The sequence below is a fragment of the Eschscholzia californica genome, unplaced genomic scaffold (assembly GCF_041429995.1).
Source record: "Eschscholzia californica isolate CP2 unplaced genomic scaffold, dmEscCali1.0.p SCAF_4, whole genome shotgun sequence".
Lineage (NCBI taxonomy): Eukaryota > Viridiplantae > Streptophyta > Magnoliopsida > Ranunculales > Papaveraceae > Eschscholzia > Eschscholzia californica.
In genome coordinates this window covers 5,481,778-5,601,701 of record NW_028238461.1, presented here as the reverse complement: position 1 = coordinate 5,601,701, position 119,924 = coordinate 5,481,778, and the positions used below count along the sequence as shown (strand labels likewise).

Here is a 119,924-nt window from a genome sequence, read left to right as displayed (position 1 = left end):
TAATGCAAACTCGGCTTGCAAATATTACAAATTCGGTTTGCACAATGCAAATTCGGCTTGTAGATCTTACAAATTCGACTTGTACAATGCATACTCGATTTGCAGAACGCAAACACAATTTACAGATTCCGCAAACGCAATTTTCAAATTTCGCAAGCACAAGTTTCACAATGCAAAATCAGTTTGCAGATTTCACAATTCGGTTTGCAAATTAAAAAAAAAAAGATCTCAAATTTTCTTTTTCAAACCTAAGATATGATTACAGGAAATGGGACATTACGTGTAATAACGACTTCGAAATAGATACGGATACGTATGCCCTCATATTTTAGTTTCATCATACCCAAAATATTAATATCATTTAATTAAAATCTCAAATAACTTGATGATTTCATCAAAATCACTCAATTTTATATCTCTTCTCTTGATGACAGAAGATATGGTGTTAGTTCTAAAAGCCTAATTTTACGGTAAAAAGAATCTTAAATTTGAATAGAATAATTTCACTGTATCCTTTCAACAAAAAAAAAAAAAAATTTCACGGTATCAAAAATTTGGGAAGCAGTTTCCCAAATCGCCCTTTGATTAGGGAATTCCACCAAAATCCCCATCAGTACTCCTTTCTTATTTCACTCTTTTTAATGGACCTTCCCACTAGTGGGGGGTCTTCAAATCTTATTCAGATTTTCTCTTACACGAAAGTTGTCTGACCTTATAATTTAGTATTAGTTTTTATTATCAAATACAAATACAAATTCAAATTTTTGATATTGTCAAATTAAATCGACATCATCTATTTTATGATCAAGTGAGCCTTAGACAATTTAGAGGCTAGACATTATTTTTCACATTTTACTTGTTAAACTTCTAATGTGACGCGCACAAAATCATAAAAAAGTATAGGTAGATTAAGTGGTGCCATTAACGTTCTAATAGTTTATTGCACTAATTTCTTCTGATCCAACAATTCGAAATTCATTATTATTTCAATTACATATTTGTTTTCTTTGACAAGTTATTTAACACAATTTAACAAGTAAGGATCGTAATTCTGATGTTCAACATAAAAAAGTCATAAATCCATCAGAATTAATACTAAACTATAAGATCATCCAATGTCAAAAATGTTTCAAGTAAAGTCATTATTATCTTTTCCTTTTAAGATTTAGATAATATATGGATAAAATTGTCATAAACATAAGAATACAAATGTCATGTTGCAAATATAAGGGTAAAACTGTCATGTTAACAAAATAAGAGTAAAAATGTTAATGTGAATATATAAAGATTTTTATATTGGTGGATGTTGGGTGAATATATCCAAAAGGTCACCAAAATCTTAGGGGTAAATTTAGATTTAATTTAGTACAAATTTAGAAAACTTCAGAATCTTTGGGATTCACGAGTCCTCAAATTCTTCGTTTTCAAACAAATAACATAATTTTATTCCCACAAATCGTATTCTTATGAGCCCAATTTTGAAATCATGCATCCAAACACACCACAAAAGTTTCACAAAAGTGTTATTGGGGTGAAAGAGGAAACATTATTCATGTATAGGAATCTGTGGTGCAACTGCAAAATTCAAATAAGAGAAAAAGTGAAAAGAGAAGATTTTAGGAGAAGGTAGAGAAAGTTAAGAGAAGATCAAGAGAGTGAGGATTTTTTTTTTAATTTTAATTTGAAAACAAAAAAATTGTGAACCATCACTAATGGAGATCCACTTAAAGAAGGAGAAAGGGAAGAAGGTGGAAATGAAAAGTTGAAAGAGATAAATATAAGAGACCAAATGAGAAATAAAGAAGGAAAAAGATAGAACCGTAAAATCAAAAAATTTAAATTTTACTTTTTAATGAATGAATCAAAAATCACAAAAGAAGACTATCTCAGCACTTAAGCAAATTTATGGGGTCATGCGGAAAACCAGTAACATTTTAAGGGTCAATCAAGAAATAACCCTCTTATTTATTTGAGTTATTTCCCGAATAGCCCCTAACTCTGTGACCAGCTTCCTACCTAGTCCCTAACTTTATCAAAAATTCTCAGATGACCCCTTTTTTCAGTTACTGTTAGAACACCGTTAACCAGTAATCAACTCTCTCTCCTACATCTCATCACCTCTCTCTGCCACATCATCTTCTCGCCACCTCATCGTCTTTACCGGCGAAGGTCGCCGACTGACCAATTTTCGGTTGACCTTCAAAGAAAAAAAAAAGTATTCCTCCGGTCCTCCCTCCTCTGTCTATCTAAATATTTTTTATTTAAACTCTCTCTCTCTCTCTCTACAGATCTAGAGAGAGTGAGAAGACCAGTGAAGGTCTTCACAGACCTTCAATGGATCTAATCGCATAGACCTATTTATTTTTATAGACATAATGAGTTGTTTCCACTCTTTTATTCCTCCTCTCATTCATAGTCCCTCCTGTTTAATTCATTCCCCTTTTCTTCTCCTTTATTTTCTTTTCATAAATTATTATATGTGTCCCCTTTCTCTCAGTACCCGAAGCTCTGTATTCTCGGAACAACCTATTTTTTGTATTTCCATTTTTTATTACACCCCATTGTTGTGCAATCTAAAATATACAATATATAATTTCAGACGGATTCATCTCTATCTTTTTTGATGTGGAATTGATCATGGACCATTACATCGTACCCACTCTTTTTTTATATGCATATATTAAATGTACAAAATAATCAATAAATTATATATTATCTATGTATTGTGTAACTCGAGTTTATAGTATTATAATCTTTATCCGTTTTTACTTTACACCACAAATAAAATATTCAATCTTGTGTCCATTCAGTTGCTAACGATCGCTTATTCAAGGGTAGCGGAATAATTTTATTTACTGAAAAGTACGAAAATCTACAAACAAGTTTTAAATAAACTTAGTAAAATAGCACATGATATTTCAACAACACACGTTTAAAGTAAAACAATGGATTAATAATATCTTAAGTGCCAAAAACACATTTCAGTAGTATTTATTTTTGTTTTTTCAGTTTTTGTCTAACATGGTTATTTCTCCATTTGTTGTTTACAATAAGTCCATATACCTTTAAAGTTATTCACACCATAAATATAACAAGGTTGAAAAACATATACTCCAACACATGATTTAAGACTTTGTACAGAGAGTAGGTGTGGTTTATTTTCAGCAATTTAATATTATTTGGGTGGTTTAGCGAGCACCTAAAGGAAAAGAATTATCTTTTGTTTATTTTTCTGTGATGAGGGTGGTTGGCTTTACCTCATCTTAATTCGATCTTCTAAAATCACATGCTAAATGAATCATAAATTGCTTCCACCTACATTTATCACATTTTTTTTTGTCCCAATCAAGACACTGACACGTTAGGTTTTATTTTCTTTCTTTCAAATCTATATTAAACTTAAATCTTGACCGTGACTTTGGGACATCCAAATAGTTTTTTCTCTCTTTAAAAACTTATCTTCTTCCCCTTAGAGAAAAAACAGAGTGTAAGAAAATAAATTTTCAAGCCAAAGTTAAATATGCCTCCTAACTCAATGTTGATTGGCCAAGTCTTTATTCTCTAGAGACTACTTCAGATGTCCAAAACTGCAGTCTAAATCCAATCTTGAAAGGTGGAAGAAATAAACTCTCTTAACCTTTTTGCCCCTATAGGTACTTGCCAAACTATTTATTTTCTTTATTTCTTTTCTTTATCGTAAAAATTAATAAATTTGCATAGAAATAGTTTTAATTTTGCATTAAAGAGATTTATTAATCACACAAAACGAAAGAGATTTACGTGTGCGATTTATTATATCTATTCCACGATGAACAATGACGTGACGATTTGCATTACCAATGAAGAACAATCTACATAGATATCTTTAAGGTTTCAGTTTAGATAGCTTACTGAAAACCCTAATACTGATAACGCTCTAACAAAAGCTCTGCCTCGCAGACTACCAAAACAGATTAGTCATGTTCTTATTGTCAATCCTGCTTAGGAAGGTCAGGGCTGCTAAATGGGTACAAATTTCGTTTTGAAAGCGGTCTTGCGAGTTGCAAATCAGATTAAACATCGACCTATATTCAAAACACTTTCAACATAATACAAAAATATTTTTGGTATATAAACTTATCAACACAAGAAAACAATTTTCCAACAAAATAAAATAAAATCAAGATCCTTTTGATACCTTTGCTTCAATTGTAAATTGTTCTACTGTGGTATTACTTTATATAATTATTCCAGATCATATCGATTAGACTTTTTCTTTTCCAACAAATCTCAAGAGTACCAAACCAATCTTTTTCGAATATACCAAGTGAGTTTTAATCATTCAAGGTATGTAATGTTGTTTTTTTTTTTAGAAGAGGTATTGTTGTTGTAAGGCGACTAATGGTTTTTTTTTTTTTTTTTGTTAAAATAGGACTTATGGACTCATTCCATCTTATTTTATGTATCAACCCCACACGGTTACGACCTTATAATAGTCTTTACCCATTCATTTAATTTGATATACTCAAGGTAATAAATCTTCAAAAAGAGAAAAAAAGAATACTGTACTGCCTATCTAGAACCCGTTGAAAAGAACCGTTCAAAAACATAAAAGTAAGCCACCGTCCCCTTATTTCATCAAAAAAAAAAAAAAAAAAGACACCGTCCCCTTTATTGATATGTCTTCTTGTAGTGGGTGAGCAAACCCACCAATCGCATACCGCTGGATCCCACCGACCTTTTACCTCCAATCAGATTATGAGTACTGCTCACAAATTTTCGTGTGAGTTACAGAAACCGAGGGGATTGATGAAAAACAGAAATTGAAACCCTAAATAATTTGTGAAGATCACTTCAATTTCCCAAATCTTGATTCAGATCCCATAATACCAATCTTATGGAGTAGTATTATTCTTCAACCTAACTATCAGATTTGGTTAAATTCAATATCAATCAAGACCCATAAACATAAATCAAAATCTCTATAAAAGAAGAAAAAAAAATAAAGAATTCAAGAACACAAGAATGAAGAAAGGGATTCTTTATTTCTTTAGGCGAAGTATTTTAGATCTATCAAACACTGTAAAAACGAAATTAAATTTTCATTTCTTGAATGAGTATAAGAAGAATAATTAAGGGTCCCTTTTTTTTCCCCTTTTACACAACAGAATGAAGAACTGCAGTATCAACACCACCAAGACCTAAATCTTTGATTCCACAATTACCCGTATTGCTTCTCATCATCGCCATTAAAGATGTCATATCAGCAGCACTGACCCCTTTTACCGAGGAGGCGGCTGCCGAAGTATTGGGCCCCATAGTAGCGGCGGCGGCAGCGGCGGCGGTGGTGGAGGAGGAGATGTAGTTATGGTGGTGGTTGTCTCCGGAAGGAGGATGGTAATACAAACGAGCTGTTTGTGGGCAGTGAGAATGAAACCTAGCAGCGATTCTTACACCTGCATCAATTAACTCCATGTATTTAGCCATATCTCTCTTTCTCTCTCTAGAAATTTTTCAATTAAAAGTAAAGAGAGAAAGAGATACAGGTTATTGGGAAGGGAAGAAAAAAATGAAAGAATCTGTTTAGAGATGGAAAATTTTGATGGAAATCTTAGTAGTATTTGAGAAGAACAAGAACAACCCACATGGGGGTGAGCCCATGAAATGGGAATAAGCTTTGATTTGTTGATAATACTAGTACAGAGTCGTCCCATTTATAGTAGTAAAAAGATAAGGTGCTTGTATAAGGAGGACCTTACTTTGTGTAAAAGGCCACCTGAAAAATATAAGAGTAGATATTTTAAATTGATCTCCAATATTATTTATAGAGAGGTTACAGAGGTATCTCCGAAATCACCCTCTTATGTTTGGGAGACATGATACAACTACCCAAATTATAGAAGATGCGAGAGAGAAAATGAAATCGAGGGCTAAGATTTTTTTGGGATCTTTTTTTTTTTTTTTTTTTTTTTTTTTGAATTGGTAAGCGTGTGCCTCGAACCCTTGACCTCTAAGTTGGAAGACTTACCTCTTACCACTTGAGCCAAGGGTTGTTGGCATTTTTTTGGGATCTTATGTGTAAATACAAAGAGTGTCCACCATAAAATCAAAGTCATTAGTACCATAAAATCAAAGTCATTAGTATCTGATTCTCTCCTGGGCTGGTTTTGACTTTCAGTGGCTCTAGTCTTTTCGTAATTTTGTTCTTTTGCCAATAACAATTCTCAACTTTATCTTCATCTTTTTCACCATCTTTACCACCAATACGACAGTTGTCACCATTGACCTTGAGACCATCTTTTCTCTCTCTCTCTCTCCTGATTCATCTCCACCTTTTTTTTTTCTTTTTACGTCAGTAGTAATTTTTAAGATAAAAGGGAATGTTGTTTGGGGAGTGCTACAATGACAAAATCCTTGACTTAATGACTCATGTTCACTCTCCATTGACCTTGAGACCATCTTCTCTCTCTCTCTCCTGATTCAAAGTCTGACTTTAATCTAGACCGTCCTCTTACCCGTGTAACTCAACAAGTCAAGAATTTTGTCAAAAAAATTTTGTACACTTAACATTTTCCATATTGTTAACCGAAGTTGCTAGTATCGAAATCGCATGAAATTCAAATCATAAATGTAAATGATGTTTCGCTCCGGGGGTCCTTCTTTATGCCATAGACGGGACAATTTTAGGGTCAAATTTTCATTACTTTCTTATTATTTTTGATATTCTCACTTTAGTTTCTTTAGAAGTTGATCTAATTAGAAAATATTTAGGATTAGAAAAATCTAGTAGTATATGTAAAAATGTTTTCTCTACAAATTTTCGACATTCAATTAGATAATAAAATATTGGGTTATTTCTCAAATAGCTCCCAACTTTATGACCAGCTTCCTGCCCTAGCCCCCTACTTTAGCAAAAATATTTAGATGGTCCGCTTTTTCAATTACCGTTATAACTCCGTTAACTAGTCATCACTTCTCTCTCCTCCATCTTATCACCTCTCTCTGCCACCCCATCTTCTCGCCACTTTATCGTCTTCTCCGCCAAAGGTCGCCAAATGACCAATTTCCGGTCGGCGACCTTCAAACACTTAAAAAAAAAAAACTGTTTTCCCTCTGTTAATTTTTTTTTCTTTATTCTCTCATTTCTCTCTCTAGATCTGGTTCACCATAAACCAGATCTGTCGAACCAGACCTAAATATGGTTAATGGGGAACCAGACTTAGATCTGGTTCATGGGGAACCAGATCTAGAGAAAGGAGAGAGTAAAAAAGTATATATATTTTTAGAGAGAAAGGAGAGAGTAAAAAAGTATATATATTTTTAGAGAGGGAGAGGGAAAAAAAGGGTTTTTTTAATGTTTGAAGGTCGCCGACCGAAAATTGGCCGGTCGGCGACCTTTGTCGGAGAAGACGATGAAGTGGCAGAGAGAGGTGATCAGATGGAGGAGAGAGAAGTGATGACTAGTTAACGGAGTTATAACGGTAATTGAAAAAAGGGGTCATCTAGGTATTTTTGCTAAAGTAGGGGGCTAAGCAGGAAGTTGGTCATAAAGTTGGAGGCTATTTGGGGAATAACCCTAAAATGTTTTGGAGTGATTTGTAAAATGGGTGTCCGTTTAGAAAAGCAGTCCAGTCATACATTTGATGTCCGCCCTATACACTATGGCGTCCCTATACAACAACCCGTCAGAAGGTCTCACCCTCCTCTCTTCTTTCTTTCTCTCTCTTCGCTTAGGGAACACAGGAAGTTACTTCTCCACGAAATACGGTTACTATGTTTGCCACCTGACCTGACGAATCTGAATGTTTCTCTTGACGCGTTTACTTCACGACTAATTTACTAAGGGTCCGTTTGATACGTGTGAAAACTACTTTTTTTCTGATGGGAAAGAAAACCACTTTTTTTCTGATAGGAAAGAAAACCAAAAATTTCTTAAGAAAATCAGTTTTTTGTGTTTGTTATGACATAAGAAAATATGATGAGAAATTTTTAAAGGCACCCAACGATTTATTTTCGGCACCCTCTTTACAGAATTAAAGGGCGCCAACTGCAAGGAAGTTGGGCGCCTTTAGAGATTAGCAAATGAAGCCCTCTGGAAACGAACAGCAGCAACCTCCATTGTTCATGGCTATTAGGGTTACAAGAAATAAAAATTAGGGCTACAGGAATCAAAACTAATCAAACACCTAATCGATTAGGATAAGAAAGTAATCAAAAACCTAATAGAAAACTAATAAAAACTAATCGATTAGGGTTGAATGAATCAAAACTAATCAAAAACCTAATCGACCAGGAATCAAAACCCTAACGCGACTAGCACCAAAATATCACTCTAAACTAGGGTTTGCAAACAGAGATGATTACTTCCGTTAGAGATCCACAATCCTTTTGGGTCATCTTTACATGTTGATGCTTTAAATTTCAATGGAGATTTCAAATGAAGTTTGCGTCTTGCTGATCTTGGCCATCTAGGTGAATGATCTCATTAGATTAAAATTGATGATGACTTATGGTATACATGGAGAAAGTGAGAAAGATGATCAGTTTTGGTTTCAAGTTGCCAAACTTTAGAGAGGGGACAACCATGGTTGGTTAGCTGAGAAAGAAAGAGAGATAAGAGGATTACGGGAGGAAGGAGAGAGAGCGCGACCAGTGAAGGGTTAGAAAACAACTTTCCCACCTTTTTTGTAAGAAAATTTTTAACCCGATTTTCTAACCTTTTTTTCTAACGGAAATCAGTTTTCCGACCTTTTTAGTCCTATCAAACGGAAGAAAATCGATTTTCATACGAAAATCAATTTTCTAACCCTATTTTCACACGTATCAAACAGACCCTAAAGTTGTTTGGACATTTCTTAATTTACTAAAGTTGTTTAGACATTTCTCTTGGGTGCAATGGTTCTGTTTAGGTAGGCTACTCAAAATATAATCAACACTGATTTTGCCCCAGACAACTGGGGTAGGACTAATTTTGTTGGGCTGGATGCGCCAAGTATTTTAGAGAAGAAATATTCAGCTTATATTACCCTATCATCCCTTTGTCGACCTGCGATTAACATATTTTTCGATGGTTGACCCGACTTTCTTATCCACATGTTACTTTCGAAATAAAGTTCAATGAAAGAATATATTTTGATTGTAGAACTATTCTAATATTATTGTATCAATGGTATTTTCTTTTTAGATTGTTATCTTTTGCGGAAAGGTATGCCAACTACTTATTCAGGATTTTGCTTTGAAGTTTAAGAATTAGGGAAGAAAAATATCATTCTCTTGACTCCACCAAATAGTTTGATCTATTGACAATGTCTACAAAAACATGTGGCTAAGACAACACTACATTATTCTTTGAGAAAGACTCTCAATAATTGTCAAGTCAAATAGTGGTTAGCTTTGACCCGTTAAGAAGTTAACAAACGGGTTTGGATGACATTTGCTAAGCTTCAAAACAAGCGAGCGTCCTCGATAGAGCTATTAGATGAGTGGATTCAAAAGAGCTCTACCACCTGAGCTGAACTCTAACTGAAAAGATTGTTGGGAGATTGACACGAATCTCTTAGGCACCTAGAACTATAGATTGGTCTAGAGGCAAGCGAAGAAGTGAATCTGAGTTAGCTTTACACCTGAGCCATGCTCTGAGAAGAGAAACAGAGTAGAGAGGTCTGTGTGAGATTTCATACTAAGTTTAGAGAGAGAAAGAGGAAGAGAGAGATCAATTAATGAGAGAATTATCATTAGTGAATTATCCATGAGCTAAGAGCTCATATTTATACAGTCTGAGTGAGGTTAGAGAGAAAGAGAAAAACAGTTATAACAACCTAACAAACTTATGATATAGGCACCCTCTCGTCTCTCCTCTTCCTTCTCTTAATTCACTTACTCTTACACTCCCCCTCAAGCTGATGAGCTTTGAGAAATCAGATTGGAGAAGAAGTAAACACCATCAAGGAGCTAAGAAGAGACCTAAACAATGGATTAGAGAGTCCCTTGGTGAAGACATCAGCAAGCTGCATGGAAGAGGAAACAAATTCCAACTTAAGAACTCCTGAAGCCACCAACTCCCTAACAAAATGATAGTCTATCTCCACATGCTTAGTTCGAGCATGAAAGACAGGATTCATAGCAAGGTGTTTAGCTCCCATATTGTCACAAAAAAGCTCAAATGTGCCTGAGTGAGGAACTCCCAATTCATTAAGAACATAAGAAATCCAAAGAAGCTCAGAGGAAGCAAAAGCCAAAGCTTTATACTCTGCTTCTGTACTCGACCTTGCCACTGTGGGCTGCTTTTTAGAAGACCAAGCAATTGGAGTTGAACCAAGGAATACACAGTAGCCAAAGCTTTATACTCCTAATAAAACCATACTCTTGAATAAAATCAGAGAATCTTGTGTACCAAACTCTAGGAGCTTGTTTTAAGCCATAAAGAGACTTGTGAAGGTGACAAACCAAAGAGGAATTCTCTGAATCAATAAAACTAGGTGGCTGCATCATGAACACATCTTCATCAAGCACTCCATGGAGGAAAGCATTGGATACATCCAACTGCTTAATCAACCATTTGTTTGTAACAGCCAATGTGAGCACCACTCTTATAGTAGAAGACTTGACTACTGGACTAAAAGTCTCAGAGTAGTCCAAGCCATCTAGTTGATGAAACCCCTTAGCCACTAATCTGGCTTTGTACCTATCTATACTCCCATCTGACTTCAATTTGGTCTTATAGACCCACTTACATCCCAAAATATTCATAGATGGGGTAGATGGAACCAAGCTCCAAGTACCGTTCTTCTGTAATGCATCATACTCCTCTTGCATAGCTTGACACCAGGCAGGACTTTTAGAAGCTTGTTTATAGGTGATGGGATCAGGAGGAATATCTAAGAGACTAACAAAAGCCTGAGGTAAGGGATGACACACAGAAAAATGGGAAACAAAGTCTGGCAAATACTTTGGTCTATGAATACCCAATTTAGATCTTGTGGTCATAGTATGTATAGGTGGAGCAGGTAATGAGGAAGCAGAAGCATCACTATTCTCTGTAATAGGACCAATATGAGATGAAGTATGAGAATCTTCTTGAACTTGAACAGGCACAAAGGGCTGAGAAGAAGAAGAAGAAGAAGATGGTACCACTGGAACACTTGGTGTAGCAGATGTAGTGATAATAGGAAGTATCACTTGAGAAGGAAAATTAAGACATGGTAAAGAACCTTGATCACTTTCAAAAGGAAAAAGATCCTCATCAAAGACCACATGTCTTGAGAAATATATTCTGCCTGTACCCATATTAAGACACTTGTAGCCTTTATAAATCGAGCTATAACCCAAGAAAATACATCTCACAGACTTGGGACTCAATTTGTCTTCTCTAATAGCACCTAAGTGTGGATAGCAAGCACATCCAAACACTTTGAGCATTGAAAAATCAGAAGCATGACCAAACAGTACCTCATAAGGAGATTTTCCATCTAAGACTTTTGACGGTAATCTGTTTATAATATAGGAGGCTGTATCAAATGATTCAAACCAATATTCTTTTGGCACAGAAGCTTGAAATGCTAAAGTATTACCCATCTCAGTGATCTGCCTGTTCTTTCTCTCAGCTCTACCATTTCGCTGAGGAGTATAGGGACAAGAGCATCTTAAGGATATCCCATTAGCATCTAAAAATTTCTTAAACTCTCCTTTAGAGAGTTCAGGAGCCCCATCTGTTTGGAAAACTTTAATAGAAGCTGAAAGAAGCTTCTCAAAAGTTAACTTGAATTGCTTGAAGCAATTGAGACTATCAGACCTAAGCTTCATAGGATAAATCCAAAAATATCTACTATAGTCATCAACAAAAAGAATATAATACCTTGCTCCTGAGATAGATGTAACAGGAGAAGGGCCCCAGATATCACAATGGATCATATGAAGAGGAGTAGGGGTAATACTAGATGAAAGTTCAAAAGGTTGAGACTTGCTCTTACCTAATTGACATGGTTCACATACTCCTAAAGATTCAGAAGAATCAAGAGTAATTTGTGCAGACTTATGAAGAGTTTTAAGATTACTTTTAGAAGTATGTCCAAGTCTTTTGTGCCACAAGACTAAGGAACCCTTAACACTCGACACATAGGCTTCTTCATGAGAGATAATAGTGTCAAATTCAATAGGATATAGGTCATTAAGCATAGGACCAACAGTTAAAATGGTTTGAGTGGCTAAGTCTTTAATATCATAACCTCATGGAAAGAACTCCACTGAACATTGATTATCTCTAGTGAATTTAGACACAGATAATAGATTCTTCCTCAATTCAGGTACTACCAAAGTATTTTTCAACCAAAAATCATGAGAATTGGATTGTATTTGAATATCTCCTGAACTAGCAATAGGAATAGACTTACCACTACCCACTAGAACAGATTGAGAACCTAAATAAGGTTGAGATGAAGATAGTACCTTAGAATTATTGGTCATATGGCTAGAAGCTCCTGAATCAGCTAACCAAGTACCTTCTGAGGCATAATTAGGATTAGGTTTGACAGAAGCAGTATAACACTCTTCAACAATAGCAATATTACACTCTTCCTGTTTATTCTCATCAACCTTATCATCTTCTGAAATATGCAAACCAACAAAGGCTTGAGGATGAGCATACTTATCTTGTTCATATCGAAATCTGCACTTATAAGCTTGATGACCCCATTTTCTACAGATTCCACAAGGAATACTTGAAAAATCAAAATTAACTGCCTTCTGATTATGCAGATTTTGACTTGAGCTTGTATTTGAATTATAATTTGTATTTAAATTTCGATTTGTGTTTGAATATGGATTTGTGTTTGAATTTGAGATTGTATTTGAATTTGAATTCGAATGTGAGCCTGAATTTTGTGTTCTAATATGAGAATCATTTGATTTCATAGTATTTGTGTTTGAATATTGTCTTGAAGGCTGATTGTGATTGAATTTTGAACCAGACTGATTTGATCTATAAGAATTTGTGTTTGAATATGAATTAGGTTTTCTATTTTGAGAGGATTTGACATAATATGCTAGTTGATCATCTTGATCTTGACTCAAAAGCCATTGTTCATGATGAAGAAGCTTAGATCTAAGCTCAGGAAGTGTAATATTATCCGTTCTATTGTTAATTGTAATTATGAATTGATTAAATTCTTTACCTAAACCAGATAAGATGATCCGAATCATCTCTTTATCAGAAACTCTATCTCTAACAGCAGTTAATGAATCAGCAAGAGATTTGAGTTTACGCAGGTATTCACTTACAGAAGCTGATCCTCTTTTTGTATTCTGAAGTTGACGACGAAGAAGATCTTGTTTAACTTCAAATTCTTCTGTATAAACTGTTTCTAAGTAGCTCCATATTTCTCGAGAAGTTTGAAGACCTAGAACATCAGCTGAAATTGACTTAGAAAAGGTTGCTTTTAGGCAAGATTTAACGAAGTTATCTTGTTTTCTCCAATTGATATAATCAGGATTAGGTAAGCTTCTCCCTTCTGAATCAATGATCGAACTCTCTGGTTTACTAACAGATCCATCAACGAAACCATATAGATCATTGCTGATAAGAATTGCTTCAAATTGATCTTTCCAAACCAAGAAATTCGATTCATCAAGTTTATCTGAGATATAATTTGTTATATTCAAAGCTGGAGAATGAGATTTAGAGATTGAAGAAGATGAATTCGATCGATCTGAACTCTCTGCCTCCATTAATGAAGCTTGAATTTCGAAAAATTTTCTTTACCTAGATGCTCTGATACCATGTGAGATTTCATACTAAGTTTAGAGAGAGAAAGAGGAAGAGAGAGATCAATTAATGAGAGAATTATCATTAGTGAATTATCCATGAGCTAAGAGCTCATATTTATACAGTCTGAGTGAGGTTAGAGAGAAAGAGAAAAACAGTTATAACAACCTAACAAACTTATGATATAGGCACCCTCTCGTCTCTCCTCTCCCTTCTCTTAATTCACTTACTCTTACAGTCTGCAAAAGTGATCTCAACACATTAAACTCTACTTTGCTTGAGAGACGTGCAGATACGCATAAATCGAGATAACACCCCACCAGTTAGAGTCGTTATTGACACAAATATGAACACGTGACGTGTTTTTCTCCATCAGTGGCCATGCCACATGACTATCATCAAGCTGGTGGGTACCCCTGTAAATTGTCTGCCCATGATCAACCATCGCCATTAAAACCTATATATACATAACATGTGCCCTAATGAGGGACCAGTTCCAACCTTAAATTTCTTACAAGCTCTTTTATGAGATTTCTTCTATAACCTTGGCAGGTTGTAAGATATCGGTAAAGTTCTCCTACCCCTTAGCATCTCTTCATTCTGTTAAAGAGTTGTGTGTAGGGGCAGGGGGTTTAAGCAAAACATTGGTTATCTTTTACCAGTCAAGCAGTCAACAGATTGATTTGGACGTCACATGCTAAGCCTGACACGCATACGAACAAACCCTCGTTGAAGCTGTCAGAGCAGCAAATCCGAAAGAGATGAGCCACCTAAGCCCAACTCCAACCCGAGATATACTTGGGAGGTCGACACGGGTCTCCTAGTCACCTAGAACTTTACTCTGGCTTAGAGGCAAGGAAGTTGATCCGAATTAGCTTTGCCCTAAGCCCGACTCTGACCTGAGAGGCTGAGTAAGTAGATCTACATAAGTGACTTCAACAGCTTGACCTCCGCTTTGCCTAAGAGATAGGCGAATACGTAGAAATCGCCAGACGGACTTGTTACTGACAAAGATACAGTCACATGACGCAGGCCCGGCCCTGGGCCCAAAGCAGGCAAAGCCTTGCTTTGGGCCCCCAAATTTAAGGGGCCCCTAAATGTTATTTTCTACTTGAAAAATGTTGGACTTTAATTCCTGATAGTAGATTTTAGAGGCCACCCATTAAAAGAGGGGGCCACTTATTTCTAATACACATTAACTTTTGGGGGCCCACACAACCAAATAGACAAATATCAACAGCCTCGTAACATCAACAGCCTCATTTCTCTCTCTCTCTCCCCTGGAGTGGTATGTCTCGTTTTCACATTAGAAATATTGCTTCACAGAAATAATGGTAAAAACAAATTTCCCAAGTCCTTTAGACCTCAAGTCGCACACTTAATTACTCAATAGGGCTTTCAAGACTTCCATGTCTATTTATTTTCTTGATTCTTGCTTCAATTTCACATTTGTACTAAAATTAAGTCATTAATGAATTATATGGGATATCTAAAAGTTTTTACTTCGACTCAAGTGACATAGGAGGACAAAGGTAGTGAGGTTTTAGAGATTTAGAGGTGATGAATTTAGCAAGTAATAGTGCTCACATGGAAAAGTTTGATCTAGTTGGTTAATGGAGTATGGTATCACAAATTGTTCTTTAAAAGTGGACTTAAAGAACACCGTTATTTATGTAAATTAAGAATTAGCAAATAGGTGTAGGGTTATGTTTGCTTTTGGCTATGGGTTATGTTTGTTCTAAAATGTTGGCGTTCAAGGCTTGCTTTTAGGCTACCGAATTGGTGCTAATCCCTCGATACCCCGTTAATAGGTAGTCCTTTTATAGTTTCTTTTCTCTATTTAGTTGTTGATTCTTGTTCGTTTTGTTGTGCATGGAGATTATAAGTATGATAGAATGTTGGTCGTATCAAGAATTGAAAAGTGGTGAAACGTCTTGTACTAAGAGATAGAAAACCTTATTGAAGCTTATTTGAATATATGGAGGATTTTAACTCGTACGCATGGGTTGCTTACAAATTTTGTTAACTATACTTGTTACGTTTGCATTTGCAGAAATTTTTTTCTCTATTTGAAGTTAATCGATTCAATTTTATGTTTGATTTATTATACCACCACAAAGTTGGGTTAATTGAGAAAGAAATTTCTAAAAGTCTTGGTTACTCTACAATCATCAACGTTTTTTCAACTAAAAATGTAGGACGAACAAAATTCAAGTAATTGTAAAGTAACCTTCTGTTGTATACATAAAGAAAATTATTTACAATACTGAATATTGAATATTCCGTATGATTTTATAATTACTATGATAATTTTAATATTAAATACGGTTTTTATTTGCATATAGTACTCGGGCCACATATTTTTTGAGTTCGCTTTGGGCCACCAAAATGTGAGGACCGGCCCTGACATGACGTGATCTTCTCCACTAACGACAATGTCACGTGGCTATTATCCGACCGGTATCTTACCACCAAATATTTGCCCCGAAAAGAAATCTATTCCCACCTTAATCTTTTTACTGTTATTATAAACATTGAACTGACTTAATCGTCAGATCTAAAAACAGAAAAGAAATATCACCTCTCAGTACTAACCAATTTCTGCATATTTGGTGCTCTAGCAAAAGTTAGATACTAACGTCGCTTTTGTTCTTCGAAAAATTGGTATAATTCAATCACCAATTTCCCCATCAAGCTAGTGCTACACACTTTGTTGGGCTAGGGAATTGTAAAAGGGGCCTCTTTGAATGCAAATTTTAAGGGATAATATACAGAAAACAAAAACCATTTCAACAAACCACAAGAAGTGCTTTTAACATTCTCTTATGGGTTAAGAAAAAGCTGATTTTTAGTTTATGGATAAACTAACAAAAATCGAAATGAAATGGGTATCAAGTGACCCGAAATCAGACCAAGAATATGTATCTCGGAATCCAGTCCTACGGAACGGACCTATTTGTTCTCTTTGTTTAACCGGTTCCAGTTTTGAAACAATCACGTAATTAGTCCCTTCTCCATAGAAGGGTATGATTCGTAATAACGGATATAAACAAGGGGTTTTTCAGGTATTCAAATGTTTAAAACAAACTTCAGGCGTTTAAGCCTTCCCGCTTCAAATCACAGAATTCAAAAAAGGAAATAGTCGTGTTCTTCTCCGCGCGAAAAAGTTCAGGCGAAAACAAACTCCATAATGTTTTTATTGCCTGAAATCATGGAAGAATTTCCATCTGAATCTGAAAAATTAGCAGCATCAGGTCTTCTCCTTCTCTGTTCGAAGCCTCCTTCTCTCACTTTCGTATCTTCAATCTCTCCAAGGTGATCACTGATTCCTCTACTGAAATTCAAATTTTGCAATTCGATTTTCTTCTTCTTCTTCATCATTACTGAATGTTGTTTCTTCAAATCAGAATTTACTGCTTCGATGACTCTAGTAGAAAGATTTTGATGAAGAATCAGAGAAGAAAAGAGGATTCGTGTTTCAGTGATTCAAAATCATGTTCTTCGTCTCTAACTAATGAAGGTTCATCTGATCCAGAATCCAAATCTGATCGATTAAGTGTTCTAGCACTTGCTGCTCATTTCAATTCTATGAAGTTCAAGGTGATTGTTAATTTCTCAAATTCTTCGTTTCTTAAGATATAATGTTCTGGAATATGAATGTCTTTTCAATTTGAAATTCAGATCTAAGAGAATATCGATCAGATGAACACCTATTAGAATTTAAAAGTGCATTTCAATTTCCAGATCTGAATCTAATTTCACTTTTGTTCAAATTCAGTTCATCGAATTTTTTTCAAATTCAAATATCTGGCTCTTTATTTACTGAATCGTTTTTTTGGTTTCTGAATCAAATATTTCTCTGTAAATCAGTTTAAGATCGCTGATTCAGTACTATTTTGATTCTTATCTGTTCATCAAATTTGAAAAGCTTTCAGCGAAAATTCTCTGGATCTTCATACAATCTTACGAACTTCAGATATTCTGTAACTCATTTCTTATTTCAATTCAAATCGATTAACATCAATTTGATTGGCAGTTCAATTACTTCTGACGATTAATTATTTGTGATTCTTAATGATGTGTCTCTGATTAGGTTGTGAGAAAAAGTCGTTCAAAGCATTATCGGAACTGTGATCGTCGGAAGAATCTCTCAGATGATTGGAGAAAACCGATGATTATGATTCAGAAGAGGACTCCGGTGATAAAGGAAATTGATAGCAGTAGAGAGATTTCTTTATCATCTACATTATCTAATAGTACTGTTACAGAATCGAGTTTAGTTTATGAGTCGCCGATTTGGAGCCAAATGACGACTATGAGGAAGAGAACACAACAAAAATCCAACTCTTCCTCATCATCTTCATCAGCATCGTCGTCGTCTTCACCTAGCTTGAGAAGGAGAGCTGAAGCAATTTTGAAGTTGCTCTCCGATGGTTCATTATCGGAGGTTAAGATTCGTCACATTCTCGGTGATAGCCCTGACACTAGTAAAGCTCTCCGCATGTGAGTAACCTCTCTCTCTCTCTCTCTCTCTCTCTCTCTAGCTTTCTCTCTCTAAACCAAAAACTTAGATACTGCTACTTCAACAGTTCAACTAAATGGGAACTTAGAAGTCGTCATCATTTCAGAAACATTATAAACTGAATAATAATATATATTTGCAGGTTGTTGAAGCTGGAGGCAATACAGAGATCAGGTCTAGGAGGGCCTAAGGACCCATATATTTACATGGTAATATTCTATCACTAAGCCACTAAGGTTAGATTGACAGTAGGGTGCCTCTAAAGGCTCCTCGCCTTTTTGCTCACGCCCACGGACCTCAGAATGGCCTAAGTCTGTGTTGTTCACGGACTAGGTCCAGTCCGAGAGCCCTCCTACTGCCTCAGTACGCGGGGCACGAGAGGGAAGCGAGCCAAGAGTAATTTTGGGGGGGCGCTTATAGTCTCTCACTTGACAATGTCCTTGAACAATACTTGCAATTATTCAATGTTTCCGCGAGATGCTATAGTGAGATTATGTTATATCGTTAACCTAGCGTTTTGAGTTTGAATAGTCTATGTTTTTCGTAAGAGACACCATCGTCATTTAAGAATATTCTAGATAATAGACTTTAAATAGACTTGTTCTCATGTCTGATTCTAATAGGTTCAAAATCAGTCCTAGTTAGCCATTCAAACACACGAGTTGTACGAAATGAGTCCCATCTTAATTTAAGAAAACCAACACTGCCTGCCACTTATGTTATTGTCATTATACAGAAAGCACTTCACTCAAATTTCTTTTGTACATTTAAGATCCTCAGTCCCCATGTACATTTAACTGAGTCTGCTTAATGTACCTCGAATCTAGATGGACTTCAAAAAATATGTAGTGTTAGGTGTCTTAAAACGTACCAACCCAGTATTACTTGCCTTATTCTCTGAAATTTCGACTTATTTCACTCCTAACACATCACACATATGATATTTCTCTCAAAAGTTGCACAGAATTAACCAACAAAGTTAATCTAAGGCCTAAAGAATATAGTCTATTCTTTAAGTTTGGTTCAAACTAATTTGTTTAATTGTTACTGCAGGTAGTATAGGGACCTTTAGCTGCATGAAGGCAGATATCTAGACTCGACTCGATCCAGTCTTAAGAAAATTCAAGAAATGATTTTTAGTTCATTATCATCATCCCACGTATCTCGGTAAGTAAAACTAAAGGGCTAATATCTTGCTATCCTCAAATATATTCATAACATGTAACTGTGTAAGCTCAGACTTCCATTGATTTAGTTGTGTACCCAAATCTCGATTTGGGTACTCATATAGATATATATAGAGAAAAAAGTTCAGAAGTAGAGGGATGATTTCCGAAAGCATATTTCGCCTCTATATATGGCTGAGTAGTTGGTTGTTCTAAGGGTTCTGGCTTATAAATGAAATATTATAAACAGAGTTAAGGCAGCATTTCTTTCTGAGTCAGATCCTGACATGAAGTCCGAGTTGACTCGACTCAGATTTCAGAGTGTTTGTTTTATGTAGTATTTGTTTCTTTTCCATGTCAAGTACGAAATCTTACTCGAGGTATTCAATTCAAATTTCATATTGTTCGTATTTTTTTTCCTGAGAAGTTGATTTTGAGTCAGATGATTCACCTTTAGATGGTCAGATGACTCAAACTCATAATACCACCTTGATATCTTAATCATCTGACCGACTAATTTAGGCTGATTTGTTGATGTCTTTGAGTTAGACAATTGACATACAGACAAGTCTGATTCAAACGACGAGGAAAAGACAAACACCACTTAAACATAATGGGTAAAGAATTTCATTACAGTGAGAAAGATTACACAAATTCACATTTTACATGTTCAAGTTTGTTACACTGTCCATCTTCAAGGACTAAATAAAAGAAAAAAAGAAAAGATACTGGTCCATGAATGGAGGCAATTATCAAAGTGTAATTGAAATTATTTAACACCACACTGTTATACAATTATATATATTTAACGATCGACTCCTTCAATCTTGTCTTCAACTTCTGAGTACAATTCTTTCAATTTCTCAATGTTCTCCTCGGACGTTTCCCAATATCCTCGGCCATTAGCCTCTAGGAAGGTTTGTACTAACTTCCTAAAGGAGTTTGGGTTAGAATTCATAAGCCTCTCAAGCATATCCTTATCTTGAATGAACGTCGAGTTTGCTTCTTCATAGACCCAGTTATCGACTTGTCCGGAAGTAGCACTCCAACCAACAGTGTTTGTAAGTCTTTTTTCGATTTCTCGAACTCCTTCATACCCAGAGGATAACATTCCTTCATACCATTTTGGGTTTAGTAACTTCGTTCGTGCATCGAGACGAACTGTCTCTCCTAGTGTTCTCACTTGAGCATTTGCTGTAGTTGTGTCAGCTATATATGAACTTGGTTTCTTTCCATCTTTTCGGAGGTTCTGAACAAGGTTCGTGGGATCTGAATCGAAATAGTGACTAACATCAGTAAGTGAGATTTCGGACGAGTCAAGGTTTTGGAAGGTAGCATCAGCCGTGCTTAATGCCATCTCGAAGACTTTTCTCTTCTCTGTCATGCCTACTCCTGGCGCATCAGAGTCGAATGCAAAAGATTTTCGACTCAAATACATATCTTGAAGTTGTTTCTCGTCTTGCCAAGACGAGTTTTCAACAGCTAAGTTGACGTTAGATGAGTAAGATCCTGAGGCATTGGAGAATATTCGAGTTGCAGCTTCACGAAGATCGATCCCAAGAGCTTCTGCCTGTTCTCTCGCGTGCTTCTTTACAAAGTTCATTTCCTCTGGTTCGTCTAATTCGGCCACCATTTTCACTGCCCTGTCGAGGAGATTCATCTGCAACAAAAAAATGGTTTAGCAGTTAAGACAAGACCGAAGAAAATACTAATATTAAAAATAAATTTCTTCATTATAAAAAAAAACAAAAAAATTTCTTCAGGGGTTCTGCTTACTTGATTGATGAAAAGGTCTCTAAAAACTCCAGAGCAATTAACAACAACGTCAACTCTAGGCCGACCAAGTTCTTCGAGACTGATTGGTTCTACTTTATTTACACGACCAACCGAATCAGCAATAGGCCTCACCCCGATCATACAAAGAACTTGACCCAACGATTCTCCGTATGTTTTGATATTGTCAGTTCCCCATAAAACAAGTGCAACTGTTTCAGGATAATTTCCTCCATTTTCGGCTTTTTGCCTCTCCAAAAGCCTTTCTACGACAATCCTAGCACTCTGCATTGCCGCTTCGGTGGGTATAGCTTGTGGGTCCAGAGCATGAATGTTCTTTCCTGTCGGTAAAACTTTCGGGTTCCTGATTGGATCTCCTCCGGGTCCTGGTTCCACAAAACTACCTTCCAAAGCTTGTTTTAAGCTTCCTAGTTCGTTATCCGCCACAACGAGTTTCAAACAGTCGCCTAAGAACTCGAATAAGGTTCGAAGCTTGGTCCTGTCGGCTCTGTAAAACTTGGTGTCAGATAAATACTCCACCCATGGCTCGTTTATACTGAATCCAAGAACTGTGCTCAATTTGTTGGCGACATCAACAACTTGGCCCTTGCTATTTGTTGTCTTTTGGACAAAGGCCGAAACGGCTCCGCGTGATGTGTCTGTTATTTGACGTAATAACTCGACATCCTTCAGTATACCTTTATCGCCTCCTCTATATATGTCTTCTATCTGCCTTCCGACTGATTCAGCTAATATCTGAGGAAGTGCAGTAATTCCTTCTTCAACACGATCGAGTGCGGCAATATTCACTAATGTTGCCACCGCTTCCATCGCGGATGGTGGTTCACCAATGACATGAAGACCACAAGGTAAAAGCCGAGATTCAATCTCCATGATCTTCGAATAAACTTTCCCGACAACTAGGTCTCTATCCTTGGCTGAAATATCAGCCCCTTCTTCCGGAAGGTTAACATCTTTGTCAAGATTGCATTGCTTGGCCGTACTGATAATCGAGTTGACTATTTGAGGTCCACGGCCTGTGTCTTTAAGAGATTGGTAAGAAGATATAAGCTCACCGAGTTGTTTCAGTCCTTTGTATAGACCTGCATTTTCTGCCGGAGGTGTTAGATAGCTTATTGTGTTTGCATAACTTCGACGTTTTGCTATGGTAGCTTCAGACGGATTATTTGCCGCATAATAGTAAATGTTCGGAATATTCCCAATGAGACTGTCTGGGTAGCAAACATCACTCATTCCAACTTGTTTCCCGGGCATAAACTCAAGTGATCCATGGGTACCAAAATGAAGAACAGCATCCGCTTTAAAGATCTTTTCTACATAGGAGTAATAAGCGGCAAACCCATGATGCGGGCTAGCGGATTTCGAGAAGAGGAGTCTCATCGGATCGCCTTCATAGCCGAATGTGGGTTGAACTCCGATGAAAACATTTCCGTACTGTTTTCCATATACTAATAGATTCTCTCCATCAGAGTTTAGATTACCAGGAGGCTTACCCCAACTCTCTTCCAATGCTTTTGCATAAGGAGTAAGCTTCTGATACTCGCGGACACCCATCTTGTAAGCGACGTTGAGATTTGGGCTGCTAAATTGGGCTTCCTTGTCGTGAATAACTTCTTCGATTAGGGCTTCGGATGACTCGGGTAGGCCCTCAACGTTGTATCCGTCTTCATGAAGATCCTTAAGAACTGAGTAGATAGACGAAAAGACGTTGAGATAGGCAGCCGTTCCGACATTTCCTTTGTCTGGTGGGAAGCTGAAAACAGTGATTGCTAGCTTCTTGTCTGCCTGCATTACAAAATACAAATTCTCTGCGTTTTAGACTGATAAACAGTTATATTGTGTAACTATTTTGTCGAAGATTCTCATGATTTTTCAGAGAAAAACAGTTTCGAACTTGCCGGTATTTGAATGGGGATTCCATTTTACCAAGTTCAAACAAGAATTAGGGTTTAGAAATCAGCCAAGTATCAAAAATGAAAGAAAAATATATATTTCTGTTCAGGAAGATCAACCACCAGACACCAAGAATCAACAGCAAACTTGTATATGATAGTGTTTCTTTTTTCTCATTGTTTGAGTCTGACTAGTCTGTATCAAATTTACCTAAATCAACCCGAATCAACCATTCAGACGAGTCGGACATCACAGGCCAGACGAAAACAACAGTCTGGAATCTGACTCAAGTCAATTCAGACCTCGAGTAAGAGTTCAGATTTGATTTAACAAAACAAGCACTATGTACAAAAAAATAGTTACATACTGCTCTATTTGATTGGTGACTTCTTTAGTTCTTCGATAAAATTAAGTTAAATGTAGGTCAAATGGCCAAGATATGCTTAATCCACTCTCTTATTTCAGTTGTTTGTGGGTTTTGTCAAATTTTTCTGAAAGCATTTGCTTAAGAACTATAGGATTAATCATGAAAGCAAACATATTCGACAAAAATAAAGAGAAATAGACATATCATACCTTTGTTTTTCTTTTGAGTTCAGCCCATCTGATTGCTCTTGTGCAAAGTTGTTCTACCCTCTTATGAAGAGCATGTGATTTTCCTGCAAACACATAAGATCAAGTTAGACCTAAATATCGATTTTTAAAAGGAAATTGTAAGAGACCATGGTAAAGGAATACTAAGATGATGTTTTGTTAGTGTTTGAAGATGACTTGTCTAAATCTGAATCACCTGACTCAGATGGACCAAAAATCAACCATTTAGACGAGTCAGCCACTACGAGTCAGGCAACATGACAAACATTTTGAAATCTTACTCGAGTCCCATTCAGACCTCGAGTCAGACTTCAACTCTGACTTAGAAAAAAGAAAAGCACTACTAAAGTAAGAGAAATTCACTTGCCTGTCCGTCCATCACGACCGGAGAAAACGATCGGTTCCATTCCACCATCAAGCTCTGGAAGAGCAACTTGTAGAGCCACTTGAATTGGGTGCAAACCCAATGTACTATTCAACCACTCCTCTGTGGTCTGAAATACTAATGGCAATGCCACAATGTATGGGACATCAAGCTTCATTAGTGCCTCGATCGCCTTTGGATGATCCTGTCTTGCTGGACCACCAACGAGCGCAAAGCCCGTTAGTGAGATCACAGAGTGTACAAAAGGCTTCTTAGTAATAGGATCAATCAAATACTTATCCACAGGCCCTGAAAAATCAAGCCCGCCCGCAAATATCGGTATCACTTTAGCTCCCTTTGCTTCCAACTCCATAATCACAGCAACATAATGGCTCTCATCGCCCGTAACTATATGACTTCTCTGCAAAATCAACCCGATAATCGGTGCATTTGGATCCTTCAACTTCTCATTAGCATCTCTCCTAGTTCCATACCAATTCAAATACTCTTTCACATCTTCATACATACATGGAGCCATTGGATGCCAAATTCCAGCATCTAAGAACAAAACTGGATCCGAATACGGGATTTTAGTCGCTTTTAATGCCGGAATATAAGACCCACTTATCATTTTCAAGAAATTTTGCAAATTGTCGGCCGACCCACCGAGCCAAAATTGTAAACTTAAAATATAAAGTCTAGCATCTTGAGCTTTATCACTTGGCAAGTACTTAAGAACTTTAGGTAATGTTCTTACAAGTTTTAACATACTTTCTTGAAAACCAGCTGATTGTTTCTTCTTCTTAAATAATTGAAAAAACGGACTTTTCGATTGTCCAAGTTGAGACATACTAAATGTACCAAGTTTGTTTAATCTCATTACCTCTGGCATTGATGGAAACACCAAGACTGCATCTAATCTATCTCTTTCTTTTTCGACAGCAATTTTAACTTTCTGAGCAAGTTCTTCGACGAAAATCAAAGAACCAATGAAAATATTAGCATCTTCAAGATCTTTACAGAATGTTTCATAAGTTGAAACATCTCGAAGTTCTTCGACTAAGTAACCGACAACTTCAAAAGCAGCATATTTTCCATCATTGTTAAGGTTTTTAACAGCAGCTGAAATGGAAGACTGGTATTGAGCTTCAAGAACAACATAAACAATTTTAACTCTGGGTAAGTTTTTAAGATTATCAGGAAGAATTCTTCGAACTTCTTGTGTTGTTTGAGTGAATAAACCATTACCAACAGCAGTACATTTAACTCTCAAACTTCCATTAGTTTTATAATTTCCTTGGTTTAAGTTCTTGGGTAAGAATGAATGAAGGAAAAAATGCTTATTAGAGAGAGATGAGAGTTGTTCTGGTTTTGAATTTGGTAAAGTGAATAAAGAAGAAACTAAAGAAGCCATTAAAGAAGCTCTTTAGGCTTCTGTAAGAAGAACCCAAGTAGCAGAGAAAGAAGAAACAGAGAGAGAAAATATAAAAATTATTGAAGCTCTGTTTGAGCTTTCTTCTTCTTCTTCTTCTTCTTGTGGGAAGATGAATGGAGGAAGTTATAAGTTATTGAAAAATGAAAATTGTGGGTGGGTTTGTGGCAGTGGTTAATTTTGAGTTTTAATGGTACGCGTGGAAGTAAGAGAAACAGTCAATGTCTATGAGAAAATTGAGTTTTGGGAGAAAATGGGTTTTATTGGTTTTATCCAGGGGAATAAGAAGAGATGAAAAATCTTGGGTTCCTATTGGTTGGTTTGGATTTCCAAACTAGAACTAGTGATTGGGTTTTTGAGGAAGATGAAGATATATGGTTTGTGTTCCTTATGGGGCCATGTATGTTACCTTTTCTAAGTCCCACCACCACCATCAATTCTCTCTCTCTCTCTACTCTCTATGATGTCTTCTTCCAACAGGGCCACTGAAATACTAGTAGTAGGAATACAAACAAAATAACATACTTGAGAGCAGAAAAGGTGACTGGTCATTTTCTGTAAATCTTCCAAGTGCTGATATAATTTTCGAAAATGATTTCGACATAGCATCTTACAATCTTTGGAATAGGGCAAGTACATCCATCACTGGTGATGGGGGATATTTAGATTAACATAGACACTACTTCACAGCAAAATTATACAATTTAATCAAATTATATTTATTATTTAGGGAGAGTTTTGAATGATTGAGAAACAGAAGGAAGAATGATAGACAAGCAACCTAGATAAAGAAGAATATACATCAAGAAAATATCCTTCAAATTTGATAGTCAGGATGATATCCAACATAACTCATTGGGGTAGCATTTTAGAAGTGGATCTTAATCTCTTGCTTTCTGTCTTTCTAATTTCTCCTAGTTCGAGTGGTTCTTAGATCCTAGACAGCACCTTCTGCAAGGGAGTTAGCCATTGAATCCGTTCCATCCCCGATAGCTAGCTAATTAACTTGAACAAGCCCTTTCCCTATCATAAACGTAAAAGAAAAAAGAATAAGATATATGATATAAAATCATTCTTTGATCTCCTTGAAAGATTATAATGTGATTTAACATTCTTTCTTAAATACCAACCATAATGTTCTTCATTTAGGAACCGTCAGATGGCTCTAGTTCTACATGAGACAAGGTCTTTACTTGCCATGGGTCTGCCCTAAACCACTCTAGGCTTCTCCACCTGACTAATCTAGGGGTGAAATCCACTCAAAAGGCGTATTAATATGTAGGACAAGGTATTTTATGTTATAAACCAAGTCAAGATCTTCCTAAGCAAAGTAAGACAAGTGCATCAACATGAAATTCCCTCTCATAGCATTCGGAATAATCTAACAAGATCTTCAATTCTGAGAATTAACTTTTGGAAGCAAACAAAATTTATATTCTATTTGTTATATTTGGCTGCAAACCAAATGGTAGGGGGAATTGTCAGTACCTGGCAAGGGTATGATAATAGTAAGGCTCAAACTATTCCAAGTGACGATTCAAGGACTTGTTCGTGTGAATATAAACTTCTCCTTCCACTGCCTGAAACTGGAGAAAACCAAGAGTGAGGACAATCCAAGAAATAAAAGCTCACATAAAGCAATAACTTGGAGATAAAACCCTTGCGTATCTCCGATCCATTTTCAGAAAATGACAGAGAAGCAAACAAGCAGATTGTGTTGTCAGGTGAGATGGTGCTACAACAAGGTGAACAGAGAACAGAGAGACAATTGATGTGTGAGAGAGAGAGAGAGCAACAAAAAGGTGATAACAAACCAAACACTAACTTGAGCACTCGGATTCCTTGTCACCAAACTGCTCCTTGTCCAACAAATCCCTCAATATTCCACAGCATTCTGAATGATGGATGAGCTCTAACACACCCATTTCATCTGTGTAATGCAAATTAACGACCGATGAAACCAAGATCAAATCAATCCCATCACTTAATCATACATTAACTAGGCCTCTTCAACATCAAATTGCATAGACACACAGACAAAATAACAAAGACCAAGGATAACATTTGTAGAACACTAGAGCTGTTACATTCTTAACAACATCAAACTTGGTTTTTTTGAGTTCACAATGATAACATTTTATCACATGTAGTTAAGAATATTCTGAAAAATAGATAAGAGAAAAAAAAATATAATTAACAAACAGAGAGGATATATTGAAGTGATGCAGGATCGATCTCACAATAAACACACATTAAATGTCAACACCTCGGCGAGGTACACACATTGGGGCTATTTCAGACTCAACTAACAAACAAATAATTAGAATTCAAAAGGATTCTTCAAATAACTAAAATGAAAAACTAACCTGCAACAGACCAAGAAAATGAACTGTCCTCTCCCTCTCTCTCGCTTCAATTATTATGGCCAGACAGTGCGGCACTAAGGGGTGCGGCCTGTAAGGGTATATTTTCACATCCGTACTCCTAAGTCCTAACCTACAAAAACAACTCAAACATCTGCCTGGCAGAAGAAAGATGATAGGCTATCTAAGCACATTGATCAGCTAAATATTAGCATGAAGATGCAACTTAAGTCCTCATTGATATGATGATGTCAGGAGTAACAATTGACATTTTCAAGGGATATTGGTATTTCACATGAAGCAAGCATTATTTGTAGAATTCATCTATATATGTGCACCAGACACTCACATCCCGCTCACTTCAAATCTCATTCTGGTGATATGGATTCTACATGGTTCAATGAATAACAAAAAACACTCCTGTTAAAGCGAACAATACAGATAAGAGAAACCGTAAATATCAAAATAATAGGGATAATGGTGAGGAAACTAAAGAATTAAAAATTGTGTTCGCATTTCACTCTTATGATAAGTTCAAATTCTACAGTCTAATCAAACAGAACATATTATGCGTTGTTTAGCAGACAATACACATTTTAAGGCTGGCAAAAGATAAAACCTTGGTTTTTCGACAACAGCAGTACAGATTTAGAAATCATCTCCTTTTTGGGCCGAAATTTCGATGCATCTCCAGCAGCTGCTCAAGAAATACCAAAGACCATCCCTCCTCAGTCTGTGCATAGACTCTTTGATTTAAGGAATCCACATATATGCTTATGTTACCAAAACCATATATTGGAAAACCATTATGTGTTCTGCCTGGTTTAGGTTTAAAGAGCAACTCATTCTTCTGAGCGTACTCCTCAATTACTTCTTTCAAACTCATCTCGGGCTGTTCTATGTGCACTCCACTTCCCATGCTGGCAGCAGCTTGCTGTTGAGCATAGGCTGCTGCCTTTTGTTGAGCCTCAAATTGCCTTTGCTCCGTCACTCTTAGGTAGCTAATGTTCTCTCTAGCCCCAGGTTGAACCACTTGGATCCCTTCAACAGCTTGGTTCATCATGTCAAGGCCTAGATTTAGCTGATAACGAATCCGTTCATTTGCTAGTAATTCTGGTGAAAATTCTCTTTTCCAACCCAAGTACCACTGAGTAACTTCTTCGAAGTTTGGATTTGAGCACAGCCAATGATACAGAACTTGTTGCCATTTAGGAAAAAAACCCACTTCTAGTAATGTAACCATATGATGCATTGGAACTGCAGGGGCCCAAGTCATAACCCAACGGAACTGTTCAAGCTTCTGATCAGCCGGGTTGACCTGATACTCTTGTACAACGTTCAATAATTTTGGAACTATAAATCGAACAATAAGCTGTTCCCAACTAGCTGGATCAAAGACTGTTTTCCAAGGCGACAACATAGTGTATGCAGATATATCACTCGGGTGCCAAGCATGAAGAACATTTCCGAGTTTGAACCGTATCGTTTGATACAAATTATCAAATTTATGGCTCAAGTATGGGAGCCATGGATGGACCCACGAATGTATCGCCACAGTCTCCTTTCGTGGATCCCATGTCTCCACAGCATAATATAACTTAGGCATCACCACAGTATCTAAAATGGTTTGAAGAACTGAACTTGGTAATAGCTCTACCCATGATTCTATAAACCGAAGCATCTTTTCAGGTTCCCTGGGATCCCATGTATTAGTCCCAGATATCCTCACAGCTGGATAAACAACCTCCATTACCAACTGGGTATAAGGTGAAACTGTGTCTGAGTAATCCAAAGGAATATCTCCAAGTAATAAGTTCTTCCATGAAGACATTACCTGCAACCCATGTAATGGGTATTCGAGTGGATCCCAGCCCTGAAAAACTCTAATAAGTAAAGGCAACGCAAACGAACAAGCGATAGAAGATAAGTTACCGAGCTTGTACTCGTCATAGTATCTCCTCTGTAAGTCGCTAAATACGCCAGAAAGTGAATCTATGGTCAATATACCAAGAGACTTCTCCTCCTCTATACGTTCCAATACTCGAACAATCTCTTCCATGTTATCCAACTGCTTCTTCTGCCGAATTTCTTCCTTTTGAAGCTGTTCCTTCTCTAACTGCAAACTAGCAACTGTCTCTCTCTCATTTCTTAGATCCCTATCTAATTTCTGAATATCAATTTCAGCCATATCTACTATCAATTTTATATTATGTTGAAGTTCGGGCATGGGTACATCATTTTCCCTAGCCTTCTCTTCAGCATTCAAATTATCTAAATTTGTTAAAACCCTAACCTGAGGTCCTCTCATATCAATCACCTTCTGAACCATTTCAAAACCCTGATCTTCCTTTGCTGCTAATAGCTCTTCAGCTGTAGTATAATCCTTCTTTTTAGCTCGATTCTGCTTCGACCAGAGCTTCTCTTTGGAACGATTAGTTGTAGAAATCCCAGGCAAAGATTTCTTTTCTTCGGGTTGTTCTAGAATTGGGGCTGGTAAATTCTTTGCCTCTTTGTAATCATTAAAACCCATTCCCATACCTTTAGGTCGTAATTTGGCTTCAATTGGAGCAACAATACCTTGTTTGTTCTTCCCCAATCCACCTCCTTTGTAACCCATCTTCTCAAGAAGTTTCATTCCTATCCCTTTTGTGTGTTTCTCGAATTCCCCAACATCACCAACTTCTGATTCTCTCTTTCCTCCACCAGATTGAGATCTGTTCCTATTATTAACCAGTCTTGATTTCTCCTTTTCTCTCTCAAGCCGCTGTTGAACTCCCTCTTTGATTTTCTTTCCAAACGCTGTTGGAAGAAATCCATCATCATCATCATCGTCTTCCCCATTACCGCCATCAGTAGTACTCTTTTCTATATTCGCTGATCCAAATCCAATCCCTCCGCCTCCACCTAAACCAGGTCTTCCTCCACCGTCTTCCTCATCTTGATCTCGCTTCCCGGTAGTAGAAGTTTCATCTTTCCGATCGATTTCCTGATTAGGCATAACAATGCCTGTGGAAACGAAATTAACAGGCTTAGTGAGATCGTATTTCTTCGAAGAAAGTAATCCACCGCCTTTCCTTCGTTTACTGGAAGAACCACCGTCGGAATCACTATCGTCGGCAAAAACACCATAGAGAGCGTCATCTTTGGTCTGAGAACGTTTCTTATCCTTCCGCTTATTGTAATAGAACTCTCCACCAATCCATTGTCCATCTTCATAGTCGTTCTCCATTCCAAATCTCTCCATGTGTTGATATTCGTCCATGTTTTCTTCTTCTACAGCTCGTAGAAAACCCTAACCCTAAATTTCAGAGTTTTGGAAAACAAGGAATGCTTTCCTCTTCCCTCCCATTTCCCCACGGACCCCACCAAAGTCATCTTGACTTGCTACGAGCATCTCCAAGTGGAGCTTGCCTCTATAGGCGCACCGCAAAAGAGATCGACTCTAGTCAAAACAAATTTTTTTTTTTTTTGAAAGGATATAATCATTTAATAGGGAAGTGTACGATTACAATATAATTTTGAAATGAATCTAAGAAGTATTTTCAAAATCTAATGTCATGTTTCTTCCTAGCCCGTTTTGCTAGCTTGTGTGATGGGTTATTCTGTGATCTATTGGTTGATTTTGCTGAAGTGCGAAACGAGATTCTTGACTTATTGAATATGATTTGTCGATTGTCATTGTATCATTTTTTTTCGGTTTTTGCAAGTGTTAGATCAAACTTTGATTATCACTTTTTATAATAATATGTTTGTAGTCATTTGCCGCCGCCCATTGGGGCAAAAAGCTTTTATTCACCTTCTTCACTGGTCCGAACTCTGAGTTTGCTTAGGCTTCTATAAATTGAGTCTGACGATTATGGATGACAAAATTAATACTAATACAACTCTTAATGTCACTAAGTGATGCATCCGTATTAATTTGGTATACGGATAGTTAGGAGGGGTCGGTTTGGTCGTTTGTAACAGTTTGGTTATAAACTTATAATATTGAGGTTGCCTGGATTGTGTGGGAACACAAGTATTTGGTTAATCACCGGTGGACAACCCAATTTATTTGAAAGGCCACTATTTTGGGGAAAGTATTAAAGTTTCTGGGGAAGACGATGGAAAACAAAAAAAAGTTAACCCAAACACCCCTTTAATGTCGCCGGAAAAAAGTCGTCGGCCGGATGTTGCCGGCGACTTCATCATCATCATCATCATCTTTCTCTCTCTTCTCTTTCTCTTTCTTCTCTTTCTCTTTCTCTTTCTTCTCTTTCTCATTCTTCTCTCTCTTCTCCCTCTCTTTCTTCTCAATGTCTCCGGCGAAGGGGAGGAGCCCCTTCGCCGGAGCTCGTCTGGTTTGTTTCTGCAAACCAGATCTGGTCTGGTTTGTTCTTCAAACCAGACCTCCGGCGAAGGGGCTCCTCCCCTTCGCCGGAGATGGAGAACAAAAAAAAAAAGAATTCGTCGGAGATGGTGGAGTCGCCGGAGAAAGGAAGAAGAAGCTGAAAAGGATTTGGTTGTTTGGGGGAAATAAAAAACTCTATTTTTTTTTGTTTCCACCCAAAACTTCACACTCCGGAAACTATTTAGTTTTCCCCAAAGCGTTGGCCATTTGAAAACATCTACCGGTGAATTTTTTTTAGACTCAAGAGTCCGAGAAAATAAGTATATTCCGGACTCGAATCAGCCCGAGGGGTCTCCGACCGGACAACCTAAGGCTGTTCGAATTTTCCAAATGTGACAAAACTTATTTCTACTCACATATCACTATACAATTATTCGAAATCAACCTAAAATCGGTGATAACCACTTTTCAATGATTTAACCACTTCATAAACTTTTCAAATACTGGATCAAAAAATAAAATCATAAAAAAGTAAGATTTTTAGAACTGATTTCTTAAAACAAATAAAGATCTTTTGAAACCTATCTATAGTCTCTTTCATTTTTCCATTTACATTTGATAAACTTATTATTGGACAAATTCATTTATTTTATGCATTTTCTGAATTGCATTTAGGAGAATGTTATATGATATGCATTTTACCGTTTGCATTTGATAAACATAAAGTAGTGTAGATTCAGTTTTTTTATTCAAAGCAATTTATGTAATGCACACAATGTTGGCTTTATTAGTAACGTTTATAATATTAGATAAATTGTTTTTGAGTTTGTTTGAGGTATTGGTTGTCATCATACCTACTTCAAATTTACAAATGTTTAACACATCATGTAATTTGTCTGTTAAAAATCATCATGAGCTGGAAAAATATATTTTCCAGGTAGAGAATCCGAAAAATAATCTAAAGATAAAGAAACACCAAAGATGAACATATCTGAAACTTAGATGCGACCGTTCAAAAATCAGATGTGAAACAATTTGTCCTTTAAAAATCATAATGTGAACAAGAAAACCATCGTTAATGAAGAAAACAAAGAAGAATGTAAAATAATAATGAATAATATAAAGATAAACAAATGTTTTTGAAAAACAGTCATAGAACATGAATACGGAACGATAAATGAAGAAGTTGAACTACGAAGTTGAATAAAAGAAGTGAACTACCAGTCTACAAAAATGAATGACAAAGCTTAACAATACAATGGCGAAAGAAAAGTGGACTCTCGACGAAGTAAGGTTTTTGGCGAGCTGTAGACTCTAGATCGGAATCATCGCAAAAGATAAACGAAGGTATTTCCAGAGTTTTCTTTTGGAATTAGGCTTTGTTTTTTTTGTTATGGATGGATCTAATTAAAGTCCTATTTGAGCTCAAGTTTTGGACCAAAACCCCAAAACTTGTTCTTTTAGAGTCCATGTTAAAATTAAACCATATAACTTCAAACTCCATAGACATAAAATCTAGATCATATAATTAGCTACTAAAAAACCACATCCATCACCACCAAACAATCTCTTTCAAAGCAACTAACTCCCAAGTTCTCAAGAAGGGTATCACCCAAAGTAAAGCAACAAACAAGAAACAAACTACTAAACCAAATTGATCAAAATCCATTGAGTACTACTCTCCTCAAAACATGACTAAATCATCTCCAAGAAATACCAAGTGATCTTGATAATTAATTACCAAGTAGATGAAGGAGGAAGGTCTTGTAATCTCCAGAAGCCTCCTTGGATACTGCATCGTCTAGGGTTACATTGTTCCTCAGGTAATACTTGTCCATTATCTCCTTTAGATTCTTCTCTGCCCTCGTTACAATAATACGAGTCACTGTATCTACGCCCGCTACATCGTTGTTAAATGCAGCTCGCAGCGCCTAATACATATAGTTTATACAAGAATATAGTTAGCAAACCAAAAACAATGTTTGATTTATACTAGTAAAACAGAACGATAATAGTCTACTGTCGTTATAATTGTATCGGGTTAGTAGCTTCATCGGTTTTTCATCAAAATGGGTATCAATTAAAAGAAGGAAATTTTATAAATTGGTGAAAATAGTTGTATTGAAAAGAATATCAAAACAAAAATATTGTATTGTTACCTTGGCAAAGTACTTGGTAGGATTAGTAAAGCACCGAATCGTGACCCGTAAAGCTGCTAAGAACTCATCGTCACGATATCCCGATAAACCCTGGAAAAGAAGTTAATTCTAATCGGAATCAAAATAATCGGCAAACTTTTTTATTTCTTCATGTAATTTCGAAACAAAAATGTACCTTAGTGATAGTGGTTTTGTACTCATCTTTGTAACAATTGAAAGTAGCAATAAGTTGTGATTTGCTTCTTGTAGTTAAAATTCTTATAAGCTCATCATGATTATAAGCCCTTCCCTCAATCACTTCATGAAGACTATATGCTTCAGATTTTGCAAGTGCTATACTTATTTCAGGACCATCATACCTATATATGCTCACTAATGAAAAAAGAAGCTGCAAAATAAAATACATAAATAAGAAAACTCGTTCGGACTTGGATAGAAATTATGTTCGATACTGCAAGCATTACAAAAAAATTGAAGCTTATATACATATACCTTTCGGAAATTGCCCGCCACTAGGTGAGAGGCGACATCTTCTTCTAAGGAGCGTTTGTAACGCCATTGATAAGCACGTTTAATAGCCAAAAGCTCGTCTGGAGATGATGCACATACGAGTTCGATGATCACTCGGTAATTAGGTAATGTTGAATTCTTCAATGCAACATGAGCTAAAACAGCATCTCGTTCCAGTGGATCCAACATCCACCGATACATTGCTCGCTGAATAAACATGGACAAACTTAAATTTTATAGAAAATATAAAATAAAAAATGTCAAATATATAATAGATTTTCCTAACATGTGCTATTAGGGCACATGGTATGCCCTAAATTTTTTTTTTTTTTATATCCAAAAAATGGAATCATCACAGTGTGAGTGTATTTAAAAATGGAAAGAATTTACGGCTCAAGAAGTCAAGATACATGCTTGTGACAACGGTTAGGAAACCCACAAAGTAGAGGGCATTGTTCCTTTATTTCTAGCTCAGATCTGAAAATTTGACATGAGGTCTGAATTGACTCGAGTTATATCTCAAAATATTTATTTTTGTCAGATTCGTAATGTATGAAAGGTTGATTTGGTTGATTTTCAGTCAATTTGTACCAGTCAATTAAGATTCAAATAAATCTGACAGGAGGTCTCAATTGAGTCGAGTTAAATCTTAAAATATTTACTTTTGTCCGATTTGTGATGTATGAAAGATTGATTTGACTGATTTTCAATTAATTTGAAGCAGTCGATTAAGATTCAGATAAATCATTCGAGTTAGATTCAGACAATGAGAAAAAATAAACATAGACAACACCTAAAAAAGAGAGGGTAATTAAGTTGAGAATTATACTTCAAAGTTGCCAGTAAGTTCAGATTCAAGTCGTTTGATGAGATCTTCTTGGTAAAGTTCTTGGTAAGCAACCCTAATCATTCCTCTTTGAGCAGCATTCCTATGTGCAAATATTGCGATTAAGGTTTTTTCATCTGTCCCAAAACCTGCTCATCTCCCATCAAGGAATATTAATGCTCATCTCCAAATAAAATATAAAATATATTAAAAAACTATATCATTTAAATTAAAAAAAAATTAGATCACTACTTGAAGAATTTAGATAGTTTCAAAATAATTAGAAAAATGAACCTTTTACAGCCTTCCTAATTCTTTCAGCATCCTCAGAAGCAGAAGGAACATATTCTGGAACAACAATGGTAGCCATTCTCTCTCTCTCTCTCTCTCTTTCTCTACTTCAACAAAGATGTTTTTTCTTGTTGAAAAACTCACCAAAGATGTTAGAGTTCTCTTCACTTTGAAGTCTATTTATACTATTTTGTAAGAGCTCTAAATCATTATAGAAATTAACGCCCATTGTAAAACCTAACATGTGTTAGACACATGTTAAATCATAACATTTTTTCACTTTTAAAAACTGTCCAATTTTAACAAAAAAAAATAATGATAGAAAAGATTACAAATCAAATCAACCGTCTCTGATTTTCTTTAGTAAACTCTCTTTCTCTCTCTTATTAAATTTTTTCACTGTAAATATACGGTTGATTCTTAGTAAGTCTGAAGAAAATAACATTTACTATCATTTTTCAAAAAAAGAATTAATGTTTTAGCTTCTCAAGATTTTATTCTGTAAGAGAAATTAACCGCACTTCTAAGACAAACAGAATACTTTTTTTTTACTAAATTTATTTTCATTTGTGGTTTGCTTTTTCTTCTTAATATAAGAGGGTGTCATAAATGAATATTATTCTAGAGTATTTTTGGAAATCCTTTTAATTATTTTTTAGTTTTTCTACTCCACCAAAATTTCTTATTCTTGTGTCTAATTGTATTTTAGTTAAAGGGTAAGAAAATTTTCCTTCAAGTATTCTATTTCTGCAAGATAATAAGTCCTTTGGTGGAAATCACATTTACTATTTTTATTTTCTATTTATTTTTAATTATCAAAATCTACCATTAATGATCACTTATCTTTTTTGGTTTAACTCTATTACTTCTTATACAAAATTTTCTTATTCTTTTCATTTTTAGTTAATAATTTACATTTTGATTTTTTTCTCTTACCTAGGCTTTTAAAGTAAAATAGTAATACTCAATAATTCACACCTAACAGTGACATGGTTGAAAATAAGTGGAGGAACTACCCACTAATCAGACCTATTTTAAACTGTGATTTTGACATTATATACATAAATGTAATAATTAATTGACAAGGAAGGAGTATAAGGAATGGAATCACTTTATTTTTAGGATGTGATTTAATATGATATACCTAACCAAATAATTAATTCCTATAAAGATTTCTTACTTCTTAACTAAGCATAAATCTGACTTATTAGTAAACCCAGCTGATGAGTATAATTTTCAGTAGTTTCTTTTTTCAAGTAATTAATAAGCCATTTCAACAAAAAAAAAAAGTAAGTAATAAGCCATTGTTGATGGACAAAATTTTCTTCCAACAATTTTTTTCAAAAGAGTGCTTGGAGAAATTGTTGATGTTGTTGGGTGGGTAACGGTTGTTTTTTTTCGATTTTGACTCGAGTCGAAACCGAATCAATAAATAACAGTTTGACTATATCGGTAGCTCAAGTCGAATCGATCATTCGATCGGTTGACATGGTTCGACTTGATTGAGTTCGGTTAGTCGGTTTAACCAAGCACAATTTAGAAAAATTGCTAAAGTAATGATATTCACTTCATTACATAATAATTTGATTAGGATTTTCTTTTATTTTTTCCCTTTTCAGTTTAATATTTTTAAACTTATTAAATTATTATTAACTTAAGATAAAGAGGATAACATTAGTTTATCATTTTCTCTAAATTGTGTTCGGTTAAACTGATCAACCGAACTCAACTCAACCATGTCGATCGGCCGAATGATCGGCTCAACTTCGGCTCCGGGCTTGGACCTTAACCAAAACGGAAGAAATGGACCATTGTTCACCCCTACCCATTTGTTCCCTCCAGCCAATTTCTTGATCTATCTTCTCTCTCTTCATTGATCCATTTTTTTCTCCCTTTCAATCTTTATCCATTTTCTTTTTCTATTCATCTAATGGTTAATCCAAATCCAATTTTAACGAGGCGGATAGTTTTTTTAAGTACGTTATGTAAGAGCCCTCGAGTTGACTTAGCGAAAGATGAGGTCGGAGAAACTTTTTTCTGAAACGCCGAATTCACCCGTTATTGTCAGGTGTTATACTCCAGTAGATGATGTTATGCTTATTTACACACCACAAGTGATCTGATTATTTGGAAATGATAAAAAAAAAAAATACTTTTTGGAACAAAATTGCGCAGGACTTCAGCGAACGTACAAATCCAAATCGTGCTTTGAAGGGTGTTAAATGTAGTTGGAGCAAGATTAACAAGCAATGCTCAAAGCTTTGTAGTTATTTGGCCATGTTATAGAGAAACCCAAAAGTGGAGAAAATGATGATGATCGGATAATTACTCTTAATATTTCATTTTTTAGACTCGTGTCTTTATTTTCTATTTTTCAAATAATTATGAACTTTTAATATGTTAATTTGCAGTTGAATATTGCACATGAAATGTTCAAACAAAAACGGTCGTAAAGCTTTTAAGTTTGATCATTGTTATAAAATTTTAAAAGACCAACACAAATGGTCATCAAGCTTGTCTGGATCTTCATCAAACAAAAGAAAATCTTCTTTCGACGGAGACGAAAGAGTAAGTATCCAACAGACTACTTAGAAGAAAAGTAAGCAAAGAAATAAATAAAGCCAAAGTGGGAATTTTCTGCACCCGTTACAACATCTAAGTTTCGAGATAAGAAAGATGTGCGGAAGGAGAATAGAGATAAACTTCTGAAGGATTCCATAACGATGCAAAGTGAAAATCTAGACATTCAACGCAAAAATGTTGAAAATCAGTGGATGCAAATAGGGTTAGAGTGGATGAACAAAGATACTTCAAGACTTCCTTACAACTTGATATCAAAGATAAAGTGGTGCAACAATATTTAAAGGCGGATTTGACAATAGATTAACATTAGTTGTCGTGTAATTTTAATATATTAGTTTTAAGTTTTATTAGTTGTTTTTATTATGTATGAATTTTAGTTACAACAATCCACAAATTCGATTTGATAGATCATGTTGGGAGTTTGACATTGGAGTTTAAAAATTCGAGAAATTTCCAAAATTGGAAGTCTGATTTATTGGATTAGCTAGTTTACACACCTACTTATATTAGTTTTTGGGTGTTAACCATCAATTTTCACGTCCAACGTTTTACCTAAGAATATCAAATTAGACATATCCTGAAATGAAAACCAAGTGCTGTTTAGACAGTACTAACATCATTCTTTACGTCACAATCATCCAACATTAGTCAACTCTTTGCTTTTGGACCTTGAAAAGGCGACGGAATTGGAATAATAACCAGACCCAAATGACTATAAGCCAGTTTTTCTTCTGCTTGAGGTTCTTCGGCTCAGGTCTTGGCCCAAAAATACCCTTGTAGATCTCCTTTTGCTTCTGATAAACAGCTTTATCATGTTCATCAAGTAATCGTAATTCCTTCGTGATGGCCTTGTCTTGTGGTGCATATTTACTAGCTTTGAGGAAGTCTTCTCGGGCAACATCCATTCGACCAAGTTCCGCTCTTGCTTTTCCTCTTCGGAATAATGCTTTTACATTGTTTTCATCCTCGGTCAACACCTAGGATCATGTAAATTGGTTCAGAACAGTCTTTACTTCAAAGAAACAGTTTTACAGTTATTCTATCACGTCGCCTTGGAGAGCAAGCTCAAGCTTAATAAGTGAAAAGGCCTTTTGTGTGACTCATGGAGCCGTTAGGCTCCGGGGGCATGCCTTGGGTGGAAAAACAAAGAGAATATTTCTAAGTGCTAGGCCCTCTTGGATCATTATCGTTCTACAGTTCGTGATCATCTGACCCAATGCACAAACCTTCATGAATCATTCCTTCAAATAATTTTAACATCCAAGGCCAAAAAGTCAAGCACAACGGTAGGGACATTTCAACAGTAAAAGTTGTTTCAAGCAGACACGATATCGTGAATGAAGATCAAGTACTAGATTTTTGGGAACCTTCAAATGCACAATAAAAAGAAAAAACATGGAATGAAAGTTCAGAACGTTAAAAAGTAGAAAAACGGGAATATGTATACGAAATTATGTACTTACAATGGTACACTGACCAATGGCTTCTTCATAGCGCTTGAGCTTTATCAAACAAGCTGCCATATTGAGGTGGCACGGATTCTTCACTGCTAAGGCCATGTCACGGTACTTCCCGAATAATTGAAACATAAAGTCATCTCCCATGTAAGCTATAGCCTGAAGATAATGAGCAAGATTGATGCAACTATCTTCTAAACAAATCCAATTTAAGAGATGGAAATTTCAGAAATAATGAGTCTGTAACCATTTCATATTGTTGCATAGCTTCTTCCAGTTTTTCATCCTTGAAAAGAATATTGCCTTCCATCTTTCTTCGATCAGCTGATCCAATCCTTTCCTCCACAGTCATGTCGCTACGAGCTTTCCCCTAAAATTTACACCAGAAACAAAGTGGCCTCTATCAATGCTGAAATGAGAGAGAGCCTAGAAATACGAGAATGAAAATAAAAATGTAGGATAACACTAAACTAAGCTAACCTATGTAACATGGGCATGGATATCATTTTTAATATTTATTTTTGGGATGGGTAATTGTATGGGATTCTCAGAGTTACTTCAGCAGGTATAAAGTGAGATCTTCTATGTGCTCCAGGCTAATGACATTCATATGTAATTTAAGAATGGTTGACATAAAGAATGCAAGTAAAATAAGTGGCTTCTTAACTAAAGGCAAGAAAATGTATGGAGGAAACCTCATCAATATGATGATATCAGATACCTATACCAGTCTCAATGTTCATTTTACACAAGAATTAAAAGACACAGATGAATCCCGGTAAAGATTACTTACTTCTTTGGTTTCATCAAAACCAATAAGCTCAACCTCATACAGTAGGTCTGCAGTAGGTGGAACATTTGGAAACGAAAAGTTTCCTTCTTTACCATATCCTAACTGCCAACCCACATGGAGCAGGCAACGTTCACCGGCCTGCATGCTTGACACACCAATTGCCAGTCCTGTCATCTCAGTTTTCTCTGTTGGAAAACAAGAAAGAATTAAGATTTCCCTGCAACTCTACGAAATAAGAAACTAATTAATTTGGATGAAATAAAAAGAAAAACAGTTCGTCTAAAATTGAACCTTTTCCAAGTATCATTTCTATCGGTCTCTGTTCATTCCATGTATCTTCGAACTTGTGCTGAGAGCTTTTAGTCCATGCCCTGTAGTGCACTATCACCAGAGAAAAAAAAAACTTATTCAGGAAACTGAAGAAGCTATAGAAATAATTTAAAATTGAATTTCTTGACAAAACCCAGGGGTAATTACTAACTTTTAGTTCTTGACAAGCACATAGTGCTACTATTGGAATGCTAGATATAATGTCATTTTGAGCTTAGCATCTGCTCCAACCGAGAAAAGCGACTCAAGTTTAAATTTTCATTTGGGACAAGTAGTCTTCAGCTTTTGAAAAATGCAAGTTAACAATCCTCACCAGGTGAGAAATACATATAAAAAGCTTAGAAAATAGTGAGAAATGCTCAAGATGATCCTTAGAAAAGCTTCATGTGTTCACCTAGAATATCATCAAATTATCTTCGTATGATACTCCCTAACTAAGGTGGTGTTTGTTTTATCTCATTGTCGGAATATGACACGACTCGTCTGAATCTGACCCAAATGGACCCAAAATCAACTCAAATTAGAGATTAGACGAGTCAGACATAACAAGTCAGACAAAATCAAACATTCTAAAATCCGACTCAGAGTTAATTCATACCTCAGGTCAGATATTTTAGATCTGAAAAAATAGAAAAACACACACAACCTAACTACCTAAGTTAAGAATCAAGTACTGAGAAAGTTGAGTATTACATCAAATTCAGCAAAATGAAGGTGTCTAGCAAGGATTTGAGTTTGGAACATTTATTTCAGATGTTTGTATCATGGGTCAAATTGGACTGAATTCTTTGATTAAGATATTTGGTTCGAGGCAATGAACTTCAAACTCTATTGTCCTAAAGGAGAGCGAGACATGTCATAGTTAATTGAACAATACATTTTTAGGGTTTTTAATTTCAATCATGATACTTACAGAAGCATGTGGAATACTTAGAAGGCTTCTGACCATGACCTTCCTTAATGAGTTGCTTCTTGACATGTTCATTAAGGATTTCCACCTCTGATTCAATTTTGGGAGGACCTTCATGATCTTGATGTGGTTCCCCATGTACAAATGAAGCACCTTCAGCGGTTATTTCATCGACACTATCTGTATCAATCAATCAAGAATTCAAAAAAGAAACAAATCCACAAGAACAACGACTAGTACATAATAATTCAACAAGAAGATTTTACGAAATCTAGGGTTTTACGATAGACAAAGTATAAATCAAGAACATTTAGAAATGAATTCAATAATTACCATCAGCTGACTGAGTTTGTTGATCTTGATTGGTGGTATCCATCGTTAAAACAAGATCAATTTTTTACTCAGTTTCTTCTTTTTCACTCTGTACTGAGAAATCTCACAGAAAAAGGGAAAATCGATATTTTCTTATGTGAGGAAGAATCTAGTTAGAATGAAATGAGAATCTTTATCAGATCAATTAATCTAGTAAGATGAAATCAAGGAACGGGAATGGAAGAATTAGAATTACACTGGTTTTGGTGAGCGATTAAATCTTGGCGATAGGGATTTCAAGTTAGAGAGAGAGAGAGAGAGTTAAGTGGTTTGGTGAGAAAATTGTCAGTGGAGACTGGAGAGTAAAGAACAGCCAGACCAACTTTGACACGCTCCAGTATGACACCAGAGGGAAATTCTAAAGCGCCCAAAATTTGGGATTCATGTGGAATCCCCAAGCCTTTAACAATGTAAACATTTGTCCCCAAGCCTCCTGCCTAGGGGTGGGAATCGGTCCGGACGGGCGGGAAACGGACACTAACTCAACCGGTCCGGGCGGAACGGACACGAGTCGTAAGTGTCCACTCGGACATCCGGACAAAACGGGCGGACATTTCGGATTTTTCTCCAACAAAGTGCCCGTCCGTGACCGTTTTGATAGTCGGGCAAACCGGGTATCGGTCGGGCGGACACCAGTCACTAATGAACAAGTAAAGAAACTTTTATTCGAAATTAAAAATGTTTAGTCGCTAAATACAACTTTCTAAAACTCCCACTTTACAATTTTAAAAAGTAAATGAATTCAAAATCGCAAGATAAGCATTAAGATTTCTCATGGATTATGATCGGTTTCGATACTTCTTCTCATGGATTACGATCGGTTTATTGTAGATTCTCGGGTTATTGATGAGATATTGAGATTTTGGAGGAGATAGAGACTAGAGAAGTAGAACGACGAAGACAAGATTAAGAAAAGTGATTTCTAGGGTTATTTATTTTTACTCTTGATATCTAATGGTTGTAGCTAACTCTACAAATCTAAAGGCTTAAAATCAATCATATAGACGGGCGGGTATAACGGGTGGGATAAATGGACGGGTGTGGACGGGTTCGGACGGGCGGACGATATAAGCGGGAGGACTCGATCGGACCACCGGATAAAGACCTATGCCCGCGTCCGTCCGCTTAAGATCTTTCGGTCGGGTGGGTACGAACCGATTCGGGCATCGGACGGTCACGGACCCTTCGGACTCGGACGGTCGTGGGCGGATTCCGGGTTTCCGGGCCAAAATCCCACCCCTACTCCTGCCTGCCATCAGGTCTCGGGATCGAATCTCGTTGAAAGTAGTTTGCCTTCAAGATTTATCCTATATAATTTAGGTTAATAAAATAAATAATGTAGTGATTTGTCGGACTTTAAACCTCTTTTATGTTGTTGGACTTTAGGTCTCTTTTATGCTGTTGGACTTTAGGTCTTTTTTGTTCATGGTTTAGATTACACGGTTATCGTGCTTATCACATTTTCATGACGTATCAATGTTTTGTGACGACTAACGTAGATCGTAGTCGAATTCTCAGAAAAAAAATACAATGACAGAACACTTGATTATGCATCTACTCCCAAATTCAGACGTCAATAGTTTGATATTCGAGAAGTTGGAAATCCTTCATTTAAAATAAAAGTACCACCATATGAGCTTCCCGTACCACACAAATGGTCAGTTACATTATTAATTCAATTAATGCATCTGTGACATATAATGAAGATAATGACTCTTCAACTCCGCAATTCAAGTGTCAATAACATCTATATACAAGAGTTTGGATGATAGTTCTCAATCAATCTAAAGACAAGTCTCGCTTGGACAGGGTACAACCAGAGCCGTGTTTGAGGGGGGGCGGGCAGGGCGTCCGCCCTGGGCCCCCACCTCAAAAGGGCCCATTTTCTATGAAAGGACCCACAACTAAGGTTATATACTTTACAATACTAACTTAAACATCTATCCACTACTAGCCCTGTGTTCCAGGGAACTGGTTATTCATGTAGTTGACGCGGGGTCGAGTCCTGAGGGACACATTTTGAAAAAAATATTGTTGAGAATACAATTTATTTTTGCTTCACTACACTTTCTCTTAATCATTTTGTTATTTTAGGCGTATTTCATTAATTTTGAAGTATTTTTTTAAGAAATAGAGAGCTTGGTGTTTTTTCCACAAAAAAAACTAATAATACATAAATACACATGTGAATCATTAATGATTTTCATCATCTTACATTTTGTTCAATTTTGTGCTCGTAATTTATTTATGTACGAAAGGGCCGCAACCAAGTTTCGCCCAGGGCCCTCAAATTCCCAGCCACGGCTCTGGGTACAACCTTCCACATATGATAATAGATTAACTCGACATTGTCTCAGTTGGACATGAAGTCTTCAATTTCACAAATGAAAACACACAAAAGGGCCCGAAAAATGGGTCGACAACAGAACGGAAAATGACGTAGCCATCTCCCACTAGTGGACCGTTTAGAGAGAGAAACAACCCGTCCAATAGTTGCCACCCACGTCGACTTTCAGCCTATGGTCGGCATATATTTTCATGCCTTTCAACATCGTTCTTCATAGGGAGATTTGCTGTTTGGACCCCCTTTCCTATAATCGACTTGCTGTTTGGACTCCCTTTTTCCAGTGTTGCATTTTGGACTCCTTTTTGAAAAAAAATGTTAAATATAACATTTTTATAACACATAAAAGAGGAAAATACCATTTTGTCCTCTACTTGATCTCACCCAACCCAAGTAGTTAACCCTACTTAATTAGTTGTTAACCCTACTTAATTAACCTTCCTTCCTTCTTCTTCTACCAATTTTTTTTTCACTTTCTTATTTGTTGCCAATAAGTTTTTCTCATCTAAAGATCATCTGTTTTTAATATTTCATTTGAGTTTTCGTGACCCTAGATAAATTAGGAATCGACACCCTCTTCTCTCTCCTGGAACAAAAAAATTTGAGGAAATTCTCTTTCTCTCTCTAACTATTTTGGTAGCTAGTGAGATTCAATCAAGTGATATGAGAAAGATTACACCCTAAAAGTCTCTGAATCCCTCTCTTCGTTCTTCATACGAGGATGTTAAAGAATTTCAAATTTGAAGTGTTTGAAAGTTCGATCATTTATGGTGGTTAAAAGTGATACATGGTACAGATTGTTGAAGGATGTTGTTATGTTAGATCTGGAGATTTTTTTCAAGTTTATATAGATTGAGCCAACAAATTTAATATGAGAACCTTAAAAAATGAAGCAAACATTAAAATTGATCTATGGTACTCACTTGGGGATCTGGAAATTTTAAACCAAATAGGTGACTCAGGTTAACCTTTTAATTAGCATGAACCTTGATGAGCTTCTCAAGAATATTTGGACAACAAAAGCTGACCGTTCAATCCTTGGTGAAATTGTGTGATTCCTTTCTTTTTTTTTTTTTTTTTTTTTTGTTGAGGAGTGTGATTCCTTTCTTGGTTACTTTTCATTACAATTTCTCTAATGATATTGGTTTTGGGAGATACCTAAGTTATGTTAATGGTTAGTATGATGAATTTGGATTATTCTTCCTTAGTTATATTAATGGTTAGTAGGATGAATTTGGAGTATTGTTTATGTGGTTTGTGTTGTTTAATGAAGGAAGAAGATGAGTCAAATAAAAGAGGAAGATGAGTTAAATAAACTAGGGGATCCAAACTACAATATTGATTATGTAAGGGTAAAGTAGGAATTTTTTTAAGTATAACTTTAGAAACGGAATATTCTCGAGTGATTCCGTCAAAAGGGAGTCCAAAGCGCAACACTGGAAAAAGGGAGTCCAAACAGCAAGTCAATTATACGAAAGGGGGTCCAAACAGCAAATCTCCCTTGTTCGTAAATATGGTCTCGTCAAATTCATGTAAAACACAAGCATAATCCAATTCCAACATGTCCAAGTCAAGTCATAGACTCCGATCTCATCGAAAAAAAGAAGTCATAGACTCCGTGCCACATTCATCCGGTCATCCCATCAGCCCAGATAGACTTTTCACAATTGAATTGGATTTATTTATTTCAGCACCAAAAAATGGATTTATTTAGATAAAACCGAATCATTCACTGTACCCCATTCACTAGTCTGAGAGGTTTCTTGCATGAAACTATAGAGATGGGTGTAAAAGACAGACTTTTCACTGAAATGGCAAAAATACATTTCTGAACACAAAAAAGCAAAGAAATCAAGAAAGAATCCCCATTAGTTTCCCTTGGAAAGAAAGGTGCTCTGTTGTCAAGTTTTTTCTTCTTGTAGTTTAGCTTTCTTTGGTTCAATTCCCACCACCATATTAATGAATGCCCATTCCCTCTTTCCCTCTACTTTGTTTCTTAAGATGGGTTTTCAACATTGCCTACCACAGTAGAAAATTTAGAGAGAGAAAGTGAGAAGAGAGAGGGATAAACTAACACAATGGAGAATGGCAGTTCATCTTCCAAAACAACAGGTATGTTTTCTTGGTTTCTAACAAAGATAGTTATCAAGTTAATTGGTTTTACTGTTTCTAACATTTTGAAATTCTAAAACACAGAGCTGGGAAGGCTACAGAATAGGCTTACCGATAAAGAATCAAGGATTCAAGAGCTAAAGAATGAAATTGAAAATGTGAAGCTTCGTTTACGGAATAAAACACAAGAACTTCCAGCAAAACAAATGGAAGCCCTTAAGATTTTGAATGAGGAATACAACAAGTTAAGAGCTGAGTACCATTCATCATCAGTTCCATCTGGGAATTCCAAGTAGATAGAGTAGTCTACATTCCAACTTTTAACTGTGACAATTAGCTCAAGTATTTCTGCATTACTGTACTGTCTGGTGCTTGTTCTGTTTAGAAAACCTAAAATTGTTAGCTCTGTTAGCTGCAAGTTAGTCTACTATAACTCTCTTCTTGTTTCAGATTTGAGTCTCGAGTACTTAAGATAGTGTGAGAAATATTTAGGTTGAGTCGTTAACCTTCACCCTTAGGCCTTGAGCTGTGGGCATTCAGTTCATTCAAAGCGATTTTACAGTCTAAATTCAGATTTGACCCGTCTGAATCGACTGAGTCAAGTAATCAAGTTGATTTCACTATGTTTGGTTTAGCTAACTCGTACATCTGACTCATCTAAATGGCTGGCTCAGGCTGATTTTGGGTCCATTTGAGTTTGATTTCTCTCAGCCTGTTTTTGAACAACATTATTTTTGAACAATCCAGTCAACCAGTCTCAATTGAATCAGACTCGGATGAGTCGGATGCAGACGTTAAAACAACAAACACAGCCTAAGACATTCACGAAACCTTTTCAATGCATGTAGTTCATCAATAACACAAATAAAAATCTATACAAGAATTTCAAGTCAAGAAAAAGAATAACAAAAACTCCCAATCAACTATTTCTTTTACTTGTAAGATTCAGTTAGGCAAGAGGCTAAAATAGTTTCGAAAAATAATTAATATTATTATTCATGAGTTGATTTTGTCGGCCAATTTCAAGACCCTTCCTTTAACTTCAAGTACTTCCAAATTAAACTTGGAAAATCAATGCATTTGTACTAAAGATATATACTTTAGACTACTGACTTGTTATCTGCCTCTTCCAAAGCACGAACGAGGTGAATAATCCGATATTGGAGCTTTGCATTTTCTAAGGCGAGCTTTTTAAGTTCATCATCAGCCTAAACATAGTTGAAATTCGACAAATGTTAGAATAACTCTCCCTGTTTTATTAACAAGAGAATCTAACAGAAAAAAACCCACCTCCTTTCTCAGAGATATTTGTTCAAATTTTGCTTGTTCAAGGTTGGATTGGAGTTCACTCACAATCTTTGATAGTTCTTGGTCTCCACTATCTGAATTCCAACAAAAGAAAACAACACTGTAATTATATCTTTGCCAAGAGAACTATGATACTATGGCCAAGTTTGAGAATTACCTTTCTTACTACCAAGTGAAGCTTCAAGCCTTGAAAGACGTTCCTGCATAGAAACATATTCTAGTTAGAGACGTCAAAATAATTTGATCGAGAAAGAATTAATCATGCGAAACACTTATATAACATTTTACATTTATACGCCTGCATTTAGCAATACATTACGTGAACTTTACGAGTAACCCTAATCACAATCCACACGATAGACCCACTTGTGTTTCTTACGACTAAAATCAATAACTAAAAGATTCACAAGGCTGGAAACTTTGGTCCTCGAATGGGTCTCTTGTAAACCATATTTTTAGTCCGACTGTCTAAGGGCAACAAGCATGGAGAACTCAAAGTCGACTACGTATTGGGCTCTATGGTTTTCATGTCACCATCTGTCTCATTTAGGAGTTTTAATTAGTTGGGTGATGTTTGTTTTTCATGGTTGTCTGAATCTGAATCATCCCAGTTTGACTAACAATAGTCATTTAAAGATATTTCAGACAACTAGCTCTTAATTCAGACTTCTTTTATGTCTGACTCAAATGAACCTAAAACCAGCCTAAATTAGTCATAGACGAGACTCACGAGTCACTAGTACAATCAGATAAAACAGACATTTTGAAATCTGACTCAGAGCCCCATTCAAATCCATAATCAGATTTCATATTTTTAGGTTGGGGAGACTTGCCAAATGAAACCCCTCCATTTCTACTAGAATTAGGGTTTCTCGTTTTTGTTTAGAATGATTACATAAGTAAACCTTCAGTGGCAGAACTCTTAACATCGTACAACCCTCCTATAACAAAGATTGCTTAATAATACTAAAAAAAATGCATTCTAACCTCAGCTTCAGAAGCTCTTTGATAGAAGGGTTTCAACATCCCCTGTAAATCGCCTTTCTTCTCAGAATCAGCCATTTTTTTTTTCTGCTTCAAGAAGACGCCAATGGGTGACCAATAGTTTTGCCCGCATAGACGAAACGGAGTAGAATAAAATAGGGTTAATTTCAGAGGCCCCAATTCTTAGTCAATTCACTAATTTAGCCTCTAATTTTTTCCAATTGATCTATTGTTCCATATTTGTGGATTCTGTCAATATACCATTTAGTCCATCTTGTGTCACTTTCTTCTACCAAGTCTTTTTATGCTTCTTTTGTCTTTTTCCACTCTCTTACCCAAAACAAATATTCATGGAGGCCAGACATTGGCTTGATGGAGGCCACTTGGTCGTGTTCGTATCTTCGCATATGATAAGCGAATATTCAACGTTATTTGACCTTCTACGTAACTATTATTTCTCTCAGATAGAGTTGAGCTTGAGATGGTGAGCTTACTTCTGCAGATCTCCAACTTCACGACTCAGGTGGGATAGCTTACTCGGGATCCCCCTTCTGCTTGCCTTTTAAATCGCAACAGTCTTTTAGGTAGGTGCGTATGACACTCGTGTCTAGTTCTCTCTATGACTCAGATGACGAAGTTCATTCGGGTCCACCCCCTCTGTTGATTCTATCAAGATCTTGCTCTTGCGTAATAAGATTTTCTGTAAGTGTCCTCCAAGTCAATCAAATAACATTATTGTTGTTAGAGAAAAAAGAAACATAAAATTAGGGATAGTGGGCCTTAACCACCCGACCCACGGCGATTCTCCTAGTACCCATTCATTAAGGTGGTGAGGCCTATAAAGCGCTTCGTGGCTTATTATTTACCGAGCAAAATTATGCACAATCGCTGAAGGACGAGGAGTCCACTAATTTGCCCTCACAATTTTCTTGTCATCAACCCCAGTCATTCTCTTACTTGCCCATTTCTTCCTCCCCCGAGATATTATCTCTTTGGAGTAAAAAAAAAAAAAGTGAAGTTGGAGTCATTCATGGCTCTCGTCCGCGTCTCTCTTCCTTTCCGATGCACAGGATTACCTATTTCACGATCGGCGCCGCACGTTAGACGGAAATTTTCTCCTTTAGCCGCCGGTGTCTCAACTTCTTCACGAAACACCAATGGCGGCGGAGCAGTTACAGTCGTCGGTGGTGTTGATTGGGTGGAAGCTACTTCAAGCTTCTTCCAAGAAGATTCTAGACCTATTATGCTCTTCGATGGTTAGTAACTTCCGATTTAACGATGATTCTGTTTCTCAATTTGTAACTTCCAGCTTGCTGCTTGAGTTCTGTTATTTTACACTTGTTATTGTGAATTTAAATTAAGAGACAGTTCCGACTTCAATTCCATTTACTAAACCTAACTGAGTCGCTAGGTTGAAGATAAAAGGGACATTGAGTTTTATGCTTGCAATGTTTGTTTTAGACATTGAGTTTTTTATTTTATGTCTGACTCCTTCCAATGATCCATTTGGGCTGATATTAGGTCCATTTGAGTCAGACGATTCAGATTGAGACGTGTCGCATTCAAACAAAACACTACCTTAGTTAGTTAATGAACAATCTATCATCTATAGACAAATTAGATCAATTAAGACTTGATCGTAAAATGAATGAATGGTTGGTTATGATTATGGTATTTTTGAATTTGACTGGTTTTAGAAGCATAAAAAAAGTGAACTCGTGCAATCCTTACTTTCTGCAAACATGTGTGAACCTTACATATGGATTTGAAGCATAAAAAAAAGTGATGGATCCTTTTTGACATGAGAAAATTTAGCCAAGGGGTTTTTGGCCAATTTCCCTAGTTTTTTCTACTTTTATAAAGTAATTGTTCAAATTTCATCGTTAATTGTAGTAATTCCAACATTTTTTGTTGAAGTTATTAATTGTTGATGACTAGCACATGTTAAGAAAACCGATAAATAAAACCAAATCATTATCTCTGAAACATCAATTTGAGATTTTGAACGTATAATGTGATATTTAAACTTTAGATGTTGTTTAGGGGGTACTAACAGTATTGACAATCCATTTTGATAGGAGTATGTAACTTATGCAACGGAGGCGTCAAATTTGTTCGAGACAATGGAAGCAATAAGTAAGTTTCATAAAAGTTGTTTTTTTTTTTTTTAAATCTACTAGTTTAGTGAAGGATGCATGGAAAAACTATTTCGTTTGGACCCCTTTTAGCAATTCATAAACTATTCAGTAATCCGTACAAACTATGTGTTTGATTTAGTCTTAAGTTTTCATGTGTGCATTATCGAGCAAATAACATCACACTTGCATTGGAAAAGACAATGTTACTAATGTAGCAAATTCAAGGAATCTTCTCATTCAGCATGATTCCCATTATTGGGGATAATTTACTTTTTCCCCCGTATATAACTTTTCCTTTACGTTCATTTATTAAAGACTTAGGTTTGAAGCGCTTCAAAGCGAATCAGGCATGAAACTATTAAGGAGGTCCGGTAGAGCACCAGATGATATTTCTAGTGTTGTACTTGTCGAAAAAAACAGGTAAAAATTTCATTTCCTAATTGAAATAGTAAATCGGGACTTCATATGTTCCTATAACTACTCCCATTCTTTTCGAATCTTATATTTGATAAATACATCAGCAAATAACATATGTATATAGTATTGAATATATTAAGTTTGTTGTGTGTTTGATGAATCTTGTAGATCTTACATAAAGTCAGAAGCAGTACTTAAGATCATGGAATACCTAAATTTGCCTTTTCCTCAACTAGCAATTTTCTTACAACTTGTACCCTTGTAAGTAATTCTTTTGAAGTTAATTATATGCCAAGTTAACATTTTTTACTACTCCTTTCAGAGTTTTAAGTTTTGTACAAAAAACAATCTGAGTGATTATATATAATCTTTGGTATATGGCATATAATTTTGCAGGTTTCTTCGAGATTTTGCATACGACAACGTTGCGAATAATCGTTACTCAATCTTCGGTCGCTCAGACTCGTGTGAAATATAGATGTACTAGGATTTGTTCGGCAGTCATTTTTCGTGCTCTTAAAGTTGATGGATCCTCCTCTCTGCCTGCTAGTTGCAGGCTGCAAGCGCATAAAATCAAGAACGTACGAAAATAACAGAGTTCTATAGGGACCGTTATTTGGTCCAAAATCTTCTTTTTTTCTTACTATGAATCTATGATATACTATAGACAAACATAAACACCTTTTGTGTATATTTGTTGTATAATGTGATATTGATGACATGTCATGATCCTTCATCACAGCTTTCTTTTTCTATTCACTTGTTGTATAATTGTACAATATGTTTCGGTAATTCTTGGGTTTCTGTCAATTTTTAGCTTAAGGTCACAAATGAATGGTGAGTTAATTATATATCCTCGTAATCTTCCAAATTTTTACGATTACTTCTTCATTTCTCATTCAAGCTATGCAGCCATGTGTAAAGGAACAATTAACTATTTTTCAAATATTGATAGGATAATTGAAGATCTTTATTCAACTAGCGGCACCTATAGAAGGGCATCTACAATGTGGCGCTCAAACTCTAAAATTTAAGTGTCACATTGAATTTTCATTGATGAAGATTAAATTATAAACAGTCAATAAAGAAGCTGGGTAGGAGAGAGAGATACGGAGGGCCATTAAGATCGAGTGTGGGAGAAGAATGAATAGTGAATGTAGGAAGAGAATGATTTTGGGTATGAACCAATCATTCATTCGATTGAAGGGCATAATCATATTAGATGTGAGATTCCTTTGAATGGGTTAGTTAAAAGAGAAAGATTCTCCTTTCATATGTCTGTGTGGTTGTGCAATCAACGTAGCATTGATTTTTTCGTAAGCTCGAACTACTAGAGCATGCTTACCCTCTCGGTATGTTTAGTCTGAGAGCTTGCTTACGTTATCACCTGTTCATTCTCAAACTAAATCAACCCGAAATGATTCACAAAATTGAGCGGCGCTAGTTCTAGTCTATTACAACTTGAAACACCACTCCTAATCAACTCAAAATTGATGATAAATATTTTTCAAACATTTACCACTTCAAACCCATGCAAACACTAGATTAGTAAATAGAATAATCAAATATATTAGAGCTTATAGAATCCATAAAGAATCTTGGTGTTTAGTAAATAGTCAATAAAGAATCTTGGTGTTTAGTGAAGATTTTGAAAAAAAAAATCGAACTAAAAATGAAGAGAAAAGAAGTTAAGGGGTATAAGGTGCTTGAATCGCCCGATTATAGCACTTTGCCCAGGTGTCTTTTGCAGCCAAAAGAAAAGGAGGATATAAAGAAAATTAGAGTTATTCATCTTATTTTAAATTTCCTACATACTCACACTAAATGTTGCTAAGACATCCAAAATTTATGATGCAAAAAAAGGAAATGTAAAAATAGAAGGTGCCTTGGAATTTCCCATTGGAGAAGTTGCGGCTAGAGCTTCACTTGATATAACCAATAGGGCCCCAATGTCTGCGTTTCTTCGGGCTCCTCCGGTATTCTTCACTAGACTTCATTAATAGTTTTTTCAGATTCAATAATCTTCACATCATGTTCTCCTAAAGCTTTCAAAGAAACAAAGCTTTCTACATGAGGTATAGCTTGAGCTAATAAAAATTGATGGCAATAAAGTTTTGAAGTTCCAGTCTTGGGGTTATAACAACACAAAGTTCGGTCCCCTGCAGAGAAAAGAAGTTCACCTCTCTTTGTGATAGCTAATGGCTCGAATAAGTACATGCTGTCATAACCTAAATGAAAAATGATTTCCCATTCATCATTCTTCTTCAGTGACCATATCCTTATGGAGATCGATTCAAGACCACAACTAGATTGCCGGTCGACGAAGCACAATAACCCTCTTGAAAAGAAAGGTCTATTGTAGTACCCAAATGTGTCATAGATACAAAGTGGTAACAGTATAAATCTGAACTCTTCTTGTGCTAAATCGAAACACGCAATCTGTACACCACCATCGAGCAACCAATAAAGGGATCCATTTGCAAAGACACCTATATGGTTTTTATTTGTATATAAGAGTTCGAAAGCAACTTCGCCTTTATATCTCCAACCCCGGCCATCTCCAACAGTATATACATGGACCAGTCCCACGGATCGATTATCAAAGTGATAGTAGATTCTTACAACCTTATACTCTTCTTGTTTTCCACCACCACCACCACAAGGAGGACTATTAATGAAGCCAAATCCACTTCCAATTTGAAACCTCTGGGTACTAGGATATAAACTTGGAAGAGTAATATACTCTCTAGTAATAGGATTGCATACGCGAACAGAATAATTCTGGCGCACTCCAAGATCTCGTGAAGAGGACAAACAAATCAAACCATTGCAAGAACCAATAATAAAACTGTTACTATCAATGGGAGAGTGATAGATCCAATTGTAAGGGCCATAATTGTTATTCTCATCATCGAATTCTCTAATGCAAAGACCATTACACGTTTTCACATCATCTCTTATTTGATCTGGGAAAAGCAAGAAACAGTTTTTTTTAGGATAAAAAATAGATTTGATATGCATATGAGCAAAGTTGATGTCAAAGATAATGCTTCGCCAAGTCCTGCATACTCGTTTGCACTCGAGGATGGAATGAACAGCCAATCTGCAGAAAATGTTTATTATAATATCTGGAGGAAGAAGATCAAGAGGACTCCCCATGCTTTCTCTCTTCTTGAGAGAAAGATAAACTACTAGACAGACACAAATCAATACAGAGATAAATAAGGCGAGTTGAGGTTTATTTATAAACTCTGTTTCTCTTTTCTGATTTGATAAGCACTCTCCTCCCTCTAAAACTTCTCTATTTAACCGTATAATCTAGGGTTATGGAGATTTTATAGTATTTGCAGTCACATCCCCTATGAGTTGAACAAAAATTACATTTGATATCAGTGTAGACGGCAAAAATAGTGAGTGCATTTAACATATCTCTTTTTACGCGTGCTACCCATAAGTGCTAAAAACGCCTCTTTCAAGGCAAATTTGAAGGAGAGCCTATGAAAGAAGGAGACGGCTATAACACTTATAAGAGGCGTCTTTGAAACTTCCTATCTCGCTATTGGGGGATAATTTACTTTTTTCCCCTAACATAACTTTCCCTTTACATTCATTTATTGAAGACTTAAGTTTGAAGCGCTTCAAAGCGAATCGGGGATGAAACTATTACGGAGGTCCGGTAGCGCACCAGACGATATTTCTAGTGTTGTACTTGTCGAGAAAAGAACATGTATGAATTTCTTTTCCTAATATTTTTTTTTGAAATACTAGTAACTTGGAACTTCAGATGTTCCTATAACTACTCCCATTGTTTTACGAATCTTATAGTTGATAAGTATATCGACAAATAACATATGTATATAGTATTGAATATATTAAGTTTGTTTTTTGTTTGATGAATCTTGTACATCTTACATAAAGTCAGAAGCAGTACTTAAGATCATGGAATACCTAAATTTGCCTTTTCCTCAACTAACATTTTTCTTACAACTTGTACCCTTGTAAGTAATTCCTTTGAGGTTAATTATATGCCAAGTTAAATTTAAAATGTTTCGGTAACGGTCTCTAAAATATGACAACCTCCACATCATTTTAGAGTTTGAAATAGATTAGCTCATCGAAGACTTTTTTTTTCAAAACAAAAATTCTAAAATTCCACGTGATACTCTAAGGCCCTGTTTGATAGCCATTTTTCTGGAGAAAATGGAAACACTTTCTCTTAAATAGTACTTTTTTCCATGTTTGATAGGTAATTTGGAGAAAAGGAATAATCTAGTCACGTGACTATTTTTTCCCCGTTTTCTCCAAAAAGAGAGAAAACAATGACCCACCTTTTATTGAGTAAAAATTTTCTCCAAAAAAACACGGGTCAAAATATCATAACAAATAGTTTTTTTGTATTGGTGATGTTGCTTGCCTTCCTCTCTCCCATGATTCATGAAGGCATAGTAAAAATTCTGAAGTATTCTAATTAATCATCATCTCCATTCAATCCTCTCTCTCTCTATGTATATATATATCTAAATCCTTTCTCTCTCTCTCTCTACCACTCTCTTATCTTCCATCTCCTGCCTCTTTACTACATCAAAATCCCTATCCACAATACTTTCTCTCTCTCTCTACCACTCTCTTATCTTCCATCTACTGCCTCTTTACTACATCAAAATCCCTATCCACAATCCGTTCCCTCTCCCTCTAAAATTTCATATTACAAGTTGACCTTTTCATACCATGTGGTAGTTCTCTTTCTTTCCTATATTGGAGCAAGTAATTTAGTAGTTATTAATTGTTCAATATAGGTTGCTATTCTCTTATCAACTTTCTTCATTTCTCTCTCTCTCAACTATTCTTTTTTAAATTCAACCATTTCCCTATGAGCCAGTAGTAAATGTTCCACAGGTATTTTTTTCGAGTTCATAGAAGCCTGTCTCTTAGTGAAGCTTTACTCGAGCATGATATGTGGCTAGATGACAAGGGGATTAAGCATACAAATTTTGCTTTAGTGCCTTGGTCTAATTGGGATTGGAGGGTAGTGCTATAATCTGAATACTATGATATTTCTTAAAACAAAACTATTGCATGAAGTGATTTTATTGCACACTATATATATATATATATATATTCAATTTTATGATACTTTCTCTTTTTGTTATGGATAAAAAATCATGGATAATATAATTTTTTGGGCATTGAACAAAATAACAACAAATGGTGTGGCAAGTTATGAAGACAAACATTTTTCTCACATGCTAACAAACAATGGAAACTAGAGATATAGAAAAATAAGGAAAAAAATTCTTAGCGAACCAAACAGAGGAAAAATACATAAAATATTCTAGAGTAAATGTTTCTCAGGGTAAAAATTTCTCGGAGTAAAAATTTCTCTATTTTTTTTCTTTTCCCCAGCTTGCTATCAAACACAACCTAAGTTTTAGATATTGCGTCTCCTATTGGAGATGCTATAAATTTAGAGTGCCATGTTGCGATACGTAAGTGAGAAGAGATACTTTCAACAAAAAAAAAAAGAGTTAATTCCTATATGGCCTCATACTTTGTGACCAGCTTCCTTTATGGTCCCATTTTTTTCGTAAATTCAAATATGACCCCCTATTTTCAGGTAATTGTCATTACTACCCTTCTTAATTCTAAATTTAAAACAACAAAAAAAAATTATTTCCACCTCACCCCTCTCTCTCTCCACCTCATCTCTCCCTACACCTCACCCCTCTCTCTCTCTCTCTCTCCAACTCACCTCTCTCTCTCTCTCTCCAACTCACCCTTTTCTTCTCCGGCCACCTTCAAACTTAAAAAAAAAAAAAAAATTCTCTCTCCTCTCTCTCTCTAATTTTTTTTAAAAAAAATCTCTCCACTCTCTCTCTCTCTCTAAAACTCCGGCGAAGGGGGTTTCCCTTCGCCGGAGGATCTGTTCGTGAATAGACCTGCTGTTCACGAACAGAGCTGTTCGTGAACAAATCCTCGGCGAAGGGAAACCCCCTTCGCCGAAGTTTTAGAGAGAGAGAGAGTGGAGAGATTTAAAAAAAAAAAATTAGAGAGAGAGAGGAGAGAGATTTTTTTTTTTTTTTTTAAGTTTGAAGGTGGCTGGCCGGAAAATTTTCCGGCCGGCCACCTTGCCGGAGAAGAAAGGGGTGAGTTGGAGAGAGAGAGAAAGGTGAGTTGGAGAGAGAGGTGAATTGGAGAGAAGAGAGAAGGGTGAGGTGTAGGGTGAGATGAGGTGGAGGGAGAGAAGGGTGAGGTGTAGGGTGAGATGAGGTGGAGGGAGAGAAGGGTGAGGTGGAAATAATTTTGTTTTAATGTTTTAAATTTAGAATTAGGAAGGGTAGTAATGACATTTCCCTGAAAATAGGGGGTCATATTTGAATTTACGAAAAAAAAGGGGGCCATAAAAGAAGCTGGTCACAAAGTAGGGGGCCATATAGAAATTAACTCAAAAAAAAAAAGTGAGAAGAGATAGTTTCATCAAAAAAAAAAAAAGTGAGAAGAGATAGAAGAGAAAAACTAATTTCAACCACATGAAATGAAGGCCCAGTACTGTTTGGGGTGGAAAAAAAGAAATGTGATTTTACCCCAGGCCCATACTAACAGCCATTACAAACTTTGAGATAAAAGAGAGAACCACAGTCTGATGACACATAAACATCTCGCTTTCACTTAGCCTTTGGTTTTGATCTGAGCTAAAGAAGATCAATTATAGAGAGATATACTCCAACAGATTGAAGAGTTTTAGAGAGAGAGAGAGAGAGAGAGTTTTGGAGAAATGGAGGGAGAGAAGAAACCAAGTGAGATTAGCAGCACAAAGATGTTTGGAGGATACAACAAGAGGTTTAAGCATTTCAGTCCCACTCTGGGTTGCTCCATGACCTTCTACATTTACTTCCCACCTTCTCCTTCTCCTTCCCACAAATTCCCTGTAATTTTTCCCTTTTCTTTCTCTTTATTATTCAATTTCATTCCTCAATTTTACCCTATCTTAATTATTATGCACTAGTACTACTTACCCAATTCCTTTATTAGGGTTTTTAATTTTCTGTTTTCAACTCTACATTTTCTTTCATGTATTCTTTAATTAGTGATTTTAATTAAACCCTTTTGATCCATCAATTGAATTTGTATTTTAATTATTTAGATCAAACATAGGTGTAAACTGATTTATTCAATATCTTCTTACTACTTATTCCAGTTTGTCAATTTTACATTTTTTGTTTATTTTGCTTTGCAATTTGCAGGTACTTTACTGGCTTTCCGGCCTTACCTGCTCAGATGAGAACTTTATTATCAAGTCCGGGGCCCAACGTGTAGCCTCCAGTGAGGGTGTTGCACTAATTGTTCCAGATACATCTCCAAGTAAGTTGGCGTGATCCTCTTAGAAGTTTCATGAATTTTGGATGACCACAAGTTAATAGTTTTCCTATTGATTGCCTGCTGAATTAAGTAACCCAAACCTTTCTTTGATTTAATTTTGTGAGTCTGACATTATAGTGTTCCTGCACCGAAAGTAACCTCTTTAGATAGATGGAATCTCATCTCGACATTCGCGCATCAAACACTTCATATATGTACATTAATGTTCTATCAGGAATAGAGTGAGAATGGGTTTTCAGTTTTCTTTGTGTTTTGATTTACTTATTTCTGTGTGTAGGGGGTCTTGGTGTGGAAGGAGAAGCAGACAGCTGGGATTTTGGTGTAGGTATGTACCTGGTTGCAAACTTCCAAATGCTCTTAGTTCATCGATTGTTCTATTATTTTGAACTTTGTCATTTGGCTTTCGTAATTATACACTTCATCCACAAAAAAGAAGCCGATCAAAATATGCCTCGGAAATGTGTTAGTTGTAATGCTGAATTTTCTTTTTTTAGTTAGTTTCATGTTTGGATGCTAAGTGGAAGATCTTATCTGTCATTGACGCTACAATATTTCATTATAAGAGGGGACATCTTTTATACTAGTTAAGAAAGGATTTATTTTCTTCTTCGAAAAAAAATAAAAGATTTATGTTCGATAATAGTTGATAGTTTCCATTGTGTTCGCACTATCTCATTATCATGTTGCATGATCGAATATGTGTCATATAGTCATGTCAGTTTAGTGGGTATAATTGGGGATTTTGTAAGTGTATTCTCGGGGAATTTTGCACAAAATCAGGTTTATAATGTAAAAGTAGTTAACCGAAAAGGATAAAATTGTAAGTAAAATTAAATGAAGTTATAGAATTCCAACTATTGAGCTTCTCCAAAGAACTATATCATCTGAAGGGTCTTCATCACAGTTGTTTTTTGGTGATTAGTTTATCGGCTGTTAAGTTTCTTCAACATCAAGTGATTTTACGTTTTTATTTTTAAATTTATTTCAAACAGGTGCTGGGTTTTATCTGAATGCAACCCAAGAGAAGTGGAAGAACTGGCGTATGTATGACTACATCGTTAAGGAATTGCCTAAACTTCTGAGTGAAAATTTTGAGCAACTTGACACGTCACGTGCTTCAATTTCTGGTCATTCAATGGGGGGTCATGGGGCTCTAACTATCTACTTGAAGAACCTTGACAAGTATAAGGTATCTGAATTTTGGTCACATAATATTGTATCATTGTTGCTTTGCCGAATGATGCTAACCTGGACATTACTTTTCTTTGGTTGTTTACTAGTCTGTATCTGCTTTTGCACCGATCGTCAATCCCATTAATTGCCAATGGGGTCAGAAGGCGTTCTCAAATTATCTCGGTGACGACAAATCTGCTTGGGAGGTAAGCAATTATATGATCAAGTGAGTAAATTCCAATTCAAGACTTCAAAACTAATTATAAAACAAAAATGATACAAATCATGCAGGAATATGATGCTACTTGTCTAATTACTAAGTACAACAATGTTTTGGCAACTATCCTGATTGACCAGGTATGAAATAATGTTACACTCTTTTCTGTTGGAAACCTCGATCGTGTTTGATAACAAGGAAATATGTTCACGGAAGTGATTCCATGGGTAAGCAGAGAAGTGCAATCATTGGAAGTGTTTAAAAACCACACTTTTTGTCACAGTTTTAAGTAAGGAGCCCACGCTTAAATGAAAATAAAGTTGGAACTAAACAACAAGAAATGGCGTATTGTGTTAGAACCCACTCATATCGACGGAAATGAAGACTGGAACACAACTCTAGTTATTTTATCCTCGATTGTTTCGGGGTCTTGAAGTTAGCGGATGGGCAAAGCCTGTACTTGAAAAGCAGGGACCCGAACTTGGGCTCTGTAGTGTTTTTGCTCCTTGACTCACCAACCGAGCTCTCCCTGCATGCTCTGAGTCTTGCTCTTCCGACTTTTTCTGATATATATTTTCTTGAAGACACTAATTTCCCCTTCTATTGGAACAGGGAGAAGCTGACTCGTTCTTGAAAGATCAACTACTACCCGGCAAGTTCGAGGAGGCATGCAGGAAAGTTGGAGTTCCGCTCCTCCTGCGATTGCAGCCTGGGTATGATCACTCGTATTACTTCATAGCTACGTTCATCGATGATCATATCCGACACCATGCTCAAGCACTAAACCTGTAAATGATCTTCTAAAAGAAAATGAGTATGTAGTGTTTTCTTCGGTTTGAGGTCTAAGAATAAGAACTTAAGCTAAAATCACCAAGTCACTTTTGGGAAAGCTGGTATGCGTTTGTAGGAACATCTGTGATGTAATTTTGATGAATCAGACTTGTGGCATGCTTTGAATATGAACTTTTTAGATATTAATATATGGTTGAAATTTAGGTTTTAGGTGGCTTCCTAGGTATCATGGGAAATTTCTATGAAATAAACATAATTAGATGAAATTTGCTAAAAAAAATGTGAATACTTTTAGCTCCAAGCTTGGTTACAAATTTTCACAATAACTTTTGAACCAGGTAGTTGGGCTAAAGACCTGGCTATAAATTTTTTTTTTTTAAGATAAAAGGACAATTTATATTTTGTTTGGTTAAAAGTCTAAAAATTGTAATTTGTTTAGTTAAAACTTCAAATGTTTGTATTTTGTTTGGTTAAAACGTAATATAAGTTGTTACATGCAAACCCCTCAGGCTCGTATCAACTAGGGAATATACTTAGAGTTGAAGACTAAAAATTAAAAAAATGGTCAATTCTAATTTGACGTCAAAGATGACCAACTTACTAAAATGACCCCCTAAAGATCATTTTTGACTATAACAAATTTAGAAAGAGTTTTGACTAGATTTTGAGAAAGAGTTTTGACTAGATTTTCGAACCCTATTTTATTTTGTTTCTATATATTTATGCTAAGAATCTATAAATTGTGCAAATTTTTAGACTCGCGTGTTCAACAACATGTGATTCTTGGACATACATATTACATATGTATATATGTATATATTTACGTGAAAAAGATGAAAAATAACATTATAAAACAAAAATATTATGTTAGAGATAAGCAATTGTGTTAGCGACAAACAATAGTATGCATTTACCTGAAAACCAAAGAAAGAAGTTCTAGATTAAAAGAATAACGTTTAGGACAACGAAATAGTTCACAAGACGATGTTCTGTTTTTACACAACGAAAGACAGTGAAAAACAATAAAAAAAGATAAAGAACGATGAAGAAATCGATGGAGATAAACTGTTGCATAGAATTGTTAGAAAACTTCTATTTTTGACAGGATTGAAGAAATAAAAGATGCACGTATATTTTTTTTTTGAATTGTTCAGCGTGTCTCGAACCCTTGACCTCTAGTGTGGAAGAAATAAAAGATGCACGTTATTTCTGGATTTGTTATCTCCTTTTTCGTAGTATGTCTCCTCTGGACTAAACCAACAATTTAGAAATTGTAGTGAATTTTCTTGCCATGCCATTCACAATTTTTTGTATCAGACGACCATACTGCCAAACTACCATTCTCGTTTTAAAATGAGTTCGTTGAAGACTTTGACCATACGTATCAAACAACCATTCTCGTTTAAAAATGAGTTCGTTGAAGACTTCATCCCAACTTCTGTTCTTGCACCTTAGAACATCACCACTTTATGGTGGACCGGGAATAAAAATGAGCTAATAATGTGGGAGTATGCTTAAAACCTTTTTTTTTTTTGTTTTCAAAATTGAGTTGGAAAGGAAAATAAAAGTGGAATGCATCATGGATGGGTAGACGTGGCTGGAATAATGTGGTGCAGTTCTGGATTATAATGTAAACAGGGTCCGACGAAAGAGTTTTTTTTTTTGGGAAATCGACTATTATCTACCTTGCTCGTTACAAGGCATGGATACATCATGAAACCGCCTAAGTATGTCTAATAGTGAAAGAAGCCCAAATCCTAACAACACGAAAGAAACCTAAAACACGACAAATTTATTACATTATTTATATTGTTAATAACCCGAATTCAATATCTAGGAATTCCAACTCTTCTAGGGATGATTCTGGGACGTCTAAGATTTTGGGGTCGCGTGGTTAAAACCCAGCCAGATAGTCAGAAGAAGAATCATTATCCTATAGTCAGACGTGTTCGAGCCACATCACTCATAGATTATAGGATAATGATTCTTCTTCTTCTCTAATTACATCATTCTCTCTTTTCTGTGAGTCAATTTTTCCCCTAAATTTCGCTTATCTTTTTCCTAATTCTTTTGTTCAGATTTTGATTTTGAATTATGATTCCTGATTTGGGGTTTCTTGAATTCCTTCAATTTCACTAATTTCTTGATAAACAGTAATCAATCTTTCAGTTGGGGGGTTTTTGAAACCCTAATAGTTTTGGGGCTTGTTATGAATTTAAACTAAGTTCATTTTTGTTGTTTGAATTTAGGGTTTTGAAGGGTAGCATGGTAAAGCTGTTCTAATTCCAACTGACTAGAGTTAGTTTTCTTTGATGCTAACAGACAATAAATCAGACAAACTATGGAAGAAGAGAGGAAAAATTGGAGCTTTAAGCAAATACAGAACAATAATAGGTAATACTTTTTCCCTTTCTATATAAACTCTTTTGTTTTCGCTTGTAAGTGTGAAAAGAAGTGAACTATTGAATGCCATTAGAAATCAAATAGGAGTAGGTATTTGGGTGATTTATTTTATTAGGGTTTTCGCGAAAACAAACTATATTAGTTGCTTCTTTCTTCTCATTGTATGAACATGGCTCGTCCGAGTCTGATCGAATAGACCGTAAACCAACCGGCCCAAGTTAGACATCGCAAGTCAGATAGAAACAAACATACTGAAATCTAATTCTAGTCAATTTTGACCTCGGGAAAAGTTTTGACATAGAAAAAGAACAAACACTGAAATAACAAGTATTTTATGTAGAAATACTTGTTTTAAGAGGGGAACCGAAATCGGGCTTGAGGGGAAGGTTTTGTTGGATGATCTACTTATTGTTCTATTAAGGCATTCATGACATGTTGATCTGATGGATGTAATGATCTCCCTCGCTTGAACAGATTGGAGAATTTAAAAGATGATACTGTTAAAGTTTTGAGTCTAGTTGCTCAGGTAAGCTATCTTTTGGGTGTGTTGAGTTTTGTGTTTGTAATTTGTGACATTTCAATAAGAGATTTATCTTTGATTTAGTTAATCTCAAATGCATACTCTTCAGCTAAAACTACGCCTGAATTTGAGAGGACACCATATTTTTAAGTTCTCGTTAAAACCAAATAAGAACTCGCATTATATATTGACAAATCTATTTATGTTTGTTCAGAAAACTTGCTATGTAGTACTGCGGTTACTATGGCATTTTCTCCACCTGATCATCAGCTTTTGGCATGTTTTATTGAACACAACCCTTGTGCTTCAAAGCTACTTAATCTCGTCCGGACTGTTCAAGAAGTACAAAGCTCTGAATATAAATAAACTTCAATACCTAGCTATTGTTGTAGATAATGAGGAAGCTCATGATACTCTGACGGTTATCAAGCTTTTGCAATGGTTGTCACGACTTGGTGTGAAACACGTGTGCCTTTATGATATGGACGGTAATGATTCAAGAACAAACCATAAACATGCAAATGTTGGCATCGTAAATTGTTTATTGCTTTATAAAATTCTGTTTTCTAAACTCTTGTTGGATATCTTGAATATTGTTGCTAGGCATGTTAAAAAAATCGAAGACAGTCATTTTGCAGGCGTTAGGTGATGATAGATCGCGGGAACTGGTACTTACTCGTTTCACATTATGTTCTATGACTTTGCTTCAACTTCATCTTACCCTGGTTATCTTTTTTCCACTACGTTACTTAAGAAAGTAGGAATCATACTTTACGACAATGTTTGGCGCGCGAGAAAGGAATGCGATTATGTATTGTTATTCCTTATAACTGCAATGTCTTAGTTTACTGTTTGGTTTGGACAGGAATAAAATCGATTGACATTGATTTTGTCTGTAGATAATTTGATTTACGATTCTAAGGGAAAGGGGATACAAATCCATTGGCACCTCTGGGTCTGGGAACTTGAATTTCCTCTGCGGGGAAAATCCTGTTCGGTAAGGAATGGGATTCCTTATACATTTCCGCGTACCAAACACCATTTAAAAATGCGAGTCCTGGTATCGCATTCCATTCCCGCGCCCAAACATGGCCAACCAGTTTATGCAGTAATATTAATATACTATTATTTGTATTCTAGATAAGATAGTCATGAACAACAAAGTTCTCATGTAGGAAAGCGATGATAAAACTAAACTTCAAGAGCAAATGGTTTTGGAGTTCGCTTCATTCTCTGATGGAAAAGAAGGAATGGCTAAAGCAGCTGATCTTCTTTGTTCCAAGTATTTGAAAATTGCTAGTTTGGGTGGTCAGGAAGAACTAGTCTTTACAGAATCTGATATTTCCACGGCTCTTCGAGTTATTGGTATATTTTCTACTCTTATCGGTTCCATGCGTTTCTAGGGTAGGTTTTTTTGTGAAATCCAACTGACTGAAGTTCTTTATAGGTTGTGAATGGTCAGAACCGAATCTGCTTCTAACTTATGGATCTGTTAGGTGTCACTTCGGGTTTCCTGCTTGGAGAATGAAATACACAGAGATCGTGTAAGAATTTTTTGTCAACTGCTATTTTTTTATTTTAATCAGTTGGGGAACTTAGGGTGAAGTTTCTTCTGACGAGATAATATTATCATGCGAACATTACTGCCATCATTTATGAGTTTGTTTACTGTTTTTACAGGCATATGGGACCATTAAAATCTATGAAGTTTGAAGCATTAGTAAAAGCCATTGAAGGATTCACCCGGGTTAAACAAAACTATGGTTTGTAATGTTTATTTCATTTCCATGAAACATTCGGATGATTTGTTGATCGTAATGTCATATGCAACATCATTTTTCCTTCGTTCTTCCTCGCCTTTTAGTTTCTTCTCTACATAATTTCTTCATCTTAGAGATTCAATTATTGATATGACATGACTGGTTTTTTACTACACTTTTTCTTATTGGGTTTTGTATTTATCAGGTACATAAATGTTACCCCTTCACATCGTATTGCTTGCACGAGGGAGCGCGTCACGATAAAGACTACTATTTGAACTACTACGACAACTAGTACTACTACTAGTGTTATAATTCTGATAGGCACTATTTGTACTCGCGTTTGGGGTTTGTAAAGAAGTCTAATCGAGGTAAAATATTTGAATGAAGCTGTGTATAATAACACTATAATATATGGAAACTTCTATTTATATGTTAATAAGAACACGAGTGTATCTGAATAAAGGAGCCGAGTTAGATTAGGAGTCAGATATAAAACAGATAATATGAAATCTGATTCAAGTCATTTCAGATTTCGGTTCAGATTTTGTACCTGATTACACTACTCAAACAGTAAAACCTTCCTAACAAATGAACTAAAATCAGATAGAAGAAGATTAAAATTTTCATCCAAATCAAACTGTAATTACAAACATAAAATTCTACGCCCAAAATCAGATAGATTATTCTTTTGATGATAAGGAAACCCTAATCACCAATTGATGAAGATACCTTTTATCAACACTTGAAGAAGAAAAATCACCCATATCTTAGATACTCTAAAAAACGAAACCAATGATCGATCGTCATTATTCCACCTTAAAGAATCTATGTTTTAAGATCCTCGCAGACAAAAAGAAAAATCTAGAACTTGTCACTTATTATCAAATGATAAAACAACACTACTTATAGTCTTTGATTCCCATTTTGTTGGAAATCACTTAAACAACTTTGTTGATTCAAAATCAACATCGAACGATCGGAATCTGTGCTTAAATCCTTCAGAATACTTCTTGATTTTAAAGAAACTGACAGACTTTTCATCCTGGGAGTTTTAGGAGGGACGATGAAATCGTTACTAGCAGAAGAGAATGATAGTCTGTTCTTAGATGCCGAAGAATAAAAATCAGAGCAAGACTCTGAATACCCATGTCTTTGGTTGGCCGTGCTATTCAATCGTGATTTCGCCTTAGCTGATTCTGTTGCAGACATATAGTTGGGAATTGAAGAAGATGAAGATGAACTTGTAAATGTGTCATTTTCGCCAATAAAACAACGACTTTGCTTGTCAAATGACCTTCTTCGAAGTGATATTGATGAACTCAAATCTCTTAGTTTTTCATCTTCTGATAAATCTGTCGTTTTATGTTCTGACTGTCTTTCCATTTCTCGGTAAGATGGATATGAATGAAGAACATAATCGATATTCTTCTCCTGAGAACATTAAGTCATACTCAATTATAAGGACATAACGAGATAAATCAAAAATGAATTTTAAACCAAGTTTCCATTACCTGTTTTACTTGTTTTCTCCTGATCAAGCTTCCTTGCCTGCTTAAAACTATAGAGTCGCATCCCTCAGATGATGATGGATCGTCATTATGTTTTCTTTGGGTGTTCATTTCGATCTGTTAAAACAAGTTTTTTCAATTTTAACCGATTTCTGATAAGATTAAAATGGTTAGAACTATTTGATTGTATATGAGATTGGACTAGTTGCAAAATTATAATCTTCGGAACCAGATCATCCAACAGAAAAGATTACCAGCTCTTTGTTTGGTTGAAGAAACTGTTTCTTGTCTGCATCAATTGGACTGCTCTCTGCCATTCTAATTCTTCGTTCGCGAATTTGAGATTGAATCCTTACAAGGCATTGCAACCCTTTAAGACTCGTTATTGCTTGTCGTCTCACAGCTCTTCCTCTAACCATAGCTTGAAGTTTTACTAGTCCTTTTAATGCCCGTAAAGCTTTTCTCGCCTATAATATTATCCCAAATATATATGAATTCATAAAAAGAAGGTAAACTTCAATAGAAGATTGAATTTTTTTTGGAATTTTCGACCGAATCATGGTAATACATTAACAGAAACGACGAAAGACTCTGCGTTGGTTGTTTTATCTGGGTGTCTGAATCTGACTCGCCTGAGCCTGGCCTGTCTGAATATGAGTCGTTGAGTCTGGTCAAGGTCATAATACTAAATTTCAGGTCATTTTAGACAAAGGGATTCAACAGACTTAGTTTACGCCGCCCAAAACGAACCCAAAATCAGTTTGAGTCAGCCATTCAGATGGGCTAGACGTACGAGTCAGACAGAGACAAACATATTAAAATCAGACTTGAGTGTTTTAGATACTGAGTCAGATTTCACATCTGAAAATGAAACTACAAACAAGCACCAACTTAGGCAGCTTACTAAATATCCGCGAAATGCAGTTTGAATTTTAATAGCAGATGAATCATGGAGTCTTCGGCTTTTCGTTCGAAGATACGATTTAGGAGTTCGAGTGAGACGAAGAATCTCAGCAGCAGCTTGAGAAGCTGCTACTGCTGCTTCAGCTGCAGCAGCTGTTGCAATGGCAACAGTTAATGCATGTTTGCAGTGATCTTCTTCTATTTCACTTAATGTCTTCTCTTCCTTAGATGGAACTACTACTGGTGGTAATCGTTTGAACTTAAATCGCCCGAAAAACCATCTTTTCTTCTTCTCCTTCTGAAAAGAAAAACATATTTCATTATCTAAATCGTTGATCGAATGCATTTAGTTTACGATTCTAATATGAATTTCATCTAGAACGGATTAACACCACGAATAGTTTCTACCTTTTCTGGTTTAGGCTTTGATTCTGATACAAATAGTTTCTTCAAAATTTGAAACCAGTTCTTCTTCTTCTTTGCCATTTGAGAATCATCACCTTTGAACTCAAAAACTATTACAAATCCAAATGTTTTAGATACCTTTTGAGAACAATCAATGAATCTAAACAGTTCAAAGAAACACAGGATTTTAACACACATTAAAACTGTAACATAAACTGATAATGTAAGAGAAATTTTGACATTCGATATCGAATTTATAGAGCATTAACATATAACATTCATGTATTTAAGAACCCATTTGTCAAAATTATTGGACTTATCGAAGAATTCGAACCATTAAAGCTGTTTGATGAATCAGACTACAAATTTTGATTCCATCAATATGAAGAAGAAATCTATCTTACCCATTTGATCAAATAGTATAAACTAGTAAGAAAAAGGATACCCAATAACTTAGAAGATCTAATTGTTCTGAAATGAGTAATGGGTAGAGTGAAGAATACCTGAATTTAAAATTGAATGAATTAATGAAGAAGAGAAACACCCAGTTTTGGATTTGTAATTGAAAGGAAGGTTGTTAACTTTATGATCTGTAAAAACAAAAGGAAAGAATTCATTAGAAGTGAGTTGTAGTTATCATGATCGATCATCAAAATGAATAACAAAAAATGTGTATTATTATTATTATTATTTTGAGGTGACCTCAATTGATAAAAATGTGGGCCTGTAAACATAAAAGAGAGGATGAAAATGTTAGATCCATTTCCTCTTAATGATTCATTCTTGTAGGTACTCACTCACTTTTTGCTCTCTCTCTCTCTCTCTCTCTCTCTCTCTCTCTCTCTCTCTCTCTCTCTCTCTCTTAACTGCCAATGACAAGTTCAAATGTTGGTTTTGAAGAAAAAACTAAAATGGCCTTGTAAGTTTCCCTTTTTATTTGGTGAAGAGTTTCTTTCAACACTTGTAGTTTCTCAAAAGAAAATAGTAGGCATAATATTAGCAGTTTTTATCTCAAAAACTCAAAATGGAGACTTGACTTTTTATTCTATGATTTATACATTAGTTGTTTGAGTTAGTTTTTAGGGCAAAATTTTTCTATCATGCAATGATACTGTTATATTTTAGAAGAACAATTCACATTTTGGTCAAACTTTTCAAGTAGTTATTTGTCTAGTTAACATGTTGTTTAGCATTTTGTGGGAAATTTATTTTTTTGGCATTCCTTTGCTTTTTGTAAATTACTTTTTCTTCGTATAATTGCGGTAATTCAGATCAATATATGCACACACGCAATTCATCTATCGTACAAGATTCAAAGGATACAAATCCGATGAAATAATATTGACGTGGTCAAGACAACTACAACTTGAATTATCTATTTTCTAATTGAACTTTAAGACTCGGACTACTAACACCCTAATAAAGTTGGAGCCAATATATTGGAGCGGCTTTGGTTGTTTTGGGCTCACCATGCTTTTTTTTTTTGTTGAGGCGGCTCACCACGCTTGTGACTAATTTTTACCTCCATCTCTTTCTAACTTGAGAATAAAAAACATGTATATATTAGTAACATTAGATTTTGCTTTTGTTTTCTAAACTCTCAAATATTAGTGATTGAAATCATTAAGCTATTAAATTTAAGGACCACTTTCCCACCCCAAAGATAGTACTACATTTTATGATTAAACACAGAAAGAAGAAAAAAAAGAGAGGGCCACAACCACAACCACAACCCACATTGTTAGGGTAAAAACTTAAAATGCGTCTAACAGTGGCAAGAAAAGATTATAATGTGATGCTTCACAGTTCACACTCAACCCTTATAAATCCTTATAATCCAGACCAGCTTGTATATCCGACCCCTTCATTTTCATCTACAAGTCAGATGTATTAGTTCTGCTTGGAATATTTGTTTATACGGAGCACTTACACTGAATTCAGTAATTCAGGAGCCTCCGTCTTGATGATAGAGAGTTTGACCTCCTAATCTGAATTCAGTAATGGCCGCCAAAGTTTCAAGAATCTATAGATGAAGAAAACTGAGTGTTTGGAATACTTGAGAAGTGATCAGTCTATATGATTTCAAAAATTAAAAAATAAGCAATAGTGCTAAACTCATCACTGTCAAAACGTCGGAGGCAACAAGCTAACATAGTTATTATCCAATCAGTGAGAAACTCATCGATAGGTCTACAACATATAAGTGTTTAGCTCACCAATGTGTTCACTTAAATGCTCTTTCTCATTACAAAAACAACGAGCAATGGTACATTCCTCTGTCTGATTCTTTTCATAAAGACATGAATGAAGTAAACAATCTTGAATGAGAAAGAAAAAAACACAATCCTCAAAACTAAAGCGTCTCCATCTACATCTAAGCACTAGCAGGCTTATATGTCTTCATCACCATCTTCCTATATTCTGCAAAACATATACAAGCAGAAAATCAGAATTAAGTTTCATGTCGGAAAATTTCTTCTTAATTGTTAGTTTTTCAGTATTACCATCTTGATTGCTCCATAGTTGTGCTGCTTGGTTGTTTAGAGGTGAGCTTGTGTTTGGTTCTGTAAGCAAACAATACATAAATTTACTCAAAATTGTTTTTTAGACTAATCGAAATACAAAGAATATGATTTGATGATGATGTAAAATTCACCTCCAAGCAAACTTTGGATCGATAACAGTATAGTTCTCACATCATATGCAGATGACCATTTATCCTATTTAAGAACACAAAGGAAAGTGCAATTTATCTTCGATTAGATCAATACCGCAACCGACAAGAACCCAAACTGTAAGAATTTCATATAAGAAGAAAGCTTAAACGTGGAACGATTCTGTATGACTAAAAGGGTATTACCTGAAGTATATCTAAGCAAATGTTTCCATGGAGATCCACATTAGGATGAAAACACATTGTTTCGAACTTAACTTTCGGAGATTTGAACGGGTAATCGTTAGAGAACTGAAGAGATAACTTGTATTCTGTTCCTTCGAAAACAGTATCTTTGCTTCCAGTGATGGTTCCTTTCCAAAAGAATATGTTGTCTCCTTCAGGGAAAGCAGAGATTCCTGGATCTCCACTCATCTATGAGAATAATCATAAGTCATATATAATGTTAATTGTAGGAATTATAAATGAATGATTTTTATCAAGTTCATCAAATAAGAAACCAAAATCCCTCTTTTGAGTTTTGTTGATTCTTACCATAAGGGACATAAGTTCAGATTGCAATCTGTTTCAATCAAAAGTGAAGAAGCATTAGTTAAATTAAGAAAGGTAATCAAAGAAAAAGAGCTCCAAAATGAAGTAGCAAGAAACCCTAGATTGAAAAGGAGCCCACTTTCAGTGAATCCCCAAATCATATTGGGAGATATGGAAATCAAAATCAACCCAAGTGGGTAATTTGGATCTGGGGAAGATGGGAATTCGGAACAAATGAAAGATGATGAAAATCTGGATCAATTTTACAAAACCCTAGTTTGATAAACAAGAAACTCAAGCCCTAAGTTGATAACCGAGACACTCAAACCCTACTTTTGATGCATTCATCGCTAAAACCCAGAACTTTAAACATCAAATCGTTTTAATCCCAATAAAATCCAGAAGAAAAAGAAGTCCAAATAAGCAATATCAAAATCGGGAAAACCCTAAAAAGAAGACATTTTTTTCAAGAAATAAAGAACAAGATCTGAAGATAATAAAAGAAACCCTAATAAAGAACCGGATGATAAAGAGAAGTTAGATTATACTACCTTTTAAGAACAGATTGGGAATCAACAGTCTTGGCAACAGAGAGAGGTTGCTTTGAGGAAGCTGTGCGTGCCATTACAGAAGGTGTATTATCTTGAGTTTCTGAATAGCCATTAACGTTAGCCATCTTCACAGAAAATAGAAATCAAAGGGTCTCTTCTAAAACCAGTCAAATTCAACAAAACACAACACAGAAATTGAGATAATTTTGAAGATCTGATATGGGATTCCCTTCTTCTTCCTTCCCAGAAGATCTGAGTAGCAAGAAATTGGAAGACCTAGAGTGAGATTTTTAAAGAGAGAGAGAAAGAGCTGCTAGGGTTAGTATTGGAGGAGTGGTATTGAAAGAGAGGTGAGTATTATTAGTAGTGCTATCAAGTAACAAAAATGGGAGAGGTTCCTATGAATTCAAAATTTCTGCAACATTCGTCTTCACGCCAACGGCTAGTTAACGTTTTCAATTATAAATTATATTTCCTTCCTTTAATTCCATCTTTTCGCATCCACCAAAGATTAGAGTACTTTTGTTCCTATTCTAATAGGCCGCTCTCCTGTACCAAGATGAAAATTCTAAAAAATTTAAAAGAAAATTATGAATTTTGTCAAAAATTGTAAGACAACAAAATTTGTTTTTCTTTCTCGTCTCCTTTCACCGCCGGCCACCACCGCCGGCCACCACCGCAACATTTTTATCATCTCCCTCTTTCCTTTCTTATTCTTCCCTCACCACCCCAACCACTTATCTTTTATCTTTATCTCGCTCTCTTCCAAACCAGATTGCCATTTCGATGAAGTAGACTCTCCCATTCGTCGGAACAAATAGAGGAAGAGAGCGGGAGAGAGGGAGGAGGAGGAAATAGGGAGAAGTAGAGAGACGAAGGAGGAGACAAGAATGATGGTGGTGGTTGTTGGAGAAGGGGAGAGAAAGATTTGAATTTTTTTAAATATAATGGCAGTTTCTCGGCGACTCTTATCAGAGTGGAGAAGAAGTGGTGGTGGGGACTTACGGGAAACAAAAGGAAAAAAATCTAGCCAAAACTTTCCACCCAGGACTCTTGACGTGTGACTTAGTTTTGCGACAAATCCTGACATGGTTTAGAGGTAACTCCTTACTTTTGACTTGATTTCGAGATAACTCTTGATTTCAGGTTTGTCTCTCTTAAGCAAAACAGGATGCTCCAGACTCTATTTTCTAGATCGATAGAATGTTCTTCATTTTAGATTCAAGATACACAATAATGCTATTGATTCTAGACATACTGGAAAATTCTAGATTATGTATTATTTACATACTAGAATGCTTTTGATTCTATATTCTGAGCTAAGACTTATTTTTCTAGACACACATGCAATGCTTAATGACTCATAACAGAAGGAGAAACTGAATGGAATAAATTTTCGGAGTTCTTCTTTGGGGTGGGTGGAACACGAGCGGAAATCTGGCCCTTTTGGTGGTCGTCCCAACAGGATGCCAACACACCCCTAGCGCAACCCCTGGATCTTATTCTTTGGGGAGGGTGGAATGCAAGCCGTCTGATTTAAATGTTCTAGCTTTCTCCAAATAACCCCAAATTACCTTTTCTTTTTTGTCGTTTAGTCCCTGAATGAACCTAATTTCGTCCAAAATTCAAACTTGAATATTCCATTCATCCGGAATTGGATTTGAGTGATTATATCGATTCTTACACTTAAGAGCTCGACGGGAAGAACACATTGACGGGTATAGTTTCTGAGTTTGTCAGACGAACATATCTAAAGTCGGTTTTAACTCCAACACGATTAAGATAGATATGATTGGTAGTTTCTTCATGCCAAGAGAGCAACACAAAGTTGCTACACCTTGGAATATTTCTTTTTCTTAGTCACAACATCGATATTTTGACAGAGTTAATGTTGTTGCCTAACTCCTAAAATTCAAGATTTTTACTCAAATGATCTATATACTCTGTATTTGTTTGAAAGGATCAACAGAAAAATCAATATGCATGTAAATGGAGACTAATTAAAAGGAAGAAAGTTGGTGAAAGAGAAGTTGATTCCAAGTATCAGGGAGACCAGGGAGGCACCAATGAGTGCAGTCCATGCGTTTGAAGCCATTAAAAGTGCTTGGATGTCCATCTTTCCTCATCTGTGAGAGTTTTGTGATGTCTAACATTTCAACTTTCTTCTTTGTTATCAGATTATTTAATACTTCTTTCACTATTTTTGCTGCTTTTGGTAATCCACTTCCATAATTGTAACCCATTAATGGCTCTCTCTGATTTGAGCAACTCTTCTCTCCTGGTTGGTCCCACTCTTCTCCCCTGCATGGGTTCAACAAAAAGTAGTGAGAAAAAAGGAAATAAATACTCCTGTGGTTTACTTTTAAGCCTATCACGTGTGGACCTAACTTTGATACCATGTTAAATTTTAGTGGTTAGAGAAAAACGACGGATAAATCTGATTCAACTCCCCAGATGCGACCAACTTTAGTTTTGACCCATAAGCAAAAATATCCTGAAGGTGTAAAATCAAAGTGCTTACTTATAATGAGAAGGGGAAATCCCTTGGAAGAAGACCTTAGTTTTGTTTGTGTCAACTTCCGAGTCAACCCAGTTGGCCCAGGTTGTTAATCCTGAACGAAATGCAGCCATCCGGTTCATATCTTTGCGAGTGTTGTTGCCTTGTTGAATATAATCCCATCTGCATCCAACCATACAAAAATACATAATGGTCATGAAAGATGTCCATGATTCCAATAATGGTGACGTAGACAATGATGATGATAAACACAATAATGATGACGAGGACGATGGCAATGATGACAATAATAACGATGATGATGTTGACAATGATTATAAAGCCGCAAGCCCTAATCATACAGTTATCGATATAGTCTCTGCTTTTGACACTCAGACAGAGGGTACAGGCCTCTGTTCCTGACAAAAGGTCAATGAGTCAACTCAAAAAGTCGTTAAGTTTGGACGCCCACCTATGGTCCACAATCCGAACTTTCTCCCAACCGAGGTAGGACTGTCACTATTAGAATCGACGACACCATCCGTTACGATTAAGCTTTAACATATACCTATAGTATAGGCTATCTACCTTGTCTCAAGCAACGGGAGACTCTGATCACAGTGATGATGCCAACAATAATGGCGATTGACAGTGATTACGATGGAATGATAAAATTAAGACGGGTGGATGAGCTTCGGATTGAAGTTACTTACGGTTGATGGGCTCCTCTTCTTCCCCACCACAACCAAGTGTTAAAGATCAAGACATCCATTTCTTTCCATATATTACCACTCTTGATCGAGTCAAGTTTTAGAACTCGGCCGATTTTTTCTTCTTCTATGTCTACTAAGTATAAAGAAGAGAATAGTATCACAGAAACTCCATCAACCTAACAAATTAAAAGAAAATAAATGAAAATGTTAAAGTGAATTTGAAACTTTTATATACCAATTATACCTTCTTTACACCTTTATCTCTAAGGCAAATTTGGTCAAAACTCCCTATAAATTTTTTGATTCTGACACTCACCTGGAAATTAAAATGTGATAAGAATTTTGTATTTTCCTTCAAGTTTTTTCCTTGGGGTGTCACAGGATGGAGGAGGCAAACAAGTGACTGCCAAAAATTGACGCTAACAGAATCCCCAATGAACATAATCTTTTTCCCGTGGAACTTCTTTAAGAACTCCTCTCTGTTAAACCTGAAAATACGCATGATTATTAAGAATATTAAAATGACATAATTTTTTGTTACTGTTCATTCTGCGAGAAAGGTAGTTTAGTCTAAAAATATTTCCGAATTGACAAAAAAAAGGAACCCACTTTATTTCAGGGTTCGTCCTGAGATTTCGCAGGCCCGAACCGAGATTTAAGAATGTAGCCCAAATGTTTAAACACTTAATCGGTAAAAAGGTGCTATATATACTGATATACATATAATGTAACTTGGGTAGGCTTACTCCCTGCTGATCTTGCTTGCCTATATTTATGTTTGACAAGGGAGAAATTAAAGCATTGGGTTGATTTTGGAATGCAATGCAAACTAGCTAGGAAATCAGAAATCCATCAATTTTATATGTCAATAGCTAATCCAAACTTCACATAAGATTCAATATTTGTACTCATAAAAAGAAAGAGATTACTCTACCTGGGTAAGTTGCAATGTTTGGGTTGCCATCTATATTTGAGATAAAGAGAATCAAGTCTTCCATATTTTTGACAAGCAAATTCCTTCCTTATAAAAGGATAGTCTGAGGGGTTATAAAGTGGGTATGACTCATTATCAAATACCCATTGACCTTCAAATATGTTACAACTACTACTACTACTATTTATGTCTATAATTTCCTCTACTCTCTTCTTCTCATTATCATTACTACTAGTAATACTACTATTTATGTTTCTAATTCTCTCTTGTCTCTTCTTCTCACTACTAATCTTGCTCTTAAAACCCTTTTGATTTACATTAAAAACATCTTCATTAAAAAATGAAATGAACAAAAACACAGCAACAAACACAAATGACAAGCAACTTGCTGTTTTCTCCCTACAAACTACACCCATCTAGACTCTCTTTCTCAAACTGAGTCTGATGAGATATCTATCTCTCAATAGATCTAGAGAGAGTGAGAGTGAAGATCTGGATTCTAAAATGCATTGTTTATGGGGGTTTGGGTTTTGAAGTTCCAATAGAATGTGTTGGGTGTGTGTGATACTGTGATGTTTATATATTGATCTTTTTTTAATAAGTAAAGGAAAATGTTACTATGCCTGACTTGCGCACCGATGTTAAGACAAACAAGCTGAGTTGGTCGGCTAGGATGACCAAGTAGCTATCTATCTCGACGATCCTGGTCGACCGATGTCACTTGGGAGAGTTATCATTCTTAATAAAGAAAAGTTTAATAAAAGGCAACTGCATAAGCCTCAGTAATTTTCACATGCAATTGTACTATTAAGCCATTTTCATATTTGAAGTTGTTTTATAAAATATTAGTTTTTTTCCTCGTATTAGGTAACAGATGTTAAAATAATTTGTTTAGTTTCGATCTATGAATTAAAATTTGTGTAAATCTTCCATTTCTAACTTCCAAAAATGATCATGAAGCCAAACATTAGGACAAAATTCAGAGAAAATGACCACCGTCTACAAGACTACAACTTTGTTGTTTTTTCACTCTAGCTAAATGCAGGTAGTTATCCGCCGTTTTTGGTGAGTTTCAGCCCAGCTTCTTTCGCTCCCCTGTTGCTTGTGTTCAACTTTTTTCTTTTTTTGCCATCTTAAACACTTCGTTTGGTTCTTTTTACAAAACGTGCAGTTGGGGCCTTCGAGGAGTGCGCTTCCCAGTGCAGTGAAGATGGAGATTTGTACTCTATTACTTCTACACGCGCCCCACATTTTGTTGTAGGTGCTCTGTTAGAGTCATTGATTCAAGCCAATTCAATTTAATCGCAATACTTTGTAGGCGACCTTCCGTCAGACTGTCCAGACCGAGAGAGAAAGTATATTCTCAGACTGGTTTCGACTCTTGGACTGGATAGTCTGAGACTTTACCTATGGTCTTGGACTGCAAAATTATGTGCAGTGATCAAATAAACTCAAAATAAATCAATATAATAACAACTACTATATGTTCATGTAAGAAATGCATTCAATAAATTAAAATAATGCTTTAAAGCAATTTGGTTGGGATGTATGTAGAAAAATCAAGGCAATAAGGATGAGAGTTGATGAAAGAGAAGTTCATTCCAAGTATCTGGAAGACCAGGAACACACCAATGTGTACAATCCATCCCTTTGAATCCATTAAAATTGCCAGCATGTGCATCTTTCCTCAACTGGGAGAGAGTTGTGATGTCTAACATTTCAACTTTCTTCTTCCTCATGAGATTTCTTAATACTTGTTTAACTATTTTTGGAGCTAATGGTAGTCCACTTGGATATTTGTTACCCATTAATGGTGTTGTCTGATTTGAGCAAGTTCTTATTCCTGGTTGGCCCCATTCTTCACCACTGTACAGTTGCAAATTTTGTTTAGAAGTTAGTAATCCAACTTCTTAGGAATATCCCAAGTTTTAAAATAGAGGTAGTCCTTACTTGTAATGAGAAGGAGAAGCCCCTTGATAGAAAACCTTGGTTTTGTTTGTGTCAACCTCCGATTCGACCCAGTTTGCCCAGGTAGTTAACCCTGAACGAAATGCAGCAATCCGATCCATGTCTTTATATATTTTGGTACCTTGTTGAATATAGTCCCATCTGCATCCAACGTAATAAATGATGAAACTTATGATGATAAAATTGAAACTAATTACGGTTGATTGGCAAAGCTACGCACGGTTGATTGGCTCCTGACCGACCCCACCAACGCCAAGTATTAAAGATTAAGACGTCCATATCTTTCCATATATTACCATTCTTGATTGAGTCAAGTTTCAAAACTCGCCCAATCTTTTCCTCTTCTATGTCCACTAAGTATGGCGAAGAGAATCGTGTCACTGTCACTCCATTAACCTAATACAAGAAGAACATAAGAGTAAAAAAGTAAATTCAAAATTTACAGTAACACTTAAGTTTACTTAAATTTTTTTTAATATAGTAGTTGTTTTGATGGTGATAATTTGCCTAAAAGAAATGGGTTGAAATCGGAGATAGATAGACGGATTTCACCCAAGGAACCCTTAACAGAAGCAAAGTGCAAAACCTAATTGTCCACTTGGGAATTCGGCCCAATTCCTTCGACAAACTATTATTTTTGGTAATATACATTGAAAAGTCAAGGTGGCTTATAAAGCCTCTTGAATCCTATATAGACACGTAACTACGTACCTGAAAAGTATAATCTGATAAATTTTCTGTATTCTTTGTAATATTTTTTTCATGAGAAGCTGTAGAATGGAGGAGGCAAACAAGTGACTGCCAAAAATTAAAGCTAATTGAATCTCCTATGAACATAATCTTCTTCCCGCGTAACTTCTTTAAGAACTTCTTTTTATTGAATCTGCAGTTATAATGCAAGATTGAGAAAATAAGTGAACTAAACCAAATCTCAAAATGATATATTGTCAACAATGTAAGGGTGGGAATTAAGCATGGGAGCCCGAAGCTGGGTTTGGGATGCCCGGACCCGATGGGATGATGAAGTTGTCCGAAGCTCGAAGCGTTCACTCCCCATTTGTTAGTTTTTAGTGGTCGGGCTTGAACAGCCAAAATAAATTATTTGGACTTACCAATCCGTGGATTCATGATTCGTTCATCCAAACACGCTGTAAATGTAATTAAGAGAGAAAGAGAGTACTATACCTGGGTAAGTTGCAATGTTTGGGTTGCCATCTATATTTGAGATAAAGATTGTCAGGTCTTCCATACTTTTGACAATCAAATTCCTTCCTAATAGAAGGACAATTTAAAGAAGTATAAAGTGGGTATGATTTATCAAACACCCAATTCCCTTCAAATATATTACAACCACTTCCATTAACACCATCTTGAATCAGACATAAACTTAACAAAAACAGAGCAAGAAACACAATATAAGATGAACAAGTTGTTCTTTTCTTCCTACAAATAACTATACCCATATCTCTCTTTCCAAACATTTGTGGTTTGAGTTTAATGGATCCCAATTTAACTAATAGGTATCAAAATTGAATTTTAGACCTCTTGGTAACTAGTTGTTCAATCACATAGACTGCATATATCTGTCTGTCCATTGAGATATGTAGTGTTTTTTGGGTACAAATATTTTTTTTTAGTAACTGTCTCATTATTTAATCACACATACCTTATATGAGAGAATAGTAGTGACATAAACCATCATATATAGAAACTAACTCTGAATTAATTTTGAGTGATAACAACCATGTGATGATTTTGCAACAAAAAAGGAAAAAAACAACCATGTGATGAGAGAATGTTGAGTAAAGCAAATTATTCTTGTTAAGAAATTTGTTTTGGTATACGAACAGCATCATTTGGTATGACAGTGCATTAAATAGGGTCAATTTATGTATTTGCTCTTGCTATACTAAACTGGTTTAAGGAGAACGTTATAAAATAATTTAATAAAGTAATTCTAAAATATAAGGACTTAAATAAAAAAAATAAAAATAAATTTAATACTTTATTCATTTTAATAGTTTTTTCGGACATGAACAACTCAACTCTAACATCTATAGCTACTATCAACATCACCATTAACAAAATACAGAATTTTACTATCATTATTGCCTTCGATACAAATAATGATAGTAAACTTACACAAAGACATTAACTTAAATGAAGTAATAGACTTAAACGAAGACATACATAATGAAGATAATATGTCTTAGGTAAAAAAAAAAAATTCTTATTCTGTCTTTCTCTATAGTTGAAAAAACATTTTTAGGGTTTAGGTCGTTTTTTTGTTCAAGCCCGTCAAGGACTTTAGATTGGCTAGAATGAAAAAGACCAAAAATTTCGACCAAAGCGGATGAAATTACTTTATTTTTTCAACTATTCAATAGAAAAATACGCCATATTTCATCTGTTTTGGACGAAATTTGTAACATAAACCATCTATATAATGAATTAACTTTTTGTTTTGGAAATAGCCCAATGAAGAGAGAACAATGTTAGTCATTATACTATCCCTATTTCCACATGCTACCATATCATGTAATGTTGGATTTATTAGACTTGAAATTATGCAAGTAATCTATCACGAATTCATCACCACGATGTTATTTTAATTACATTCATTGTTTCTAACACATGGACAGCTTAATTATCTGATTCGTCTATTTTGAGTTGACTTAATTAAACTGTTTTATTTATTCTTTCAATATTTTTTTTTTTTTTGTTGAACTAATTTATTCTTTCAATATGTTATGGATATGTTTCATTTGGTATTTTGGCCTTACTAAAGATGACCAGTTCACAAGAATTACTAGTTCTCCTTTCTTAGTGAGTTAACTCTTCTTTTCCTTTTTACCCTTCTTTAGAAAAGTATTTTGTTCTAATTATCTCTTCTCCCCAGAGGGATTGTTGAAGCTGTCGGACGACCTCTTGTTGGCGACCCTAGCTCCACGAGAAACAAAAAATTTCTCCCAATCTTTTTCCACCACCAGAAAGCCACAAAGTGCATACATATAACATATATTGAAATATGTGCAATGATCAAATAGAATAACAATTACAATGGTGATAGGGGGACTCCCTAGGGATACTCCCCAAGTGTACTCCCCCTCACAATGACAAGGCCATGTAAGAAATGAATGCTTTGATGCAATTTGGTTGGGGTGTATGTAGAAAGATCAAGGAAATAAGGAAGAGAGTTGATGAAAGAGAAGTTCATTCCAAGTATCTGGAAGACCAGGAACACACCAATGTGTACAATCCATGCCTCTGAAACCATTGAAATTGCCAGCATGTGCATCTTTCCTCATCTGGGAGAGAGTTGTGATGTCTAACATTTCAACTTTCTTCTTCCTTATCAAATTTCTTAATACTTGTTTAACTATTTGTGCAGCTTTTGGTAATCCACTTGGATATTTGTCACCCATTAATGGTGTTGTCTGATTTGAGCAAGTTTTTACTCCTGGTTGGCCCCATTCTTCACCACTGCATTTTTACAAATTTTGTTTAGAAATGAGTTTTCCAACTTCTTAAGAATATCCCAAGCTAGGTTCGAAATTGAGGTAGTGCTTACTAGTAATGAGAAGGAGAAACCCCTTGATAAAAAACTTTGGTCTTGTTTGTGTCAACCTGTGTATCGACCCAGTTTGCCCACGTCGTTAACCCTAAACGAAATGCAGCCATCCGATCCATGTCTTTGTATATTTTAGTACCTTGTTGAATATAGTCCCATCTGCATCCAACATAATGAATGAGGATGTAATGATAACGAGAAAATTGGAACTAATTGAGACAGTTAGATGAGCTTGGGAAAGCTACGTACGGTTGACCTGCGTCTGATCGACCCCACCAAAGCCAAGTATTAAAAATCAAGACGTCCATATCTTTCCATATATTACCATTCTTGATTGAGTCAAGTTTCAAAACTCGCCCAATTTTTTCCTGTTCTATGTCCACTAAGTATGACGAAGGGAATCGTATCACTGTCACTCCATTAACCTTATAAAAGAAAAACATATGAGTAAAAAAAGTAAATTCAAAAAAGGTGGCTTATAGGTCCCTTGGGCCCCTATGTAGACTCGTAACTACGTACCTGAAAAGTATAACCTGATAAATTTTCGGTATTCTTTGTAACATTTTTATCTTTGGAGGGTGAAGAATGGAGGAGGCAAACAAGTGACTGCCAAATATTAAGGCTGATTGAATCTCCTATGAACATAATCTTCTTCCCTCGCAACTTCTTTAAGAACTTATTTCTATTAAACCTGCAATTAATAATGCACGATTAAAAAAAAGTGCACTGCACAAAATTTTGATATAATACAATCTTTGGGAAAAATGTAAGGGTGCGAATTAAGCACGGGAGCCTGAAGCTGAATGGGGCTCGGGATCCCCGGTTCCAATGGGCCTAATGAAATTGTCCGAAGCTCGAAGAGTTTATCGCCCACTTGTTAGTTTTTCGTGGCGGGCTTGAACAGCCTCTAGAAGACCTTAACCGACGTGAGGAATAGAAGTAATGGTTGTATGGTCGTGTTGCCTTTTTGTCTTCTGCTAGATTCTTATTAGTCACCAAACAAGCCAAAATAAATTAGTTGGACTTACGAGTCCGTAGATTCATGATTCATTCATCCAAACACACCATTACCGTAAATGTTAAGAATCAATAGAGAGAAAGAGAGTAGTACCTTGGTAAGTTGCAATTTTTGGGTTGCCATCTATATTTGAGATAAAGATTATCAGGTCTTCCATACTTTTGACAATCAAATTCCTTCCTAATAGAAGGACAATTTAAAGAACTATAAAGTGGGTATGATTTATCAAACACCCAATTCCCTTCAAATATATTACAACCACTTCCACTAACACCATCTTGAATCAGACATAAACTTAACAAAAACAGAGCAAGAAACACAATACAAGATGAAGTACAAGTTGTTGTTTTCTTCCTACAAACTAAAGTACCCATCTCTCTCTTCTCAAACTTCTATGGTTTGATTTCAATGGATCCCAATTTAAATAAAAAGAATCAAGTTTGAATTTTAGACCTCTTGGTAATTAACTAGTTGTTCAATCACATAGACTATATATCTGTCTGTCTAATTGAGATATGGGGTGTTTTTTGGTTTACTAATAAAAAAATTTGGAATAATTTTCTAATTATTGAGAATAGTAGTGACATAAACCATCATATATAGAAACTTCGAATTTTGATAACAACCATGTGATGAGAGAATATTCATTATTCTTGTTAAGAAATTTTCTAAGTGATTTTTTTTTTTGAAAGTTTAGGACAATTTTTGTGTTTTATGCCAATTAAGATATTCAATAGTTATTTTCATGAATGATCTTTTTTAGATTCGATTGGAGTATAAAATTTCCGAATTATTGCCATAAAACAAAATTAATATAGTCTAATATATTATGTAATGTTGGATATTCGACTTGACATTATGCAAGTAATATGTCATTAAATGCAAAATCATATTATGTTATTTTAATTACTTTCATTGTTTCTAACACATGGACAGCTTAATTATCTAATTTGTCTATTTTGAGTTGACTTAATTAAACGGCCTGATTTGTCTGTTCAGTATTGTAACGGCCTGATTTGTCTGTTCAGTATTGTAAGGATTGATTTCATTTGGCATTTTGGTGTGTCAATACTTTTCAGGGTGGTTCACTATTGGGCAGAATAGATAGTTTGATATTCACTCCCCATATTTATCATAGGGCCGGTAATTATAAGGCCCAAAATGGGGAAGTTAAAGAGAATCAGGCCCAATACTAAATAATAATGAGGAAAAAACCCAGTAGGTAAAAATACAATTTTACCCTCCAAAATGAAATTTTCCGCTCAAATCAACGTCAAAAACAATTTTGAACATTTCTGAACAATTCTTGGTTTGCTCTCGACAATTTTGTAAATTTCTGAACAAATCTTAGTTTGTCTCAACAATTTGTAAATTTTTGAACAAATTCGTTCTTGCTTAGACATTGTTTTGCCAAAATATTTCGCATTTTTTTCTTTTGCATTTTACATAGACAAACTAACACAAACATTTTGGCTACAACATTTTTCGATTTGTCTTGTGAAAAAATAAATGGTTTTGGCATTTTTTGTTTTGCTTTCGACATAAATATAAAGACTAAAGCATTTTTTTGTTTGTCCTTTACAAAAATTAAAATGTTATGCGTATTATCCTTTGTATTTAACAAATCCGTTAACGAACAAATAATATTTTGACTAATACATTATATATGTTGTTAAGAACACAATTATATATGACACCAACATTTTATAATAAGTCGGGACATTATTATAGATATTGTCAACATTTTATAACAACACAATGATATATGTTGTCAACATATAAGGGTAAAAATGGAATTATGAAAAAAATATGTTGTCTTGTTAACAACATAATTACATATGTTGTGAACATTTTGAAAAATGTTCAAAAAATGGGTTTTTTTGACATTATTATTTTTGAGTGGGTTTTTTTCTTATTAGGGTCTAGATTTTTGGGTTTTTCACTCATTTGTTGTGGTATGAGCATAACAAGTCTTTCGATATTCCAACGAACCGAAGCAATCTATCCTCCAAAAGATAATTAATGATGTCAAATTAAAGTGGTAGCCTCGAAGAGGCCACCGAGATTCACTGGTGAATCCCAACTTATTGCAGCGAGGTGGAACCTAGTCATTCCCCTATAGTTAAAGGTACGCACCGCATGCAAGTGGCAGGGCTCAATGGGCTATCAAACATTGATTAACACGGATGGGGCCTTCACAGACTTGTGGGGAGGATACTGGGCCATTTTAAGGAACTCAAAGGGCGAGCCCATTGTCACGGCAGCAGCAAAAATCAACCGAGAGTCCGTACTAATGCATGAAATGCAAAGAGTACGGTTGGGTCTCCAACTCGCACTAAAGTTCAGCGTCACTAAGGTGAGAATTGCTAGTGACTCGGCACTTACGATCCTAATTTTGAAATGTACGAATAAGAATCCTCTCTGGCATATAATGAGAATTGTTAGAGAAATCCGAGAGTTATGGGCACAGCTAGAAGAGTGCACAATAGTACACGTGTACAGAGAAATAAATCAAGCGGCTGATCTCCTCTAGAAAATGCAAGCACAAGTGGGTTATACTGAGATGGCACCAAACGACTTCCCGGAGGATTTACATAAGATTATTAGTGATGATAAAAGAGGTATACTGAGAGTGCGACATTAGCTAGTTTTGTTTATTCAATTCTTTTAGATTTTATTCGTTGTATTTTTTTATCTCCTTAGTCTTTTTAAGTTTTTTCTAATGTAAGGTTCGGGCCATCTCCTGTCGACAAATTCAAATAATTTTTTTTTGCCATTTTGTCCCTCCTAAAGGTGACTAACTCACAAAAATGGCTCTAAAGATGACTAGCCTTGGTTTTGGTCTTCTTTTGATTTTTTTTTGTCGATTAATTCTTCTTTTCCCTTTTTACCATTTCAGAAAAGTATTTCGTCTTAATTGTCTTTTTTAAAAAAAAAAATTTAGAGTTTTTCTATAAAAACCAACTCCAATGCAAAACTCAACATGAATTTCTAAAATGATGTTGCAAGATTTATTTTAGAGATCTTTTGGAGTGTTTTCTTGAGGATCTCTAAGCGCCACATGAGCAAATCAATTCATTTTATGGACAAAATATAAACGTTAGAGTTTCTCTAAGTGTTGCTTTGGAGAAGGTTTTCTCTAAATGGACATGTAGGAAAGAAATCATTTAGAAATCCACTTTTCGCACTTGACACTTACAACTTTCTAGAGTTTTTCTTGAGTCTTGCATAGGAGATGCTCTAAAGTTCTTGATATGTATGGCTATATTCAAACTAATTGTGGAGTTGCAATATCAAAAGAATTCATGAAGTATGTAAATATGTATGATTTATTATGATCATCACTACATAAGTGAATTTAGGAAACCTTAAAATTATGATCAATAGAAAATAATTATGCATAAAAAAAGAAATTAATTAATGCTTTAATTTGGTTGTGGTTTTGAAAGATTAAGATAGTAAAGAAGAAAGTTGATAAGAGAGAAGTTGATTCCAAGTATCTGGTAGACCAGGGAGACACCAATGAGTGCAATCCATGCCTTTAAAGCCATTAAAACTGCTTGGATGTGCATCTTTCCTCATCTGTGAGAGACTTGTAATGTCTAACAAATCAACTTTATTATCTGAGATTAGATTGCTTATTACTTCTTTAACTATTGTTGTTGATGGTGGTAATCCACTTGGGTAATTCTCACCCATTAATGGTTCTGTCTGATTTGAGCATGTCTTCACTCCTGGTTGATCCCAATCTTCTCCACTGCATAATTTCAAACTTTAGAAAAATGGACAAGGGTGCAGTGCTAATTAGTGTATTTACTAAGTCATCGTACCTAAGTGAACGATTCCACATCGGTTAGAGTATGAAGTGTTCGTTTTGCTTTTAGTGAAGGGCTAAGCATTATTTCCCTAGCAAGCGTTTCAACGTCCTAGGAACATAAGTGCTAAAGCACACAATATCGATGATAGCCAAGAAGGTTTACCCACTTGGCTATGGTACCAAGGGAATTGTGATTGTGGGTGTGGTTTGGGCTCACTTGCCCTCAAGTAGTATTCGACTTACTTGCCCCAAGTGGCAGGGGAATAGAAAGGGGTGTGACCAGTTCGATCAAACTGCACCTCTCTATCGAGGGGCTCCTTTTCTTGGAAAACAATGACAGTATCCTCAATCAACTTCTACAGAAACCTCCTTTCTCAACTAAACCGCAATGACAGCTCCTTCGGCATTTGAAACAGGTTTTCCTTTAGGGTCCCCCTAAGCATTTTGGGCCAAATTGCTTAGGCCAACATCTAACATGTAAGGCCCCTCCCACTAGTCTAGGCTACGTTCATCTCCATCATCTAATCTACAGCCTCCATCATCTCCACATCTCGCAATATTAATCAAAATCAACCCTAAACAGGATTACTTGAAATCAGCCGGGTAAAGACACAACCAAGACTTGTAATGGGAAAAGGGCACCCTTCGAAAAGGATTGAAGTGCTTACTTGTAATGAGAAGGAGAAATCCCTTGAAAGAAGACCTTAGTTTTTTTTGTATCAACTTCTGACTCAACCCACTTAGCCCATGTTGTTAACCCTGCACGAAATGCAGCCATCCGGTTCATGTCTTTGGATATGTTGTCGCCTTGTTGAATATAATCCCATCTGCACACGCCCATAAAGAATTACGCAAGTAATGATCATCACATTCAGTTTAATGATGATGTTTAATACAATAAACACGATAACAATTGTGATAGTAGTGACGGTGGTGATGACGTAAATTTAGACAATTGGATGGACGATAGGAGTTACTTACGGTTGTTTGGGACCTCTTCGACCCCACCAAAGCCAAGTGTTAAAGATCAACACATCCATATCTTTCCATATATTACCATTCTTGATTGAGTCAAGTTTTAAAACTCGCCCGATTTTTTCCTCTTCTACATCCACTAAGTATAAAGAATGAAATAATATCACCGAAACTTCATAATCCTGGAAAATGAAAAACACAAAGATAGTAAAGAAAATTCAGAATTTTTATTAAACCTTATTTTGCGTCGAGGGATAATGTTGAATATGCAAAGTAAAATTCGAAAAATCTATTACACAGAAAATCATATATTGAGCACTCACTTGGAAAGTAAAATTCGAAAAATTTTCGTTGTCTTCCCTAATGATATTTCCTTGGGGAATTGCAGAATGGAGGAGGCAAACAAGTGACTGCCAAAAGTTTAGGCTAAGAGAATCCCCTATAAACATAATTTTCTTTCCATAAAATCTAGTTAAGAACTCTTCTCCATTAAACCTGCAGTAATTTGGGATTAAGCAAAAATTAGTATTAAAAATCTTACAACGATATATATGTATACATAGATATACATATATATTGAAGAATGCTTGATGTATATAGCGAGACAAACAGTTCGCCAACTTTCTTTTTTAAATGGTCATCGTGCCTCGAACCCTTGAGCTCTAAAGTGGAAGACTATACCTCTTACCACTCCAACCAAGGGTTGTTGACATAATGACAGTTCACCAAATCTTATCTACACGACATTTGGAACATGATCCTTTTACATACTCACATTGTGAGTTAAATAGGCAGGAGCACACCATGACCATGTTCGCATACTACCCATAATGAAATACTATACTAGGTGTCATAAAGGACTAGTCCATTGATAAGAGCGGTAAAAAATGGTTTCTCTTTCTCTTCTGGCTCTTTGTTATAGGGTTGACATTTCCTACCGGGTAGTTAAAGGGAATTGTGTGATCACATTTAATTCAAAAATGTTGGCATAATTACTCAAAAATTTTAAAACATTTGTTAAGATATACTAGTCCATTGGATTTGATAAAAAATAGACTCTCAAAAACAAATGTCGGTCGTTGTAGAACTTCCCCTAACTTTATCAAGTACCATCAAACATTTCTTTCATTAGTTATGCTTACAAATAAATTTGGGATTGGTTTAAATTCAATGAAAACCAATATTGAATTCCTTCCAAACAAAAAAAAATTATAACTGACATTTGTAGTTTCAAAATTATTTAGAGTGCCTAAGAAAATTAAAACTGAACAATCACAAGAGGGAATGTTAGGAAACAAACAACAATTGGACTTATTCAGACAGAAATTCAATGTGGTTTACTGTGATTCGCGCTTTAGTGGATCAGAATCATATAAAGCATCGATCGCAACAAGGGACTTCAACTTTTTGATCAAGACCAAAAATCAGAAGAGATGGACAGAAAGAAGATAGATAGATAGATAGATAGAGAGATAGAGAGAGAGAGAGAGAGAGAGAGAGAGAGAGAGAGAGAGAGAGAGAGAGAAGAGAATGTACCTGGGTAAGTTGCAACCTTTGGGTTGCCATCTATATTTGAGATAAAGAGAATCAGGTCTTCCATACTTTTGACAAGCAAATTCCTTCCTAATAAAAGGACAATCTAAAGAACTATAAAGTGGGTATGACTTATCAAATACCCATTTCCCTTCAAATATATCACATGAATTATCATTACTTCTTTCATTGATTTCCTCTACTACTCTCTTCTTCTTAAAACCCTTGTTTTCTCCATTAACACCATTATCTTGAAGTAACAGACATAACAAAAACAGAGCAAGAAACACAATATAAGATGAAGTACAAGTTGTTGTTGTTTTCTTCCTACAAACTAGACTACCCATCTCTCTCTTTGTTTCTCTCTTTTGAAATATGGGTTTGAATTCAATTGATCTCATCAAATTAGTTAAATAAAAGGGGGAATCAAATCTGGGTTTGGTCAGTAGTAGTTCAGTCACTTAGGCTGCATGTCTGTCTGTCCCTATAAAGATAGAGGGGATCTGAATTTTAGAGAGAGAGAAGGGGAGAGAATAAATAGTAAGATGGTGTTGTTTTTTGGGTACTGGACAATTTGTAGTATGAGCAGAGTTTGTGGTGTAAATACTGTATTGATTGATTGGAACTGATCAGTTTTCTTTTTAAGATTAAAGTAAATGGGGGGAAAGGAAAGGTGCGTTTTTTAGTCATTATATCATCAGTATTTGCACATGCAATTGTATTATGTAATGTCGGATCTATCAGATCTGATATTAAACTAATGTAGTGATGGGGCACAATTGTTTCTCTCGAATGGAGTGATGACGAATTTTAATGTGTGTTTGTGCGACCATGGAAAACTAGATTAGAAGGAAGCTTAACCGTGCTTTTATTATCATGTTTGATATGCACAACATAATCAAGTTCGTACAACATACATATCAACGTCTTCAACCACACACACTCTTGTGCAGCCATAAGTGTTGTCACATATTCGATTTCAGTGTTGGATAGCGCAACCACCAATTGTTTCTTGTTGCACCAAGATACCATGGTTGAACCAGTACTAAAGCAATAACCAAAGTTAAGTGTATATCATTCTTATCTCCAACCCAATCTGCATCAGTAATTAGACAAAACTTCTAATTTCTTTTGTAAATAAGATCAAATTCAAGTGAACCCTTCACGCAACAGAGTAACCAAACTCAGATATTGTGAGTCAAATAAACCAAACTGCCAACCATTTGCTGGAATTTTCTAACATCCTTCAGTAGTTTACCTTAGTCTTTCATCAATTTGAGATGCGCCTCTGTTGGAATGGGATTAAACATTCTAAAATAATTTTTGTAAACCCCACCCTATCGCCTACCTTACCGCATATCCTACGTGGATAATAGAACAAGGGGGAAAATCGTTATCGTACACTTTGAAAGGATGTTGATGATGTCAGAAAGTGATTTTTCGAAAACAATCTTGAGAATCATTCTTTTATCTTCGAGTTATTGTTCCTCCTTGGCATTGATGAGGAGATTGAGGGGTACCTCTAAAGACTTTGACGCTCAAGCCTATCTGAATTTCGATCAGGACATGTGGCTGGCCAAAATTTAGAGAGAAAGTAAATCTTGTCCATTCAACTGTGACTTGGTGGGGCATATTATTTCATGTTTGTGGCCAAAGTTGGTCTTATTTCACCTATCTGAATGACATGTGGCTGTTGCCAAAGTTGAAAAAGGAAATAAATTAGAAGAAAACAAAGCAGTATGATTGTAGAAATAAAAGGATAACTTAGAGCAGAGTTCAACAAGCCAAATCCCTCCCTAGATTTTATGTCATTCTAACTTTTCGACCCAAAACTAACGTGAGCAAAGATAACCACCAATTTGATTTCGCACGAACAAAGTTCTACCACTTTAATCAAGGGTTTTATTAACCCAAGTTATAGATTGGGTCACCCCTATATTTTCTGCAACATTAATTTCTCCTTTTCTCTTCATCTTCTTTTGGTTGGTTCAATTCATCCTCAATTGAAGGTCACAAAGCTCACAACCCATTTCCCTCTTCTCTTTCTCCTGAAGTTGGACGGCACCCACCATGCTTCTTTCTTCTTTCTCTCTCCTACAAATGGGTAAGTCTTCTCTCTAACCTCCACCTTCATTCTCAACAACTTCTTCAATTACTTGTCACTTCTCCTTTTCTGTTCAATCTTATCTTGATTTCAGAATCTGGGTACTCAAAATCGAAATTTACAAGTTTCTGTTAAGTTTTGAGCTCTTGGGTATATCAGATTATGGTTATTTGACTACTTAGTTGTGATTTTAGGAGAAGTTCTTCATACCCTAAGAGAGATTTTTCATGGACACTCTACTCATAACCCATGATAAGCTTTATTTGCATAATACACTAAATGGATTGCCAGTACTAAAATCCAACTTCTGGAACTCTTTGAAGATTCAAAATCATGGGTTTAGGTTTAGAACCAAGTCAATTGGTAGGAATTGGTGTTGTAATTCTACTGTTAAGGCCAGTAGTAATGCTCTTTTAGAGCTTGTTCCAGAAACCAAAAGGGAAAACCTTGAATTTGAACTCCCCATGTATGATTCATCAAAGGGAATTACTGTGGATCTTGCAGTTGTTGGAGGTGGGCCTGCTGGCCTCGCTGTGGCCCAGGCAGTCTCCCAAGCTGGCTTATCAGTTGTCTCGATCGATCCGTTTCCGCAATTGATTTGGCCTAATAACTATGGTGTGTGGGTTGATGAATTTGAATCCATGGATCTGCTTGATTGCCTTGACACGACCTGGTCAGGTGCTGTTGTGTTCATCGATGATAATTCAAAGAAATATCTCGATAGACCTTATGGGAGAGTCAATAGGAAAGTGCTAAAATCGAAGATGCTACAAAAATGTATATTAAATGGTGTCAAATTTCATCAGGCCAAGGTAACCAAGGTTATTCACGAGGAATCTAAATCCCTTGTGATTTGCAATGATGGTGTTACAATTGAAGCAACTGTGGTTCTTGATGCTACTGGATTTTCAAGAAGCCTAGTTCAGTATGACAAACCTTATAACCCGGGGTACCAAGTTGCGTATGGTATAATAGCAGAAGTAGATGAACATCCGTTTGATGTAGATAAGATGGTTTTCATGGATTGGAGAGATTCTCATTTGAATTCGAAACAAGAACTAAAAGAGAAGAATTCCAAAATACCCACATTTTTATATGCCATGCCATTTTCATCTAATAGAATTTTTCTGGAAGAGACATCTCTCGTTGCTCGACCCGGAGTTTCAATAGAAGATATACAAGAAAGGATGGTTATGAGATTGAAGCATTTGGGTATAAATGTGAAAAGCATCGAAGAGGATGAACGATGTTTTATTCCTATGGGTGGACCTCTTCCTGTACTTCCTCAGCGGGTAGTAGGAATAGGTGGGACCGCTGGAATGGTACACCCTTCAACAGGATATATGGTAGCAAGGACTCTAGCAGCAGCTCCAATAGTTGCAAACTCTATCGTTCGGTATCTCGGATCCGAAGGTGGGTTTTCTGGCAATGAATTATCTACAGGAGTTTGGAAAGATTTATGGCCTATAGAGAGGAGGAGGCAACGGGAATTTTTCTGTTTCGGTATGGATATTCTGCTTAAACTTGATTTAAAAGGAACTAGGAGGTTCTTTGATGCATTTTTTGATCTGGAACCTCATTATTGGCATGGGTTCTTGTCATCCCGATTATTCCTTCCTGAACTTATTTTCTTCGGTCTTTCTTTGTTCTCTCATGCCTCTAATGCTTCGAGGTTTGAGATAATGAGCAAGGGTACTGTTCCTTTGGCCCATATGGTCAATAATTTACTACAGGACAGAGAATAGGATTAAAGAGATCTCTGTCTGTTGAATTGTTAAATGAATGATGCTTTTGCATACAAATCTGTACCTATTTTGTCATTCACAAGTTTTAATGTAATATAGATGCTTATAGTTTTATCATAATCTGTGTTTTATAGTTTATCATGTCACAGTCTACGGGTAATGCGAATTTTCGTAATTCCTGATTTATCTTCTTATTTGGCTCTGGGGGTTGTTCTTTGACAATTCATTGTTGGAGACAAACAGGAAAGTTTATGAATATTTAGATTTTCAGTCACTTATATATATCAAGAAGCTCAATGGGAGTTTGTTCAATAGCGAAAGAACTATAGAACCACTTCAAGCATTCTGCTTTTTGTTAAGGTGAAGCTTTAAGAGAGGTCTAGAAATAATAGTTCAAGCTTTTAGAGAAGTTTTGATATAAATGTTCAGAGATTACAAAGCAGTATATCCAAATGAAATGGAAACAGAATTTGCAAGCAGTTCGGCCAGAAGGACAACTGAAATGTTGAAGGTATTGTTTGGCAGAAATAATATGACATTTCCTGGGAACTGCTTGATAGGGTCTCGGTTGGAGCTCCTGGACTCCGACCCGCTTGGTGCCTACCGGAGAGAGGATGATACTTCTTTCATTGTGTCTCCTTGTGTTTGTATATTTGTTATCATGTGTATTCAGGAAGGACGGTTCGATTCAAGGAGAACCGCTGCTGCAAGATTGATGAGTTTTGAACGATATTACCTTTTTATCAAACACTTTCCTTTATAAAGAATGTTCCAGCTCCGCAGAAGCTGCAACAACTCCACAATTTAGGAAATGTCCCTCACCTTCTCTATCTCTCTATCTATGTGCGTGTATATATCTGTGTGTGTGTGTGTGTGATGACAGGATCTGGACCATCCAGTGGCAGTTTCATCTTTGTCTATTAAGCTCATCCATGAGAAGATGTGGAAGAGCATTGGAGAATTCTTCGGCTTGAAACTGTTTTAAGAACATCAACATAAAAGTAATTCCTTGTCCAGGTTACTCTAAACTCCTGGTTTTTTCATCTTCGAATCTCTCCTAAGAATATAATTTGAGGTCTATCGTGAAACTGTTTACAGGTTTCTATAGTTAAACTTGAAGCTAAATAGGATAGCTTCAAGTCCACTCAACAGTAGACAGGTAGCTCGAATTCCCAAAAACTGTGGAAAAAGAGCATGACCATGAAAGTTCATTGTTCTTTTATTATACTGTTTGCTATGTGCATGTTTTGTTATGCATCATTTACATGTAGGTGAGATCGTGAAATTTTATGCTTCGCCAAAATCCTACATATCCTGGTACCGTCTCTATATACACTATCTGGAATTCTATGACGTTCATTTTTAAAACTGGGTTTAATTCGATTCTTCTTGATGCTTGATCATATGCAGAATAAAAGAACAGTGTCTTAATACGTTTCCCTGTTTGATGATATGATCCATGTTGTTCCTTCTAATATTCATATACTTTCTTATTGTGTTGTCTAATCTTTCTTCCTGGGAGCACTTTTGTATAAAATACACTTCGAATTTCATTTGTAGTAGTCGATTGGCCCCAGAAGGAAGACCTTGCTTTGTTGCGAATTAATAAATGCAAAACTTCGGTGTCTCCTATTCCGCTAAGTAAATCTATTCTTGTTGATTATATATCTATACAATAGAATGTCTCTAACTAACATTTTTTTTCTTTTACTCTTAATTGTGATTTTGTTGAAACCTAAAGATATTATGGTAATATTACGTAACTATAATATCTTTAGCTTTCAACAAAATTACAGTTAAGAAATACATTACAATAAGACATCAAAATGTGACTTTTTCTATTAAGATATACATCTTTTTTATATAAGTTGTTCGATCTATAAAATTCATAATTATAATTTTTGAAAAACGGAAACTCTAAAAAAATTAAACTTCTAAAAAGTCGTCCATATAACTTCCAATATTTTCTTTCAAAATATTTGTAATAAATATAGTGTATCTTGCGATGTTTTTGTCTTATCGTGTGTATATATATTTATATTCCATTGTATTGTTGCTATTATAAATTTCATCAATTATTTGATACTCATGTTTAATTTCCTTGGAACCCACTATTTACATCAAATTACTGCATTTGCAAATCTTCACATAATACCCCCTTAAATATTTTTGGAGATTTGAATATGAAATATTCAAACTACTATATATCATGAACACACACACACATATATATATATTGAATATAGGAAACAAATCTTTGAAGGAATCCCATAAAAAATTGCTACTTCCTGCACACTACACCCAACTTACATGCTAAAAGGATATGGTGAATGCACATGATTTCATACCAAATCTTACTTATGTCATGGTATCTCCTTGGAAGGATTTGGTTAGTCCCACATTAACACAACTTGTTAAATATTAATTAGAGTCAAAGAGTATTAAACCCTTTAAGTTTCTACCACATGATTTGGTTAATTTCTTATACTATATTGTTGCCTATCATACATATTATGTGAGAAATAGAGAGAATCAAACCTTCTCATAAATTTCTTTCTTTTCCTTTTTCACTTTTTGCAAGATATGTTTTCTTTCTTCTCCATGACAAAAAATAAAAGACAGACACTACAGAAGTAGAAAAGGGAAGAAAAAGAGGTAAGGGTAGTTGTCTTTTTGTTTGGTCCCCATTTGAAAAAAATTAAATTTGAAAGATTTGGTCAGATCTTGCTTTCTTTACTATGAGATTTGGGTGGATTGTATTTCAACACAAGTGGGTATCTTCTTTTTTCCTCTCTCTCTATCTTTCTCTCTTACTAAAAAGCTAAAACCACAATAAGTCTCTCATTCTCTTTCTTTCTTTCTTTCTTTCTCTCTTCTTGTTTTCTTCATTGTTATGATCATGGCAAGTGAAGCTCAATTTCATGTTTTAGCTGTAGATGATAGTATAATAGACAGAAAACTGATTGAAAGGCTATTAAAGACTTCATCTTATCAAGGTATATAATAAATGAATCAAACTTCTTCTTTTATTGGAAATTTCATTGTTGATTTGTGGTTCTTATTTTCTTTTGTTATTACTTTTTATAGTTACTACAGTTGATTCTGGAAGTAAAGCTCTGGAATTCCTTGGTTTACAGGAGGAGGAAGATGATGAAGAAATAATGAACCCAAACTCACCTTCAGAACATCATCAACATGATATTCAAGTCAATCTTATAATAACAGATTACTGTATGCCTGGGATGACTGGCTTTGATCTTCTCAAAAAAGTTAAGGTAGTAGATTTCCACCAACTTGTTATCATTTCATTTCATTTGCTTGCTTGGGTTGTCTTATTTTTTGCTTGGGTTGTCAAATATGTCGAACTCTGAATCGACTCAAGTTAGATTTCAGAATGTTTGTTTACGTCTGATTCTTGATGTTAGACTCATCCCGAATGGGTTAGTATTGCTAAGATGATTCCGATTCAGACGAGTCAGATTCAGACAACGAGAAAAAAAAAACATGTTTCGCTCATTCTCTAACAGATTTTACTCTGTTGTGAAAATTTGCAGAAATCTTCATGTTTGAAAGACATACCAGTAGTGATAATGTCATCAGAAAATGTACCTTCAAGAATTAACATGTGCTTAGAGGAAGGAGCGGAAGAGTTCTTTCTGAAACCAGTTCAGTTATCAGATGTAAAAAAGCTTAAATCCCATCTACTAAAAGAGAAATCAGTGCATCAACAAATCCAACAGCAGCCAAACAAAAAGAGAAAATCCATTGAAGAAGCTCTTTCACCTGAGAGAACAAGAATCAGATATAGTGGCCTAAAGGTTGTCTAATTGAGTTTTTTTTTATCTTCTTTACAATTCTAGTGGTTGATTGTTGACTTACAAGTTATGGAAGCAAAGGAACAACAGAATTTTTTAGAAAAGGAGAAGCTTCTGATGATGAACATCAAGTTACAATCGTTTTGTGGGCCGAAAACATCAAGTAACTATTGTATTTTCGATTTCTATACAATTATCTCTAATCTCGATGAAATTCCGGCGTGTTAGTGGGGTTTCAGCGGGTTGTGTTACATATTGTTAGACTTCTTTTCCTTCTATTTTTCGGTCGTTTGTCTTTTTAATAATATTTCGCCTTTCTTAAAATTCATTTTTTTTCTCTGCCCTTTCTTAAAATATAAGATCAAGAGAGCTTCATTTGAGGGACAAACTAGGACTACTAATGGCATACTTCTGTACTATTTTCCAATTTGAATTATAGAAGGAATATATTGAAATTTTGTTCTGTCGAACTATGAATCGACTCAAGTTAGATTTCAGAATGTTTGTTTACGTCTGGTTCGTGATGTTAGACTCGTCTGAATGGATTAGTATTGGGCTGAGATGATTCCGATTCATACAACAACGAGAAAAAACATCTTTCTCTCTTCTCTAACAGATTTTACTCATGAAAATTTGCAGAAATCTTCATGTTTGAAAGACATACCAGTAGAGATAATGACATGTTTGAAAGACATTCCAGTTCAAAATATTGAACTGATTAAATTATTTCCAAGACCAAGTGAACATATAACAAAGAACTACTTCTGAAACAGAAACTGTCTTAAATATATTCTATGTAGTTATCTGCAGCACCTTATAGAGGTCCAGATCTAAGTGCATCGTCTAAATCGGCGATCAAATCATTTACGTCTTCAATACCAACCGATATTCGAACAAGATCATCTGTTAAACCTCTTTCCTCACGAATGGAAGCGGGTATGCCCGAATGAGATGACATGAAGCAAGGCAGACTTATGAGTGACTTCACACTCCCTACAAAACGACAACAATTCAAGAATATCAATAACTGTCTTAAAGAGTAGGAAGACAATAACTTAAAATTTTTGATTCTTTTAGAAGTAGGAAGAAAGGATAATTACCAAAACTAACAGCAATGGTGAAGTATTTAGTTACTTTTACGACATGCTTTGAGAGCTCCACTGAACCCGTAAAGAAACTAAGTACGGAACCAGCTCCCTTTGTCTGAAAGATGAAAAAATGTTAAGTTATAATAAAGTTGTGGGCATCTAACTCAAAAACTAATTGGTAACGTCGGGAGAGGTCAAAGTTATTATGTTCATGGTCATGACTCATGAGACTTCTCTAGTTCATAAGGGACTATTTTCATACGCCCTGCCACACGTGTCTTTTTTGTTGGATAACGTGAAACAAGTGCGATCGTTGGACCTATCACATAATTCACATCTGAGGGCCTATCATGTATTACCCTAGGGAAATTCTATCGACACGTTCTGTTACTGCATAAGACGTCCTCTTTCCGCATGAACCTACCACAAAATTTGGCTGAAGAAGAGTGCTTTAGCCACAAGAGGAGTCGCCTATAGAACTTCACGTCTCCCTATCATGTGGATGTACATTACGAGTAGTCATATCATGTCTAGGCATACTATACTAGATATATGACCTTGTTACGTTTGTGGGCATCCTTCTCAGAATCAATTAACGATGAGCCGAAGATCCCAAACATATTTAATCATGAAACTTCTCTTGGTCATCGTCCGACTTTGTCACTAGTTGTATTACCCAGTATGAAGGTCAAACGACATGCTAGTACCTGAGAATAATGTAATGAGCGTCCAGGGTGCCCAGGAAGACCAGCATAGTTAACCTTCTTTACTCGAGGATGAGTCGAGAGAAATTCAGCTATCTTTTGTGCATTTTCCTGACACAAATATGAACCAAAAATACTAAGTAAGAATGAAAGAACAATAACGATTCATCGTTAAGTTGCAGAGAAATGCTATACCTGCTGCCTCTCAACACGTAAAGCCATTGTTTTAATGCCTCTCAAGCAAATCCAACAGTCAAATGGAGCTAAACCAGAGCCTTCTGCGTTTTGTAGGAAAGCTATTTCTTTTGCCAAGCTGACAATGATGAATCGGGGAAAATGAAAAACACGAAACTCTGAGTAATTTTTTTCACTGAATCAATGAAATCTTAAGTGACAAAGATGATAGTTTAAGGTTCGAAACCTTTCTCCCTTAACAGCAAGAACACCTGCCATGACATCACTGTGCCCAGCTATGAACTTAGTAGCCGAGTGCATCACAATATCTGCAAAATGGAATTATCCAATTCAGATAGCAGCAAAAGATGAAGAAGACTAGTTGCAACTTTTTATACCAGTATATATATGTTATTACCGGCTCCAAGTTCTAATGGCTGTGATAATACAGGGCTCATAATACTGTTATCTACCAACAGAATAGCACCATTTTCATGAGCTATCTCAGCTATTTTCTGAAAATCAAAACAAACAATTCAAACGGTAAGAGATTATTGAGAAGGTATATCAGTATGGTATGACTAATAAGTGGTGTCTGTTTTTTTTTTTATCGCCTGAACCTGACTCGCTTGAGTCGGACTTATCTGATTTGCGTAAGTTTGACTTTAGGCAGGGGTACAATAGTTATTTTAGGTTATATCAAAATGATGGTCTCTTAATTCAACCTATATCCGATTCAAATGAATCTAAACTTGTCATAGGCAGACATATAGACGAGTATGACACAAAAAATAAACATCCTAAAATCTTACACGTATATCGGATATCTGAATGCGAGGATTAGTTGGACTCTCCAACCATACTAGCTTTGTCCATGGGCCAATAGCTTCTTTAACCTTGCTCAGATCAGTCAAATCAACTCGTCTGCACATTGAAATATCATTGATTTATTCACTACAAGCTGAGTAAGATACTAAAGAAATTTACAAGAAGAGATTGTGAGACTAACTTCACTACTACTCCCTTCCCAGGAAGTACTTGAGAGAGTAAACGATCCGAGCCACCATATGTATCATCTCCAGCGACAACTTCCTGGCCTAGAATTAGTATAAGTTCACTAATCAATAATCACATAAAGGGATGGGAGAATGACCCGACGACCAGATAGAGAGAGCAGACCATGGGGTGCTCGAACCTCTGAAGTGGGCTTACACATTCTTAATAAAAAGAAAAAGAAAAGCAAACGACACTTAATTTGATAATCAGCTGAAAGAGTGAGTGCAAACCAGGATTAAGAAGATGAGTAACAGCAGCCAAAGCAGCCATTCCACTAGTAAAGCAAAATGCGCGATCTGCCTTATCAAGCTTGGCAAGAAGTCTGTTCATTTACAAAGCATAGAGTTCTTAGACGAACATTTCGAGCATTAAACTTCTATATAAATATATAATGAAATGATATCTTTCTCACTTTTCCAACACATCTCTTGTGGGATTTGCAGTTCTAGTGTAGTCATAAAGACCAGCTTCTGTTCCAGATGGCTGCAATACAACAAAGAACATATAACCGAAAAATACGTTTCTAGCAACTGACATGAAGACTCAAATCAGACAAAATCTCATCTGTAAATCGCAAAATCACTTACCTGCTTAAATGTAGCTGTTTGATATAGAGGTGTACTTAGAGCACCATAAGGATCAAACGAATTACTGAAATTCAACAAAATTGTAGAAACGCTCGGTTCCTTATTCACCTCAATCTCTCCTATGACCAAAAAAAAAATCATATAAATAACAAAATACCTACACTATCAATATCACCAATTTCGGAAATTACATTTTTTAGCGTTTAGTTGGTTTTTTTAGAGGCCGAGTAACAAATGAATATTTGGAAAATGGGACGAAAGATGGATTCGATTATCTATTATATAAAGCTAAACATGTTTTTTTGGTCCCTCCGATTTAATGTGATGAAAATTTTTGCTTTTCATATATTTTTGCAAATCACTCTAGGGTTTACCCTAGAGGCATTGAATAAGACAAAGGGCAAAATCATCTTTTCAGATCTGCTCTTGAAGAAGTTAGTTCCTTAGATGAATTTTTTTTTTCTTATTCTCTAAATTTGACTATTCAGAATTAAATGAACTCAAAATCAACAAAAAGAAACAATCTGGCTCTAGTCAATATAGACTTAAAAACAAGTTTCATTTTCGACTCCAATAAAAAAAAAATAACCGCCCCTAGGTCTTGTTATAACATACTTTGTATACATTCTTTGCCTCTCTTCTATTTGACATAATTTTAACTTTATCAATACTACCAATTAATTTGTCTACCACCCTATGATGTAGTGGTAGGACATCCCTCCCAAGCCCATGAGGTCTTGGGATCGAATTTCGGTGGAAACAGTTTATCACCAAGATTTATCTCATGTTATGTAGGCACTAAATAAAGTAGATGTTGTCTGGCTTTAAGTTCTTTGTTGTCGGACTTTATGCTCTTTCTTGTCGGGCTTTATGCCTCTTTAATTCTTGGTTATTGAACTTGTGTTATTAAAAGGTATAAATAAATGATGTAAAGAAATCAAACCTTCCACACATTCAGCAGCAACACCATCATCAACCAAAGCTGAGGTTTTAACATTCATTGAGTCTCCTCTATCACTTGATAAACAATGCATTTCAAATTTCTTAATAGAAGCTGATTTAAACATCTTCATACTAAATCCAGAATTGTTCTTACTCTGATCCAATAAACCCTAAAAAAAATATTAAAACAATATTCAAGATACAAAAAACAATGATCAAAGAATCATGATTGAATGAGAGATAGAAAGTTAGATTAATACTCTGTCATGATTGAAGGTATCAGAAGAGAGAAAACAGAGAGAAGGATTGAATGTGAAAGAAGCAGCCATTGTAAGAAGACTGAAACTGGGAATTAAAAGTGAGAGAGATTATTTTGTTGAGGTCAAGAAAGTGAGAGAATTTATATATATGAGAATCAGAAGATCAGGGAGGTTGAAATATTCTTTAGGTTGGTTTGTTAGTCCACGTTTCCTTTATGGGAGGGAGAATTAACTATTAAGGTAGGCAGTGTTTGTTTTTCTTTTTATTGGATTTTCCTATCCTATGATCTAAGCTAAGGGAATTGAATTTATTTGGTTAAAAATGTCATGTGCCACAAGGGCATATGGATATATGGTAGAAGCATTATTAAGGTGTTCTTTTTTCTTGCTCATAGTCTCTCAATCTACTCGACTTGAATCTTAATTGTCTAGCTCAAATGGACCTAAAACTAGTTTATATGCACATACACATTTGATCATATATTGTTTTCTAACCAGCATGTGGCTTTCATTAGAAAACGACTCTTACATACTCTCACTAAAACAAGTACCGGACAAAACAATCCATTGAGACATGTCAAACAAAAAAAAACGCTCTAAAAGCTTATTCAAGTCAAATCAAACCTCGAATCAAACTTACAAATGCTATTCTTCACCAAACAAGACAGTAAAGTCGTTGGTATTTTCTACTAATTGCATTTCTATCCCGAACCAAACGAGGCACAAACATTATAGCTAGTATTACAATATCTCTTCTGGACCTTTAGAGGATAGATATGATATTATTAATTCTCATGTATATCTATGTCACGTAAAGATCTAGTCATTAGTCCCATAGGTAAGGATTCATTAGGAAGCAAATAACTTTTATTTTCTTAGTAGCAAATAATAAATTGAGGATAATTGTTGGATGATTTTCTCCTATTAAATCAAGTTCATAATTAATCACAATTCTTAGCCTAATCTTCTTATGAACCTGGAATTTAATATGACCATCTATTTGGAGAAACAACTTTTTATTTCCAAACCTAAATTTTGGGAAAAAAATTTGGGTACAATTATTCACATAATTTTGTGGGTACAATTATTCACACCTAACTATATCTTTCTATATCTATGCCAGCAGAAAGGCAAGATCCCACCTCCACAAATACAAATTCATATAAGCATTAAGTTGACATGATATTTCTCACAAGATCATTGCTTTTATTGTTTTACAAAATGGAGATGTAAGTTTTCGTATAATGTAAATAATGAACAACAAGATGACTTGCATCAAGTTGTTCATTTATTACTAGCTAGATGAGTAGAAACCGAAATATACTTCATGGAGTTAACAAATACTATGAGACACAAGAGTGATAGGGGGACCAACGCTTCTGGCTAGATGAATAGCCATCCAACGGGTTGGATTCACGCTGATTTCATCAAGTGAGAGAAAGTGGTGTGAATCCAACGGTTGGTTGCAATTCACGCCACTTTCACGCCAATAATTTCGGTACCCCTGTCTTTTTCCTTTCGGAAAAGAAAAAGTGTTTAGCTTCCCACAATTTGTATCTCTAAATTTTTTTTCTTAAAAACAAATTTCATTTGTCCAATTAAGTGAATCCATCACCTTTTCCGAACTTCATTTTCTCAAAGATGAATAAATTCACACAGCTGGGTTTATAAGAATCTTCGAATATTTGTTTTCCACACATAAATTCCGATGCAAATAAAACTAACATCTTCGATTTATTTTAGGCCAAGTTTAGCCGAGAGTCCACCCACACAGCTCATGGCTTTTTTGGTAGCTGAAAATCTTGCTCTAAATGCCATTCATGTATTTCATCTTCTTGAAGTAAGCCCGTCATGCTTGAGGCCATCAGGTTGGAATATTTTGAAATAGTTGACATTCGAGCCCACGTCAAAACATTTCCTTCTGATGAATAATCTATGGAGACGTTAGAATTTCTTGGTGCGGGTAGGCTTGTTTACCTCCGACATATGTTGCGACAACAGATGCATCTTCAAACTCGTCGAACGAACTGGTTGAAAGCACCACAAAATCTGCTAGCTTTCCGGGAGATAAAGATCCCAACTCATTGTCAAGGAAACTAGCATAAGCTGCTGAAATGGTGGAACTGCCATATCAAATCAATTTACATAATAAATCATTAGAGTAGAGCACCAGTTTTTGCGCTTATCCCATCCTTATAATGAGTTTGCTTAACATCTACTAGACGGTTGTCTTCAGAATTTAAGACACTAACAAAAGAGTCAAACTAGTTCTAGAACCAGGGTGCCGACTTCCATCATTTAAAGGAGGTAAGTGGGACTATGGGTTTGGAGTTGAATTATGAAATGTCATTGTCTTTAGGTTCATGGTTTGACTCAAGATGTCCATCTAGATCCGAAGAGGGTAGAACCAAGTCGCTAAAGTATATTAAGAAAGTTAAAGCGAGAATTTTATTAGTCCAAGATACCGAAGAAGTAAAAGCACAGAAGAGAAATATAAGAATAACAGGTTAAATTTTTCTTACGCCTTTAAAGCATCTTCCAATGAAACACACTCTGATGGAATAAATGACGTTTCCCAACCAGGAGGTATCCTCTTCATTGCAGTTTTAATCCCACTCAAAGGATTTATTTTTGCTACCTGAAATAACGGAGCTCATCGTTATTTTGGAAAACAGTACCAATTGAAAAATACATTTGAAACATGAGAAATGTGTGGAGAGTTATCGAAATCATGAATCAAGAAAAATAAATCTCACTGGCCAATCAGAACCAAAGGCTAGTTGTGCGTTGCTAGCAAAGAGGGATCCAAACAAATATGATCCTGTTATAGCCCTTTCCATGCCAAGCTTCTTTCCTACTGATTCAGCATCATCCAGCAGGTGATCTGGCTGTCGAGGGGTACCATTCAATCACGTCAAAAATATGCCTGTCATTTATAAATGTCATGACTCATGGTGTATCATTTTCAAGATTGTATTTTCCTCGGTTGAAATATATGCGTCTTATGTTGTGTGTGTGTGTGTGTGTGTGTGATCTCGGCTCAGATAGGTGGGATATGCCCCTGCGTAATCGCGAGCTTATCCTGCCCCAACTACTAAGGGTATCAGATTAAGTTAGTAATCTTATAGGAAGATGAATCAGTGATGATATCTTCCGACTTATAACTGAGCCTGTAGATGGAAGTATGATAGGTAGAAGATCACATAAAAGTAACACTGGAAGGATTTGGTGAACAAACCTGCACTGAAGCAATGACACTTTGTTCACCAAAACGAGCTATCGTTCCAGGAGCCAAATGTTGGGCGTGTTCGACCTGAAAAGCATTTCATGTCCACTACAAGATAAACCTCTGAAAATAATTTCCATTTATTACATATCTAGAAGAAACATAGAATATAAGATTATTGATTTAGTACCCTGAATCTTCGGTCTCTCATTCCGTTGGAAGATGCCACCGACTTGTATAAGTCGAGTATCATGTCATTTGCTTTATCTCCTATAGCATGAATTGCAACCTGAAAACTTGACCTTTAGTGATGATTTTAAATTTGAAACGAGAAAGAAATGACAGGGCACAAACAGTGAGTTGTAGGAAGGATAGACAACCTGTAGCCCTGATCGATCTGATTCCGACGTCATATTGTGAAGTGTATCAAGTTGTGTCACTTGAAGACCATAATTGTCAGGTTCATTCATGTAAGGCTAAAAAGATATTTGTTAACATCTCTGGTTAGGTTTTTAAATTCCAAAATTAATAACTTGCGGAGTACAAGGAAACACGAAACATGACTCAAGTTACGGACAAGTAGCAGTAACAAGAACGTCGAGAGCTTATTGTTCAATATTTAGGCCATAAGATTCTTAAACTAGACAATGAGTTTCTCAGAGTGCAGTAGAAACTGAACAGATTATCTCGTGACATCGAAAAACAAATTTCACCTCATAAAACAGAGCACTATTGGAACCCAGGGACCCATCAGAAAAAGCCTTGACACCACCCAAGTAAATCCATTCGCTTATAACCCGACCAGTTCTGCTAACGAGATCCTAAAGAAAGGAGGGATTAAACGAAATATAAGTAAGATATATATTAATGTAATAATCAAATAGAACTTCAGAATGAATAAGCATGTCAATACTGTGAGAATAGTCTCAGATGGACAAATTGAAGTTTCGTGACCAAGAATATGATATTAAGGGCCTCTCCGCTCATCGCCAAATGGTTTTGAGTAGAAAGGCATATATCATATTCTTGGTCGTTATACTTCTCTTTGACCGTGTGGGGCTACTCTCGTAAAACTGAGTGATTCTATATTAGTAATACAAAATATAAGAACAAAACAAAGATAAGAATGGCAAACTTTTAACATGTCCTCTAGTCATACAAGTAAACGTGACCACGTTTCCATTGGAAAAAATATGCAAACTCGGATCAGCATTTGACCATTAGAATCGGCCCATTGATACACATCTGCAAATATAATGAAAATGAGATTTACTACAAGCACTGATACTTTCGAGTGACAGAAGCAATCAAGAAAAGTGAAAAGTAAAACGTAAAATATCTTTTCATATGAAATAAAAACCTGAAAAATCTTCCCAGACAGTGTTTACATCTGCACCAGGAAAAAATCTCCCGAAATCAACAACTGCTGTTACCCCTCTCATGAGAGCGAACTCGCTAGCTCTTATCAATGCTTTTCGTCTATCATCTGCTGAAAACTTGGGAACGAAAGGGAAAAGAAGCTCCATGGCAGAGTCAATCAACAAGCCAGTTGGTTCTGCAGATGATTGTGAGGTATAAATATCATCAGTTATGTTTTCCCACTTCCATGCATATCTACAAGCAGAATGAGTTCCGTACTCGTGTACCCGTTTCTTAAATGTACTAAATTCTCAACAACATAAGAGTACTTATGAATGAGCATGTAACATTTGAAGAGAGAAGAAAGCAAACAAGTAACTTAGATGAGTGGTATATGTTTACGTATCATCTGAAGTAGAAACAGTAGGTACGTAAGGAATTTATTTTAGTTTCTCATACCTGTCGTCGTATCCTGCAAAAGAATTTGTGGAAGTTATCCTGTCGAAGTTTTTGCTAATTATCATTGATAGAAAACCTATTAAAGATGCATATATAAGATGTTATAAGATAGTAACGTTCACTAATTACCTCCTTCAGAGTTTTTCACAACAGTTCCACCAAGAGGATCTTCTGAATAATTAGTAATTCCAGCTATCCTAAGAGCCAATGAATTTGCAAATCCCATATGAGCATCCATGCGTGAAAGCCAAACCTGCATTTTGGATTATCGTTAGAAATGGAAAGAAATTGAGAGCAATTAGATTAGTTCATCGCAATCCAACTGTTAAAATTGCGATTTTTACAGGATTGTTTGGTGTAACATCATCAATCCAAGATGCAATGGGTAAGTCTCCTCCCCATAGATCGTCGTTCCACCCACCACCTAATATCCAGCTACCTTGAGGCTTATCTGGAGGAGAACGAGTAAAGAAAGGAGCGTTTAAACACAAAATATTGTCGTGATGTTTATCTATCATGCTGGTTATGTGTAACAAAAGATGAAAAAACTGTAAACAAGCATGAAAAGTTTTACCTCTTACAGCTTCTTTAATCTTTCGCACAAACTCTTCTTTGCTATTTACACCATAGAGTTCAACTTGCACCATCTAATACCCGATAAGAAAATTACCAACAGAAGATAAAAGTGATCTTTCAAAAAGAAAATTACACATTATCAACATTTACTACAGATGTTATGAGAATAGTCCCACATGGGAAAAGGGTATAACCAAGAATATAATGTCTGGGGCCTCTCACACATCGCTAATTGGTTTTGAGTTGAATGGCCACGAACTTTACAAACACGAGTGTACAAATTCACGTAAAATTTATGTGACTTGTCCAAAAATGGGGTCCGCTTACTTAAACGAGAGATGTACACCAGGTCCAAAAATAAAAGAATGATGTATATAAATTTATTTACGAAGAATGGAGATAATAAGAGCGGATCTAACAGTTTACTGTGACGGAGAGTACTTTGCCATGAAACCATTAACACGGGAGATAAAGAATCTACTAAAGAATCTTATCCACTACTAAGATGAATGTACTTCCACTCTTCCAATTTGTGTTTTTCAACATATCATAAGCAAGAGCAAGACTAGGAATGAAAATGGGTGACACTGTTGTCCGACCTATTTCGGTTGAAAACGAATTCAAGTAAGCCCTTGGACGAAATCTCGAACTCAACCCAATACCTAGGCTCAACAAGATCCCTAAGATTTAATCAAATGAAAATGGGGGAAAATGTTCGGCGAACCAAAATCCCCTTATAAATATGATTTTGGTTGTAATTTTTATCAGAGCCTGCAGAGGCTGATCATCTAAAGCTTTTGGTCAGGTCAAAATGAGGAGTTTCTAGCGAACACCCATACAACGTGCCTGCTGAAAACTTAAAGCAAATTGTAACAAAGACAAAGGAAGTACTCCTTGTTAGTACCCGCAAGCCTCCAGTAATAAAGTGCACATGAGAATCAATAAACCCTGGAACTACAATCTTTCCCTGAAGCTTCAATTCTCTAGTTCCATGTCCAAGTAAATCCTGCATTCACAACATTTTGTAATTCACCCGTGTTCATACAATTCATAATCGTACAAGTAATACGAATCAACAAAATAGTAAAGATTGTTTTCCGTAAGTACTTCAGGACGACCGACGACGTGTTAACATTCTAATAGATTAGGACTTTGCTCTTCCATGAACAAAGCCGGAGAGCGGGAACTTTTCTTGGTATGGCAGACAATATGTGCTTGTGTGTTACTAATCGCCCCCGAAGACAATTGAAATTAACTCGAAAACACGATAATGTAATGCAATATGTGATTTCACATATTTTTGGGTGGGAACACTGCTCCACCTACCGACAATGTAGGTCGAGCATTGTCGAGCGTATCTGCGTGTATCTGCGTATATATCTAGGTTACAATAACAATGTAGTATAGCAAGATTAACAATATAAGTTAAAATCTTTTCTTTCTACAGAAATTGGGTGATAACTTAAATCAAGAACTCTTTCTATTTGCTATCAAGAAGTTAAAATGTAAGAACCAACAAAGAGAATGAATACCCAAAAATTGTAGGCTATTCAGTAATGGAGACAGAGACCCCATTTCACATGTGATTCAAACAAGATAAAGATACAATTTAACATGAAAGAGAATGAAGACCTGAACAGAGGAATAGTTTCCGATTCGAATGATACGACCATGACGAATAGCCATAGATTCAGCCAAAGGGAGAGATGAATCACTAGTGTAGATTAAACCATTTGTTACCACCAAATCGGCTACCAACTCAGAAGCTGATAAAGATTTCATCATCCACCCTGCAAAAAGAAGATCAAGATTTCAGATTTCAATCTTGAATCTGATTCTGGGTTAGTAGTATCATGAAGAGAAACAATGAATAAGAGTTCATACATTTATTTAAAGTTAAAGATGGAACCAAGAAAATGGAGAAAACAACAGCAAATGAGGCTGAGAGAAAGATTAGGAGATTAAGCTTCATCCTAATCTCCATTAATTAAACAAGAGATAATCAAAACCAAAACCCCCCAACAACTCTGGGTAATCCTGCTTCTGATTCTGACTAAAACCCTTCACAGATTGAAGGTTTTGCAGTCGGAAGGAGAGAGAAAAAGGAGACAATCAGAGAGAGTGAGAGTGGCGAGGCCAGTAGATAATGTAAATTAGTGTGTTGTGAATAATACTGTAACCACAGATATACCGCGAGATTCTAATCTTACGGTTATTATGTCTGGTTGATGTTCTCGAGTTCGTAAAAGTTAATCCCTTCGGTTGAAATTTGGTTGTAGGATTTGGTGTAAGTTTGTGGTAAAAGAATTTTAGAATCAATTTGCATGGCACTGTCAGAGACAGACTGTCAATCCCACCAGTAAGAATCAATGGTTGGGGATTAGCACGAAATGTTGAGTGAGGATTGATATGATATTTGTAACAAAAATGACTCTTCCTACGGTTCGTTTAGGGTCAGAAGGGCCAATTTTATTTTATTTTTTTCAGAAATAGCCTTGAAGGCAAAATGAAATTAAATCTAATTCTTCCTGAAACATCAATTTTCACATCATCTCTTTTCCTCGAGAGAGAAAAGATAAAGAAGAGAGAGATATGAGAAAGAATGGAGAGGAAATAGTAGAGGGAAGAAGAAGAGAGATATATAGAACTAAATTTAAAGAAGAAAAAATGAATATCACATAGGAGTATAGGACCTATGGGAGGCATGTGCGGGCACGACCCCATGTGGGGCCAACATATACTGTTTAAAATCATTAAAGAAATTGTTTTATTGTTTGATCAATTTAAACATGGTATTAGAAGTAGATTCACACCTGATAGGCTTAAAAGTTACACGTGTTTCACGTCACTCGAAAAAAAAAACATTAGATTAACCACCCCTGCGTGAAGAGGCGTCTTAGAATATTCTCACATTGGAGAAGAGGTAACTAACAACAAAAAATATAATGTATAAGTCATCTCTACTCGTTGTCAATTAGTTTTGAATTGGATGATCACATACTTAACATATACCTAACCAATTTTGTTCAGTTTCTCCTTTATCGTTTCACACAGTACATTTCATTTAAACATTTGTGTCTAAATTGTCTTAATATTTTAATAAGGTCATTACATATATAATATATACATATCCATAATCCGTGCCAAGTGACATTTAAAAACAATATGTAAATAGTGGTATACCGTGTGGTTTCGACAAAGTGAAACTATCTCATCAAAAAAAAAAAAGACAAAGTGAAACTGGAATAAGAATATGGCTATGAAAATAGAAAGAACAGACATCATGAATTTAACATTTTCATTGGCAACGTATAGTAGGTTAATAGAATGTGTTCACGAACCGACCGACTCCGGCGAAGGAAAACTCATTCGCGGGAGTTTTTAGAGAGACGAGAGGTTTTTCTTTAAAGTGTTTAGGTCGCCGGCCAAAAATTTTTTCGACCTGCGACCTTCGTCGGAGAAGATAAAGATGAGTTGGATAGAGAGAGGAGTGAGTTGGAGAAAGAGAGAGAGGTGAGTTGGAGAGAGAGAGGTGAGGTGGAGAGAAATGTGAGGTGTAAGTGAGGTGGAATTTGTTTTTTGAAAATAATTTTATTTTGAATTTATGTGAGGTGGAGAGAGAGGTGAGGTGGAAAGATATGTGAGGTGGAAAGATATGTGAGGTGGAGAGAGAGGTGAGTTGGAGAGATATAGGAAGGGTACTTATGACATTTCCACTAAAAAAGAGGTCATATTTGAATTTATGAAAAATAGGGAGCCATAAAAGAAGTTGGTCACAAAGTAGGGGGCCATATAGGAATTAACTCTTTAATTTTTAAACTTTTGATGTTCTGCAATTTTTGTTTCTCTTAATGTGTATCAATTCCAAATGGTAAAGTTTTGAAACATGGACCGCGCTCTCCATCAAAAGTAAAACAACACTGCAAGATTAAACGACCAGAAATCAATGTTATTACACTTGAAATCAAGTTGAAAATATATTGCTACCAAATGGAAGAATTTAAATCATTTCGACTAATCTACTCTAGTAAATTTCCAAAGTTATCGACACGACAAGTTACACTCACGAAGTTTTTAATTGTTGCTGTCAAGTTACTTCCTGTTTTTCCCGTCGTGATGTTGGTTTACACTCATATTGTTGGGATTGTAAGCAAAATAAAGAACTATGCAAGAAATATGTACTTGGAAAAATCGTAGTATTAGATAAGTCTCTATTTACAACTAGGGTTGTGAAATATATCGAATAAAAAGTTAATTTTCTTCGATAAACTAGTTGAATCGACAATCACTAATTTTTTCAAATCTTCCTAAACTCAACAATCAACAATTAAAACCTCAAACTTTTTGGTTTAGGATTTTGATATATTTTTCAAAATTCTTGAAGAATGCATTAGTAGAGTTTTGAAGACTACCTGATGGAGATTTGACTGTTAACAAACAACAATAACAGCGAATCAAATATTTCGAAAATCAACATAAAAAATCGATTGAAAATTATTCGAGAATGATTACGCGAGAGAGAATCATGTATTTAAATAGAGAAACGGAAGATAAACATTTTTTGCTCGTCCTTGACTCGAAGATTAACGAGTACGAGTTTAAAGCAGACCCAAAATTATGCTCGTTTATATATGAATGAGTCGAGCTTGATCATTCTTTATTGTATCTCGAGCTACTCGTGAACAACTCGTTTAACATACTATCTATAAGTGTAGTACACAATTACGTATTTGTATTGAAACTTGTACATGGAATGTCAACGATCGAAAGATTATTGGAATGTGAATCATTAATCATTATTATTGTATGTGACAGATGATCATTGAAGTATTTTGGTAATTTGGGAAGTTGTTTTAGTTTGAAGTATTTTGGTAAACGAGCTTAAAACTATGCGAGCTCGAGCTCTTTGAAACATATACTGGTCGAGTTCGAGAAAGTGGACAGTTACTCGACTGAGCTTGAGCTTGAACTTATGCAAACAACCAAAGACACCAGTGAGCTTGACACATGTTATTACTGGCATTGGCTCTAGTACACCCCTACGGAAGACTATAAAATTGATTAATTTTTATATTAAAAAAAAAACCTATAAAGAGATTCGACCAAATTTTTGTAACCCGTATTCACATAAATCAACACTATATCACAACCTCACACTCAGAAGATGCTTTTCGTAAGTCAAAATTGCATATTTGAGGCAAGTGATTCTTTAATCAAGAATTGAAGTCTAAGTTTTTTTAATCAATGTCTAAAAAACTAATTAGGTTGACTTTGAGTTCATTTCATGAGGTCAAATACAAACAATGAAATAGAAAAATAGGCTTGGTGGTGTTTGTTGTCTCATCGTTTGAATGTAACTCGTCTGAATCAGATAAACATAAAAAGTACAATCTAGAATTCTAGATGAGTCATCCAGACGAATCAGAAATCACGAGCCAGATAAATACAAAAAAACAGTCTAATACATGATTAATTCAGTTAAGATCTCGAGTCAGATTCTATATCTGACTAAGAGAAAAACAAGCATTCTTAAATACCATGAGTATTTTTAACCTACGTTATGAGTACGTTAATAGAATGTGTCTTAGCTCAACTTGCTTAGATGTGAAGTGAAAATGAAGCGAGGTGGTTTACTTTGTTCCCACTTTTCAAATCTCTGTAATAAGAACCTTCCTTCTTCTGGATCCAGACAAACAAACATCCTTTGAATCTTCTCTCTTTCTCTCTCTAACTTCTAGATCACTCCAAGATTAATTCCTCATTTTGATCTCCCTCTTTGTTTACACCTCTCCCCAATAATTTCCCATTTCCATTCGTTGTTGGCAAACCCAAATCTATTTACTTATCACTCACTTGGAAAAATTTCCAGGTACCCAAACCCCAATTTCATAGATTTGTCTGTAGAACAATCTAATTACTTCTTAGTCAGTGTAAGTTTCTGATTTTATTTTCATAGAGGTTTTGTTGAATTTGTATGGTTTTAGTTACTTGATCTTTTGTTACTGTAATTTTATTTGTGGATTAGTGTTTGGAACTGGTAGAGATAAGTTTGTTAAGTTGTTATGGATGAAATTAGGGTTAGGGTTTAGTTGGAAAAAACTGAGATAATTAGTTTTCGACTAAGTTCAAATCTAGAAAAGATGACTGGAAGAAAAAGTGGAAGAGCATCATCATTGCTTCTGATTCTTGTAGCCATAGGGATATTTTTTGTGACATATAATTTGTTAACTATGATAATTCAGAATAGAAGTGGGGGTGATAATTTAGATGGTTCGTCGAAATATGATCCTATTATTCAGATGCCAGATAATGTGAGAAAATTTGGAAATGGCAAGATGCCATTCCATGTTGCCCTTACAGCCACAGATGCACCTTATAGTAAATGGCAATGTCGAATTATGTACTATTGGTATAAGAAGACAAAGGAAATGCCCGGATCAGAAATGGGGGGTTTCACTAGGGTTTTGCATTCGGGGAGTCCTGACAATCTCATGGATGAGATTCCAACTTTTGTTGTTGATCCACTTCCAGCAGGTCTTGATCGGGTGAGATTTTCTTTTTAAATATTTTCTTTTCTTTGTTATATGAAGTTCTTCTTGCTATTTAGATCCTAAAGCATCTGTGTGAACCAAAATGAATTCTAATACTACCACATTTAAGAATTAGAAACTTTATCTTGTTTCTTGTGTCATCTTATTTTTCTTTGTTGGGAGCTCCATTAGAGATAATTTAAACTCAAAAGGACCGGAACCTACCTGCACAATAGAAATTTGTACAGTAACGTATTAGTAGTGGCTTCTATTCACTATCGGGAATCAAACTAGGAAAAATGTTCTAGATGCAAGAATAGTGTCAACATTCTACCGTCAAGCACTTAGGGTACGCTGGGACCTCTAGGTTGGGATTCAATAGCTAATTCTAGGTCATCCTAGATATGCCCCAAAATGAAACCTATGTTTATGAAATAGTAGCAAGATATCTTTCTTCTTTATTCTTTGGGTACTAACTACACATGTTTTAATGCAAAGGAGGACCACTCTTTTTATCTTTTTCTTCAAGCAAATATTAGCCGATAATATATCATACTTTGGCTGTTATTTACTAACTTTCCCAACATGATACTGAACGCAGGGTTACATTGTCTTGAATAGACCATGGGCCTTTGTACAATGGTTGGAAAAAGCAAATATCGAGGAGGAGTGAGTTAATCTCTTGAAGCAATGTTATTTCTTTGATGTCTTCTTTTAGGAGTAAGTTAGTGTTGAAATGTTTTTCATCATTTCCAATAAATCTGAGAGCTTCTTCATTATATAATCATTTCAGTTACATCCTAATGGCGGAGCCTGATCACGTATTTGTTAATCCTCTACCGAACTTGGCACGCGGAGGCTTTCCAGCAGCATTCCCGTTTTTCTATATCAAACCCACCGAACATGAGAATATAATAAGAAAGTATTATCCGGAGGAAAAAGGCCCTGTAACAAATGTTGACCCCATTGGAAATTCTCCTGTAATTATAAAGAAGGTAGAGTATCTTATACCTGACTTTGCCTGACAAATTGGCATTATCTGATCTGTTTCATGATAACCAATGTTTCACTGTTTTGCAAAGAGATTATTTGTAAAATTGCATCCATAACATACCTACTCTTTCCATTACTGTTATCTGGTCTTTGAATATCCAACCCAGCTTTTCTATCGGCTATTCGACAGCCTTCAAGAGTGTATGAGCTGAAGCTAAAAATGCATAATATATATTTTTGGACCTACTGCCTCAGGGAAAAGGAGAAATCAAGAAAATCTCGTATGTGATATGTATTCATTCGAAATATTGAGGTAGGCCGATGAACTGAATCAGATATTAGAGTTGATTAGACAAGGTAAAAAACTGAAACTTGGGTCTGCTGTGACTTTCAAGGTTCTTTAAATAATTATGTACAAGTTACAACACTCTGCGGTTCATGTGTTGCCATCGGGTTTAGTCCTTGGGCTTCTGTCTCTCTGGTCTCTCCTGGGTTTAGGATTCATATTCGTTCGTGTCCAGTTGTGACAAGATATGTGACCTCCTTGCGCCATAGGAGCAAGTTTTCTGCAACAGTTTCATGACATCTCTTCGTTTAGCATATAACTTAATCTTCCATATGAGTTTGAATTGTATAAGTTTTTTCGTCGCGTATTGTTAAATATGATTTTCTATATTTACATGGTTTAGCTGCTTATATATCTTTCTTCTTACTGATATTGCTCCTCTCAATTGAATTAGTCCATGCTGGAGAAAATTGCACCTACATGGATGAATGTCTCATTAAGCATGAAAGATGATCCAGAGACTGATAAAGCTTTTGGATGGGTATTGGAAATGTGAGAAACTTTTTGAACAATAACATGTACCCAATATTTGTTTCAGTCTATTTCAAAGTCCCGGCATACTGATAATTGTATTGTACTTTCACGCCCTTGAACTAAGGTATGCATATGCCGTTGCATCGGCGTTACATGGTGTTCAGCATATACTTCGGAAAGATTTTATGCTGCAGGTTTGGAATGATACATTATGAAGATAACTCGTTCATATTTGAGATAGGTTATTGCAACCCTAAACCCTACATTATATTTTCTACGTGGTTGATTACAGCCCCCATGGGATCTGGAGGTCGGAAAAAGGTTTATTATTCATTATACTTATGGGTGTGACTACTCTTTAAAGGTAAATGAAATTCTCCCCTAATAATGCTTTCGTATTACTTTCATAACTAACTTGTTTTATATGCTATATTTACTTCCCCCATCTTAGCACAATGACGGGAACCTAAATAATTGCTGGTTGTACAATTATTTATCAACCTTGGTACCTTTTCAGGGTGAGCTAACATATGGGAAAATTGGGGAATGGCGTTTCGACAAGAGATCATATCTTCGTGGTCCTCCTCCAAGGAACCTCTCCTTGCCGCCACCAGGAGTTCCTGAAAGTGTGGTATGCTCACGATATTCTTATTCTTTACTGAAAATACTCATTTAGCTAATTAGAAGAAGATATCTATACGCATGTTTTGTTGCTGAAGCCTATAAGTTCTTATATCCCCTTAATAGTTGTTTATAATCCTTACTTCTCGTCTTTGTTGTTGATGTGTTACTGTGAAACCCATTATAGCTTTTATATGCTATTTATTCTGCCATTTAGATTCATTTCAATCCATGTCTTTACATCTCATCCATGCTAATTGAATCCTTTCATTTATGAAATACCAACATATACCAACACAAGCGCCTGAATATAAGTGAGACATTATATCGTGAAAGTAAAAGCTATTCAAATTTTAAGCCAATATGATCTTGCATAATCAACCCACTTTACATGATGCAACTATTTGACAATAGGCAGTAGAAAAGTCTTATGGTACTGGTTTAATTTTACAACGATGTAGTCGTCTTTGTATATAGTGTATCAAATTGCAGTGAATGCTAGTTTAATAAACTTTCCGGCATCTACTGCAAATTCATCCCTTCAACCATCATACTGAAACAAAAAAAAGTGTCACAGGTTGGAGGGTTCAGGGTTTAAGGACTCTATGGAACTAAGTCGAGCCATGGTCACTATATTTTAAGTCTAATACTTTGCTGGCTTGATTTGGGCAGGTTACACTGGTTAAGAAGGTGAATGAGGCTACTGCTAATATTCCTGGATGGGATGTTCCTCATATGACTTGAAACAATTTCAGTTTTTTCCTCAGTCTTTGAGATCATTGTTGTAGAAACTAAGGCTGATTATTTTCTCAAGTAACTCTATATATACATAAAAAAATTTACGGTTGTTTTGAGCATCAAATAAAAAGATCTTTTCACTAGTACTTGGGTAAATATCTTCTTACTACATCACAGGCTATTCAATCAGGATGTCTTAAGCCAATCTAAAAGATGGTTGTGAAGGTAATTTTCTATGTGCCCCTAGATGTGATCAATTGACCATTTTGCCCCAACTGCTAACCGAAGGGCGATCAATTGACCATTTTGACCCAACTGCTAACCAAAGGGCGAAGGCCCATTTACTCTATAGGTGCCACACCTTTATTTGATGATTTATGTATCAAATTGATCAACAAATCATTTTGGTATGTAAACCCTTCTGTTTATGGAATGAAATCTAGCTTCTTATTTTAAAAAAACAATCATTTTGGTATAGGGTGGGTCTATAGGCGCCTCGCCTTTCTTACCCTTTGCCCGTTGCTCTCTAGGTACCCCGTAGTGCCCCGAGTGCTAACCAAGCGCCCCTTGACTCTAAAAGGTCTATTAGTCCCCTTCCGGCCAAAGTCCTAACTTCTTCTCTTCTCCTCCATTATCCGAGTCTTCTTCTTCCCTCTGATTTCTTCTTAAAAATTGGTAGATTAGCTTCTGTCTTCTGTTCTTCCCTAATGGTCTTTGTTGCCTTGTTGTGAGAAAGATGGTGAATGAAGGGCTGAAAATGCCTCAATTTCTCTTTATGGTAAGATACAAATCATAATATTTCTTGATGATTGATCCTTTTAATGTGTTTTGGGTAGTGCTATACATGTACAGAAAGATTTTTGATGACTTGTTTGTTTATTTTGAGTGATTATTGAGTATTTATAGAGTCAATTTTGACTATCAAATCAATAGACTAGATTGTGTCCAATCAAATTTTGGTAGGTTTCGTTCCAGTCTGTTTAACCTCGACTGGGTCAGTCGTTATGTTCGGACTGGCTAGTCTGTTGTTCTTGCCCCTTCCCTCAGACTAGTCTAGTCAGAGATCTTTACAAGTGGATAGTTAGGGGTCTACTCGGTACCAGAGGCAAAGGTGAAGAATATGTCATTAAAATCACAAAGCAAGTTTGTATGCACACCTTAGAGGCCTTTTGTGGGTCCTTTTGCCGAGACTTTCTACAAGTACTCTGCATTCTGGGTCCGTATAAGACGTGTCCTTCAACATCTTCCATAATTTATGTTCCTTGATTTTCATAGGTTAGAGCTGACGAAGTTCAGAGCTCTTGCCCATTTGACGAAGGATGAGCTACATTGTACGTATTGCTTTTGCTCGGTGGTATCTGTAGGTATTTCACGAGGTCAACCCCTCTGGCCTCATATTCCCCAAAACTCAATTCACGACAAGTTGGGAATAACTAAAAGCTTACACCTTTGTCACTTTCACTCGCAAAGCTAACTGAGTGCTGCTAGGCTAGCAGAGCTTCGTATTCGACTTCACGAGTTGTAGAATATTCAGCTTGACTAGTATCTCCTGAACTTTTTGAACCGATCTTCTTTATCTAATGATGGACCTTATCCTCTTCTTTCCCTCTCCTTCGAGAGTGATCCAACGTGAAGTCTCTTTTTCCTTCGTTTTCTCATTTCATCCAATCGAGTTGTTGCACCATTAGACATCAGGACGGTTCTTCATCTACCTGATCTATCTACAGGACATGAGAAGGGGGAATTTGGTGACCCTCTGTTTCTGCAGCTAGAGATACTTCTTCATGCTCTTTTTGGAGTCTCTTTATTTATCTCTGTTTTTCATCATATTTTATCTTTCTTGCTGTTTGTTATTTCTCATGTTGGAGCTTCTCAATGGCATCTAGATCGTTGTCGTTAGCATTGAACAGAGTAGAAGATGTAGCAGGCGTAGCGAACAAATTCTTCACAAAACACTGAAGAAGTTCCCTTCTCCCCTCCACTTTTCACCGTTTCTTTATTGGATCCAACTCTTCCTGAAAGTTTCAAGAGGGTGGAATTAAGGATTCAACCTATCAGATATTTGATTTGCTGGATTTGTGATCATGAATGCTAGTTGCTGCTAAATTGGTTCTGCCTCCTCTAGCGTCAAATTGATTATGTCGAAAAGTGGTATACCCGGTTATATTCGTGATGATGAAAATCCACTGTCGGATGATGAATTTCCCTTGTGTGATTGATGAAACAAAGCCTGCAAAAAAGTGAAAAACCACTCTGACGACGCTTAAGTCAGTAGGGTGTTTTTGCAGTTTTAGAGAAATGCATTCAAAGTCTGAGTTTAGAAATTGGACCTTCATCCCCGTATAAGGAGAACCTGATATGTTTATAAAGACTTGGAGGATCACCAATGATGCTCGGGTGAGATAATGCAGTGGTAAGGCACCAATCTTGATGAGAGCCACGCATTGATGGTCGTTAATAGGATAGTATCTTATGATTAAGTATCTATTGGCATTCAATGGTTCATGTTTTGAAAGTGGGTCGTTGGCGTTTTATGCGTTCCACATTACTACTG

The 119,924-nt window shown here is 35.7% G+C and overlaps 21 protein-coding genes and 1 long non-coding RNA gene across 34 annotated transcripts; 7 read left to right on the top strand and 15 right to left on the bottom strand.

Moving 5' to 3' along the window:
* Window positions 1–16,830: 16,830 nt before the first annotated feature.
* Window positions 16,831–19,834, top strand: LOC147541951 (uncharacterized). The gene is made up of 5 exons (XM_086673172.1): window positions 16,831–17,053; window positions 17,146–17,338; window positions 17,832–18,241; window positions 18,403–18,469; window positions 19,314–19,834. The coding sequence occupies exons 1-5, from the start codon at window positions 16,929–16,931 to the stop codon at window positions 19,320–19,322; spliced, it is 804 nt and encodes a 267-aa protein (XP_086529298.1). The 5' UTR covers window positions 16,831–16,928; the 3' UTR covers window positions 19,323–19,834.
* Window positions 19,835–20,030: 196 nt separating this feature from the next.
* Window positions 20,031–25,592, bottom strand: GUN5 (magnesium-chelatase subunit chlH, chloroplast, putative / Mg-protoporphyrin IX chelatase, putative (CHLH)). The gene is made up of 4 exons (XM_086673171.1): window positions 24,075–25,592; window positions 23,690–23,772; window positions 21,203–23,005; window positions 20,031–21,086 (listed from the first exon to the last, which is right to left on the bottom strand). Exons 1-4 carry the CDS (start codon window positions 25,483–25,485, stop codon window positions 20,232–20,234), a joined length of 4,152 nt encoding a protein of 1,383 aa, XP_086529297.1. The 5' UTR covers window positions 25,486–25,592; the 3' UTR covers window positions 20,031–20,231.
* A 614-nt stretch (window positions 25,593–26,206) lies between these two features.
* On the bottom strand, window positions 26,207–31,319 carry STIPL1 (GC-rich sequence DNA-binding factor-like protein with Tuftelin interacting domain-containing protein). 5 transcript variants are annotated; one of them, XM_086673169.1, is made up of 5 exons: window positions 28,486–31,313; window positions 27,870–27,999; window positions 27,318–27,433; window positions 26,992–27,089; window positions 26,207–26,526 (listed from the first exon to the last, which is right to left on the bottom strand). In XM_086673169.1, exon 1 carries the CDS (start codon window positions 31,126–31,128, stop codon window positions 28,522–28,524), a length of 2,607 nt encoding a protein of 868 aa, XP_086529295.1. In that variant the 5' UTR covers window positions 31,129–31,313; the 3' UTR covers window positions 26,207–26,526; window positions 26,992–27,089; window positions 27,318–27,433; window positions 27,870–27,999; window positions 28,486–28,521. The 5 variants fall into 5 exon arrangements, with proteins under 5 accessions (XP_086529295.1, XP_086529292.1, XP_086529291.1 ...); XM_086673166.1 differs by having other exon boundaries at window positions 27,329–27,433; XM_086673165.1 differs by lacking the exon at window positions 27,870–27,999 and having other exon boundaries at window positions 27,329–27,433; window positions 28,486–31,319.
* A 2,385-nt stretch (window positions 31,320–33,704) lies between these two features.
* LOC147541948 (annexin-like protein RJ4) lies at window positions 33,705–36,361 on the bottom strand. The gene is made up of 6 exons (XM_086673170.1): window positions 35,986–36,361; window positions 35,695–35,840; window positions 34,848–35,072; window positions 34,531–34,743; window positions 34,356–34,445; window positions 33,705–34,127 (listed from the first exon to the last, which is right to left on the bottom strand). The coding sequence occupies exons 1-6, from the start codon at window positions 36,059–36,061 to the stop codon at window positions 33,930–33,932; spliced, it is 948 nt and encodes a 315-aa protein (XP_086529296.1). The 5' UTR covers window positions 36,062–36,361; the 3' UTR covers window positions 33,705–33,929.
* A 2,654-nt stretch (window positions 36,362–39,015) lies between these two features.
* TWD1 (FKBP-type peptidyl-prolyl cis-trans isomerase family protein) lies at window positions 39,016–43,767 on the bottom strand. Its single transcript, XM_086634602.1, has 8 exons — window positions 43,671–43,767; window positions 42,389–42,864; window positions 42,059–42,235; window positions 41,107–41,196; window positions 40,816–41,000; window positions 40,270–40,392; window positions 40,029–40,181; window positions 39,016–39,542 (listed from the first exon to the last, which is right to left on the bottom strand). The coding sequence occupies exons 2-8, from the start codon at window positions 42,429–42,431 to the stop codon at window positions 39,210–39,212; spliced, it is 1,104 nt and encodes a 367-aa protein (XP_086490728.1). The 5' UTR covers window positions 42,432–42,864; window positions 43,671–43,767; the 3' UTR covers window positions 39,016–39,209.
* Window positions 43,768–46,448: 2,681 nt separating this feature from the next.
* On the bottom strand, window positions 46,449–47,260 carry LOC147541946 (uncharacterized). The gene is made up of 2 exons (XR_015223385.1): window positions 47,144–47,260; window positions 46,449–46,790 (listed from the first exon to the last, which is right to left on the bottom strand). It is a non-coding gene; the product is annotated as an uncharacterized LOC147541946 (long non-coding RNA).
* A 444-nt stretch (window positions 47,261–47,704) lies between these two features.
* LOC147541945 (threonine-tRNA ligase 2) lies at window positions 47,705–49,358 on the bottom strand. The gene is made up of 4 exons (XM_086634603.1): window positions 49,179–49,358; window positions 48,349–48,391; window positions 48,174–48,265; window positions 47,705–48,091 (listed from the first exon to the last, which is right to left on the bottom strand). Exons 1-4 carry the CDS (start codon window positions 49,251–49,253, stop codon window positions 47,984–47,986), a joined length of 318 nt encoding a protein of 105 aa, XP_086490729.1. The 5' UTR covers window positions 49,254–49,358; the 3' UTR covers window positions 47,705–47,983.
* A 631-nt stretch (window positions 49,359–49,989) lies between these two features.
* LOC147541944 (Putative thiol-disulfide oxidoreductase DCC) lies at window positions 49,990–52,540 on the top strand. Its single transcript, XM_086636221.1, has 5 exons — window positions 49,990–50,431; window positions 51,254–51,311; window positions 51,629–51,733; window positions 51,899–51,991; window positions 52,127–52,540. Exons 1-5 carry the CDS (start codon window positions 50,206–50,208, stop codon window positions 52,206–52,208), a joined length of 564 nt encoding a protein of 187 aa, XP_086492347.1. The 5' UTR covers window positions 49,990–50,205; the 3' UTR covers window positions 52,209–52,540.
* Window positions 52,541–53,499: 959 nt separating this feature from the next.
* LOC147541943 (F-box protein At3g07870-like) lies at window positions 53,500–54,936 on the bottom strand. The gene is made up of 2 exons (XM_086636220.1): window positions 53,911–54,936; window positions 53,500–53,775 (listed from the first exon to the last, which is right to left on the bottom strand). The coding sequence occupies exons 1-2, from the start codon at window positions 54,887–54,889 to the stop codon at window positions 53,717–53,719; spliced, it is 1,038 nt and encodes a 345-aa protein (XP_086492346.1). The 5' UTR covers window positions 54,890–54,936; the 3' UTR covers window positions 53,500–53,716.
* Window positions 54,937–58,282: 3,346 nt separating this feature from the next.
* SFGH (S-formylglutathione hydrolase) lies at window positions 58,283–61,499 on the top strand. The gene is made up of 7 exons (XM_086673164.1): window positions 58,283–58,655; window positions 58,972–59,089; window positions 59,385–59,432; window positions 60,100–60,296; window positions 60,388–60,486; window positions 60,572–60,637; window positions 61,110–61,499. The coding sequence occupies exons 1-7, from the start codon at window positions 58,503–58,505 to the stop codon at window positions 61,287–61,289; spliced, it is 861 nt and encodes a 286-aa protein (XP_086529290.1). The 5' UTR covers window positions 58,283–58,502; the 3' UTR covers window positions 61,290–61,499.
* A 1,625-nt stretch (window positions 61,500–63,124) lies between these two features.
* LOC147541941 (uncharacterized) lies at window positions 63,125–66,411 on the top strand. 3 transcript variants are annotated; one of them, XM_086673160.1, is made up of 9 exons: window positions 63,125–63,311; window positions 63,612–63,683; window positions 64,167–64,218; window positions 64,427–64,700; window positions 64,816–64,880; window positions 65,388–65,577; window positions 65,660–65,756; window positions 65,893–65,975; window positions 66,178–66,411. In XM_086673160.1, exons 2-9 carry the CDS (start codon window positions 63,631–63,633, stop codon window positions 66,183–66,185), a joined length of 822 nt encoding a protein of 273 aa, XP_086529286.1. In that variant the 5' UTR covers window positions 63,125–63,311; window positions 63,612–63,630; the 3' UTR covers window positions 66,186–66,411. The 3 variants fall into 3 exon arrangements, with proteins under 3 accessions (XP_086529286.1, XP_086529287.1, XP_086529289.1); XM_086673161.1 differs by having other exon boundaries at window positions 63,207–63,311; window positions 63,539–63,683; XM_086673163.1 differs by lacking the exon at window positions 63,125–63,311 and adding an exon at window positions 63,312–63,442.
* A 168-nt stretch (window positions 66,412–66,579) lies between these two features.
* Window positions 66,580–69,726, bottom strand: LOC147541940 (protein IQ-DOMAIN 11-like). Of its 3 annotated transcripts, XM_086673158.1 has the most exons (7): window positions 69,494–69,726; window positions 69,295–69,381; window positions 68,795–68,901; window positions 68,388–68,684; window positions 67,738–67,950; window positions 67,487–67,600; window positions 66,580–67,406 (listed from the first exon to the last, which is right to left on the bottom strand). In XM_086673158.1, the coding sequence occupies exons 3-7, from the start codon at window positions 68,870–68,872 to the stop codon at window positions 66,879–66,881; spliced, it is 1,230 nt and encodes a 409-aa protein (XP_086529284.1). In that variant the 5' UTR covers window positions 68,873–68,901; window positions 69,295–69,381; window positions 69,494–69,726; the 3' UTR covers window positions 66,580–66,878. The 3 variants fall into 3 exon arrangements, with proteins under 3 accessions (XP_086529284.1, XP_086529285.1, XP_086529283.1); XM_086673159.1 differs by lacking the exon at window positions 69,494–69,726 and having other exon boundaries at window positions 69,295–69,468; XM_086673157.1 differs by lacking the exons at window positions 69,295–69,381; window positions 69,494–69,726 and adding an exon at window positions 69,196–69,276.
* Window positions 69,727–70,880: 1,154 nt separating this feature from the next.
* On the bottom strand, window positions 70,881–72,857 carry LOC147541939 (ubiquitin-conjugating enzyme E2 20-like). The gene is made up of 7 exons (XM_086637554.1): window positions 72,750–72,857; window positions 72,548–72,696; window positions 72,000–72,027; window positions 71,652–71,879; window positions 71,448–71,511; window positions 71,296–71,355; window positions 70,881–71,212 (listed from the first exon to the last, which is right to left on the bottom strand). The coding sequence occupies exons 2-7, from the start codon at window positions 72,670–72,672 to the stop codon at window positions 71,166–71,168; spliced, it is 552 nt and encodes a 183-aa protein (XP_086493680.1). The 5' UTR covers window positions 72,673–72,696; window positions 72,750–72,857; the 3' UTR covers window positions 70,881–71,165.
* A 1,564-nt stretch (window positions 72,858–74,421) lies between these two features.
* On the bottom strand, window positions 74,422–77,162 carry LOC147541938 (protein trichome birefringence-like 41). The gene is made up of 5 exons (XM_086635069.1): window positions 76,692–77,162; window positions 76,074–76,245; window positions 75,758–75,933; window positions 75,069–75,227; window positions 74,422–74,848 (listed from the first exon to the last, which is right to left on the bottom strand). Exons 1-5 carry the CDS (start codon window positions 77,105–77,107, stop codon window positions 74,548–74,550), a joined length of 1,224 nt encoding a protein of 407 aa, XP_086491195.1. The 5' UTR covers window positions 77,108–77,162; the 3' UTR covers window positions 74,422–74,547.
* A 415-nt stretch (window positions 77,163–77,577) lies between these two features.
* On the bottom strand, window positions 77,578–80,309 carry LOC147541937 (protein trichome birefringence-like 39). The gene is made up of 5 exons (XM_086635992.1): window positions 79,845–80,309; window positions 79,371–79,542; window positions 78,880–79,055; window positions 78,642–78,800; window positions 77,578–78,557 (listed from the first exon to the last, which is right to left on the bottom strand). The coding sequence occupies exons 1-5, from the start codon at window positions 80,138–80,140 to the stop codon at window positions 78,251–78,253; spliced, it is 1,110 nt and encodes a 369-aa protein (XP_086492118.1). The 5' UTR covers window positions 80,141–80,309; the 3' UTR covers window positions 77,578–78,250.
* Window positions 80,310–81,661: 1,352 nt separating this feature from the next.
* LOC147541936 (protein trichome birefringence-like 39) lies at window positions 81,662–83,765 on the bottom strand. Its single transcript, XM_086636236.1, has 5 exons — window positions 83,342–83,765; window positions 82,750–82,921; window positions 82,480–82,655; window positions 82,231–82,389; window positions 81,662–82,142 (listed from the first exon to the last, which is right to left on the bottom strand). Exons 1-5 carry the CDS (start codon window positions 83,620–83,622, stop codon window positions 81,836–81,838), a joined length of 1,095 nt encoding a protein of 364 aa, XP_086492362.1. The 5' UTR covers window positions 83,623–83,765; the 3' UTR covers window positions 81,662–81,835.
* Window positions 83,766–86,559: 2,794 nt separating this feature from the next.
* On the bottom strand, window positions 86,560–90,922 carry LOC147541935 (protein trichome birefringence-like 41). Its single transcript, XM_086637708.1, has 5 exons — window positions 89,577–90,922; window positions 88,364–88,535; window positions 88,047–88,222; window positions 87,734–87,892; window positions 86,560–87,005 (listed from the first exon to the last, which is right to left on the bottom strand). The coding sequence occupies exons 1-5, from the start codon at window positions 89,972–89,974 to the stop codon at window positions 86,699–86,701; spliced, it is 1,212 nt and encodes a 403-aa protein (XP_086493834.1). The 5' UTR covers window positions 89,975–90,922; the 3' UTR covers window positions 86,560–86,698.
* A 432-nt stretch (window positions 90,923–91,354) lies between these two features.
* Window positions 91,355–93,555, top strand: LYC (lycopene cyclase). The gene is made up of 2 exons (XM_086632335.1): window positions 91,355–91,677; window positions 91,772–93,555. Exon 2 carries the CDS (start codon window positions 91,905–91,907, stop codon window positions 93,420–93,422), a length of 1,518 nt encoding a protein of 505 aa, XP_086488461.1. The 5' UTR covers window positions 91,355–91,677; window positions 91,772–91,904; the 3' UTR covers window positions 93,423–93,555.
* Window positions 93,054–97,561, top strand: LOC147541933 (two-component response regulator ORR4-like). Of its 2 annotated transcripts, XM_086632339.1 has the most exons (4): window positions 93,054–94,423; window positions 94,521–96,418; window positions 96,510–96,697; window positions 96,977–97,561. In XM_086632339.1, exons 2-4 carry the CDS (start codon window positions 96,316–96,318, stop codon window positions 97,247–97,249), a joined length of 564 nt encoding a protein of 187 aa, XP_086488465.1. In that variant the 5' UTR covers window positions 93,054–94,423; window positions 94,521–96,315; the 3' UTR covers window positions 97,250–97,561. The 2 variants fall into 2 exon arrangements, with proteins under 2 accessions (XP_086488465.1, XP_086488464.1); XM_086632338.1 differs by having other exon boundaries at window positions 94,216–96,418.
* Window positions 97,562–97,918: 357 nt separating this feature from the next.
* LOC147541932 (cystathionine beta-lyase, chloroplastic-like) lies at window positions 97,919–102,331 on the bottom strand. 2 transcript variants are annotated; one of them, XM_086632337.1, is made up of 13 exons: window positions 102,049–102,331; window positions 101,790–101,943; window positions 100,847–100,965; window positions 100,672–100,742; window positions 100,490–100,581; window positions 100,213–100,300; window positions 100,016–100,127; window positions 99,622–99,718; window positions 99,451–99,532; window positions 99,225–99,342; window positions 99,033–99,140; window positions 98,338–98,440; window positions 97,919–98,230 (listed from the first exon to the last, which is right to left on the bottom strand). In XM_086632337.1, the coding sequence occupies exons 1-13, from the start codon at window positions 102,115–102,117 to the stop codon at window positions 98,052–98,054; spliced, it is 1,392 nt and encodes a 463-aa protein (XP_086488463.1). In that variant the 5' UTR covers window positions 102,118–102,331; the 3' UTR covers window positions 97,919–98,051. The 2 variants fall into 2 exon arrangements, with proteins under 2 accessions (XP_086488463.1, XP_086488462.1); XM_086632336.1 differs by having other exon boundaries at window positions 101,790–101,958; window positions 102,049–102,326.
* Window positions 102,332–103,191: 860 nt separating this feature from the next.
* On the bottom strand, window positions 103,192–110,306 carry LOC147541931 (protein LONG AFTER FAR-RED 3-like). Of its 3 annotated transcripts, none has more exons than XR_015223081.1 (16): window positions 109,553–110,306; window positions 109,301–109,458; window positions 108,573–108,674; window positions 107,667–107,739; window positions 107,437–107,543; window positions 107,222–107,345; window positions 106,635–106,829; window positions 106,434–106,519; window positions 105,988–106,095; window positions 105,655–105,750; window positions 105,465–105,563; window positions 105,287–105,361; window positions 104,805–104,936; window positions 104,571–104,686; window positions 103,393–104,171; window positions 103,192–103,346 (listed from the first exon to the last, which is right to left on the bottom strand). XR_015223081.1 is itself a non-coding variant. In XM_086632334.1 (15 exons), exons 1-15 carry the CDS (start codon window positions 109,650–109,652, stop codon window positions 103,982–103,984), a joined length of 1,761 nt encoding a protein of 586 aa, XP_086488460.1. In that variant the 5' UTR covers window positions 109,653–110,306; the 3' UTR covers window positions 103,192–103,981. The 3 variants fall into 3 exon arrangements, 1 of the variants encoding a protein (XP_086488460.1); XR_015223082.1 differs by having other exon boundaries at window positions 104,805–104,974; window positions 109,553–110,055; XM_086632334.1 differs by having other exon boundaries at window positions 103,192–104,171.
* A 2,680-nt stretch (window positions 110,307–112,986) lies between these two features.
* On the top strand, window positions 112,987–117,513 carry LOC147541930 (Hyp O-arabinosyltransferase-like protein). Its single transcript, XM_086633649.1, has 8 exons — window positions 112,987–114,213; window positions 114,800–114,867; window positions 114,992–115,193; window positions 115,932–116,029; window positions 116,136–116,205; window positions 116,304–116,375; window positions 116,529–116,642; window positions 117,305–117,513. Exons 1-8 carry the CDS (start codon window positions 113,809–113,811, stop codon window positions 117,374–117,376), a joined length of 1,101 nt encoding a protein of 366 aa, XP_086489775.1. The 5' UTR covers window positions 112,987–113,808; the 3' UTR covers window positions 117,377–117,513.
* The last annotated feature ends 2,411 nt before the right edge of the window (window positions 117,514–119,924 follow it).

Coding starts and splice junctions, on each gene's coding strand:
- LOC147541951 (XM_086673172.1), top strand. CDS start 16,929: ATGTTTTTATTGCCTGAAATCATGGAAGAATTTCCATCTGAATCTGAA. Junction 17,054..17,145: donor GTATCTTCAATCTCTCCAAG/GTGATCACTGAT, acceptor TCTTCAAATCAG/AATTTACTGCTTCGATGACT. Junction 18,242..18,402: donor ACTAGTAAAGCTCTCCGCAT/GTGAGTAACCTC, acceptor ATATATTTGCAG/GTTGTTGAAGCTGGAGGCAA.
- GUN5 (XM_086673171.1), bottom strand. CDS start 25,485: ATGGCTTCTTTAGTTTCTTCTTTATTCACTTTACCAAATTCAAAACCA. Junction 23,006..23,689: donor AACTCAAAAGAAAAACAAAG/GTATGATATGTC, acceptor TTTGTAATGCAG/GCAGACAAGAAGCTAGCAAT. Junction 21,087..21,202: donor GAGACCTTTTCATCAATCAA/GTAAGCAGAACC, acceptor TTTTTGTTGCAG/ATGAATCTCCTCGACAGGGC.
- STIPL1 (XM_086673165.1), bottom strand. CDS start 31,128: ATGGACGAATATCAACACATGGAGAGATTTGGAATGGAGAACGACTAT.
- LOC147541948 (XM_086673170.1), bottom strand. CDS start 36,061: ATGGCTACCATTGTTGTTCCAGAATATGTTCCTTCTGCTTCTGAGGAT. Junction 35,073..35,694: donor AACTTACTGGCAACTTTGAA/GTATAATTCTCA, acceptor ATGTTTATTCAG/CGAGCAATGTATCGGTGGAT. Junction 34,446..34,530: donor ACAAAACCACTATCACTAAG/GTACATTTTTGT, acceptor CTTCTTTTCCAG/GGTTTATCGGGATATCGTGA.
- TWD1 (XM_086634602.1), bottom strand. CDS start 42,431: ATGGATACCACCAATCAAGATCAACAAACTCAGTCAGCTGATG. Junction 42,236..42,388: donor ACAAACTCAGTCAGCTGATG/GTAATTATTGAA, acceptor TGATTGATACAG/ATAGTGTCGATGAAATAACC. Junction 41,001..41,106: donor AGAAATGATACTTGGAAAAG/GTTCAATTTTAG, acceptor GTTTTCCAACAG/AGAAAACTGAGATGACAGGA.
- LOC147541945 (XM_086634603.1), bottom strand. CDS start 49,253: ATGGCTGATTCTGAGAAGAAAGGCGATTTACAGGGGATGTTGAAACCC. Junction 48,392..49,178: donor AAAGAGCTTCTGAAGCTGAG/GTTAGAATGCAT, acceptor GTTTCTATGCAG/GAACGTCTTTCAAGGCTTGA. Junction 48,092..48,173: donor AAATATCTCTGAGAAAGGAG/GTGGGTTTTTTT, acceptor AACTATGTTTAG/GCTGATGATGAACTTAAAAA.
- LOC147541944 (XM_086636221.1), top strand. CDS start 50,206: ATGGCTCTCGTCCGCGTCTCTCTTCCTTTCCGATGCACAGGATTACCT. Junction 51,312..51,628: donor CGAGACAATGGAAGCAATAA/GTAAGTTTCATA, acceptor CATTTATTAAAG/ACTTAGGTTTGAAGCGCTTC. Junction 51,734..51,898: donor GTACTTGTCGAAAAAAACAG/GTAAAAATTTCA, acceptor TGAATCTTGTAG/ATCTTACATAAAGTCAGAAG.
- LOC147541943 (XM_086636220.1), bottom strand. CDS start 54,889: ATGGGGAGTCCTCTTGATCTTCTTCCTCCAGATATTATAATAAACATT. Junction 53,776..53,910: donor ATTAGCTATCACAAAGAGAG/GTGAACTTCTTT, acceptor TTTCTTTGAAAG/CTTTAGGAGAACATGATGTG.
- SFGH (XM_086673164.1), top strand. CDS start 58,503: ATGGAGGGAGAGAAGAAACCAAGTGAGATTAGCAGCACAAAGATGTTT. Junction 59,433..60,099: donor CAGCTGGGATTTTGGTGTAG/GTATGTACCTGG, acceptor TATTTCAAACAG/GTGCTGGGTTTTATCTGAAT. Junction 60,487..60,571: donor ACGACAAATCTGCTTGGGAG/GTAAGCAATTAT, acceptor CAAATCATGCAG/GAATATGATGCTACTTGTCT.
- LOC147541941 (XM_086673160.1), top strand. CDS start 63,631: ATGGAAGAAGAGAGGAAAAATTGGAGCTTTAAGCAAATACAGAACAAT. Junction 64,701..64,815: donor GTGCCTTTATGATATGGACG/GTAATGATTCAA, acceptor TATTGTTGCTAG/GCATGTTAAAAAAATCGAAG. Junction 64,881..65,387: donor ATGATAGATCGCGGGAACTG/GTACTTACTCGT, acceptor GTTCTCATGTAG/GAAAGCGATGATAAAACTAA.
- LOC147541940 (XM_086673157.1), bottom strand. Junction 67,951..68,387: donor CTGCATTTCGCGGATATTTA/GTAAGCTGCCTA, acceptor ATAATATTATAG/GCGAGAAAAGCTTTACGGGC. Junction 67,601..67,737: donor TTCAACCAAACAAAGAGCTG/GTAATCTTTTCT, acceptor TTGTTTTAACAG/ATCGAAATGAACACCCAAAG.
- LOC147541939 (XM_086637554.1), bottom strand. CDS start 72,672: ATGGCTAACGTTAATGGCTATTCAGAAACTCAAGATAATACACCTTCT. Junction 71,880..71,999: donor CTGAACTTATGTCCCTTATG/GTAAGAATCAAC, acceptor TTATTCTCATAG/ATGAGTGGAGATCCAGGAAT. Junction 71,512..71,651: donor TTTGCTTAGATATACTTCAG/GTAATACCCTTT, acceptor GTTCTTAAATAG/GATAAATGGTCATCTGCATA.
- LOC147541938 (XM_086635069.1), bottom strand. CDS start 77,107: ATGGGTGTAGTTTGTAGGGAGAAAACAGCAAGTTGCTTGTCATTTGTG. Junction 76,246..76,691: donor AAACATTGCAACTTACCCAG/GTAGAGTAATCT, acceptor GCGTATTTTCAG/GTTTAACAGAGAGGAGTTCT. Junction 75,934..76,073: donor TATCACATTTTAATTTCCAG/GTGAGTGTCAGA, acceptor TTAATTTGTTAG/GTTGATGGAGTTTCTGTGAT.
- LOC147541937 (XM_086635992.1), bottom strand. CDS start 80,140: ATGTTTGGAAAGAGAGATATGGGTATAGTTATTTGTAGGAAGAAAAGA. Junction 79,056..79,370: donor TATCAGATTATACTTTTCAG/GTACGTAGTTAC, acceptor TTCTTGTATTAG/GTTAATGGAGTGACAGTGAC. Junction 78,558..78,641: donor GCTTCTCCTTCTCATTACAA/GTAAGGACTACC, acceptor GCAACTGTACAG/TGGTGAAGAATGGGGCCAAC.
- LOC147541936 (XM_086636236.1), bottom strand. CDS start 83,622: ATGGGTACTTTAGTTTGTAGGAAGAAAACAACAACTTGTACTTCATCT. Junction 82,922..83,341: donor AAAAATTGCAACTTACCAAG/GTACTACTCTCT, acceptor TATTAATTGCAG/GTTTAATAGAAATAAGTTCT. Junction 82,143..82,230: donor GTTTCTCCTTCTCATTACTA/GTAAGCACTACC, acceptor GTAAAAATGCAG/TGGTGAAGAATGGGGCCAAC.
- LOC147541935 (XM_086637708.1), bottom strand. CDS start 89,974: ATGAGATCAATTGAATTCAAACCCATATTTCAAAAGAGAGAAACAAAG. Junction 87,893..88,046: donor CGAAGAGGTCCCAAACAACC/GTAAGTAACTCC, acceptor GGGCGTGTGCAG/ATGGGATTATATTCAACAAG. Junction 87,006..87,733: donor ATTTCTCCTTCTCATTACAA/GTAAGCACTTCA, acceptor GAAATTATGCAG/TGGAGAAGATTGGGATCAAC.
- LYC (XM_086632335.1), top strand. CDS start 91,905: ATGGACACTCTACTCATAACCCATGATAAGCTTTATTTGCATAATACA.
- LOC147541933 (XM_086632339.1), top strand. CDS start 96,316: ATGATCATGGCAAGTGAAGCTCAATTTCATGTTTTAGCTGTAGATGAT. Junction 96,419..96,509: donor AAAGACTTCATCTTATCAAG/GTATATAATAAA, acceptor TACTTTTTATAG/TTACTACAGTTGATTCTGGA. Junction 96,698..96,976: donor ATCTTCTCAAAAAAGTTAAG/GTAGTAGATTTC, acceptor GAAAATTTGCAG/AAATCTTCATGTTTGAAAGA.
- LOC147541932 (XM_086632336.1), bottom strand. CDS start 102,117: ATGGCTGCTTCTTTCACATTCAATCCTTCTCTCTGTTTTCTCTCTTCT. Junction 101,959..102,048: donor ATACCTTCAATCATGACAGA/GTATTAATCTAA, acceptor TATTTTTTTTAG/GGTTTATTGGATCAGAGTAA. Junction 98,441..99,032: donor GCTCATTACATTATTCTCAG/GTACTAGCATGT, acceptor TTCATCTTTCAG/ACAAAGGGAGCTGGTTCCGT.
- LOC147541931 (XM_086632334.1), bottom strand. CDS start 109,652: ATGGAGATTAGGATGAAGCTTAATCTCCTAATCTTTCTCTCAGCCTCA. Junction 106,830..107,221: donor TGTGAAAAACTCTGAAGGAG/GTAATTAGTGAA, acceptor AATCATCTGCAG/AACCAACTGGCTTGTTGATT. Junction 104,172..104,570: donor TTGGAAGATGCTTTAAAGGC/GTAAGAAAAATT, acceptor TTGATATGGCAG/TTCCACCATTTCAGCAGCTT.
- LOC147541930 (XM_086633649.1), top strand. CDS start 113,809: ATGACTGGAAGAAAAAGTGGAAGAGCATCATCATTGCTTCTGATTCTT. Junction 116,376..116,528: donor GGTGTGACTACTCTTTAAAG/GTAAATGAAATT, acceptor GTACCTTTTCAG/GGTGAGCTAACATATGGGAA. Junction 116,643..117,304: donor CAGGAGTTCCTGAAAGTGTG/GTATGCTCACGA, acceptor TGATTTGGGCAG/GTTACACTGGTTAAGAAGGT.